At 41.4% G+C, this 144,179-nt stretch overlaps 3 protein-coding genes and 1 pseudogene across 8 annotated transcripts in view; 2 read left to right on the top strand and 2 right to left on the bottom strand.

The window, feature by feature from the left end:
* Window positions 1-11,013: 11,013 nt before the first annotated feature.
* LOC128627696 (putative L-type amino acid transporter 1-like protein MLAS) lies at window positions 11,014-11,499 on the bottom strand. Its single transcript, XM_053666990.1, has one exon. The coding sequence runs from the start codon at window positions 11,497-11,499 to the stop codon at window positions 11,014-11,016; it is 486 nt and encodes a 161-aa protein (XP_053522965.1).
* Window positions 11,500-39,410: 27,911 nt separating this feature from the next.
* Window positions 39,411-128,985, top strand: PUM2 (pumilio RNA binding family member 2). 6 transcript variants are annotated; one of them, XM_053666844.1, is made up of 22 exons: window positions 62,165-62,233; window positions 63,113-63,237; window positions 64,141-64,214; window positions 68,635-68,743; window positions 73,119-73,306; window positions 73,874-74,043; window positions 76,863-77,133; window positions 77,381-77,474; window positions 81,499-81,624; window positions 84,490-84,632; window positions 86,457-86,586; window positions 96,412-96,555; window positions 96,667-96,972; window positions 101,442-101,678; window positions 117,066-117,333; window positions 118,724-118,853; window positions 120,793-120,927; window positions 123,759-123,896; window positions 124,470-124,595; window positions 124,789-124,910; window positions 126,085-126,277; window positions 127,064-128,985. In XM_053666844.1, the coding sequence occupies exons 5-22, from the start codon at window positions 73,127-73,129 to the stop codon at window positions 127,193-127,195; spliced, it is 3,045 nt and encodes a 1,014-aa protein (XP_053522819.1). In that variant the 5' UTR covers window positions 62,165-62,233; window positions 63,113-63,237; window positions 64,141-64,214; window positions 68,635-68,743; window positions 73,119-73,126; the 3' UTR covers window positions 127,196-128,985. The 6 variants fall into 6 exon arrangements, with proteins under 6 accessions (XP_037007708.2, XP_037007707.2, XP_037007710.2 ...); XM_037151813.2 differs by lacking the exons at window positions 63,113-63,237; window positions 64,141-64,214 and adding an exon at window positions 39,411-39,539 and having other exon boundaries at window positions 120,793-120,921; XM_037151812.2 differs by lacking the exons at window positions 63,113-63,237; window positions 64,141-64,214 and adding an exon at window positions 39,411-39,539.
* Window positions 92,970-94,033, bottom strand: LOC119053920 (charged multivesicular body protein 2b-like; annotated as a pseudogene).
* A 13,370-nt stretch (window positions 128,986-142,355) lies between the features above and the next one.
* Window positions 142,356-144,179, top strand: part of SDC1 (syndecan 1) — a 21,718-nt gene continuing 19,894 nt past the window's right edge. Inside the window, exons 1-2 of the mRNA XM_053667100.1 lie at window positions 142,356-143,016; window positions 143,197-143,497. Coding sequence (XP_053523075.1) covers window positions 143,432-143,497 — 66 coding nt within the window. The 5' untranslated portion in view covers window positions 142,356-143,016; window positions 143,197-143,431. The remainder of the gene's footprint in view (window positions 143,017-143,196; window positions 143,498-144,179) is intronic.

Below are 144,179 nucleotides of genomic sequence, written 5' to 3'. Positions count from 1 at the left end.
GAAAGGAGAAGTAGCAACCGGCAGAAGCAGAACAATGTTCCTCCTTGCACGTGAGCTTTGCCGGATGACAGCAGTGCGGTGAGGTTGTCTGGCCTGGGGAGTGGGCAGCCGAGAGGGAGGAGGAGGAGGAGGAAGGGTGAAAGAATTTGCCGTTACATAAGCGAAGTTGTTACAACACCCACCCCAGCAACTGCTTGCTGCTTCTGTGGCAAATGCAGAAATTGTGCATACGTTTGTCAGTTTAGCCAAAACTATAGGCAAGTGGTGTGTCACTGCAGTAAACAGAAGAGAGAGAGCCTCAGAAACTCTGGGGACCTGCGTTTTTGGTTTTCCAGTTCCTAGCTGTACAGCCTTGGGCAAATCCTCCTTCCTAGGTCTCAGTTTCCCCACCTGTAAAATGAGCGGGAGGACTCAGCGGTTAGAGACTGAAATGGCCACGGGGGTGGGGGGGCCTCACAGGTAACGTAATTCTAAGACCTTAGGCGGCAGTGGGAACTGCGGGGAAGCAGAGAAATGCCCCAGCTCAGCCAGAGAAGCTCAGAACTTCCCGACGAAGGGCAGTGCTGTGCAAGGCTCACCTGCAGGAAATGAGTTAATTTTTTTTATAAAGTGGAAAAAATACTTTTATAGAGCAAATATCCTCTTTATTTAATTTTATTATTCAAGATCTTCTTTTACTTGGGTTGGTTGCACTGAGGTCCAAAAGATGAAATATTCCAAAGGATGGACCCAGGGAATTGCGATCTTAAGAGTTAAGTTATTCTCGCAGCTGAGAGGGGGTTGGGGTTCACGGGGTGAAGGATGCCACCTCCTTAGGTCAGCCCAGAGGGCAATCACACCAAGTCTTTTTCTCTTCCCTTTTTCAGTCTTGAAAGCAAAGCAAATGATCTAATCAAAGTGTTTATTCAAAGATGAGTCACTTCTTCTGTTCTCTTATGATGTCAGAATTTTGCAATAGGGGAGGAGTTGAATTTGCAATGGGTTTCCACACTCCAATGTGTTACCACCAAAAAGATGTGTGTGTGGCTATTTATAGGACAAGGAGGAGTCTAAATTAGGAGCCACCTCTCAGACCCAGGGAATCTGGGGAGCAGGAACCTTTCATGGGGAGGCTGTGGCGGATACACTTCACTCCACCACCCCAGGCCTCCGCTTCTGCTCTTGCTGCACAGGTCAGTGGATCGCGGCTCAGCTAAAGAAACTCTTCTTCTCGAGGCTCCTCAGTCGGAAGGGAGAACATGAAAAATCTCTTCCGAATAACTCTGGAATGCAGAGCTGTACCATTCCTGCACAGTTTGGTCCCCATAAGAAGTTGCTGCGTGTATACATTGGAAACCTCGGTGCTCTCCCTAGAAAGTTCACTCATTCGTTCGTTGCACTACCGTGCTGGGTGGCTCCTGTGCGCCAGGACTTCAGTGGAGTCTGGCTACCATGCTTTTAGGAACTCAGGGACTTAGAATGCTTGGCCTCAAACAGCTATTAAACTGCCTACATCTAAGTGAGGTAGGGACAGGGCTTGAACTTGGCAGATAGGAGGGACATGATAACAACCGCTCTTGTCATTCAGTCATTCACGAGGCAAACATGCCTTGTGCCCGCAGTAGGTTACAGGGAGAAATCACATGGAGTCCCGGTCCTCAGAGGAACTCCAATTCATAGATATAAAGGGCAATACAGTATTAACAGTCATAACATTTAAACTGACTGTTTCAATCAAGGGTGGTAAGTGCAGTGATGGATAGGCAGAGGGGAGGGGCCTGAGGAGGTCAGAGAAGGTTTGAACTGAGTGGCCTATGGCCACTTTGGTGACTCTCATCGAACTGCATGCCTCCCTCCACATATTCCTCTCCTGTGTGGACCCCTCCCATGATGAGTCCAAGTTTGACTTTGTGACCAGCTTAAGCCAAGAGTCACTAGTAAGGATGATGCAAGCTGCCGCTTGCAAAGTACTTGCACAATGGAGCTTGCTCTCTTGGACTGCTTCTTCCTGGGACCTGGCTGCCATGCTTTAAGGAAACACCATCAGCCATGTGAGTAGGGCAATGGTGAGATCACCCCTGAGACCTGCCCTCGGCGCAGCTCTGGCAAAGCACGGTTGGTTGGGTCAAGGAGTCCTCCCAAAATCACTTGCTCCATCCGCAATCATTTCTTGAGCCCACACTGGGAAAACAAAACCTCCTAGAGGCAACTTCATTCCTTTCCCTCTAAAACTCTCTGACTTAAAGCTCTATTGTCATGAAATGAAACTGAGTGTGACATGGACTTCTTTGTTCTGTGCGACTCTACCCCAAGTGCAGAAGGGTTGACAGCAAGGCCGGGCAGAAGAAACTGGACCTCTATGTTTTTTAATCATATAAGAATTGAAACACAAGAAAAATATAGAGAATAACATCTGCCACCCCGCTTTGCCAGTCTTTGAATTTCCCATATTTATTTCAAATCATTTCGGTAGAGATGAAACTCCTGTGTACTCCTCCCCAATCCTGGTCCTCGCCCTCCCTCCCTTCAATATGCTGTTTATTACCCCCATGTGCATATTTATACATTTACTATGTATAAGTGTGTCATACAGAGTATATGGTGGTGTTTTGCATGACTCAAATTTTTACACTAATCATATACTTTACATAAGCTCTACAGCTTGCTGTTTTTACTCAGTGATGTTTTCTGATGTTAGCTATGCTAATGTAGCTCTTGTTCCCTCATTTTACCTGTACAGTGTTCCACTTTGTGAATACTTATCCACCCTCCTACTGGGGGGCACTTGGTTGTTTCCATGCTTTTTCGGATACAAACAGTGCTGCACTGATCAGTGCTGCGACTGGCTGGACCAGCGCACACACGCAGGAGACCTTCTGGGAGACGGGCCTGTGTCACAGGAGGAAACTAAATGTGACCAATCCTGGGTTGCATTTCGAGTTTAGAAACTGCAACCAAGATGTGCCCCTATCTTTCCCCTTGGGAGTCCCGTGTCCTAGGTGAGTGAATGTGGCCACCTTTCCGAGAATTCCATCCCCAACGACACCCTTACACCCAGACTCAGCTGAAGTCACACGTATAGACCCTGCCATGAATTGTTTCTCTGGTCTGTTTTCTCTTTTGGATTTATGGAAATAGCAGCATTCTGGAGTGTTCCGGTGATTCATACTGAGTGTGACAGAGAGAGTCAGGACGGAGGGCACGGCTGTTTAGAGAAATGGGATTATTCTGTGCAAATGAGCAGGAATGATGCTCCACTGAGCGATTCCTGGGTCATAACCCACCGGGCCAGCAAAGATTTATTATTCTCTCAATCCTGTGGGTTCCTTTGTTGTTCTCTCCTGGGCTTCCTTACCCAGGTAGTTTCAGCTGGAGGATTAGCTGGGTGGAAAGGTGCAAGAGGGTCCTACTCGCATGTCTAGAACTTGGTGCTGGCGCTCAGCTAGGTCACCTTGAGTCCCCTCCACTTGGTCTGTCACCCTCCAAGAGGCTAACGTACCTTCCTTCTATGGTGGTGTTGAGGACACTTTCTAAGAGGGAGGAAGCAGATGCTATAAAAAAAACTTTGCAGGCAAGGCCTGGAACTCACATAGCATCACTTTCTGCCCAGTTCCATTGACCAAAGCAAGTCACGAAAGCAGCCTGGATTTAAGGGCAGGACAAGCTGGCACGCCCTATTTTCAGAAGGAGCAGCAAAGTCATGGGACATTGCAAAGAAGCATGGGACATTGCTTCAGTCATCTTTGGAAACAGCCTCCACAATGGAGCACTTTGGTCAGAGATGGAAATTCAACACTCTGGGGGGAAAGAGAGTATAAGAAGACTAGATGGTAATGGGAAAAAAATACCCCCCCCCAAAAAAACAAGAAAAAAAATAAAGTGATAAGTTACATACAAAAACAAAGAAATTTAACACTCATCATTGAGATTTTAACTAGAGTCTTCTGTGCAACTTCCAAAATAGGTCAAGATGATATCATTGTCCTGGCAAGAAAGAGGCTCATGGAGGGATAGAGTTTTAAAATTATTGATGATTGCTGGCTCTTCCCTTCACCTGAAAGTCCAGTGAGGAATCTACCTTTGACCTTTGTGAATTAGCTCATTAAATGAATATCTTTTTAAACACCTGTGTGAATAATGCACTGTGGTAGCTGCTGAAGATACAGCAATGAACAGAAGAGGTCTGGCGGCTCCAGGCCTGGACCTTGCAGTCTCTGGAAAGGGAAGGGGCATGAAACAATTAATCACACAGTTAAAGATTTAGTGACAGCAGTGTAAGGGCCACAGGAGAAGAAAGGCGTTCGGAGAGAACGTGCAAGCGAGGGCCCCGACTGGCTGTCAACGTCAAGGAAAAGGTCCTTGAAGAAGGCTTGAGTCAATATTTGAAGAAGAAATAGGCATTGCACAGGCGAGCACAGTGGGGGAGGTGGTTTAGAAATATCTCAGGCAGAAGAAACAGCAGGTACCGAGTTCCTAGAAAGGGAAGAAGCCTGCTGTCTGAGGAACGAGAAATCAGAAAACGGAAGGAAGGGGGAGTTGACCAAGTGCAGCTGGAGAACGGGAGGGAGGCGGACCGTGCAGACCACGTGGAGGGCTTGGGTCTGACCTGCACTGGCGTCCTTGGAAGATGAGGCAGAGACGCCAGGAGAGCACTGACGAAGGGGAAAAGCCATGTGAAGACACAGCCAGAGGCCACCAGCTACAAGCCAAGGAGAAAGTTCTCACCCGAAACCAGATGCACCAACAACTTGACCTTGAACCTCCAGCCTCCAGGGCTGTGAGAAAATGAGTTTCTGTTGCTCGGACCGCCCAGTCTGTGGCATTTTGTTACGGAAGGCCTCACTGACTAACACAGCACGTGAAACACCGAGATTTATGCTCTTCAAAGATTATGCTGGTTCCAGGAACAAAAACTGTGCCTTGGAGATATGGGAGGAGCCCATCACAGGCACCGTGTCGGGTGGCCCGCATCAGACCCGGGGCGACAGAGATGTGAGAGGCCAGGGCCATTCGGACACAGCTGCGGGGATGGAGGCCTGCCTGGGAGAGAGGGTTGAGGGTACTGGCAGGTGAGAAGCAGAGGCAGCGGCACCAGTTCTTTTAAGGAGTTTGGCTGTAAAGAGAAGAAGGGAGGTGGGCGATAGTCACAGAGGGAAATGGAGCTGCGATTCAGATTTTTCCTTTTCTTTTGTCTGAGAAAGTTTGCCTGTTGTCTCCTTATAAGAGAAAAGAAGGACGCATTTTCAAATGCTGTTGGATGCCGAATGAAGGAAGGTACGCTTGAGGGAAGACAGAAGTGCCAGGTCCCGTCACAGGAAGCCCAGGTCTAGAACCCAGGTGCTTCAGGAGAGAGCGGATGGGATGAATGGGTGAAATTCACGTCTAAATGAGGAAGTGAAAGAATGAAAGGAACTTGCATTATGCCATAAGCTGGGTCTTTTGTTGACAGGTTGTTGTTTAGAGGTTCCCCTGTAGCCACGGAAACCTAGCCATAAAGGCAGCTGGGCTGTTCCCTCTTTCGTCAGCGGGTCATTCGGATCCTCCCTGCGGCCATGAATGGGGGGAGAGGCACAGGTGCAGCTGTGGTGGGCGCCATGGGGCCCCTGGGCTTCCTGCTGGCTGTGTCCTCCGGTCTCTGTGATGCGCCCCTCCCATCTCACTCCAGATGGTTGCTGGTCGTTCTGACAGCACCCGGCTCCTGGTGGGTGGCCCCTGCTGCGTGGTCTCTCGATACCCGGTGCTCAGAGGCCCTGCCTGTCCTAGGGCCCAGACATATGCCAGAGGCTGTTTTTCAGAAAACATGCAGTTCTCTACCCCAGAAGGCATGACCTTGCTCCAGGACCCCAGGGGTCTGCTTTGTGTTTCTTCCACCGGGACTGGCCACAAACTCTGTGTGGCATCTTATCCCACCGCTGACTCTGCCACCACTCTAGAGTCAAGCAGATCACATAGCCCGGGGGACAGAGGTGCTGTGGCTGCAGCCAGGGCCTGCTGCAGGGCCCTTTCCTGTGGTGCGGCAGCTGGGCCCGCACAGCCCAGCCAGCCTTTCCCGGCCCTCTGGTGGCCACCAGGAGGGAGTCAACATGTCATTTAACAAATTCCAGCCAGGTGCTCAAGTCCTTGGACTTTGGCTAAACTCTTTATTTTTCTTCTCTTTTCGTTTTTCTTTTTAGAGTTTAAAGTGAAAGAGTGTATTAGTGATGCACACTAAACACTTTCTTATTCTGTCTTTACAACTGCTATGTGGAGCAAGGCTTACCCTCCTTGTAGCACAGATGGGGAAACCGAGGCACAGAGAGGCGAACAGACTCGTTCCAAATTGCTCCACAGTGTGAGATAAAACCAACAAAAGAATACTGGGTGCCTCCGGCTAGTCAGTAGAGTCTTAGAAACAGAGTCTCAGTCTTGGAAACAGTCTGAGTGCAATGGAAGGGAGTAGAACATGGTGTGGGGCTGCGAGGCTCATTTTATGTGTCAGCTCGACTGGGCTAACCGATGCCCAGACAGCCGGTTAGTGCTGTTTCTGGGTGTGCCTTTGAGGGTCTTTCCAGAGAGATCTGTGGGCTGAGCGAAGAAGACCCCCTCACCAATGTGGAATCATTCAATCTGCTGAGGGTCTACATGGAACGGAAAGATGGAGGGAGGGCGAATCTGCCCTTCCCTGGAGCTGAGACACCGTCCTCTCCGGCCCTGCCGCATCGGTGCTCCTGCCTCTCAGGCCCACCCTGCCCACCGCAGCAGCCACTCCGGTCCCTCCACCTCCCTGGGCTTGACCTTCTTTCAGGGTCCATGGGTAAAACACAGCACATATTTACACGAAAAAGGATTCGTTGTTTATCTGAGGTTCAGATTTCACTAGGCATCCTCTCTTTTATTTTAGTTTTTACTAAATTTGGCAACCCTAGCTTCTTTCTTTGTGAGACCAGGTGCCACCAAAGTCATGGGCATATGAAAAGGCATCAGGCCGGCTGCTGTCATTACACAAGGCTCCCTGGCCAGGACACACAGAGGAGCAAACCTGGGTGGAAGGGGACACAGCGTTCTAACCCTGGATGGGCCGGGTGTGAGTCAGCCCGAGGGGAGGGTGAGAGATGTCCTGACTGAAGTAACCACAAGAGGATGCCTCCCTGGCACCAGCAGTAAACAGGAAGTTCCCCCCCCCCCGCCCCGCCTTGTTACCACCCTTAAAAAGATTCTAAACCTGGATTCAGAACAGTAGCTGGTGTTCGGCAATTCTAAACTGGATCACCGAGCTCCCAACCCAGAGGTGCCTCCAGTTTTCCAGCCCCGAGGCCAGAGACAGACACCTACCCACAGACGCCTCCTGGTGCTAGGACCCAGACCAGAAAGAGAACCCTGCGTGTGATTTGGCAAGAGGAGGAGCTTCCCTGCAAGGCAGCAAGGTGCCCAGGAATGGACGAGGTGCTGGGCGGGTAGGTTTTCAGGAGTCACCCAGGCAGGGCAAGCCTCCTTGCTGTGCTTCTTCAGTGCTGGGGAGGGGGCCCGGGAGGGAACAGTGCGGCTCGTCTGCTCATCTCTAGCCCACTTTCCAGTGGACTCTCCTGTGAGATGGAAGTTTCTCCCACTGCGCAACCACAGTAGCCCACAGTCAGCTCTGACTCTCAGTTTCCCCTTAAGGCGGCCCTGCCCCCACAGCCCACGGCCTGGAAGCAGCCAGCCCCGCCCCCACGGTCTGCCGTGGCTTTTCTGAGTCAGCCTTTGCCCTCGGCCGCTTTACAGGTCTGGTTCTTCTGGTTGAGTTTTTCTTTAATTCCTTGGTTGTCGAAGTTCCGTGCAGTTTGATTTTCTGGTGCTTTTGGTGGTTTATTGATTTCTGATTGGCTGCAAGGAAACAAAGGGTTTCCACCTACACCTCCATCTTGGCTGGAGTCCCCTGGAGAGACATCTTTAGACTCCAAAGTAGGAACACACTTCGAAGTAGGAGAAGCGTGGCTGCCCCCCCTCCCGTTGTCGTCTGGCTGACCTTGGGTTATCACGGCGGGCAAGCACTGCTGAGCCCAGAACCCTCCCCTGCATATGTAATGTGAACCAAAACCAGAAGCGGTCACTCTTTACCAGGGCACCGGGGGGTCTCATGAAGACGCAGCACTGAGCTGTCTGTAGGGGCTGCACAGTCCTGGGCTGACCTCTTCCCCCCTCTGCCAGACAGGACCCTGCCCCACGGAAGCAGTTCCCCATAAGGAGCATAGCTCCCATTCTCCAATATAATATAAAAGGTAATGTCCAGAGCTTTCTGCCAGGGGTGAAGTCTGCCCACAGAAAACTTTGGAGGTGGGCATGGGAGGAAAGACAGGAGGACACTGAGGACAACAGGGCCTGTCCTCACACCCCGCTCATTTTTCCTTAAGACACGAGAGCCCCGTTCTTTCTGGTCTCTGGACTCAGGTTCCTACTGCTTCTATATGGCTGTTTTGCCACAAACCACATCAGTCCTCCTCTTCCAGGAAGCCCACTAGACTGCTCTGCCTCGCAGAGGTCTCCCTGTTCTGAGTTCCAGCAGCAAGCGGAGGCAGAGCCCCAGCAAAGGACATCTGCTTTACGGCATCCAGGCCTGCGTGCTGCCCCTCCTGCCCTGCAGGCGGGGCCAGAGATGGCGACCAGCACGTCCCAGTTTGCCCGAGACTTTCCAATGTCGGCACTGAACGTCCAGCACCCCTGGGGACCCCTCGGTCTTGAGCTACCAGGGTGGTAGGTCACCAGACCTAGCAGGTCACATGGAAACTTGTGAAGGGACACAAATAACATAACAATAAGTTCTCATCGGAAATGGGGCCTCTCGTCTCCCTTGTAATTCTAAAACCTGAGCATGTGAGGGCAAAAAAAAAAAAGGGCCAAATAGCAACTAGTTCCTCATGACCCCAGTCCTGGAAATGTAGCTCTGCCCGGGGCCCAGTGAGGCAGACTCCTGGGTTCCCCCACTTGTGGGCCTCCCGGTGGGGCGCCCTCAGCTGGCGAGCACTCACCACGCGTGACCCCGCCCCATGCCGTCAGAGGGAAGGGACCTGGAGTGCTTCCGAACTTGACTCATCTGGGGCAACCTGCCCACCAGCTAACGAGCTGTGACAGCTACAGAGCCTGCCCCACAGGTGTGCCACGGGCAGGTTTCTGGAGAAGACACCACAAAAACAGAGAGATTTCTGGTTCAATTCTCAAGAACCTTAATTTTTCACTCGAATCCCAGGCACGTGAGCAGGAGGCTGGCCCTGGCCTGGCATAGGCCCTGCAATTTCTTAACAAAAAAGCATCAAAGATCCACCCAACGTGTGCTTCCAAGGGCAGGGTTACAGCCAGAAGTTCCAGTGCCCCGCATTCAGAGGGAAAGCCTTGTTTTTGCTTCGAAACCGTGTTTGTCAAAAATGCTCTGTAAACAGCTGGGCCCAGCAAACGAGGTCCCATGGACCCAAGCCAGTCTGCTGCTTGTTTTTGTAAATAAATTTCATGGGGATGCAGCCATGCTCACTTGCTTACTTTCAGCCATTTTCATGCTACAAGAGTCGAATGGCCGCAACAGAGATTGTACATGTTCCAAAGCCTAAAATACTTAAGTCTGTGATCAGCGAGGAAAAGCTCGCCAATCCCTGCTCGTTGGTATGGAAGCTTCTCACTCCTCTTTGGGCCCCTCGCTCTTTCCCTGCATCAGCTCTGAGCCCAGGGCCTGGATGGATTCGGAAAGAGAGGGGTCTATCTCCTGTGAAAAGAATAAGCCAGTGCCCCGCCCAGGGGTTCCCGCCCCGCCACCCCAGAGCCAACCTGAGCGCCCACTAACCATTCCCCTGAAATCACAACCAGTTGCGGTACTCAGAGCCTTAGCCACCATCCACGGTGACGGTACTGTTTGAGAAGCTCTGTGAGGTTATTACGACCCCTTTTCATAGGCAAAGAACTGAGGCCCAAGGAATTACATGCAAGAGTAAAAAGTAGGTCCCAGGGCTCCTGTCTCTCTCAGCTCTTGGACTTCAGCCTTCAATGTCTTCTTCTCACGCCATCTCCCAAATCCCCCTCCAGGGAGCCCTTGCTCAGAGCTGAGCCAAAGCCCTTAAGCCAACCCAGGGGCCAGAGAGGAAAAGACTGGCAGTTCTCACCCTATAAGAGTTTAAAACTCCTTCGGGGGAACAAGAAAACAAATAGCTTCCTAAGCAAATATATTTATAGCAAGAAGTTAATATCTCTAGTGACCAAAAAGTCCAAATGCTCCAAATGCTCCAAATGCTTCCCAGGGGCACTGCAGACCCATCCCCCACCAGGGCAGTGACTAGCCAGCCCCAGGTTCACAGGTGGACGAGCCAGGCAGGACTGGCCCCGTCTCCTGCCCCAAACCACACTGCTGTCGTGGTCCCCAGGCTGTGGCACGGATGAATTAAGTATCTACTGCAATGCTCCAGAAAGGAGGAGCCAGGAGATACCAAACTGAGGCATCAAGCACGGCCTTTTGCTTGAGGTATGACCTCAAAATCACAATCACTTACTTCTCCTTTCTACGCCTCAGTTTTCCCATGTGAAAAATGGGATGATGAAGCCTACCTCACCGGGCAGCAAAATGAGACCACGGGGCTGATACCATGAAGCTCTCTGCCCACTAGAGAAGTCATTATTTATGTAATTCCTTAAACTGATCACAGCAGACAGTGGCTGGCATTCATTCAGGTGCGTGAGTGCAGGAAGGGAGCCCTTGCTATCAGCCAGTTTCCCTTGGTCTTAGCTCAAACGATGATAACTGAAGCCGCTGATGCTCACAGGCTCCGCCCCCAAGCGTGTCATGGACTCCCCCGTGGGTTCTTGAGTTACTCCACCACGTGGCCGAGGCTGTTCCAACATCGGAGGACCACAGGCCCTGGTCAGAGGCCGTGACGGTGCTCCCAGGCTGCTGTGCTGTGTTGTGGAAGGTGGACAGTAGTGCTTCATGTGGCCTTGGCCCTGGCCCAGGACCACCATGCCGCCCCCACAGTGACCAGCAGGGAGGACCCGTGTTTGTCATTGTGGTGGCCAGCTGTGAACTCCAGCAGTTCGCCAGCGTCAGCAGCAGGATACAGAGACAGTCACACCCTTGAGTGCTGCCTGGGGCAGTGAGGAGCAGCCAGGGTAAAAGGGGGCTGCTGCATACTTGGCAAAGGTCAGAGAGACAGCAGCGATGGTGACTGGAGGGCCCACCAGCCCAGGTGTGTACATGTCCAGAAAGGCTGGCAAGGAACCAAAGGTGTGCAAGATGTAAGCATACCCCCTTCCAGGTTCGGGGAGAAGGGCCCCCAGATCAACGAAGCACAGGGCATCCCGAGTGGCCAGGAGGCCACAGACTGCCCAGGCCACAATATCGGCCCCAGGGCTGCCCGTGTAGACCAAGAGCCCCTGTGGTGACATGAAGATGCCAGAGCAGATGAGAGAGCCAGCGATCAAGGACACACAGCTCCACAGGCCCAGCTCCGTCCTCAGCCTCAGCCCCCCACCACCTGGCTCCTGTCCTGCCACCCCCTCGCCACCATCCCTCTCCTGACTTCGCCCCATCTCAGGACTTCAATGGTCGCTGCGTGCACTTGGGCAAAGCAGATGCTCTGGGCTTCCTGCAGGAGTTAATGACGGTAGCACCTGAGAGCCTCGGCCACGGGCCCGAGAACCAGAGCATGGCGTTTAGAGAGGTCCTGGTGTTCACTGACCTGCCAGCCGCTGTCCAGCCCAGACCCCAGGACAGGCATTTGCAGAAGCTGTTTGCCGGAGCAGCCCAGGAAAGGTCGAGGGAAGAGGGGTGCTAGCAGGAATCCCTGTCGCCCAGTTCCACAGCAGTGTTGCGGAATGACAATTGCATGAGTGCTCTGTGCCAATCGGGCGACTGCTGAGCGATGGCACGCACTGAGCCCCCCAGTCTCTGCAACGGCTTCAGCGGCCAAGCACCAAAGTCCCTGCCTCTCAGGGTCCCAACTGACCGCGTGAGCCCCACTCGAAAGAAAAACCGAGATGATCTAACAAGAGGATCCACATGGTGCAGTGGCGGGGAGGGGTATAAGGGGACTGAAGGGTAATGGAGAAGATATAATAAAGATTCAAGTTTAAGAAATAGTACAGGACAGGGCTTGTCCCCTCGCAGGAGGGGGCAGGTGGGCAGGAGCAGGGGGGGCCGGAGTTCAAGTTCCAGCTCTGGTCTCTCACCGCTGTGCGAGCTGGGACGAGGTCTCCGAACACCACTCCACGCCTCTGTCCATTACAACACCCACCAGATAGAGTTGCTCTGTGAACGAAGCAACAGCCCATTCACAAAAAGCTGGAGTAGCGTATGGAGCGTAATGAGCTTTCCTTACATGTTAGCCATTACTCTCTGGCAAAGAGTCCCATTAGTTCCCCAGTTTCAGATCTATGTATATACATATATACCTGAAATTATACTTATAGTATATATTTAATTTAATAATTGCATTAATCTATGAATAATGTTCCTTTCAAAATATAGTGTATAACTTTTTCATTTGATCCTCCCTTATATTTTTAAAACCTTGCATTGTAGAACCTTTACTAGTTTTGTTACAGAAAAGTCAGTGGAACCAACTCACTGGCATTTAGGGTTAAAATGCCGGCACCCAAGGTGGGCAGAAAGGCACTGACTGGCCCAGCTCAGTCCAGCCGTGTGGGCTTTTGGATCTCATAGACCTGTGTAAGGGGCGTCGCTGTCACTTGTTCCTGGGGTGTCCGTCCTGCCTCCCCCCCTAGCCACATGAAAGCCTGTTGGCCTAGGTCCTCAGAGAATGTAGGGCCCTCTTCTTCAGAAAATTACTGAGGGTGAAGCCCTCCAAGAGTCAGAAGGGGGTCCTTCCAGATTCCCACCCCACAGGAAGAGAGAGAGAGGAGGGTAGAGAAGCAGATAAGAAAAAAGGGTAGGTAGAAAACGTGAAGGGAAAGGAGATCAGAACGCAGAGCATCCTGGAGGTTCCGGAAGAAGGATCAGCTGCCTTGCTGGCAGGAGCCAAGCAGGAGCCAGGGCCCTCCGATGACAAGCTTCTCCTTCCCCAGGGACGGTCACTGGTGGATGCTGTGAAGGTTAGCCAACTGCACTGACTGAGAACGGTCCACGAGACCGCCCTCACCTCTGACACCAGTGGCAAGTGTGGGGGTGCCCAAGACCACCCTTACGTTCAATAATTTGCAAGAGGGATGCACAGAACTCACCCAAACCTTCTATGTCACCTAAAGGACACAGATTAAAACTAGCCGAGAAAGGAAGGACATAGGGCAGAACCCAAGAGGGTCCCAAACACAAGGCTTGCAGTTCTCCTCCCCTGTGGGGTCAGGAGCTTTGGGGTTCCATCGTCCAGACACGGTTGTCTGCTTACATGGCTGACCTCATTGTCCAGCCCCTCAGGAGGTCCAGCTGGGATTTCACGACCCAAAGTTCCCACCCAAAATCATGTCATTACTATCAGGCAAGCCGGAGGAGGCTCCGAGGCCAAAAACAGACACAGTAATCAAGTACAACGTTCCGAGGCGCTGGAGATGACCTCCCAGAAGCTGAGGGTGGGGACCAGGCCTCTCTGGTCGGGGTCTCATTCTCTATCATACAGGTGTTGAGGCACCTGCGACCAGAGCAACACTGTGAGAACACAAAGACTGTTTCTCATGACCCATCTTATCAAGCAGTGTGTCTAAAGAGGAGAAACCCAAATGCCAAGTTCAGGAGCTTGGAAGGAAGAAGGGAACCGATGGAGGGAAAGTGGGGAAGGGCTCACCTCAAGGTTTTCCTGGGTGGGGAGAACCAGAGACTCTGAGGCTCTATGAGCTTCAGTTGGCAACTCCAGCGGCCCTTCCAGAATCTGACACAGTGTGGCCTTCAGTTCTGGGACCAGGCCTGCCTGTGAGGAAGGAGACCCACCAGAACAGAGCCACCCTATATGACATCCCTGTGCTGCCACCACAGGCAATAGGAGTCGCTGGTGTGGCCTGCTCGAGGTTCCACAGAATGGAGGCGTAGCAGGAAGAAACCTGGCATCTGGAACCAGACAGCTGTGCTTTAGGTCGCTGGCTTCTCTCAGATCCTCATCACCTCGATTTCCCATTAGTAACTCGGGGCTGCTGACTCTCCCACCAGTGGTCATGAGAATAAACCAAAAATCTGTACCCGCCACCATCCTACAGAGATGAATGAAGTTATGATAACATCGAAACTCACATTTCCTGCTCTCGCCCTGTTGATCGTGTGTAATCATCTACGGTGACGGGCCGGAGGTGCCAGCCACCTGGAGCTCTGTTCCTGGCCTTCCCAGGCTGCAGCCGGGGCCATTCTTTAGTGGTGTTTCCTAGCACTATTCGGGCCTCACCTCTTGTTGGGTTTCCATCTCCTTTTGGAAGGAATGGGAGCCACAGAGCCAGCTCAGCAAAAGCAATGGACTCGATCTACAGAGCAACATGGCCAAGCTCAGGAAAGAACCCCGGCATCTAGAGGTCTGTAGGGCACTGGTCGGGGCAGTGACTTGCTATTGAAATCCCTGCACTCCTACGCCTGGCTCCTCAAACCTCTCCTTGACCAGAGCTGCTCTCTGGGCCCAAAGGAGCCAAGGCTGCCCCTTAAGTGGCCATGGCTCGGAAGCTGGCCTGTTGTACATACGTATGGGGAGGGGTGGGGACCGAGGGCAGGGGTTTCAGCTGGGACCCAATGCCAGGCAAGGCCTCTGGTCCCCAACCTGCAGTTGTAGGGGTTAAACCCAGCACACCCCCTCCCTAACCAGGTTATTTCATTTTTTAGATCTCACTTGGGAAAACTTCTTCTTTCTTGGCCTGACCACACTGCTCAGATGCTTCTCCTCTGACTCGTGGTCGGCCACAAGGAGCCCCCCAGGGAATCACTGGGGACTCACACGCCCAGGCAACCGGGCCTGGGTGGGGCTTCTAGGTGAGGTGGAATGGAACAGCCCGGGGACCCGCCGGGCCTTGGACACCCTGGACAACACTGAAACCTGTTGTTACCCGGAAAGGTCCTTTCAAGACTGCGCTGGGACACGGATGGCGGGAACAAGATCCAGCCCCCGTCACGGACAGCTCTGTGGACACCCCGTCCCATGAGCAAGCAGGGGAAAGGGATTGTCCGTTCAGAGATCTTGAGTAGGCCCTGGCCCTTCCCTGAGCCTCAACGTCCCCACCTGTTCAAGGCGGGTACAGCTGGCCGCTTCGGCAAAGCAGGGCAAAGAAGAAGCAATTCCTGTTCTCTCCACTGAACATGGCATCTCCCACCACACAAGAGCTTTACCAGGATAGGCCTGACTCTTGGATGGAGAGTCCCCAGAGCCTGAGGTAATAATCCTGGTGCCTGCCCGCCTCAACTCTTCCGCCCCCACCCCCGCCACTAGAGGGCAGAGCACAGGCAAAGGCTGAGAGTGGACGCTGGGGCCTAGACTGTAAGCTGCTGCCCTCTAGTGGGCACGGAGGAAGGAGAGAACAGGACTGGAGGACAAGGGAGGGAGAGAGCACAGCAGGGGGAGACAGAGAGGCCTCAAAGCAAAGGACTGGCAGGGGGAGGTGGCGGCTGGAGGACGTGGGACCCGGAGGGAGCTGCAGGAGAGGCCGCCCCTGCGAGCGTCCCCATGTCCTGGCCAGCACTATTCCTCGTCATGCGGTCAGCATTTCCCCTTGATGGGTGCATCAGCCACCGAGAGCTCCATCGGGTTGTGTGTGGCCGGGGCTCTCACCCAGCTCCAGAGCTCCGGCCAAGTCGGTTTTTGCTGATCTCTTCCACGTGCCTCCTCTTTCGAGGGCCCTCTGAGGACCAGCTGCCGGATGAATCAGGCAGGCAACTGATGGGTCACTGCCCTGTCAGTGCCTCTGACTTCCACTCCGCTTTTATGTTTTTGCTAAATCTGTATTTCTGTCCTTGACCTTCGTCCAGGGCTTCAGGCCTATACACCCACAGTCCACTGGATGCCCCACCTTCTATCCCTTAGACACCTCAAACCCAGCGTGTACGAGATAGAACCCATCACCTTCACCAAACCCACTCCTCCTAGGAGCCCTACCATGTTCCCTCACTGTGTCAGACACTGTGACAGGCCGCCAGGAATGACGGGCGTATCCCTCCCACCACTGGGAGTGCTGCTGGCAGGGACCCTGACTGTCGGCATCCCCCGGGGTTTCCTCAGGTGCAGGGAGCCACCCCCACCGAGACCCCTCCTTCCCTGGGAGGGTCCCCTCCGGCGCCTGGTCCCCGTGGGAACTTGGAGGCCAGCCCCAGTACCCAGGCTGAGCTTTCCAATGAGGCTGCCCTGTGGCTCAGTCGGGCCGTATTCCCAGTCCTGCTTCCTTCCCTTCCCTCCCACGGGGATCCCAAGAGAACTGCCTAACCAAATTGTGGAATGTGAATCTCTGTCCCAGAGACATTTCTCCAGGGAATGCCATCTGTAGCCCCTGGTCACCAGGGCTCAGCCCCTGAGAGCCGAGGCTGACATGGCCTCCTCACCCACAGCCAGGAGGACCAGGCCAGCCCTCCTTCGCTGGGAGTCTCAGATCCATCCACGCCCCTCAGACCTGCCCCCACTCTCCACAGGCCCCTGGAGGGCCTCCCTTGCCCTTGGTTCCTTCAGCACAGGGACCCGCACGCACCCTCCAGAGCACCACGCTCCTCTCTGAAGCTGCAGCTGGACTCAAGCCTCAGGTCCTCCCTTGGGGGACCCCAATATATCAGCCCTGTGGCCCTCGCTTCAAGCCCCATCCTTCCTGGCCCACCTAGTCAGGCCCCACCACACTCCCAGAACAGCCAGCAAGGGGGCGGTCCCCAGTGTGGGAGCGTGAAGCGGGGTGACACTGACTTTAGAACCAGCGGGTTGCCCATAGAGACAGGGTGGAATCTCTCCCTGTTTGAGGCTCACACCCGAGAGGCTGTGCCCTGGGCCGTGATGATTAACGGCCGTGAGTGGCGCCAGGATCGATGAGTCTCAGGCAGAGATGGGGCTCCCGCGGCAGGGCCGCCACACAAAGGCAGGCAGGCAGGGCTGCGGCCTCCTCCGTCCCTCACACAGCCCCCAGGGCCTGCGGGACTGGCCTGTGTCCAGTGAGAGGTGAGAGCGAGGCCGGGTGCTCCTCTCTGCCAAGTGGCTTCCTTGTTCTTTACCCTCATTTCGATTTGTCTCCGTCATACATCACTGGACTCTAGAGTCTGAGTCCGTGGCATTGACTAGGTAACATATTGATCTGATTGTCCCTTATGTGACATCAAGCCCACAAATGCTACTTACTCTCAGGCTCAAAATTTTTCTTTCTTTTTTATAGTTTTTTTAGTTTCTAGCATTTGGAGGATTTTTAAAAAATTTGTTTTTATTTTGCCCTTTCTGCTGTGTTGTCAAAAGGACAATGTATTTGCTCTTTGCTCTGTAAATGCTGAGATAGAATTTAGGCAGAACTACAAAATTCTGCTCTTTTAAAAGTTAATGGATATACATTTTCATCTTCATGAATGATAAAGACTTTTGTTTTTAAATGAAAAAGATGTGTTTGTACAAATCCAAACTTTCCTTTCAAAAAGACACTTTGAAGTGATTTCTTTAAAGTTTGCTGTTTCTTCCTTTATTTAATTTTAATATTGTTCCTAAATATTTTAGATTTATTCCCAAGAACTCTTGTTTCCATGTTAAAACTAGGGATCACAGCGATCTGTTTAAGAAACGCAGTCAAAAAAAAAAAAAGGGAAGAAAGAAAGAAGAAACCCAGCCATATTCTTTCATTCTCGCTTAGAAAAGGCAGAAAGGAAGGAAGGAAGAGAGGAAGGAAGGAAGGAAGGAAGGAAGGAAGGGAGGAAGGGAGGGAGGGAGGGAGGGAGGGAGGGAGGAAGGGCATCCAAATACAGTCCCTTAAATCATTCAGCAGCCAGACCAATATTTAGTGTGATCCCATTTGTTTTATACACGTACGTATGCAAACACATATGTACAATACACATGTATGTTTAGAAATACATGTGTGTGCTTGGAAATTTTCTGGGAGGACACAGAAGAATATGGTTCTCTAAGGAGCGAGACTGGGGAGTGAGTACGCGTCGCTGCGGCCGCTGGCATCTCCTCTAGCAGGCACAGACCAGGGGCATTTGTTTTTTCTGTGGTTGCAGAAACAGAAATCTCAGTGGCGGACTCTCGCTTTGTGGTTGCAAAGAGACAGGACATAATTCTTTTTTATGTGACTCGCAGTTCAGGTGGCAGATCCTGGAGCGAGGCGCAGGGATAACGATTCCCTGGGCCGGGGAACCAGTCCTGAAGCCCAGCCTCCTGCGCCCCCCGGACAACTCCCTAATCACCGAATCCCCTGTAGTAAGTCTCGTTCTGCTTCAATTGCCCGGAGTCGCTTCCCTTATCTTCCACTATACCTTGAACTGACACAGGGGCGGCGGGGAAGAGGGCATTGCAAACCTCAGAGGAACTCGTCCTATGATATCAGCAATACCCTCCTTTGTTTAATTCAAGCCCCAGGGATGAGGTCGATGCCCTGACCCAGATCCTGTCTGTGCGGGGCCATGTTATCCCTCCCGCGCCCTAGTTTCTCCGCCTCCGCAACAAGATACGCGTGTTTGTGTGTTTGTCGGGACTCTCTGGGCCTCAGTGACAGAATGGTAATTCAATCCACTTCAGACAATATGTATATTGTATTAGACACAACCAACTTTCTCCCTCTCGGTCTCCTTCTCTCTGTTCCTGCCTCTCTTTCATGCAAATCTCTGTCCGTTAGCTGTTCTCTGGCAGGCTGACTGTCCCCCACAAAGTGTGATTATGACTGCTGGTGGCTCTTGGCTCATTTCAACGCAATATGTAAGAGGAATTTTCCTCCCCCAGGTTCAGTTTGGAAAAAAAACCTGGGGAATAATTCTGACTGAATTAGCTCGGTTCGTGGGTTTGTCCCTTGGTTAAATCACTGCGTCCCTGAGAGTGGCTGAGCTTGGCTCAAGAAGGGTCTCTTACTAGAAAACACTAAAGAATGCTTTTAAAAAACCTCAGTGACCACGACAATGGGAGCCTGATTAACCCACGCATACACGGCCTGTCTCGGCATATGCATCCCTCCGATAATGGTTATACTTGAAAACTGTGACTCTCAAATATAAAAAAGGCCACATCACTATGGTAGTTTCAAAAACAGCTGCAGTAATTCCCTTCCGTGTAGCCATGTCCTCAGACAGTCCTAGCAACATAATAGCTGGCTCTCTGAAAAAAGAGAGAGAGAAAGAGAAGCCCTGGATTATAACAGTTACCAATTTCTGTGGCAGATACCCCACGATGGCCAGTCTCAGGCTAGAGCGGTTTAACAACTGGGTTGTGCAATTCCTGGAAAGGTAACAATCGGCTCTCAAGTTCCCCTACTGTTGTCCCCTCTCACCTAACCCAGGGTGTGGTGCCATGTCATTTTATGTAGCGATAGCAAACTTGAAGCGAGCAGAGACTTAACAGGGCTTGTGCTTTGAAGCTTCCCCTCGCTCGCTCTGCTTGGAACCCTGACTTCAACCATGTCAGTGGGCTTGGCAAATGAGCCGGATGGATGGTGAGAGACACATAACCAATTGCCCTGTTTTCCCCGGCCAACTGCCAGAAATGGGGGGGAAACTGGGCCGAAACAGGAGAAGGCCACAGAAGCTTGAGTGAGCTCAGCCAAGACCAACAGAACCGAACCAGCCCCAATTTTTGACTGACAGAATCATCAACTCATATATTATTACTATGTGCAGTCATACATGTTAAGGTGATTGGTTCTACAGCAAAAGTTACTTGATACACTTACCATATTCCCCAAAGGGAAACAACCAAGGACTGTGTCAGTCACTAAATTCTGCTGAGTTCAGATTTCTTAGTGACCCTCATTCTTGTCTGAAATTTTAAGATATGGCTCATCATCCTACAACAATCATCATCGTAGTAAGTGAGGAATTTAATCACCTACAAAACACCTGGTAAACAACACTGGCAGATACAACAGGATAACACAAAGTCCCGTTCAGAAAAAAGAAAAAGAAAAAAGCAAAATATCGAGTATACTGGCATTTGTTGTTGCTTTTGGCTGCCCAGATTTGAACATCTTTCTAAATATGAGACCCTCTCCTTGGGAAGCAGAACATATATCTCTCTAAAAGAGCCAAAAATTATTCCTCAGACTCGCTTCCCAGTTGGGTACAGGGGCACATGGCCTTGGTTCTGCCAATCAGACGCACTTATGTTTTGAATCAGAAACAGTGATGGGAAGAAGCAGAAACCCATGTGGTCAATGAGTGTCGGCAGTGGCGGGAGTTCCAGGGACAGTGACTGGTGCTCAGTGGGGTAAGCAAGGCCCACCCCAGGTTCCTCCCACTGTCTCCACCTCATCGTTTGTGCGGTGCCACCTGGAATGTTGTTTCTGCCTCCGTAGTCCTCACACCTAGTGTTTTAGTCCTTCTTCCTTCCCAACACACACGGCGCCCCAACCACCAGGTCTACAGAGTGTGGTAGGCAACAGAAAAGCTCTAGGTCCGACTGCCCGAGTCTGAACCCTGGCTTATTAGCTGTGTGAACATGGGCAAGTTCTTTACCATCTTTGTGCCATTTCCCCATCTAACATTGGGTGATGGCCAGAGGGAAAGGGGGATTGGTGGATGTGGGCAAAGCAGGGAGAATGGAGACAGAAAGAGACTTTGCTCCGGACAATGGGTGCAGATGTTTTATTGGGTTGAACACTGGAAACCTGTACAGTTTTGTGAAGCGATATCGCCTAATAAGTCAATTTTAAAAAATTAGAAAGTGTCATTTCATAAAACACACTAACCGTATCAGCAATGGATTGCCATAGTAACACTCTGGGACGTGTCAAATTTAGTCATGTGAAACAGCGATCACTTATTTTGCATGTACAACAAAAGGTGGCCGGAGTTCAGCAGACCTGCCCTTGGCCTGGCTGCACTTCAGACTGCAGCAGGCTTGAGGTCTGGTGGGCAGCTCTGATCTGTGTCCCTCATTCTCCTGAGACCAATGGGGTCTGTTGTTCACAAGGCAAAAGCCCAGGAAGGCAAACAGAAACTCACAGTTCATCCTAAGACCTGGTATCTATGTTAACTCTATTTTCTATATTCTTGATGCTGTGACGTTTGGGGGCCTTAGGCACTCAGTCAGGGAGAGGCTGCCCTTCTCGGGGGCAGCTAATTCCTAGAGACAGGCAACAACATTCCTGAGAGCGTGCTTCTCCTAGGCAAGCCAGCCCCCTCCCCAGCTCTCACACACCAAGCCCAGAGTGCTCCAGCTCTAGGCCATATTGGGAACCCCCCCACCAAAGCCCAAAGCCTGCCAGAATTAGCCCAGCTAGCCGACCCTTCACTATTCACCCTGCCCAAAAAGCACTAACCATAAAAGTAAAGATAGGTAAATAGTACTGTATTTTAAAATTAAACTTTTAAAAATCAAGTGGTACCAATGGAGAGGAAGCAACAGACTGGGAGAAGGTGATTCCAATTCATATAACTGACAACAAATTAGTATCAAGGTTATGTAAGATGTATAAATCGACATTTATAAATGAATAAGAAAAGAATTAGCCCGAGTAAATCTCTGGCAGTAAGTTATAAATAGGCTATTCACAAAATAAAGGGAGGGGGGAATGCATGGCCAATTAAAACTTAAAAAGATGTTCTATCTTAATAACAATTATAGGAATGAAAATTAAACTTTAATGAAATAGGTTCATTTTAAATGTTTTTAAACTTTCTTGATGGAAACAAAAAATGGAACAAATGGAAATTCAAACCATGATTAAGGTTAAGAGTTTAATTAATATTTAATTAATTTCAATTAATTAGATATGCTGATTCTAAAGTTCCTGTGGAATACAAAAACATGAGAAAGGCCAGGGAAATTCTAAAATAAAAGAATATGAGAAAAGATTAGCCTTATGGGGTATGAAAATATATTATAAAGCTAAAATAATTAGAACTATAATAGTGACACATGAGTAAACCGTGGAACAAAATTAAAAATCCAGAAATAGATGCCCATGACGGTGGGAATGTAGTTAATGATAAGGTGACATTTCAGATCAATGAAGGAAAGATGGATTCTTCAATAAATGGTGTGGAGACATCTGGACAGCCATCTGGGAAAACATATTAAAATACACCCATACTTCCTGCCTTTTATCAAGATCATTAACAAATGAGTCAAGGATTTAATTGCAGGGACAAAAAATTCTAAAAGGACTACAAGAAAGTAACAGAAAATTTCACTTTTATATCACAAAACCCGGAAGCCAGGTGATGTGTATCTGTCAGAGTTCAACCAGGTGACAGAAACCACACAGCAAATGAATAGGAAAAATTTAACATAGAGAATCATCAGCTGCATAAAACTACTGAAAAGGCAGAAGAAGAACAGTATATGTGAGACAGTAAGAAATACGTGTGTTGGTCTCTGTCCCCAGTCTCTGCTGATATTTGACCTTTGACCCCGGTTCCTGACACAGAGTTCCCAAAACCCTTGTAATCCTCTGAGTGGTAGAGGTGCTGGGAGCACCTTTTGTTCTGTTTGGTCTTTGACCCCTTCCTGACACAGAGCTCCTGAAATTCTCGGAATTTCCTGGGTGGTGGGATGGCAAGAGCCTCTGATGCAGAACTAAACCCCTGGGGACTTCCTGGGTGATAAGACTATCATTTGTTTTAATGCAGTGACTTTTATGGGCTCCTGGATGAGGATCGGTAAAGCTAACAGGATTAGAAGCACTTTCAGCCCCAATCCACACTCTCCAGGTGGGGGGGATAGAGACTAGAGATTGAGCTAATCCCCTATTGTGCCTGGGTGATGAAGCCTCCATTAAATTTCCCAAAGTATGGGCTTCAGGGAGCTTCTGGGTTGGTGCAGGGTGGGCACACCCCAACTCCATGAGGACAGAAACTCCTGCGCTGGGGACCCTTCACTATGGGGGTCTGCACTATGTTCTGGGTTGGCCAAAAAGTCTGTTTAATTTTTTTCCATAATAGAAAAGACACATTTTTCATTTTCATGAATAACTTTATTGATTTGGATATGTTGACTATCTCCTGTGTAGTATAACGTTAATTGTTCTCAATGAATGTCTATTTGATCGCCTTCAACTTCGAATGATCTACCCCACCATGGAGCATCGTCCCGCAAGGAATCCGCAGCATGAAACTTCGTAAACCGTCTTTGACATGTTTGATCAGGCACAGCACCTTCTCCATACACTGCACAAACCCTTGTTTTTGCATTTCAGTTGCGTTTTTACCTTCCTTGAAATAATAAAGCATAATGTGCTGAAAATGTTGCTTATTTTCCTCCATCTTCAATATTTAAATGACTACACAAAAATCCACCAATTTGGATCAGTTTTATTTTTTAAATGCATGCTGGTATGACAGCTGTCACAATACAATCTTACAGCATTGTGTCCAATGATATCAAAGACAACTAAGTGCTACTAGAGCCATCGTACAGAAAAAAACAAGTGAACTTTACCGCCAACTGGATACATCTTTATCTGCTGTTCATCTGTATCCTTTCCTATAGCTTTTGTTACAAACCAGTAAACGTAAGTGTGGCCCTGCATTCTGTGTAAGTGTTTCACTGCATTTTGTGAACTATTCTAGCAAATTATCAATCATGAGGAAGGGGGGTCATAGGAACCCCCAACTCATGGACAACCTGGGGCTTGAGATTAGCATCTGAAGTGGGGACAGTCTCATGGGAGTGAGCCCTTGAACCGTGGGATTTTCCTGAGCTCCAGGCAGTTAGTGTCAGCATTGAGTTAAATTGCAGGACACCCAGTGGGTGCCCCCTGAAAACTGAAGAATTGCTTGGCATGGAAAACCCTCACATTTGTTGTGAGTAGCAGCAGAATGAACAGGAGTTAAAAAGAGCTTGAGCCCTGCCTGGTTAGGTAGCTCAGTTGTTTACAGTGTCATCCTGAGACACCAAGGTTGCAAGTTCAACCCTCGATTAGCGCGTATAAGAATCAACCAGTGAATGCATAAATACATGAAACAAATGGATGTTTTTCTCTCTTTCTCAAATCAATTTAAAAAATATTTAAAAAAATAAAATGCAAAAAAGAGCTTGAGAGTAGAAATAAAACAAATGTCGAAAATAAAAAAGAATATAGCTTTTAAGTATCTCATTAAAAAATCGATACATGGAGAAGACAGACAGTGGAGATGCCTTAAGAACGTAACTGGAATCTCCCAAGAAGAAAAACAAGACAAGGGAGCTGAACAAATAGTGTAAGGAAATGTTCCTGAGTGGAGAGCAGCTTGAAAAACTGCACAGGAGAAATTGACAGGAAATGGTCACTGCTGAGACTTAGTAGATGTTGAAAATAAACAACCTTTCTTTCTCTTTCTCTTCCTCTTTTTCCCCCCTTTCCCTTCTAATCAATTCAGCCCAAAAGTCACTTGGTGGCAGCAGGCAAATTAGGGAGGGAGGGGCAGGGGCTGCAGCCACCACCACCACCACCCCCCAAAGAGGAGTGCTGGAGCCTGAGCCGAGTGAGGGGGATGTCTGGGTGGGAGAGTGTAATGGAATGGATGCTGGCGTGCCCCCCAGACTCTTATTTTAAAATCCTCACCCCCAATGTGATGGATATAGAATGTGCAGGCTTTGGGAGGTGCTTAGCTTACGAAAGTAAAGGCTTCATTAGTGAAATTAGTGTCCTTACTAGAGGGACCTCAGAGAGCACCCAAGCTCTCTCCCCACCTGTGAGATGTCAGCCTTCTGCAGGCGAGAAGAGGGTTCTCACCAGCACCCAACCATGCTGGCACCCGGATCTCAGACTTCCAGTCTCCAGAGCAATGAGAAATAAATTTCTGTTGTGTATCAGTCCTCCAGTCTGTGCTACTTTATTATGGCAGCCAGGACCAGCTAAGACAACGAGTGATGTGTTTTGAGACATTGGAGCCTAAGTGGGCAAGGAGGGGGCCATGTGGGAAACAGCTGGCTGATGTTCACCGCCCAAGTGGGGCAAGGAAAGTGCCTGGCACCGGGTGTTAAATCTGGTGGGCGAGGAGGGCTTCTGCCTGGTGAGGCAGCACAGCCCAGGGTGTCAGAGACCCGGGCAACGTGAAAACAGCCCAAGTGCAGGAAGGGAGGTGTTCAGCACGAATTGCTGCAGCCTGGCTGTGACCTGGGGCCGTGGGGAGCCACCAGGGTAGAGCGTCTGGGCACACTTAACAAAGCTCAGAGAGAGCCAGCAGGTCTGCAGGACCCTGTGTGGGTGACAAGAAAGGCAGACAAGGAACCATGGAGAGGTAAGATGTAAATGGAGGACACCTCCCCACCCCCACACTTGGGAACCACTGTGCCCACCTCAGCATAGCACACAGTGCCCAGTATGGCCAGGAGGCCACAGGCTGCCCAGACCGTGAGGCTGGCCCCAGGGCTGTCCACAGGGACCAAAGAGACTCAATCAGGGCCACAGGGCATTGCTGGTCAACCTCCCTCCCTCCCCTGTGTCCCACCACTGGGCTCTTAGCACTGCCCTCTCACTTTCTTATTTTTTCTCTTTACTTCTCTGCTTCTTAGAACGTCAGTAGAAGCTACCTGTAGTCTATCAGGCGTAGGTGATCTGAGCCTCCTGCAAAAGTTAATGATTACAGCAGCCCAGGGGTGTTTGAACCAAAGGACAAGCGGGCTACTCTGAGGACCTTGGTTCTGGCCCCCCTGAGTCTGGCACCTGCCGGACCCAGACCTGTGTAAATGCTGGACACCTCCCCTCAGTTCCAAAGAGGAGAGGTTTTCGTGTAAACTCCTGGTGCGTTCCCTCTATGGCAGTTGGTGTGGAACTCACTGAGAAGGGTTCTGCGGTTAAAATGTCCACTCCAAGCGATTATGGAAGGAAAGGCGGTGATGTGAGGCCAGGAGCACATCCACAAAGTTATCAGGAGGCGCTCCTTCCAGGTCAGACAGCTTGGGCCCAGGAGCACGGATAAGAAAGACTCAGGATTAGGGACAAAAAAGATACAAACACAAGCAAGACAGAGATGCTTCATCAGCCACACCTCAGTAAGGGCCTCAGCAATTCCACAGGGGGAGGAGAGTGGGTGCAAGGCCCGAATGACACTCCAGAACAGAGGGGCGGTGAAGCTTCCCGCCATGGTGGGCGTGTTCTCTGCATGTGGCTAGTGCAACTGAGGATCTGCATTTTTTATTTCACTTTGTTGGCATTAATTAAAATACCCAAATGGGCACACCTATTTGGCTAGTGGCTACCGTACTGGAGAGTGTGGCTCTGTAGAATTTAGGGTCATTACATAACCGACGCCTGGTATATTGTGTGAGTTATTTTGGTAGTTTTCAACAGTCTCAGATAACCAGAAAATTGTTTTTTTTGTGTAGATAAAGTTCTTAATTCTTCTTCACTCAAGAAAGTCAAATCTGCAGGGCTCTGGAGGCCGACACAGGCTAGTTAAGAGAACTCAGCTACTAATTGTGGTCCAGCTGGCGGTGTCCAGAGTAGGCAAAGCAAATGAGAAACCCCTTCCAGGCAGGTGAGATTGGAGCTCACTGTGACCAGTTGCTCTCTACATGTTTGTTCTTGGTGTCTCACCCAAATTCCCAGCACCTGTGGCTGCCAAATACAGTCTTTTTCTTAAAAAATTTAACCTAATTTTTAATAATAATGAGAGCCTCCTCTACCTCCCACCTCCAACCTTCTGGGGTGGAAGCACCGTCGACAGCAGCTTACTTCGGGTGTTTTGAGGCCCCTGGAATGATTGTGCTGGCCGTGCTGGCCTCTTCCTCGCCACTCACCAGGTTCCCCTGCCCGGAGAATTAGTGCTTAGGGACATCCCTGGTGCCCAGACTCTGCCAACGCTGACCTCTGGTAAGCCCTGCAGCGGGCCTGGGTTCTCTCCGGAGTACCACATACTAGTATGCCCAACAACAGCAAAGCACAGCACTCAGGGCTCAGAGTTCTTACACAGAAACGGAAGTCTTCCAGCCCATGAGACACATCTCTCCTCCCTGCAGTCAGAGAACAGCAGCGCTGGAAGCATCCCCAAAGGCCACTGAAGGTTATGCCATAGTTCTACCTGTAAGGACAGCCCCAGCCTCCCCGGGGGCTGGTCATTCCCGGAACTCAGGATGGGTTGCCTGGTCCGGCACGTCAGCCTTTGCCTGTTCTTAGCCTCACCCAGCTATTTTAGATACACACCCAAGTGTTCACAGGCGACTCCACCCCTCCAGCCACCGGAGAGAAGATAGCCATCACAGAAGTCCTGCTACTCCCAAAGTCCTGTAGGAAGTCTGTGCTGAGCCTGTGGCCCCTATGGCTGGGGGGGGGGGGAAATGGGTGAGGCCAACCTGGAACTCCTCATGGTTATCCTGCCCTGCTGAAGATTCTGTGGATCTCCTGTTGCCCTCCAGGGCTTGACACCCAGGGGGCATCTGCCAGTGTCAGACTGGCCCAGGGTCCCATTCTAAACTCCCAACACAACTGGCTTATAATTTGTCCCCCTCCTATCTCTATGGGAGATTTCCTCACCCAAATATCCTGCCCCAAAGAAACACCTTCATTTTCTGCTCCCCCACTTGCCTCCCCTCACCTGCCCCATCCTCCCCCAACCCCAGCCCCCAGGGAGCCTCAGAGCCACAGTGCCCAAGGCAGCTCCAAGGTGGTGAAAAGAGTGAGTCAGCAGGTGGAGCTCCGGGTCCAGAGCCCAGGGCAGCCGGTAATGGAGGCATCCCTTCCTCCCTGAGGGGGTTAGCAGTTGGGGAGAGGAGCGTTGAGGGGTCCTCATGGGGAGGAGCCGTGATGGGAGCCTCCAGAGGCTGCCCTGTGCCTCCTTGAGTCACCAGCCGCCTTGGTGACACAGGCAGTGTTGATCCCTGCGGCAGGTGGAGAGGCAGACTGGCCACCCCCCGGCTGCCTCCCCCATGGAGAAAAAGGGAAGGCCTGGACTGCAGGGGGTCTGGGCACTCTCCTGAGCCAAGCTGGGTTCCTCCCGGTGGCCCTGTGGCCCTGGGGTCCACATCCCAGGACCCTCCAGCTTCTGGAGCAGTCCCTCTACGGCCTAAAACCATGCTTCACAGGAACGCAGTAAATATTCACTGAGTGAATGGATGACGCTGAAAGTAAGGCCTGCTTACCCACAGCTGCTGTTTTCATGGCAAACCGGGGTGCTGTTTCCATGCCCTTTGTGTCCTGGGACAGCACCCCATTGCCCTCACTGTCTCCGTCCCCGTCCTTCAGCAAGAACTCTATGGGGCCGCCGCAGTGTCTGTAGTCTCACTAGGCACGGCTGGGGAGGCCCCCATGACTCTCTACTAGTTTTTACTAGTTTGGGCAGAATCCAGAATCCTGCCCTCACTCCGGTCGGACTGGTTTGGACGACTCCAATTCACAGGCCTGCACTTCAAAAAAAACATAAACCACAGCTCAATCGTACTTCCCTGGGGCCTCTGACCACTCTGTGAGGACAGATGCACAGCTGGGCAGCACCGCCCCCCCCCCCCTTGACCGTGTCTCCTCAGAGGGTCTGGAGGAAAGCCCTAGAAAGCTTTCTCCCAGAAACGCTAAGGCAGGTGTGAGCGGCCACTTTCCCATGGGGAGTTTAGCCACTCATTCCGCGTGTATTTCTCTTCTGCTGAGCTGGGGTACAGGCGTGAGCACAACAAAGTCCCTGCATTCACCAAGCTTCCATTCTAGTGCGGGAGGGCGCAACAAACAAGCAAATGATGCTCGGGTAGGTGCTGAGAACAATCAGCCAGAGTAAGGGGATGCAGAACGGCAGGGAAGGGTGTTGTGTGTACGTTCCCCGAGGAAGGGTCTTCAGAGGTCTTCCCAATAAACTGAATTTGAGCAAAGACGTGAGAGAAGTGAGCTGTGTGTGAATCTGCAGGAAAATCATTCCAGGCAGAGGAATTAAAAACACAAAGACCCCGAAGCAAGAGTGTCCGGTGTGGCTGAGAAACAGCCAAGTGTCCAGAGTGGCTTGAGTGACAGGGAGAGGGGTAAGTTTGATAGGCAGCAGGGATCCAGATTGCAAATGTCATGGCAAAGATTCTAGGTTTAATCCAAGCGACATGAGAAGGCATTAAAGGGTTCTAAGCGGAGGGGAGGCATGATCTGACTTGAGTTATAAAAGGAACACTCTGGCTGCTGGGTGCAGAACAGACTACATCTGGGCACCGGTGGGGGCAGGGAGACAAGGCTTTGCAGTGATCGAGCTGAGAGAGGCTGTGATGGAAATAGGGGGAAATGAATGGAATCTGGATATACCGCAAAGACAGAGCCAACAGGATTTTCTGATGGGTTGCATGTGCAGTCCTGGAGAAAGATAAAAATCACAGATGATCCCAGGATGACTCCAAATGTTGATCTGAGCAAACAAAAAGAATGAAGCTAACACACACACACACACACACACACACACACACACACAAGTACATGCTTTCAATTTGGGGGTCTTGTTTTTCTCTGAAGAGAATGAAAATCGGGAATCGAAACAGGGACCTGCCAAGAACCTGGACACAGCAATCACACCGAAGAGGGTGAGCCTGCCAATGTGTGTGCTGACGTGCATTTAAGTACACAAGGGGCCCAGTGAGGACATGACACTGACGGTGGGCACGTGGGTGCAAATGCAGGTGAGCCCATGGCTTATGTGGATGGAGCGTGACACTACAGTGTGCACTGGGATGTGCATGTATCATAAGGTGCAAGCCATGCCCTGGGAGAGCTGTTGACACCCCTCGTTTTGACCAATGTAGGCACTAGATTTTTTTTTAATTTATTTTTTAAATTTATTTATCTTTATTTTTTTATTTATTTATCTTTAGAGGGGAAGGGGGAAGGAGAGAGGGAGAGAAATATCAATGTACAGTTGCCTTTTGCACGCCCCTGCTGGGAACTGGCCTGCAGGGAACTGGCCTGCAACCCAGGCATGTGCCCTGACTGGGAATCAACCGTGATTGTCTGGTTCGCAGGCCCGGGCTCAATCCACTGAGCTACACCAGCCAGGGCTGGCACTAGATTTTTGACTCAAATACTCCTATCAGCTCTAATATCATCTCCAGCAACACCTTGAGGTTATATTTCAGACTTTGTGTAAACACCAGAAGGATTAGTTGAGAACAAGCACATTACCCTAGAATGAGAACCGCAATCAGTTTACTCTGAATTCTCACAGACAATAAACTGTCAATGCTGTGCAGAAGGTTCTAATCTCAGCCTTTGGCTTCTCCTCACTTAGAAGCTGGTAAAAACCCCTTAGTTAGTGCAGCCAAGAGAACAGTCTCTTCCCGTCAGGTTCCCTCAGTCCATGGATTCTTCCACGTCCAGCTTTGTGGGAACCACGCTGAGATTGCCTCACATGGTGTAGTTGCTCTGAGATCTTTACTTCTCGCTTCAGTTAGTTACTGTGCATGGTCAAGAATCATAGAGTTTGCTCCTGTCTGCGCTCCGAAGGAAGACTTGCCTCTCTCTAGTATGCTCTATAAAATGCTGGGTGTTGGCTCCACTTGTCGACCTGAGATGGCGGCGTGGCGGGCAGTGCCCTTTCCCTTGCCGTGCTGTGTGTAGTCTCTGAGAACATCCTCCTCCGTGAGTTTTGTGATGGCAGAGACGTTGGGGAGCCCTTTTGGCCTGCACAGCACTCGGGGACCTCACACTGAGGGTGAGTGAGAAGGAAAAATCTCTTTGTTTCCCCTTCTATACAAACTAAAGGGGGGAAATGCTGTTTCTCTTTCTGCTACTCTCACTGCTTCGCTTCTGGTCACCAGATGTCGTGACCACCCACATGAAGCAGTCCTCCAGTCTCCTGTGGGCATCGGCTGGTATCCTACAGTTCGATTTGGTTCAGTCCTGATGCTGTCTCCCTGGGGTTATTGCAGACCCCACAGGCGAAGGGCTAATCCCACAAGACTTCTCCCCCACCACCCTCCCCACACACACTTCAGAGGCCACCAGAGGCCCATATTCTCACCGATGGGCTATAAGTCAGGTGTGATCATATGCTGGAGAGGCTCCCAGAACTCAGGAAAATGTTTACTTACTAGATGGTGGGTTTGTCACAAAAGATACAACTCCAGTGCGCTCCCTCGCTGAGGCACAGCTGAGCTGTCTCCCCTTCTTTCCCTTGTTCTTCCCCTCAGGCTTTACCTCTGCCTTTCTTTTTCCTAAGCTCCGAGGGTCCTTCTTTTGCCCCTGTGGCTTGTTTCCTGAGCCTGTGCAGCTCAGCTGGCTCACTACCTCTGTGACTTTCTAAATAAACTTCCACTTACAATTTGAAAAAAAAATAAGATGATTCAACTCAGAATAGCCAGACGAAAGAGATGCATAGAACAAGGTATGGGGGTAGGGGTGTGGAGGGGCATGCTGACCAATCCAGAAGCTCTCTGAGCTCTGTTGTTTAGAGTTTTTATAGAGGCTTCATTAGGTAGGCATGGTTGATTGAATCATTGGTGATTAGTGATTAATTCAACCTCCAACCCCTCTCCAGTGACGGGGGATGGGGCTGAAAGTTCCACGTCTCTCATTACCTGGTTGGTTCCTGAGGCAACCAGCTCCTACTCTTGGGGGGGGGATAAGAGCCCCTACTCTTATCACCATATTTACATAAACTCAAGTATAGTTTCAAAAAGATTTGTTATGAACAAAAGATACCTTTATCTCTCACACTAAGGAAATTCCAAGGATTTGGGGAGCTGTGTGCCAGGAATGGCGATGGAGACCGAATATGTATTTCTTACTATTGTAAGCATTAAGGAACATCCAAACCTGTAGAGATTTTTTATAGGACTTTATCTGAGCCAAACTAATGACAATGCCAGGAAGCAAGATCTTAAACGCTCTGGAGAATGACAGTTTTGTGTTTTCTTTTAGACATTTAGAAGTAAGGAGGAACTATAAGAAAGATCACAGGGGGGTGGGCCTTTCAAAGGTGTGTTAGCCTGGATGCACGAGAACAACGAACAGAGCTGGTTTAAACCTTTTACTGAAGAGGGTATGTCCGAGGCATGACCACCCACCATGCCCCGTCCAGTTAGGAATTCAGGATCATATCACCCTGTGAGGTCACTTTGAGTTAGATTTACTACAGCACCCCTTTTTCGTCCGCATTATAAATCACAGTGTCACAGTGAGCCTGCTGCACTATGGGAAATTTTTCTATAGTCTTTTGTATCTGTTTTCCCTGTGGGAGTGCAGCGGTAGTGCATCTCCAGCAACAAAATGAGAAAACATAATCTACTTTCAAAATCTCTATTCCTGGCAGTCGTAAAGTACAACATGCCAGTAGATTATTCTTGACATCACGGACGAATGATGATCTATTTTTGAATTTATGAGAATAATTTGACTCTGTGACTCACCTTCTCAGAGCCTCAGAGTCCCCCCAATGGTATGCAAGTCATCTTCTGGGGAATGTTGAAGTGTGGCGTGTCTCAGATAGTGCAGTCCCCTGGGCCAGAGTTGTCCTTGCCTTAGAGGCATTGGACAGCCACAGATCTCCCTGTCTGTAGGATGTAAACTTTCTTATTTTAAGCCAGGGAAAGCCCTCCTTTCCGCCATGCCTAAACTGGAGGACTGGCCAGAATTTCCCCCCTGAGAAACCATAACAAGAAGGGAGGACCCTGCCTGATCTAGGGATGTTCATATTCAGGGAAACGCCTCTGGCTCTCCCTCTAATACTCAGTTAGCCTCTCCTTCAGGGGTCGATAAAATGTTTAAGATGAGTGCAGCCCTGGCCTCACACACAGGCATTTGGAGAACACAGCAAACCCACAGCCACCACAGCTTATCCAAGCAAGCACAACTGTTTCCAGAACCCCAAACATGCCACAGTCCAGATCCCCATTGTTTATTGCTCATCACAGGAGAACAATAGATAGTCAAAGGCTCCACTAACAGTAGGGTCTTTATTTTGCAAAGGCTTTAGGGCAAGGGAGCAGAATTTGAGCTGTACAAGCCATGCTGCTCTTTAGAATACCACCAGAATGACAGAAGGAAATTGTGGGAAGGACTTTGAGGTTAAAAAGAACAGCTTTAGAGAAATGCTCTACTTGAGACTGGACATTTCACGTGGAAAGCAAGGGACTCTTCTGTGTTATGCAAAGTCACCAGACTAAGAACATCTAAGAAAAGCCTCCTCATCGTTTCAGCAACGGGAAATTGATATAAATCAAGCCACCACAACATATAATTCCTAAGAAACTGGGTTCAGTCCTGGAAGGGGCAGGGGGTTTATGGCAGCTGTGCACCAGCAAGTCAGGGCTCCTATTTGCTTGAGCTCTGAGAGAGGGTTCTAGCAGACTGAGCTGCTACCACAGGACAAGCCAGGAAGCAGGGCGGATGTCACCAGAATTTGCCACCTTCCAAGACACTCTTAGCTGACAGAATAAGATGAAACCCATGGGAACAGATAGCCCCTTGACTGGGTGTTTTGGGCGCTGGCAAAGAATGCTGAAGAGACTGTCTACTGAGTGACGAGAATCTAGGCCCTCCATCAAGAGCTGAAGCAGTGCCAGGATCTTTCTCTCCCCTAGCGTGGTTTGCTCAGGCCACAGAACGTGGCTTAAAATTATATCCCATACTCAAACTGTAGCTCTGAAGGCAAGGCACGCTGGTCCCAGGTGAGTGAGAAAGCTGTCAAAGATTTCATTCTCAGTAGCTCAAAGCAAAAAGAAAGTGCGCCAGGTCTCTCTAAGGTAACCTTGAGTATTAAGAAGAAAAGGTGGCCGTTCCATTAGGCAAGCAGACTGCAAAGGGCGGGGGGAAGGAACACATCACACCAAAGACAGAATAAATACTGAAGTTTTGACGAATCAACAGGTGATGGATAAAAATAGGATGTAAATGTTATAAACCCTGGCAAAGTGAAAAGCAATATAAGCAAAAAATGAGGAAGTATAGGGAAGAAGCAAAAGGAAGTAAAAATCTGCTTGCTAATCTCTTATACTTTTTTTAAAAAAGATTTCATGTATTTATTTTTAGAGAGACAGGAAGAGAGGGAGAGAAATATCAATGTGCAAGACATATATTGGTCAGTTGCCTCTTGCACACTCTCAACTGGCGACCTGGCCCGCAACCCAGCCATGTGGCCTGACTCGAAATTGAACCAGTGACGTTTTGGTTTGTAGGCCAGCTCTCAGTCCACTGAGCCACACCAGCCAGGGCTCTCATACTTTTTAAACTTTTCCACAAGAAAAGAAAAACTCAATACTGACTAATATTGAAGCATATAGTTTGTTAAAGCTACTCTGTCTTATTAATGACACTTATAATTTTGTTTAACCTTTGAGAAACCTTTAATGCTTCAATCTCTTGCAATGAGGGAACACGCATCTAAGCAGTTGCTTCAGGTATTTCTTTTGTTAAATTCAAGGAAGGCCAAATTCGGCACATTTTAAAAATAGCACATATGGATTGAGCCTATTCCTATTGTAGCCGCTCTGCTTATGTAGCTCCCTATCTATCCTCTCTCTACCTGTGTCTACGCAGGTGACCATGGTGTTGAGAATTTGGGTATTAGTATTCCGGTGATATTAAAACTGGAAGGATTTGAACTTCTGTATTTCTCATTATAAAAGAGTTAGGAAAAGGGTTTATGAGAAGTCTCACCCTGGCTGGTGTGGCTCAGTGGATTGGGCACTGGCCTGTGAACCAAAAGGTCACTGGTTCAATTCCCAGTCAGGGCACATGCCTGGGTTGCAGGCCAGGTTCCTGGTTGGAGGCTTCTGAGAGGCAACAGACAGATGTTTCTCTCACACAACAACGTTTCTCTCCCTCTCTGTCTCCCTCACTTCTCTTGTCTCTAAAAATAAATAAAGTCTTAAAAAAATATATATATATAAAGCCTGCTTTTAAATAAAAGACAAATTCCATTTTAAAAGAAGTGCCATAAGTAGTCTGTGGAAAGGGGACCTTTGCACAGGGAACATTAAGACGGCATTATGCTCTAAGATACAGTCTGTCTAAACTGGTGGCTCTCAATGGCTCCATTTTATAAACCACCAAGGAGCTTTCTAAAAATAGCAATATCTAGGCCTCAGTTTACATGATGAAATCAGAATCTCTGGGGTGGGGCCTGGGAGTTGATATATTTTAAATGTTCCCCAGGTGATTCCGATAGGCAACTCTGGCTGAGAACCACTTGTCTCAACAGGCCCTGAAGACACATTCCTGAGATGCAATTGGTGATGCCAGCAGGTCAGGGCATTCAATCCATCCTGTGCCTCCTCCAGCCCACAGGACCTGTTACTGTCCTGAAGAGGAGGAGGAGGATGGCTACTGTGGGTAGGCTACGAGCGGCCGTGGCCACAGTCTGGGTTCCTTGTGGTCACAAGAGGTCTGGCAGCAGGAACTGGGGCAGCATGCTTTCTTGTTTACATCCAGAAGGAAAGAGGTGGATCTTTTACCCAAGATGCTCTGAGATGCACCTCACCGGCTCAAAATGGATGACATACCCATTACAGAGCCGGTTCCCATCAAACCAAATGAAATTACTGTGATTGGTTTACCAATGCTTCTCAAACTTTTTCATGTCAAGGAACTGCCCAGGAATCTTGTTAACATGCAGATTCTGAATCAGTAGGTCTGGAGTAGGGCCAAGATCTTCTGTGTCAAACAAGCTCCCAGGTGGTTAAATAGCCATCACGTGTCATTCACAATGTCCATCTTAACTATCTAATATTTACGGTAGCTGAGAAATGCATGCTTACCTTGAAGGTAAAACTACAAGAGAAGCCAAGTATAATCAGAAGGTACTTAGTGAGCAAGGCCAGACTGCAAAGCATATGTGAAGGCTCAGAGGCAAGAAACTTCTCACTTGCCTAGGAAATCAGGAGCCAGAGACAGCTGGAGTCAGATAAGCAAAGGGCTGGGCTCTTTTAAAAAAGAAAAGAAATTCTCACCTGAGCTCATTTTTTGGTTGTTGTTGTTGCTTTTAGAGAGAAAGGAAGGGAGAGAGTAAGAAACATTAATTGGCCACCTTCTTGTATACACCCTGATTGGGGATTGACCTTCAACCTGTGTATATGCCCTGACTGGAAATCAAACTTGCAAGCACTGAAGTACTTCCCATATACTGTCTCATTTAGTGCCTCCAATATCCCCATGAACAGGGCAGTTTAATGGGCATGTGACCTGTGCAGTCACTCAAGGCCTCAATCTTTCGAAGGGTTCCATAATTAGTTTAATGCTCTGTTGTCACCATCAAGGAAGGCCTAATCGTGTTTGGAAAAGAGGCCCCTCTTTTCCTGGACTCTATGAGTCATATAGCTTGTTCTATTTATGAGATATTAACCATATTTGAGAAAAGGCCATTTTACTACCACACTTCTTAGCAGTGTGTATTGTAAATATCCAAATGAGGGACATGGTATGCAATATTTCCCAAACAAACTTGACTCTAGAAGCCTTTTTTTATGGAAAATCTCTTAGAGATGTTGTGCTCTGCAGAACACAGATCAAAGCCCATCCCTTTAGCCCTGGCCAGTATGGCTCAGGTGGTTGCAGCATCATCCATCCCATAGACCAAAAGTTCGCAGGTTTGATTCCCAGTCAGGGCATATTCACAGGTTGCAGGTCGATCAAGGTGTATACAAGAAGGTGGCCAATTGATGTTTCTTACTCTCTCCCTTCCTTTTTCTCTAAAAGCAACAACAACAACCAAAAAATGAGCTCAGGTGAGAATTTCTTTTCTTTTTTAAAAGAGCCCAGCCCTTTGCTTATCTGACTCCAGCTGTCTCTGGCTCCTGATTTCCTAGGCAAGTGAGAAGTTTCTTGCCTCTGAGCCTTCACATATGCTTTGCAGTCTGGCCTTGCTCACTAAGTACCTTCTGATTATACTTGGCTTCTCTTGTAGTTTTACCTGCAAGGTAAGCATGCATTTCTCAGCTACCGTAAATATTAGATAGTTAAGGTCGACATTTATTTAGTGCTTGCATAGTATAAGCACTAAATAAATAATAACTGTTACGCACATGGCTTTTAGTTAGGACTCTTAGTTGTAACAGAAACTCAATTCATCTAGCTTAAGCAAAAAAGCAAAATATACTATGTGGATCCAGGAGTATGTTACAGAATCTAAGGGCAGAGGCAGCCAGCAACATAAAGGAAGGAAGGGAAAGGGAAACATGGTCAGGGTTCTCCTTTTCTCTCTCTATTCCACTCTTCTCTATGGTTCCCCATCCACCTGGTGGGTTAAGTCGGCCTAGAGATCCCTCAAGAGTCTTCCCAGAGGGAGATTGGGGTATCTTAGTACCAATTTCAAATTCTGAGGGAGGGTCTCTGTTGGCTCCACATATTTTCACCTGGAGTAAACAACTGTGTCCAAACTCTTCTGCCATTATCAGTCCAATGGAGGAAGAAGAAAGCAGGCAAAATATGCATGTCCCAGTCTCTCCCATTGATCACAGGACATTTTTTAAAAAGATTTTATTTATTCATTTTTAGAGAAGGTGGAAGGGAGGGAGAAAGAGAGGGAGAGAAACATCCATCAGTTGCCTCTCACACACCCCCAGTGAGGACCTGGTCAATAACCCAGGCATGTGCTCTGATGGGGAATCGAACCAGCAACCTTCTGGTTTGCAGAATAAGGCCCAGTCCACTGAGCTGTGCCAGTCAGGGTGATCATGGGATATTTCTTAAGGTAACGTCTACTAGCACTGAACAGAACAGACTTGGGAAATGTAGATGCGGGTAATAGGAAACAATGAAATGACCGAAGGAAAGACATGAGTGCCAGGAATCAGATTTTCATTTCATTCATTCATTCGTTTTTTAGATGTTATTTATTTTTAGAAAGAGGGGTAGGGAGAAAGAGAGAAACATCAATGTGTGGTAGTCTCTAGAACACCCCCTACTGGGGACCTGGCCTGCAACCCAGGCATGTGCTCCAACTGGGGATCCAAGCGGCAACCCTTGAGTGCCCAAGCCAGCGCTCAATCCACTGAGCCACACCAGCCAGCACCAGATTTTCAATTTAGATGGCAGTGATCAGAATGACTGGAGAGAGTGAGATTGAACGCAGTAAGGCTAGTTAAGTACCTGCTACGGAATTCCAGACCTGAGATGCAAGGGAAAGACTACCTCCAGAAACACTTCGGAAGTAAACATATGCAAGGCTTGGCAAATTGCCTATATGGAGAAAGGATTATGAGGAAGAGACAAGAATGATTCTTCCTCAGAGAAACTGAATAGGTGGTGGGACTACCAACTGCTGAAATGTGAAGAGTTGCGGGTGGGGTTGGTTTTTAAATTTGGGGCCAGGAAGGACATTAAGTGGAAACATCTAGAAGCCTGAAATATAGGCAACAGATAAAGGCTTTTGACGGGTTTCAATGTCATAGTTTTTTGATAATTATTGAAAACTGAAGAGCTCATGCATTCACCACTTGATGATTAGACCGTGCTATGGCCCATACACTGGGAAACACATAAACGGTCCTGTAGGCCCAGGTGGAGCTTACACTCCCCTAGGATTAGCAAAGTAATTATATTTTCCAAGTATAGAATGTGAGGAGAGCCGGGACTTGTGAAGACGAGGAAAACAAATCCGATAAGGTGCCAGCGCCCTACCACATTGCAGCTGTGTGTCAGGGAGAGGACACATGTCGGGTCTCCATCCTGGACCCACACCTTTACCAAAAACACGGAGCCAGTCTCCAACCGCGGAGGAGAGTATGGTTGGCAACAGTGGACTGCAGGTGACGAAAATTAGCCAGGGGTGACAATCACTGGCCCAGCTGGAGACCAGACAGTGTTTTCTTTGTCTATTCCAGTCCAACATTGTAGGCCAGCAATCTGCTGAGCTGGCTCCACTTGCCCAGGAGGCAAGTAGATTAACAGTCCACTTAAAAGACCCACTTTTCCACCCAAAATGCGTCTCCATAGTTTTGCCGCAGGCAAAGGGTAAGACTGAAACTCAAAGGCTTGGAGCCCGCTACTGTCCGGCTCTGGTGGGTGCCAGCACCCCGGAAGCAGCGTGCGAGCGGTAAGGACATCGCAGTAGGAGGAGAACGAGCTACAGGGGAGGAAACGGAGGGTAAGCGAATTCTGAACTCGAGGCCCCACGCGGGAAGACAGCCGAACGCGGCGTTCGGAAGCACCACGCCGACGCCGCCAAGCCCCGACTCCAGCCAGGGGCCTCGGGGGAGCCCAGAACCAGCTGTGAGCCCGCAAGGTGAGGGCGGGGAGCGCACGCCGGTGGGACGGACCAAACGTGCGAGCGCCGAGAGCGTGCGCACGCGCAGAGTTCCCGCTGGCCGGCGCTGAGAGCGCGGGAGAATCATCGGAAGCCCCAGAGCGGAGCCGCACTTCGGTGAGTGCTTCCCTCCTCCCTTTTCTCCCGGAGTGCATTGCGTGCGCCCGGTGGGCGGGGGGAGGGGAGGGGAGGGGAGGCGGCGGCGGCAGCCATGTTGTTGTGAGTCTCTGTGTCTCACCCTCGGTACTTCGGTGGTTCGGAGGAGGAGGAGGGGGAGGAGAAGGAGGTGGGGTGGGGGGGAGGGAGGTAGGTGGAGAAAGAAGATATTGCCGCCACCGAAGGCGAAGGAGGGGAGGACGTCTAAGAGCGACGCCGCCGTGTGCCCAACGGTCGGTATCCCCGGCTGAGGCAGCGCGGCCGCAGCAGCCCTGTAAGTCACTTGCGCTGGTATCCTCTCCCCGTGCTCTGGCGCCCGTGGGGCTGCTCCCCGGGCTTTGTGTGGCCGCCTGGGCCGGAGCAGTCCGCCGGTGGGAGGGCGAACGGGGCCTGTGGGGTGCTCGGGATGGCTGCGGCCTGGGGCCCGCTCGCACAATGCAGGGGGAGGGGTGCCGGAGGGGGGTGTGCGCCTGGCAGAGGGGTCTCTTGGCTTTCCCGCTTCCTTTCCTCCCCCGCGCCGAAGCCTCGCGGCGCACCCCCCACCCCACGCCCCCGCCCCGGCTCTGTGGTTCCGGTGCGCTTCGGGTTAGAGACCGCGACCGCGCTGTCCGTCCGCCTAGCCGTTGGGTTCGGAGAGGGGGGGTGGGGTGGGGGGTGGGGAGGGCGCGTGGATCCAGAGAAGCGCGTGTTGGAAGTGGGCGAAGAGGAAGGAGTGGGTTTATGAAAACAAGCGTGGGAACTCTCGAGGGCCTGAGTGTGTCCAGGAAAAGCTTGGGGTAGACAGGTGTCGGGTGTGAAGGAAACAGCGATTCGGGTCCGACTGGTTAGGTGCCCTTAGTAAGGAATGTTGTGTTTTCTAGAAATAGATTAAGATACTGAAAAACACGTGAATTGAGATCAAAGGAGAGATTAGAGGCTTCAAACGTTATAGCAGTAGTTTTCCATCTGAATTGGGCCAATTCAGTGAAAACAAATTGTTCAAGGTTTTATGCCCAAACACGCTTGTAAAACTTCGCGCTACTTCTGAGAACATAGCGAGGAACAATCCACTTTTCATAATTTTTCATTGTAACGCGTAAGCATTTTTTGGTGGGGGGCAGTATTGCGAACATAATGGGTTTACTAAGACAATTACGTCAATTAAAATCCGGACTTGGTATTTTGTGAGCTTTTTAACTGAAGACTGGTGACAGATATTTTCAGTAAAGGTTTTTAGGGAAAACTTTATTAGAAAAATGTTTTTGAGCGCTTCAGAGAAATGTAATACCTGAAAGGTATTGTATAGCAAAAGTTTTAATAAAAGGGAGTTAACATAAGGATTTGAAAAGCTTGTCTACTGCTTAGAAAGCATGTTTACTGCTCAAATTTGTGTTTAATAGATGACTACACCATGTGACCCTGGAGTGTTCGAGGATTTAAGGAATTTTGGCTAGGAATCCTGTTAAAGATAAATATTTTTCATTGGTTAAACTTCTGTTCTCAGTCATTTAATATCTCACTTAAAAAATTATGTTTTATCTGCACAGCCATCATAAATAGTTCTTGGCATTTCCCCTTTGCAAGAATGTCTTTAAAAGTCCAATTTTTGGTAAAATTAAGTTATTTAGAATTTTTAGGTGTCTTGAGGGCAGTTTTTATTCCAGAAAGGGTTTACTTAGAGTTTAAAAAATAAAGCTGTATATCTCAATATTGGTTTTTAAGCATTTAAGTTTTTTTTAAAGTTGTTTTTTTTGCACAGGTTTAGCTACTTCATCTTCGAATTAGATTTGTTGTTAACAAACCTAAACATCTTCAAACAGTATAAACTTTAATTTTAATACATAGTTTTTTAAACTTAATTTGAGTCCGAAGTTCTCCTATATGTTCCAATATATAGTAAGATTTCAACTTTTTTTTTAAAGTCTAAATTACTGCTATATTTAAAGTGGACTTACAAAGTTGTTACTTTAATAGGCCAGTTTTTCTTAGGCATTACAAGTATAAAAACCAAATACAGTACTGCAGTCTTAACACATACACTAATATTAGGATTTCGTTTCTCTTAAACCTTTCAGTACTTGTTTATAAAGCTTTCTGATGGTGAGAGATAATTTGTCTTCCTGTGTAGGTACTTACCCTAGCTGGCAGGAGTACTTATAATTACGATCACAGATTTGGGCCAGGTATGAACTCAAAACCAATCTTATTAGTGACCAAACTGTTTTCCTTTTATAGACATTGACAGAATCTTTATAATTTTAAGTAGAGGTTGGTTTCTGTCTCCTCACCTCCAGTTCTACATGATTCTTTATTATTCACTGACCTTTAAACTTGCTGGTTTTCTGAGATAGGAAAGTATTCTATAATTTTCTTAAGACTTGTACGGTATGGATATTTTAAATACTTGAATGTATCTCATGACTGTGGCTTACGTTCACAGTTTGAGGCCATTTTACTGAGAGATGAGATTGAAATTGTATTATAACTGTGTAAATTGGTTTGTGACATACTAGATTTCTTCCTGTTTTTAAGAAGGCATAAAAATAGTCTTGTTCTTATTGTCCGACCTCCACACTCTTTCCTTTGATGAATTTGTAAGAGGAACTGATCGATTATGGCTCAGCCCCTTTCTTCTCTTTCTCTTTGGGAGTCTGCCCCCTGCAGAAAGCATTTTGTTCTGCTGTTTTAGGAGGCCACCAGGGACAGACGCTGCCCCTTCTGGAGGGGGACTGTAGTTATCCCATGCCACCTGTGACTGAGTTAGGGTAATTATGGGGTGCAGTGTTAGGAAACTCAGACGGCCTAGGTCTAAATTACGCTTTCCAGTGCAGCTTCGTCAGTAATAAAGGGGCTCTTTGGATTGCCATCAGTCCAACTCCTGTGTCTCCTGAATTCTGATGTGGCTGGGAAGGGCTTCCTCAAAACTTCTTAGATGCTAATATTTTAAGTGATTTTTACATTTAGCAGTATAGTGAGAAAACGTTTTTCATTTAAATTTACTATTTTTATAGTGGAAAAGGTGAATTTAGAGAGAAATATTTTCAAGCTTTTCCAGTGAAACATAGGATAGCATTACTACATAGGTTGTTGGTACATGATAAATGCTTTTTAGAGTTTCAGCTAGCAGTATGTTTAGAGACATACAGTTAGTACTATATTTGTTCCATAGTGAGTTTTTCTTTTAATATCTCCAGATGAAAAATTGGAAGACTTGCTTAATTAAACATATGTCACCTTCCAGAGAGTCCTTTTGAGTGGAAAATTTTGTCTTTTTGGTGACTTTTTTTTTAAAACACCTCTTTTTTTTTTTTAAGAAAATTATTGGTGTTTTTTTTTTTTAAAGAGAGAGAAACATTGATTTGTTCCACTTACTTATGCATTCAGTGGCTGATTCTTATATGTGCCGTACCTGGAGATAAAACCCACAACCTAGTATATCGGGATGACACTCTGACCAACTGAGTACCTGGCAGGACACTTTTTTTTCTTTGGCCCTTGCCCGGCTTCTTTTTCTATTTTTCTAAAGTGCTTTAGGGAATTAAAAAGGATTGAATATTCAAGCATGTTGGCAAATGGATACTTCCTTTAGTATATTTCACTTCCATAAATTTAGCCATTGCAATCCCATCTATTTTCAGTTCACATATCACAGATTTTTCACTTAAATTCTGATTCTCTTACTATTCTCATGGAGACAAAAGGTTTTAGAGTACTGGAAAACATCCACATGTGGACACCTGTACATGTCCCAGGATTTGCTGTAGCTGCCAAGTAGAAAAAAGGTGACAAAAAGTCAAAGGACAAGGGAGAAGAGGTAGATGGAGTGTTACTTTGCAAGAGGGATGGGAGGCAGGAGAGACGAGTATTATTACCTATGTAGGGTAAAATGTATGTCAATGTGAATTTGGTCTATAAAATCCTCCCAAAATCTGCTTCCTGGGAGGGATTTGGTGAAATTCACTATAAACTGACACTACAAAATGGCTAGATCAACACTGCCTAGGACAGTAAAACCTGCAGTTGACTACCAAAGTACGTAAAAAATGAGAGGGAGGGGCTCCCGTGTGTGTGTGTGTGTGTGTGTGTGTGTGTGCGCGCGCACGCCGGAAAAAAACACCAATAAGTATGTGGAGAAGCTAGTTTGACAGTAGAACTTTGTGATTTCTATTGTGGTGAACATCTTATGTCAGAAGTAGAGAGTTCTCTCTCTCAAAGCAGTGAGATCTGATTTTTAAGTACTGTTTCTGACTGACTTTTTAGTGGTCAGTGGGTTGTAATTGTTACTGACTAAAGATATAGTGCTGGTTTTATTTATTCAGACTTTAAAGAAGGTAAATGAGTGGTAGGGGCAAGCTGATCCTAAGTAGTAGTATAGGTCTTTGCTAGGCAGTGGGTAGAGAAAAATACGGAAAATATTGGATGATCTTGTTAAATACCGACAAAGAATTATATACAGATAAAGAGCTACTTGTGTCTCCATTTTGATGACCAGGTTATTTAATATCTACATTGTATCGTATCAGCACTTAAAAAAAAGATTTTATTTATTTTCTGAGAGGGGAAGGGAGGGAGAAAGAAAGGGAGAGAAACATCAATGTGTGGTTGCCTCTTGTGCGCTCCCCTACTGGGGACCCTTTGGTTCTCAGGTCGGCACTCAATCCACTGAGCCACACCAGCCAGGGCTGTATTGGAACTTTTAGTGTTAATGGTAAAATCTAAATGTTTAAAACCAATTCAACATAAACACCTGGCTCATGTGGCTCAGTGGATTGAGTGCCAGCCTGCAAACCAGAGGGTCACTGGTTTAATTCCCAGTCAGGGTACAATTGTAGCCTGGGTTGCGGGCCAGGTCCCCAGTGGGTGGAGTGTAAGAGGCAACCACACATTGATGTTTCTTTCTCCCTTTCTTTCTCCCTTCCCTTCTCTCTAAAAATAAAGAAAAATCTTTAAAAAACCCAACATAAACAGATTTAACATTTGAAGTTTAGAGAGGATGACAACTCTTAAGTTTTGCCTACAGATTACTTCCTTGAGCCACCTTACAGTTGAAGTGTAATTGGTTGCTTCTTGTTCAAAGGGAAGCAGTAGGTGCCTTCATTTAATCTCTAAAATATGTGGCTGCTACACTAGCAATAAGTAGTACTCAAAGATCTTGCCTTGCCAAAGATAAAATTGTTTGCTAATATTTATCAAACGTCTGGTTTGTTACTGTGATTAAGTCCATTTGTTACTGTGAATATCCTAAATTGTATCCTTTCGTACAGCTGGACTATCAGAAAGTTGCAGTATGTTTGAGCTTTGCATTTGTGTGCTACACTGTTGTGTGTTGCTGCTGAGTGACCCTTCCCCCCCCCCCCCAGGGAGTTTATAGTGAAGAGAAGACAGTTAAACTTGTTGATTATAGTGCAGAACACCAAAGTGCTGTTGATTTACGTGGGTAGACACTGCAGGGGTCAATAAAAGCTTTTTACAAAGGTCAAGTTGAGTCTAAAAAGACTTAAGAGAAGTTAATTTAGATGAGTTGGGTGAAATGGCATTCAGCCAGAAGGATAAGTGTGTGCAGTGAACATGATAGGAAGATGGCAGAGCTTAAAGTGGAGGGAAGGAGGAGAATTGAAAAGATACGATTGGAGAGAGAGGGTGCGGTCCATCAGATTCAAGGGTTTTATCTAATTTGGACAATTCTGAAAAACTTTGGAAGTCCAAGATTACAATTTGAGAAGATTTAGACTATATTATATATTATCTTGGAATCCTTACAGAATTACTTTGCCCTTGTTTTCTCTGGATTGTGTTAGGACTTAGGTACATGACTTTTCTTAAGGGACTATTAAAGTGAGATTATGAAACTTTCCATCGGGTAAGAGAATGTTGTTGAAAATATTTTGTTACAACTCTGTGTTCTCCGTAATAACCCTTTAAAGGAAATTTTTTTTTAAAGTTTAGTACTAGAAATAAGGTAGCCTCTGAAGAATTGACATGATTCCTTTCTGTGGATAATATGAATTGTATGTAGTTTACTATATATCTTTTATTTTTGTATCTTCATAAGTTGAACTTAGAGTTTACTTACTACTTTGGTTATTCAATATTTGCTTCATTATTTTCAAAGATTGGTTTTCATTTTGTTGTATATTCTATGAGAACTTAGTGTACCTTTAAAATTTTTATTTCAGTGAATATAGAGTATATTTTGCTTAAATTATACTCAGTGTTTCTCCTGCTGACCCTTTTTGGGGTATGCATCTTTAATACTTCTTGAAACTAACATAGACTTAGTTTCTCTTTCCAGATACTGCAGTTTGGGGGGGGGGGTTGTTTTCTAAACAATTTAGAATTTTATTTAACTTTAATATCTTTAGGAAATTGGTTTGGTCATCTCACTTAAAGTTGTTGGGAAACAAATGATCACCTGCTTGAGGAAGATTCTTGAATATTTGAGGAACTTTTTCTTTTTTCAAGGTTTTATTTATCTTCAGAAGGTAAGGGAAGTAGAGAGGGAGAGAGATATCAATGTATGGTTGCCTCTCATGGGTCCCCTGCTGGGAACTGGCCTGCATCCCAGGTATGTGCCCTGACTGGGAATCGAACTGCAATCCTTTGGTTCGCAGGCTCGAGCTCAAGCCACTGAGCTACTACACCAGCCAGGGCCTATTTGAGGAACTTTAAAAAAAAAATCACAGTTCATAGTTATCACCTAAAAGATTCCTCTTGGTTCAAAGATTTGTACAGGGCACATATTTTTATTAGACTATTCATAATAGTGATAATAAACTAAACATTTTAAAATTTAATTGTCATAAGTTATGGCTTTTCTTAGATAAAAGTTGAAATGCAACTATAACTCATACATTCATTTTTCTTTATTTTCTTGGAAATGATTCAAAATACTGCTTCAAAATATCTGTGTTAACATATTTACAGAAGAAAGTTATGATAGTACTGTGTTAAAGGTAAGCAGTTTTAGTTGTAGGACTTGTCAGAGCCTTTCCTATGCTAATGACATAGAGAATGAATTCCAGAATGACGGAGTGCTCAGTTTGCAAAAGAACCAGTGGGTGCTGGGGATCAGCATATCATAAATGTATTGGACAAGAAACCTCTTATTTCTTAGAACACCGTGAGGTGGTAATTAAGGAACATACTTTGGAAAATTATAAAGAAAAAAAAAAGCCTTTTAAAACTGCTTTAACATCTGCTGCTTAATAGTTTTTAATTTTTTTCCCAGGTTGTTTCAGACCATGCATTCAAATGACTATCTTTAGTTCTCTTACAACCTAATTAACACTTAAGTTATTTCTCCTTGGTGCTATGTTGATGCTAGTTGATAATGTATAACAATTGAAAGTTACCAGATAGAGCCCTAACTGTTGTCGGTCAGTTGGTTGGGCGTTGTCCCACAATCTGAAAGGTTGTGGGTTGAATTCCTAGTGTGGGCTGCTGGGGTTGCAGGTGTGGTCACTGTCAGGGTATGTGGAAGAGTTTGAGTCTCTCCTTCTCATCTCTCTCCCTTTCCCTGTCTCTAAAAATGAATGAAAAGGACCTGTGGACAAAGACAGGGTGGGGGTGGTTAGTAGAGCAGGGGAGAGTGATGGAGGGGGGAATGGGGATAACTAATTAAGCAGTAATAAGAAAGATAAATAAAATCTTTGAAAATTACCATGTCGCCAGTTTGACACAAGTCTTCCAATTGTTGGGCATTCAGTGTGGTGCTTTTATTAACTGAAAATTACAAAAGATTGCTTGTACTGTATTCTGTGATAAAATGTCTAAATGGTAATGCAACTATAAGGATCCTTTTTAAGAAAACTTTATTTTGCTAATTTCAACAAGCCTTACAACATAGAGAAATGCAAAGAGAAAGACAACAGTACCTCCTCTCCTACCAAAGTTAGGTGTTTATTTTTTATACTTTTTGAAAACAAAAATAGGATCATAATGATACACCTAAGGCAACTTGGTATTATTATTTACTATCATGAACTTTTTTTTATATTAGCAATATAACTTTAATAACTTGCGGTATTTAGTGTGTAGCTTTTTATTTTACTAAATCATTTTTCTGTTGAACTTAGGTTCAGTTTTTTTGTTTTTTAACCACTATAACCAGTCCTGCAGAAAAAAAATTATACAGGTCATTCCATCATGTTGGTGCTATCGTTTATTTAAGGTAAGTTCCCAGGAAAGAAAATACTGGGTCAAAGGATTTTTAAACATAAAAATATGTTTGCTCATTATGGTGGGTAATTAATACTCTAGAAAGCACAAATGTTTCGATTTCATACATTATCTAATTTAATCTTCACAATTACCATATGAGGAAACAACAGTGGTTATTCTCAAGTGCAAATGGAGAGACAGGACCAGAGAGTTCAAGTGGTCTGAGTTCATTCAGCTAGAGGCAAACATGAAACTGGAGTATGTTTTTGATTCTGGTTTCTGTTACTCTGAGATGAATGATGTAAAACTTTTTAATTAGAAAACCATGAGGGTGTTTGAGGATATGTTCCTGAGCTGTAGGTGCTGTAGTGATATATAAGGTTCTCAACTCAGTCTGCATAGGGAAGCATCACCTGGAAAGCTTAAAAAATACTAATAAAAATTTGCCTATTTCCCTGCCCAGACCAATTCAAGTAAGTTTTGGATAGGTGGGATCTGACTATTTGTAGTTTTTTAAAAGTTCTACCTAGATTCTGATGCACTGTTAGGGTTTGAGAACCTTAAAATTGGTGTGCTCATATCCCTAAGGGGCCCATTTTGTTTTCTGGGAATCAATTAAATAGTTCCTCATTATCTGTAATAAGAAAGATATACCTTTGATCCATCCCAAATCTTAATGTATGTTTTACTCCAGCTAGTTAAACCTTCAAGGCACCAAACTTAGAGTTAACTTCCTTTAGTAATTAACCTTTTTTATTCACATTCCTGTTAAGAATGATACAGCATGGAGCCGGAGTATTGTAGTTTCCTCTGGGATTTTCTGAATTCAGATCAGTGACAGTCTCGAGTGGTAGGAGTAGTGAATGGCAAAATTTCTTTAACCCAGTTCACTTCTTTCCCAACCTGTTGTTGGCAATACTTAATAAAGAACAATTCTACAAAATACACTCAAAGCTAGAAATATGTGAATCCTGTTTTATCATAGCATACTGTCAATACAGTGCGGAGTTTTAAATGTATGATTTCACTGACTCCCATTTTATTATTATTTTTTTTACGTTTTGACAAGTATACCAAAGAGTAGTGCAGAACTAACCTAGAGGAAATGGTTAGAAAACTTAAGTGCTAATGACATGAGCGCAATTCCTTTAAATTAGGTAGTGAGAGCATGTTTAGAGCTACAAACTGGATTTTACTTTGTAAAACCCAAAGTGTCTTGAAGGTGTGGCTAGAGATTTTTACTATTGTAGTTATTGGGTATACGTGTACATTTCTTTGTAGTGCCTTAAAAACCCTCAGAAGTTTACAAATAAGACTAATAAGATTCCCTATTAAGTTATGGCCTACGTTGTGTCATAATATGTAGCTTCTATGTATAGGTGTATTTATGAAATATTTGCATTCTATCATATAGAAGGTATTGACTTCCAAACTGACTGTAATAAGGACTGTATAAATGCGTTTAGTGATTTTTATCACATGTATTTTATTATTCCTATCCACTGCTCTCCCCCCCACTCTTGGCAACCATTGGCTTGTTCTCTGTATCTTTGGGTCTGTTTTTACTTTGTTTTGTTTATTCATTTATTTTGGTATTTTTAGATTCCACATATAAGTGAAATTATACAGTATTTGTCTTTCTCTGACTTACTTCACTTAGCATAATACTGTCTTGGTCTAATGTTGCAAATGGCAAGTTTCCATTTTTTTCTATTACAGTTCCATGCGATATAATATTAGCTTTAGCTGTACAACAGATTTCAGAGGAGATGGGCATGTTTAGGGTGGTACAGCCGTAGGCTGTACAGCAGGTTTTGTTCTTTTTATTGCTGAATAGTATTCCATTGTGTTTGTGTGTGCATACATACAACTTCTTTATCCATTCTTGTAACACATGTATTTTAAATATTTTCAAAAATACAAGTAATGAAATATTTGGGAAATATTCAAGAAGTAAAAAAAAACACAATGTAAAATTAAAAGTATATGTGTTCTTTTCTCATATGTGACTATGAACAGTTAAGTGTCATTTTTTGTTTTCCAGGTATACATAAATATGTATAAGCATATTTATATCCAGTTTTGTATCCATATTTGTATCCAGTTTTTACAAAAGTGGGATGATAGACTGTTTTTCACCTTGCTGTTTTACTTAGTATCCTGGAATTTTTTCCCATATATGTATAAATACATTCTTGTGCTTTTTAATGGATGTATAGTTGATAAACTATCAACTACCCTCCTTATTACAGTATTCTTAGTATCCTTCTTTTTGGTCTCCTTCCTCAACTATTAACATTTCATTGAACAGTGCCATAACCAGAAGTTTGCAAAATTGCACTACATGTTTTTTTTTAATCCTAATTCTGATTTAGAGAAGTTTTAAAGTCTAATGGTCATGTCGTAGATGATATTAATATATTGAGAAATACCAACTACATGCCATGGAAATTAAAAAGATTGCTTGGGGGTTGTTTTCAGTGAAGAAAGTGGCATTTGAGCTAAACTTGGAAGGATTTGTAGGACTGGCACATGAAGAGGTAAATGGCAAGAGCTCTCCAGGGACTGAAGTAGGGTGAGTAAAAGGCCAGCTGGGGAGTGAGCTTTTAGAGCATCAAGGTAATGAATGGTTCATGCTTGGTGGTAGTATCGAATTCTCTGCCGTTTCAGGAGCTTTGGTGGTTAGGGGAGGACAACTGGCTACAGTAGCCTTGTTTGTGAAGCAGAAACACAATACCTACTTTGCTGGATTGTAGCGAGAATTAGCTAACATGCCTAGTATCATCTCTAGCATAAAATTGGTCCAAAGATGTTTGTGCTCACTTGAAAAATTCATATTTTATTTGTCAAAAGTAATGATTGAGGAAGTAATAAATGACATTACATTTATACAAATGCTCCAACTCTTGAGTCAGTTAACTTTGTGGATTAATCCATTTACAAGCTATGATTTGTACTAGTTTTGTTCTCTTACTGATGAGGACTTACTAAAAAGTACAATCCTCTTGCTATTATAACAAACTTCCTTAATATCATCTAATACCCATTTTGTATTTAGATTTCCCTGATTTACTCAAAAAATGTTCTCTTAATAGTGGATTTGTCAGAACCAAGATTCAACTAGATTTACAGTTTTTTTGTTTATTGTTTTTTAACTTTAAGATTTTATTTATTTATTTTTTAGAGAGGGAGAGAAACATCAGTTGGCCTTCACTTGCACACCCCCAGTTGGGGATCTGGCCCATAACCCAGGCATGTTCCCTGACCAGGAATTGAACCAGCCACCTTTCAGTTTACAGGCCCAGCCCACTGAGCCACACCAGCAGGGATACACAGTATATTTGGTATTTAAGCCTCTGTATTAGTTCTCTCCCTTTAAATTTCAAGTCATAGATATGTTGGTGAAACCAGGTGATCACTCCCCTTTTTTTCCATATTCTAGATTGAGTAATCACTTTCCTGTGTCATGTATTGATTTTGTTCTGTCTCTGTTCTATTTCTGGTAAATCAGTACTATCTTGATCTAGCAGCTTCATTAGAAAGATTGGAGTTTAATGGTTTGGTTGTTTGGTTTTATTTTTTTGTTTCTGTTTTGAGGCAGTAGTTCTTCATAGGCAGTGGTGCTGTTTCATGTTACATTACATTATTAAGCATACAGTCTGCTTTCTCCGCTTTTACAATAATGGCATAGTAAATAACAAAATGTTAATTTAGAAATACCATTTTGAGATGCTCATTTCATGATATACCTTTAACATTTCACTTGTATCCTTGACTCTTCAAACCCACTTTATATCAACTTTATTGCTATCTTAACCCTTTGACCTGCTTCTCTTGGGTAATATCTAAAAGCATCAAAAACTGGCATTGACTGAGGTTGTTTAGTATATAGAAGCAATATTTTGTTTTTCAAAGTAAAGGAACTTTTCTAAGCAGTATTTTCTCAAAATAAATTGAGAGAATGTATTTGTTGTATAGGAGATGTTGTAAGGACTCAAATATATGGTGGCTCCTTTAAGAGAATTTTAAGGAAAAATGTCTTGGCCTTATATTCACATATATGTAAGTATTTATATATGTATATTTATCCTGTTTTGCTTCCTTGAGAGTGTATCTGTGAGATTATCGTCGAAGAGCTAAAGCATTCTTACGCAGAAATATTTGGTAAAATTTTATTTAATGTCTAAATTCTGGTGCCAGAATAATCTAATTTCTAATCTGGGACAATTTGACTTAGGATCTGAATATTTCTGGGAGTCTGTATATTGATAATACATTTCTGCCAAATTTCATTCAAAACATACAACTTAATTTTTTGCAGTGTAGTTGAGTCAATAATACTGTTCTTTTTGCTAGTAAAATTTACAAGCATGCATAATTCCCCCATGAAGTACGTGGACAAACAAGTAGCAAATATTTACAAATGTTGATGTGGATCTTGACTCAACCACTAGCGAAGTGGCTTATCCAATACCACTAGAAAAGTGTATGATTCAGTTCATGCCCCCAGAAAAATAACATTACTAGGTCCTGGTGATTAGTAAAAACTTCTAATGTTAAATCTTTGAAGGCTGATTGTCTTAAAGTAAAACTAATTATAGTATAAAAATGTTACTGGTATCAGATGGTGGTAGAAAGTACTTCAGTACTATTTGGTGTGGCTCTAAATGACTCTTCCCCCTTATTTATTATGATAGGCACATGATGGGGAATTGGATCAGATGCTGTATGAGACAGATTAGTACTTCTTTTTTTTAAGATTTTATTTATTTATCTTGAGAGGGGAAGGGAAGGAGACAAGAGAAATACCAATGTGTGGTTGCCTTTCGTGTGCCCCCCGCTGGGAACTGGCCCACAACCCAGGCATGTGCCCTGACTGGGAATCAAACCACGATCCTCATGGTCACAGGCCTGCACTCAATCCACTGAGCCACACCAGCCAGGGCAGTACTCTTAATGATAGAAATGTACTTAATGTGTATTGGTTCTTTGTACAAACCATTTATAAACCTTTTGGATGATACATTAGTATATATGAAAATGAACAGAACCAAATTATTTAATGTGCTAAATCTAGGTTGTTCCCCATATAATTAGTAATCTGCTTACAGAAAAATTAGCTTCTGGCATACCCTGGAGATATTTTAGTTTGGTTCCAGACCACCACAGTAAAGCAAGTATCACAGTTAGGCAAATGGTAATATTTTTTTGTTTTTTGTTGATGAGGGCTCTTGCTTTCAAATTGTTAAAAAAATCTGTGAAGTGCAGTAAAATGGTGGATGACCATAATATTGGATTTTATATATACACAGAGAGAGAGAGAGAGAGTGTGTGTGTGTGTGTGTGTGTGTACATACCCTCACCAGAGGACATTTTTCCGGCTTTAAGAAATGAAGGGAGAGAAAAATGTTGATGTGAGTGAAAGTTGTTGATTGGTTGCTGTCTCCCATCAGGGATCATATGCACCCTGAGCAGGGATCGAACCCAGCCTGCTGTTTAGGTATGTGTCCTGACTGAAATAGAATCTGCAGCCTTTCGGTTACAGGATAATGCTCCAACCAACTGAGCAACACTGGCCAGGGCAGGTTTTAGAATTTAATAAAACAGTTAGTTCTAGTTAGTTCTTTTGCTAGAAAAACAGAATCATAATCTCAGAAACTAACTTTAATTCACCCCTGACCCATGCAGCTCAGCTGGTTAGGAGTCATCCTGCAAATCGAAGCTTGCTGGTTTGATGCCCAGTCCAGGTGCATGCAAGAAGCAACCAATCCATGTTTCTCACATCGATGTTTCTCTCCCTCCCTACCCCTTTCTCTTTAAAAAAAAAAAAAAAAAAGAATGGATAAAATCTTTTTTTTAATATTTGGGGAAAATCAAAAGAAGAATTTTGTGACACTTGAAAAATATATGAAAATCAAGTTTCACTGTTGATAAATAATGTTTCATTAGGAACGTCCATGCTTATTCATTTTTTTTACTTATGGCTGTTTTTCCATAAAGTCTAAAGTGATTACTACTGTATAGCTCTTTACAGAAAAAGTTTGTTGACCCCCACACTGGGCAAACGAAAGAATTGATCCATAGTGGTAAGAGACCTCTCACATCTATTCATGGGTTCTTTAGCTTATCTCATTTATTTGGACCACAGATGAAAACCTGGAATAAGAAAAAAAAGTAGCTGCAGTAAAGTTTCAGTGCTTCACTCTTGAGAAAGTTTCTTAAGTCTACTTACTGTATGTACTTTTTTTTCTTAATAAAAATCTCCCTCTCATTTATCACACAGGTTTATTACAGAAAGGTAATAAAATTCAGATAACTAGATGGGAAAATTGGTGTCCTCTGATCATGTAAGGACTGTTGAAGGTTTTATTTCATTACTTTTTAAAAAAATATTGATTAAGGGGGGGAATGTTGCAGTTGTCCCAGTGTTTTCCCCTTTGCCCTCCTCCACCTGGTATCTCCTTCCCTCCAACCATCTCCTGCTGCCCCCCCCCCCGCCCCAGTTCATGTCCATGGATCGGACATACAAGTTCTTTGGCCTCTCCATTTCCTATACTATTCTTAACATCCTCCTGTCTATTTTGTACCTACCAACTATGCTTCTTAATATCCTCTTTTCCCCCATTCTTCCCCTTCCTCCCTCCCAGCTGATAACCCTCCAAAAGAGCTCCATACCTATGATTCTGTTCCTGTACCAGTTGTTTGCCTAATTTGTTTTTTTTTTAATTTAGTTGTTGACAATTGCGAATTTCTTGTCATTTTAATGTTGATAGTTTTGATCTTTTTCTTAAATAAGTCCCTTTACAATTTCATGTAATAATGACTTGGTATGATGAACTCCTTTAACTTGACCTTATCTGGGAAGCACTTTATCTGCCCTTCCATTCTAACTGATAGCTTTGCTGGATAGAGTAATCTTAGTTGTAGGTCCTTGGTTTTCATTACTTTGAATACTTCTTGCCAGTTCCTTCTTGCCTGTAAAGTTTCTTTTGAGAAGTCAGCTGATAATCTTATGGGAACTCCATTTCTTGCTGTTCCTCTTCTTCTGGCTCCACTGTGATTCAGATATTGGTACATTTGGAGGCGTTCCAGAGGGTCCTTAAACAATCCTAGTTGTTTCGAATTATTTTTTCTTGCTGTTCTGGTTGAATGCTTATTTCTTCCTTATGTTCCAGATTGTTGATTTGAATCCCAGCTTCCTCTCCTCTACTCATGGTTCCCTGAAGAGTTTTATTTCACTTGGTGTAATCTTCATTTCTTTCTTTCTGTTGTTGTCTTACTCAGTGAGTTCTTTGAGCATCCTTATCACCAGTGTTTTGAACTCTGCGTCTGATAGGTTGGTCATCTCCATTTCATTTAGTTCTTTTTCTGGGGTTTTCTTTTCTTTCTTTTGGGCCACATTTCTCTGTCTCCTTAATTTGGCAACCTCTCCATGTGTTTCTGTGTATTAGGTAGAGCTGCTCTGACTCTCTGTCTTAGTAGTGCGGCCTTTTGTAGAAAATGCACCTGTAAATTGTGTGAGGTGAAGCCTTAGGTAATCATCAGGGTTGGGCAACCCATTGCACAGCTTCAAGGCTCAGTGTTGGGGGGAAGGTTTGGAGAGTGGGTAGTGCAGCTCTCTGACTTCTGAAGTTTGCTGGCCACTGGCACCATTTCAGCTTTTGCCCTGGTGGTGAATTCCAGAGTGGGTGAGTTTGCATATGTTCTGAGCCCATGCAGGCCTTTTAAATAGGGTCTCCTGAAAATCTGGCAGTTTCTTCTGCCGCCCTAACCCCCACTAGTTTTTACAGTCAGAAGTTATGGGGATTTATCTGGGCTGGGGTTGGAATCCCTCACTCTCAAGGTATCACTCCTGATTTTTATCTACCATTCATGAATGTGAGGCCATTCCTGCCACCACTGCCACCTCTCTTTGCCACAGTGTATTTCTGTGCCTCTCTGCGTCTCTGAGTCTCCAGGACTCTGGCTCTCCTACCTGTCTGGATAAATGTGGCTTCTTTAAATCCTCCGCTGTCAGACTTTATACATACAGTTAGCTCAACTTCCCTGACAGTTCTGGGTGTTATTTCTTTGAGATCTATTTGTAATTCTTTCTGTGGTTGCACAAGGAGGCAAAGCGTGTATACCTCTGCCTCCATCTTGACTGGAAGTCTCTTCCTTTCACTGTTTCTTAACATTACTATACAAGCATTTTCTTAATTATAAACTCAAAAATGTTTTTAGTAGCTACATGATACTACATTTTATAGTGCTTTATTACTTATTGTGGGACAGTTATGCAGTTTATAATTTCAGGATTGCAAGCAGCATTACTACAAACATCTTTGTACATAAAAGCTTTTTTATATTTAGGTTTTATTCTTAGAATTGATTCCCAAAGTTGGAGAAATTGGTTCAAGAGATAATATACATTTATGTATATGAAGCCAAATTGTTTTTCTAAGAAAGAACTGTAACTTTAGAATGTGTTTTTTGTGTTTGTTAGAGGTAGATTCTTCTTAGAGCATATTTAATCTTACAAGCCTACCATAGTTGGATATCTGCGACTACAGATTACTGCAAATTGAAAGTAACCTAATTAGAAATGTTAGAAGTGGCACCTTTACTTTCAGGTCCATTGATATTTAACCTGACAGCAAGGCAAGAGGCTGACATACTGACAAAAGCTGACTCAAGAGAGACAAACACTGAGCGCCTGAAGAGCCTCAGAAAGTATCCGTTTTTTCTAGAGTAGTCCATAATGATGCTCTTAGTACATACATAGTATTTGGTGAGCACTTTTTATTAATAGCTCACAAAGCACTTTTGAATATATTATCTCATTTGATCTTTACAACAGATAAGTATATTAAGATTTACAGGTTTAACAAACTTTCAAAAGTCAAACCATGAACTTATTATAATAACAGAATAATAATCCAATTTTGAGCCATTTCCACCCTAAGTAATTGAACAGTTACCTTAATAAAGACAGTCTGTTCTCAGAATACAGATAAAAAAGATGTTACATGAAAGATTTTTTTAAATGATTAATTGGTATGATCTTTATGTGAGCACAGACTTCAGGGGTTAATATCATTTAATATAGGTTTGTAAATTAAATTATGAAGTCAGAATTGTGTGAATGCATTGTCAAGAAAATAGGATTTAAATTTGTAAATTTGATGTCTTAAATTGTTAAGAAATTAGCTGCATAAATATTAGGTGATTGCTGATAACATGTTAGCAGTATCCTGACGCTTTGTATGATTTGCCATTAGATTTAGGAAGCAGTTAATGCTTCAAAGAAGTTGAGGCTGTAATGAGAGCTGGAGAAAATATAGAAGCTATAAATAAAAGGTTTAAGAGAAATTGAGATCACAAATGTAAATCTTAAAAAAAGTACAAAGAGCATAGAGTCAAGATAAATATGAAATCCCGTGAAGTATTTACAGAATAATGAATGTATGCTTTGTCCAGATTTAGGAAATTTTAAAGAAAAATTTAGAAATCAAGGGTGGTTAAAGCAAACTGTACTAAGACATTAGTGTGTCATTAAAATGGAGGGCTTAGATTGTATGACTGCGAAGTAGTGAGACACATTTGGATCAAGATTTCTTTACTTATCTAATAGTTGGTGGTTATATATAGGTGTCCATATATATATGTGTATAGAAAATTTTATATGTATATGTGTATGCATGTGTGCATTGTGTGGTAAAAGAGTATTTTGATCTCAAACTGGGTTTTGCTTTAAAATTCAGTGACATGATGGTATGGCTAGAAATAGTTATTGTAGTGAATATTGAGTGTTCGAGTAAATTAAGTCATCTAAAAATGTTATAAAACCCATAATATGGTGTTGAAATTTTCACTTTAAATGGGCATGTGTATTTTGAAGAAAATAAGAGAAAAAATAGTCCTTAGTACTTACGCACGTACTTCCATTTTTTGTGTTCTTTGGTCCTTCCTGATGATCCACATCTACATCTGTTATCATTTCCCTGTAGCCTGAAGAGTTTTTTAAAAAGCATTTTTTCAGGTGGAAGTCTGTTGTAATGAACTTATTATTTAAAGTGTTTTTGTTTTAGCTTTTAGTTATTATTTTTAATTTTCACCTTGGGATATATTCATTGCTATTAGAGAGGAGGAAGAAGGGGCAGGGGCAGACACACATATCAGATGCTTGCCTCCTGCATGCACCTGACCAGGATTGACGAACGTGCAACCTAACCAGAAATCGAACCCCCACAGCCTTGTGGTATGGGGCCCTGCTCCAACCGAGCCACCCAGCGAGGGCAGCCTTTATTCTTGCAGCACATAAAATTCTGGTTTGGTATTTTTTTTCCTTCTTTCAGCACTTTATATTATATTCTGGTCCCCACTGTTTCTAGCACAAACTAAGTGGTCATTTGTATCATTTTCCCCCTTTATGTAATTTTCCCTCCCTAGCTCCTGTCAGGATCTTTTTATCTTTGGTTTTCAGCATTTTTATTATGATGTGCGTGGGTATGAGTTATTATTTTTTTTTCCTATTTATCTTGCCTGGGGTTCATTGAGTATCTTGAATCTGTAATTTTTGCTTTCATGAAATTTGGGGAAATTTGTGACCTTTTCTTCAAATAATTTTTCCATCTCATTCTCTCTCCTCTTTTTCTTCAGATTGGAAATCTCCATTGATTTGTCTTCGTATTCTCTGACCCTTTATCTTCAATGTGATGTTAAGTGCATCCAGTGAAATTTTTTTAAAGATAGTTTTTACTTTTAGGACTTCTTTTGGTTCTTTTATAGTTTTGTTTTGCTGATGTTTTGTATTTTTTTAACATGATTTTTTCTTTCATTCATCTTTGTACACAGATGTAGCAGTTGCTTTAATATCTTTGCTAATTCTAACTTGGATTATCTATATTGGGGTTGGTCTTTATTGAATTTTCTTGTTTATACATATGTCTAATAATTTTGTTGTTTTTTTATGTTTAATAATTTTGGGTTGTGTTCCAGGTACATGTTGACATTGAAGATGTTCTAGATTCTGTGTTCTTATGGAGAATATTGACTGTCTTTGTTTTTGTTTTCATGGGACTTAAGCTCTCTGACTTGAAGGTGGTCAGCAGCAAACATTTTGCTTAGTTCTTTTAGCCTTAATTGTGTTGCTTGCAATCTGTTCCATCTGTATAGTTCAGGGATTGTCTAAAAATCCAAGCAGAATTTGATTGCCTCCTTTTTAAGACTTCTCAGTTTCAAGCTGTTCTCCTTGTCCCAAACTCTCTCCTTTGTATCTTCAAGCTTTAAGACTGTGTTTATAGGAATTTAAGTTGTTTTATTTATTTTAAATTACATTTTTATTTTTGTTTATTTTGTCCAGAGTGTATTGTTACCCGTAGGGGGGGTTTGGTCTGGAGGAGCTACTCCTCTAATTACCAGGAACTATCAAATTCATTTAAACTCTTTTGAGAACAGTAATCATATCTTAACTTCTGCTTTTCTTTACAAAATCTTATACATTAAAGATGCCCAGTTAAAGCTTACTGAATTAATGGAAGAATGAATGAAATATTTATTTTGTAAAAACTGTTCATATACCAGCTTTTCTAACAAGATAAAAGAATAGCTGATTTGCTGCCAGCTAACTTTGATGTAGTATCTGTTTAGATCTTTTGCCAATTTTTTAATTGGGTTGTCCTCTTCTTATTTTTAGGAACATTTTTAATATATTCTGGATACAAGTCCTGTATTACATATGTGATTTATGAATATTTTACTCCTGGCCTGTTGTTTTTTTTTTAGAGCATGTTTACATAAGTCAAATTTGTAGATACCAGTTTTTCTTTTATAGACTGCTTTTGATGTGATCTAAAAACAAGTTCACACAGCTTTTCTCTGTTGTTTTTTTTCCTAGAGTTTTATAATGTTAGATGTTACATTTAGGTATATATATAATCTTTTGTGAGTTAATTTTTATATTAAGCTATGAGGTATATGTTTTTACATATAGGTGGGGCAAAAGTAGATTTACAGTTGTGAATATACAAAACAGTTCATTCTTGTGTTATTAATTATTATATTATTTTCCATGCAAACTACTGTAAACCTACTTTTGCCCCATCCTGTATGGACATCCAATTGTTGAAGTACCATTTGATAAAAAAAAAAATGAAGGGCTTTTCTTAATATCTAACTTGAATGCTTTCGTATTAGGTACTGTTGTGTCTAATTCAGTTTTCACAACAATCCATGTAGCAGCTTCTGCAGTCAGGTTCCTGTGAGGAGACTGAGGAAAAACAGTTTAGGTTACTTGTCCAGAATCTAGAAATACTAGCTGCTAGAACTGTAATTTGAAACTGTTACACTTTTCTTGTAAACCACATTTAGGAGTTTGAGCTTTATTTTTAAGTCAAAGATTAATAATGGAGTCACACGATCAGACTAGAGTTCAGGAAGATGACTACATTTTTGGAGATTAGATTGTAGGATGGGAAGAAGGAGAGGATTGCAGTATTTTAGATAAAAGATGATGGTGGTCTGAACCACCAGACACCTGGAAAATGGATAGATTTAACTAAAGTAAGAGGTCAGTGTTAGCGATTGGGTATTGGTGTACAAAAGAATTGTTAGGTGGGGAAGAAAGAAGAATAAGGTTGGAACTTCCTGTGGTATCTCCAGGGATGGGAGGAGGAAGAAGGTAGTTTGAAATTTTGAAGAGGGGAGAGATTTGGTTTATAAATCCAAATATGGGGGTGAAGGGCCCTAAAGCACTTAGAGTGAATGGGATCGCTCAAGGGCAAAGGTTGGAGAGGAGGAGCGTTTCTTGTATAGGATACTAATGGAACACTAGCCTTTATTTGAGAGTTGAGGTGACAAATAGGAGTCTGCGAAGAAGGCTGAGGAGAAGCAACTAGACCCATAAAGTACAAAAGAACTATCAGAAGGGACAGAACAACAGAGAGCAGCACCACAGAAGGGAAGCGTGCTTTGTAATGTCAGGCTGCTGTGGAGGTCTAGAGAGAGGGAGCTGCCCGGGGAAAGTAACAGAATTATATTGCAAGGCCCAGAACTTTGGGGGCTGTGAATCTGTTTCAGACCTAAGTGGTTTTTCCCAGCAGTATTAAACACTAGCGGGCAGAGGGCCTGTGATTCAAGAACATATTGTCACATGAAATACAAAAGGCGATTTAAACTGCTGGTTAGACATGGAAAAATAGAAATATATGCTTTAGTTTTTGTTTGAGAAGGGAAAGGAATATTTTTCGGGAAACCTATTATAATTGCAGCTGATTAATTTATATTTTGCTTTGAGGTAGAACCGAAGCATCACTTAAATAATTTCAATGAAAAATGTTATTGGTATAAGATCTGCAAATAATGAAATGCTGAGAAATTTTGGCAAGTAATTTTGTAATAGGAACTGCAACATTAAAAAAACAAGATAATTGCATTTAGTACTTGACCTTGTTCTATTCTTTACTTCCCATCTATTTTATTTTTTTAGTTAAACATATTTTAATAGCAAATTTACAGGAACAGCACAGAAGACAGGTAACATTAAAAATACATACTTGCATGTAGTATGTATAGCTCAGCAAAGTATAGTGAGTAGATGGAATCTACTATATGGTAAAAGTGCTAGAAACACCCTTTTGTAGTTGCCATCAATAAGACATTTACTTTTTTGTTTTTTTTATCCAAATTTGGCATTGTCCAGAAACATTTAACAGGTTTATTTATGTTGTCATAAAGTTGAACTGCTGAATCTTGTTCACTGAAACATTTTGACGTGCATTAATGTTTTATGTTTTTGTGTTTGTATTTTAAAAATTTAAACACAAGTGAAAATGGAAAAACTGCCCAATTTCTGTTCCCTATTTCTTCAACCTGCAATGATGTACTTAGGTACCTTTTTTTACCCCATAGGGAAAAAATATACCTAATGTTCAGAACTACCAAGAACAGGAAGAAGAGAACATTAATTTTTTTTTAAGAATGGAATGTTTCCTATTGTGTAATGGATTCTCAAGCATGTTCTCCACATATATGATGTAGTAGCTGGATATCTTTTGGCATAATTGTTACATGTTTGGTGAGGACAGCACACAGGTTGTTGTCTTCAAAGGGCCAACCAGATAGGCCTTACTTGTCTCCTGCAAAGTACCAGTTGCTACTCTCTGGAGGTGCAGATCTATCTGAAGTCAAGGGCAATTTCTCACACCAGACTCTGGAAGGGAAGTTTGCAAATCAGGAGTTCAGCGGACTTCTGATAATGTCTCGTTTCACAAAGTGCCATAGTACCAGGCCTGTATGGTGAGGTTTTCTCACCCCTCCCGTTAAGAGGACACACACTTGCAGGCGACTTTGGTAGCCAGTTGCTTCCTCAGTACTTCACCACCAGTCGATTTGCAATTTGCAGGCAGTCTCCTCTGTATGAGCCATGGTACAGTGACCTCTTTACTTACTCCCCCCCCCCCCCCCCCCGCCTTCTCCTTCGGCTGGAGCCCAGTGAGCACTGGCAACTGCAGACATAACCTATTATTTTGCTCAAGAAACTAGTAGGGTTTCTTTTGGCATGCAGAGTAACCCAAGAACCCTTCCCCAGGTTTTCCTACAAATTTCAGTGCAGATTGCTGTCATGTGCTCTATTTAGGAAAACCTGTCTCCATAGAGAAATCTATTCTTGCCCATTTAGTTCACGCTAAACTAATATCAGCAGTAGTTTTAATATATCAGAATAGTTGACACAGTCTATTTACATTTTTCTTTCTACTAATTTTTGTTTTTATTCAACAGGTTTGATCTGTGGATGAAATGAATCATGATTTTCAAGCTCTTGCATTAGAATCTCGGGGAATGGGAGAGGTAAATATTTATGAATGCTAAGAATGTGTACCTCACATTGATTATTTGAGCCATTGAGACTTTTTAAACCATAAATCTTGAAAATAGTGGTTAATGGTGCAGGTTTTTTAAATCTCAGATTATACAGTTATGTAGTGTGATTCTCAGTTCTTTTTGTGAGATTGGTTGATTTGATTGACCTGGTTAAATGATGTATTATATTTTGGTAATGAATCACAAATACTTTGCTCAGAAAAGAGCCTTCTTTATTCTTGTCCTTCTGTTTTATATATGTATGCTGTTTGCTTTAGCCATACTGTTGACTATTCTCTCTTCCAAAAATTTCTCCTTGTTGGCTGTTTGCTTAAAAAACTTCTAAGCCTCTACAAGACTACTGAAAAAGATGCTTATCTATTGTCCCATTGCATCTGCAATGGAATTATACTTCCTCATCTGACTTCTTATAGATCTTTATATATACTTTGTTATATTACTGGTTAAAGTTTATTGTTTTGTATTAGTTTCTTTAGTAGCTTGATAGCTTCAAATGACTAGCACACAGTGGGCACTCTAAATGCTTTTTATCAGTCCTTTTAATCTATGACTCATGGGGGCATCCCATTTAACTTTATCATTAAGTAATGTAAGACATCAAAAATACTTAGTTTTCCATATACCTAGTAAATGTTTAGAAAATTTTAATTGATGATGAAAATCCTTGTGGTCACATCTTTATTTTGTCATGTTCTATAGTACTAATATAGTGTGGACTTTGATAATAGAAGATAATGGTGAACAGACCTAAGATGTGTAATTAATTGCTTGCTCCTGGAGATTATTTTACCTTGGTAGATTAGAGACCTTCCTGAGACTCACTCCGTCCAATGCTGTGCTCTTCAGATGCAGAAAAAGAGTCTAGTCACTCCTCTGGACCACAAGAGGGCACCCTGCAGCTAGCTAACCCTCCCCTTCTCCAGAACAGCGTTTTCCAAAGAGTTTGTCATTTTCAGAGGACTGATTTAAGGGTGAGTTAAGGTGCTTAAGCATAAGTATTGCCAAAGTAAGCTTGTTAGTTTAGTGCATAATGTAAAACTCTGGGCCTTACAAAAAAATTGAGAGAGGGAGTAATTTTTTAGTTATAACTACAGGTTCACTGTGACGCAGTGGAGGCTGCTTAGGCATTATTCACCCTATGGGTGAACAAAAAGAAGCAGTCAGAAAGGGCTTTTGGTTGTTTCCCTTTTGCTCATTTTCTTTGGTCTTTAGAAAACAGAATAACATACCTTAAAAACAGATTTGAATAATATTTCAGCTTAGTCTGTGAAAACTTGAATTTAATGACTTTTTTAAGAGCAGGTAAAGTTCACACACCCTTACTGTAATTCTATTTAGGCACCTCCACCCCCCAGCATTTTACTTCCCAAGTCTCTATTGTATAGATATTTACAAATTGGCTTTTTTCTTCTTCCATTTCTTAGTATTTGTAAATCCAAAGACACCTCTGCAGTTCAAAAAAAAAAATCATCATCAGAATAGTAGTAAAAGGAATTCAGTTAGCTGTTTGGGCATGAAGGAGGGATATTTGAGGTTTTTGAAAAAGACAAGCTGGGGGTAAATAGCATGTAATACTATGTTAAATGACCTAAGTTTAAATCTAGGCTTTCTCAATGGGAATGTCAAATGCAGAGTTAAAATGACTAGGTTTAGCATGTCTGCTTTTTTGGCGGATAGCAGCAGGTCAGTGCTTCTGTGACCATCATGTAGTAAAAATGTATTTTTAAATAAGCTGTTATTCACTAATTAAGTTTTTTTCTTAACAGTTTACCAACTAATTCTGTTACCTCTAAGAGATAGCTAAGGAACCTGCTCAGGTTTCTGCATCTGGGTTCTCTCTCCCACAAGCCTTTCTATCTTTCCTCATCTCACAGGCAGCAGGGAACCTTCTGGGATTTCCTTCTTTGCCTGTCTCTCTCTCACCAGTCTTCTCCTCCTTTCCTGACAGGTGAGGTTTTTTTGTTTTGTTTTATCCCAGAATTCATTCATTTTAATAAATTAAAGCAGCCTTGAGTTTCTGGTTTTTTGGGTTTTCTGAAATTGCTTGTGTATTTTTTTTAATGTAACATCCTTTTTTAATGGATTGGCCTATTCTTGAACTTTTCTTTAAAAAATAAAGTCGTTCTTATTATGTCTTAAGTTGCTGTAAATCTCTAATGTACGAAGCACTGCATTACATATAGACCAATTTTCAGATATACTGGTTTTCGTAGGTCATGCCCATCATCAGAAAGAAGGACAGTCTCTTCTAGTTCATTCGGAAATAGAAACAGATTTGTATTCACCCATTCATAAACTCATTCTTTCCATTTTTTCCATGACATGCTTTAATCAAAAAACCTACTCATTTGCTTTAAGTCATGTGGTTTAAAAAGAGTAAAGCTAATCTATATAGTGTTTTTAGATTATACTGCAGAGGCACATAGCTATTACTTTCATATACACACACACACATTATATATATACTAAGTTCCTGTTTATTTTTTAAATAAGGGGAAAGAGGCCTGTACTTGAAATTCTTTAGGGAACCCAGAATTTAAATCACTGAGTTAGTGTATTTTATTATGGGAGCATTTTTTGTAGCTTAGTATTATAATGTTGCTCCTTTGTTTTCTGAAACAATATTTTTTAAAGATTTTAATTATTTATTTTTAGAGAGAGGGGAAGGGGAAGAGAAACATGTATGAGAGAAACATCAGTCAGTTGCCTCTCACACACCCCCAACTGGGGAACCTGGCCCACAACCCAGATACGTGCCCTGACTGGGAATTAAACCTGTGACCTTCCCGTTCACAGGCTGGCACTCAGTCCGCTGAGCCACACCAGCCAGGGTGATACATAACTTTTTAAAATGGCATAGTTAATAACAACACCTCCCTACTGCCCTGGCCTGTATGACTCAATCCATTAGAGCAGTGGCCATAAACTGAAAGGTCATGGGCCACATGCCTTGGTTGGGGTTCATTTTGCAGTCAGGGCATGTGCAGAGGCAACCAATTGATGTTTCCCTCTCTCTCCCTTCCTCCCTTCACCTCTCTCTAAAGTCAATAAGCATGTACTCAAGTGAGGATTTCTTTTTTAAATCACCTGTCTCAAAACTGTCCTAGATTGCATGTTTTATGAGCACCTTCATTTAAAACACGTAATGTAGACATAAACATTTAAGTCCTATAATCCTTATAATCATGTTAATTTGGTTGGTCTGTTCATTTTATATAACAAATTGTAGTAGAAAAATCTGATGTTTGAGTGTACCTCATAGTATAGACTCTAGCAGGAATGTATTTATTTTGAAAAAGTATACTGGGGTTTTTTGACTGATTCTTTGGAGATGGAGAGGGCAAGCTTCTTGAAGAAAAGAACTGATAAAATGATGGATCACGGGGGAATGAATTTGTATGCCACCCTGTCATTCCTGAGTTGAAAGCACAGAGGAGTGGGTTGACAAAAAATAATGAGTTCTCTGACTTTGGTTTAGAGTTTTTGTGAATTATGGAACTAGTACAAAGTAGTATGGGATAATGTATTTTACAGATCTTCAAGATCTCTTACTCCTTGTTTTCTGTAATGTAGTTCCCCATTTCTACTACAGTAAAACAGTCTCCAGGGGCAAATATCTATTTTTATTGCAGTTCAATCAGTGTACCATTTAATCTTTTTAAACTGTTTTATCCTGAATAGTTCCCTTTCTCTATACTGAGTCCTTTTAACTTATTCTTGGTCATCAGCTAGTAGTTTCTCTAAAAGTGTTTGAAGTCAGTGTCTAAATTGTCATAGAAAGCTATTTCTAGAATGTTGGTAATGCCTTTCCTAGAAGTATTAATTTTATTAACTACTAAATTATTTTGCTATGTGTGATAACTGAGAAATATTTGCAAAACCAAGAGCTGTTCATAGCAGTGTTTGGCAATGAGGGGACACACCAGGTTGGTACTCGATGTAGATTTTTCCCGTGGCTGTGCAGTTTGTGTTTTAAAGCATTGTTCCATGACTGAGGTACTCCTCGGAACCTTATTCCAAAGGACTTTGATAGTCTTCTTAAAGAGATTTTACAGTACCTAACACCTCACAAGATTAATTTGTTTTAGCCACTTCTGTGCTGTGGTAAATGCTTCTGTGAAATTGTTACTACTATATTTTTTATTCCTTACATTCTTACTGATACCGTAACATTTTTCTTCATGAAGTGTGGGATAAAAGCATTTCTTTATTGTCTATTTGCCATTTTCCTCTTCTCGAAATAGTTTATACAGTATTTTTATGGGATTAACTTGGGTTTTACTATGAATAAATGTTCAATCATTAAAATATATTTAAGTACAGTGTTTTAGTATTACTGGCTTTGTTTTTGTTTCCATATTTGCATGAAACTTATTGTGAGAATTTTAAAAATCGAAGGAACAGAGACATTTTACTGAGATCCTTGTTAGAGGAGATTATTGTTTAAAAATGTCTAAACTTTAAATACATACTATTTATAACCCAGGAAGATCTGAATATGGAAAAACTTTTTTAAAAATAGCAGAAGTTAGTTACCTTTAAAAATGAAAATTTAAAAAGATCTGTAGATTAGAAACATGCCCAAATTGAACTTTTCCCATTCTCTTCAAAGCAACTTCTATTTTGTTGTTGTTTGGGGGTTAATAGTTCCCACTATTCACCTTGTTACTGAAATTTTTGAAGTTTTATCCTTTTTATCACACCCCTCCCCCAATTACATTCATATTTTATAGACTCTTCTAAATGTTTCTCTCTCTCTTTTTTAAGATTTTATTTATCTGTTTTTACAGAGAGAGGAAGGGAGGGAGAAAGAGAGGGATAGAAATATCAATGTGTGGTTGCCTTTCATGCCCCCTGCAACCCAGGCATGTGCCCTGACTGGGAATCAAACCAGCAACCCTTTGCTTAACAGGCTGGTGCTCAATCCACTGAGCTACACCAGCCAGGGCTAAATGTTTCTCAAATACATTTTATTTTCTTGGTTCTATTTGAGAGTACAATTTCAGTTCTTGTCATCTTTGCCCTATTATATTGTGTCTTCCTGTACTGATGCTCTTGCCTCTGGTATATACATTATTCTTAAAACTTATATCTTGAGTTATTTTCTGGAGCACATTGTCACTCTTGCCAACCTCCCTTGATTTTCTTTGACTTCAGTGTAATGTGCAATTTCTTTAGCATGCCTTCAAGGTGACCTAGATGGTGCCACCAGCATCAACTTTGACTTTCCTGCATCTATTCCTCTGTCTTACACCCTGTTCCACACACACTATTCATTTTCTCAAGGTGTGCATTTGTTTATGATTTACTTTGTCTTCCTCACCTACCACTCATTCTTTGAACCCCCAGCACACGTAATCTTATCTCTCAGACCAAATTCAACTGTTTACTATAGTTAATTTATATGTTTCTGCATTCTTTGAAGAGAACGTCTCCATGCCCATAAGGAGGGAAACACAGATAATTTAGCGTGTAGTAATAGACGTATATACAGGCTTAGTCAAGAATATTGAAAGACTGGGCTGGGAAGGATGGGAGTCTGACAGATGCTTATTTAAAATGTCAAATGCATGTATCAGAAAACCATCTGTTCTTTTTCAAATAAACATATCCCCAAGGTACCTCATGATTGTCAGGGAAGGTAAAGAGGAAAGACCTGGATGAATATTAGAAGTATCATTTGAAATTGGCCAAATGTATATTTTGAGTAGTCAATGAATGGTGTTATCAACACAACTTTTATGTTGATATGTATATGTGCAATATAGAGTAAATAGAGCACAGAGCTTTGAGATTCTTATCTCTAGTATCTGAGGATCTTTTCTTTATATCTTTTCTACTATCTATAGCTACCTGGTTTGGATTCGATAGGTTATTAGTATTCAGGACCTAGGAAGAGTAGTGAAGTTCACTGCCATTGATCAAGTGAGATAAGAATGAAAATATATTTTCTGTCGGGAAGCTGTGGGATAGGAGATGATCCAAGAACAGTATTTGGAAGTAAAGGAAAATTTTTATCATTATATAAATATTTTTGTTGTATTTGTATTGACTTAGAAATTTAGTAAGTCTTTTGAAAATTTTATAAAGAAAATCAGTGGCATTCAACCAGTATGTATTTTGAAAAATGTTGAATATCAGAAAAAAATTGATGTTGATTTGATTTAATGTTCAGATCTAGGATTATTAGAGCCAGTAAGTAGGAAGTTATTTTCTTATTGACACAAATTAGGTATTAGGTTACTCCAAATTTTTATTAGCATTGAAACTAACTTGAACATATTGGTGGTAAGTTTGCTTTTCTCAGTATATTAGTTCTTTGTAATTAGAATAAAATTTAAATGTAATATTTTTCTCCTCCCAAATAGCTTTTGCCTACCAAAAAGTTTTGGGAACCTGATGATTCAACAAAAGATGGACAAAAAGGCATATTTCTTGGGGATGATGAATGGAGAGAGACTGCTTGGGGAACTTCTCGTAAGTTTTTGGTGTATGTGTGAGAATTGTGAATGTATTAAAACCCCTGCATACTCCCAGACAATAGTTAGAAAAATTTCGATTAGAAGTACTTGTCACAATAAGATTTTATTAAGTTTTTATTTGAAGTGAAAACTGATTAGAAAATTCTGAATTTCCATTAAAAAAGAGAACACATTAACCATAGAAATTTTAAATTTAAATTGTTACAGGACAGTGACTGACTTACCTAGTTGTAGTTCAGTCTAGGTTCATTAGGCATGAGCCACACCCAGAAAGGACATAAACGTCCTCACTGAAGTTGAATCCCCAGAAAAGGGAGCAGACTTCGAATACTTTGGTATCGGTGAGTAGTAGAAAGAGACTTAGGTGAAAGAAACTTTTAAGAGGAAAGGAACTGGTATGTAAAAAGTGTAATTCACAGGAGTGACAATATTTATTGATAAGTTAAAGAGCATATTTATATTCTTAAAATAATACTGATTATACTTTTAAATGTTTCTGATCAGGGAAATTTGAGAGAGATACGCATGAAACTATCAACACGTATTTTACCGATAACTTTTCTCTTTTTATAACTGAGTTTTTAATGCAGCTTGTCGCTAAAGCTATAGAAAACAACCAAAGTAACATAAAAACAAATTTGTGGTTGATAATTATCAAATCAACTATACATTGTGAGTATAAATAACCAGGTGGTTCCTTATTCTCTAAATCATTAGGATACATTAAAAGATTTGAATGTCCTTTGTACTTTTAAAGGAAACTAAAATATTGCCCAAAAGTTAGGAAATGCTAGAAAATATTAGCCATTAATGCTGTATTTTTTTTGTTCTTATCCCTTTTTTTAATCCTCACCCGAGGACATGCTTATTGATTTGAGAGAGAGGGAAAGAAACATTAATGCAAGAGAGAAACATGAATTACTGTATTTTGCTGTATATAATGCATTCCCATGTATAATGCGCACCCATGTTTTTGCCCCAAACTTTTAGGGGGGAAAATGTTTTTTTTTTTTTTCAATTCCGTTTTTTATTTATTTGTATTAAGATACTTGTTTTTATGTATTCTAATGGAATCTTAGCATTTATTTTTGAACATATTATGGTATAAGAAATTTTATATAACATAATTACAAAACACAAGAACAGATAGATACAGGGTATTTTAGGTACTACCCTTGTATAATGCACATCCTTATTTTTCTCACAAGAATTTGGGCAAAAAAAAAGTACACATTGTACACAACAAAATATGGTGGTTGTCTCTGGTACAAGCCCCAGTCGGGATGAGCTCACAGCCTAGGCATGTGTCCTGACTAGGAATCAAACTGCGACCTTTCAGTTGACAGGACAGCACTCCAACCAACTGAGCCACACCGACCTGGGGCTCTTTGGTGGTGGTGGTGGTTTGCATTTTAGTTTCAGGTGTTACAGCATTGTGGCTAGACAGTCATGCACTTTTACTTTACAAAGTGGTGCCCCCAATATTTCAGTACTATTGACTGTATTCCCTGTGCTGGAGTCTAATCCCAGGACCATTTGTGACTGTCAGTTTGTAGTTCTTTGTCCCTTTACCTTTTTCAGCCAGCTCCTCAGTCCCCTCCTCCCTGGCAACCATGAGTGTGTTCTCAGGCAATTAATACTCTTCACATTTAAAACCCAACAAGATTGAAAGCTTTGGTAACCACTAATTTAGACTAAAATTTCCTTAAAATAATGGGAGTTTTCTTTGAGTTCAACCAATATGGTGATATATTCTGAAATAGAAATAAATGAGATAGGATCTTTGCCCACAGGGAATTTTTTCTGGATTTTAATTATCATGTATTAGATTGAACTTTTTATTTAGAATTTTCAGTTATTTAGATCAAGATACATTTTCCTAAAAAAGGCACTTATTTTGCTTGTAAACAAAGTCACATGCTTGAAAATTTGGTAGATAGACGTGTTTTGATTTTTGTGTTGGGGGTTTAATGATTACTTCACTTACTAGAATTAACTTTTAAATCATTCTAGAGCAGAACATCTTGAGCACAACATATATTCCCTGTGATTTCTTTTTAATGTCAAATTTATAATTTTACTTAATTCCTTAACCGACTCTCTCCCTCAACTTTTTTTGTTGTATGGATAAAAGTTAGAAGTGAATATTAGCTTTTACTAGGAGACATGAGAAATGAATTACTTTATTTACTGAACATTGATTGCCAAGCATGTACAAATATGCGTAACACATTCCTGTTTTAAAGGAATCGTTGTTCTAAGATTTCTTTCCATTACTACAGGAAACTAATCATATACATATTTTCTTTCTCAGCCAAACTGAACTACTTGTGATTGTTAATTTCATTTTCTTCTGGCACCTCCAGGTCTTTGAACATGCTTGTTTCTTACTGAAATGCTCTTTGCACCCTCAGCTTCACCAGTTTTGGTTTTGTTTTTGTTTTTTTTTTCCCACTTAACTCTTGACCTTTTCTTTGGGATTCACTCTTAAAACTGGGAGGGATTGATACCCCTTTATTCTGTTCTTTTTTAAAAAATAATCTTCATTGGAGAACATGCTTATTCGTTTTAGAGAGAGAGAAATAATGGATCAGTTGCTTCTCGTGTGCTCCCAAACCAGTCAGACTGGCAACCTAGGCATGGGTCCTGACCCAGAATCCAGCTTATGACCTTAGGGTTTACGGGAGCTCCAGCCGACTGAGCCACACTGGCCAGGGCTGTTTTATTCTTAAAATACATTGGACTGTTTTTATTGAAGCGCTTTTACTCTATTATGACTCCCTTCTATTAAACCTATAGTCTTTTGAGGGCAGGGACTGTCTTCATATTCTTGCATATTAGAGACAGTAAATCAGTATTTGAACTGGGTGAATAAGTAGGTGAATGAGCAAATAAAAAATAATGACTATTCTCTCATGCATAAAGATACTGAAATAGGAATGTTTTACTATGGTTTAATGAAAGTAGCAATCATTTTAAAGCTATTATAGTTAATAAAATGATAGTAACTGTATGATGGATATAGTTCAGGCCTTTGAGGACTAGATCTAATATTGGGTATTGAACATGTTCACAAAAAAGTCAGAAGTAGCAGACAGCCTGTTGGTTCCTTAAAAAAAAAAAACCTTTTTATTGGCAAATCTGTATGACTGTTGCCTCAAATGTTTTATTATATTTATATTACATTTACTCTCAGATCTTAAATACTGCCTTTTCTTCTGTCACAGAACTGTATAGAAAAGGTACTTGTACCAGATGAATAATTTTTTGTTGAACAAAAATAAATGGAGGACTTGTAAGCTACAATGCAAGGGATATTTTCAAATATTCTTTAGGTGATACTCAGTTTTTACACCAAGAATAGAAAATTCTATGTTGTAACTAGTTTTTTTCAAACTCAATGTTTGCGTTTATAGCAGGAGAGCGTGTGTGCTGCATCTGTCAGGACACAGCTGTGAGCTTGAGAAGCGCTTCCGCCAATTTAGGAGGAGGTGCTTCATTCTGGAATTCATCTCTGAAGGTTTTTATTTTGAAATGTCAGGAATCACCAAAAGAACTTATTTTTCAGTTATAGTTGACATACAATATAATATTCGACATTTGTATAACTTACAAAGTGATCACTCCAATGAACCATTACCCACCTGACACCATATGTACTTACTACATTATTATTGACTGTATTCCCCATGCTGTATTTTACATCCCCATGGCTTTTACAACTGGCAATTTGTACGTCTTAATCTTTATACCCTTTCCACCCATTCCACCTGGCCCCCTCCGTCTGGCAACCATCAGTTTGAAGAATGTTAATTTTTTTTTAAATCTTCACAGAAAGACATGTTTATTAATCTTTAGAAAGAGAGGAAGGGAGGGAGAGAGAGAAACATCCATGTGAGAGAGAAACATTGATCAGTTGCCTCCTGTACGCACCCTGACCTGGGCTCTAACTGGCAACTTAGGTGTGTGCTCTGACCCCAGGCATTGAACCTGCAACCTTTTGGTGTACAGGAGGAAGCTTCGATCATCCAGGTCACCCGACCAGGGCTGAAAAACCTTTGTTTTTTAAATAAGATATTTGTGGGTAACTGAGCTTTCAAATTAATGTTTCTTCATTGACCTTTTTGGTTGACTTTTTTTTTTTTAACCAGGCTTTTACCTGTTCTTTACCAGATGGCTCTTTATGTATGGCTTATCAAGACATGTACCCAGGCCAGTGAATCTCAACAGAATAAAGTGCTTTTTATAAAGTCTATAATAACATTAAAAATAAAACAGTATACTTATTTTCTTACTTTAGTATATTAATTTGTGTAAGTGACATTTGGTTAAAAGTACAAATATGTAATTACATTCTTTCTTCCAAACAGACCATTCGATGTCCCAGCCTATTATGGTACAGAGAAGATCTGGACAGGGTTTTCATGGAAACAGTGAAGTAAATGCAATACTGTCTCCGCGGTCAGAAAGTGGAGGCCTTGGCGTGAGCATGGTAGAATATGTGCTGAGTTCTTCTCCTGCCGATAAATTGGATTCTCGATTTAGGAAGGGAACTTTTGTAAGTATTTTGAATACAGAAATGTTTAGTAATTGCTCAGTGGTTATTTGGTGATCTTTAAATCAGTTTATTTTTCTGGCCCTTCTTGAGCTAAAGGAAATTGTGTAGCTGATAGTGCTCTTATTGTCTTCTCTTGGCCACTTCTTGAAATATGTGGAACAGTAGAACCACTGGAAATATGCATATTCTTAACCATGTTACAAAAATTGAACTATACTAATTACGGTACATAATTTGCAGGATTAAAATTGCTTATTTGTGATGGGGCTTAATCTGAAAGTAACTAAACAAAACCATACATGCATTAAATAGCATTTTAATCTCATTTGTGGTGTTAATTGCTTTTCCTGCACCGCTATAGTTAAGGTTGCCTTAGCCCTTCTGTTATAAATCATTGGTTTGTAGTCAAATTTTGGCCTTTGATAAATTAGTTGACTACAAAATTAAAGTAAGGTTCAATGCTTTTATTGTTTACATGCACCATAGTGTAGTTTTAGGTCACCTTATGGTGCCTTTTTTGGTGTGTTCTGTTACATACTCAGAATCAAACAGATTCTTTTTCCTCAGGGCACTAGAGATGCTGAAACAGATGGACCTGAGAAAGGAGATCAAAAAGGCAAGGCTTCTCCATTTGAGGAGGACCAAAACAGAGATCTTAAACAAGGAGATGATGATGATTCTAAAATAAATGGCAGAGGTTTGCCAAATGGAATGGATGCCGATTGCAAAGATTTTAAGTAAGATTTTAACTTTCTCAAGAAGAAAAGCATATTTCTTTAGGAATTATTGCTATTAGTTGATGTGACTGATGTAGACATTTTTTCAGTTTTGGTTTATTTCCCTTGGTACCTTGTGTTAATTTGGAGAAAGATTACTTTTTATATGAAATATTACTTAATGATTATGAGCCATTGTTTTTAAAAAATAATTCTTCAAAACATTCTCTCAAATAATGCATTGCATTGAAGGAGTAATGTTAGAAGCTGCTGTTACCTTCCTGCTAATATGGTAGTCTCGATTTTAACTTTTTCTTCCCTGCTAAAATCTAGTGAACCTTAAGAGTGGTTTTCCCTGGAAGACTTCTTGGGATTGCTCTTGAGCACCTTTCTGTGGAGTTTCCTCTTTTTATCCCTGTATTGTATCTCCTAACCCCCATTTAACTCTTAATCTTAGGAATGAGGAAACAATTAATTTGCTTTTAGGATTTTAGGATATATGAGTTTTTGCTGATACTTAACATTCTTGAAATTGGGAGGTGGGAAACGTATTAGAGACTTCAAACTTTTAGATTTAACCTCAGAATTATGCAAGTTGTAGCTTTTTAGTTGCCTCTTTATGGTATTTTCTTCTAGCCTTTGGTCTTAGATTAAGCAGTGCACCTCTGTCTAAATATTATGGAGTTGTTTCTTCATACTGATTTCCTGTACTTTATAGTTCAGCAGTCAGATGCTTTGGAACCTGTACCTCAAAATGAGCCATTTCTTGGGGATTTTGTGAACCATGGAATCTGTTAACTCAATATAGGTACCTAATGGGTGATACGCTTTTATATGCATTGCCTTTAATTACCAAAAGCAGAGTAACAGTGGCTCTTAAAAAGTGTCGTTCATATTTTTTCTAAGTGCACAAAAGCATCCCAAACCAGTAAACCTCTTTTGACAAGAAAGAAAATTAACGCTAGTGAATTTGTTTTAGAACCTTATCTTGATTTTGCCCTTCTGCTGTTACCTAATCTAAGTTTTGGTTAAGGGCGGGCTTTTAAAGCTGAGTTGATTGTAGACCCTTCAGAGTATCCATTTATAATTGAAGTGTTAATCCACCATTAACTATAGCAAGAAAAGAGCACCACTGGTAGCATAGTGACTTTCGTGTTGGATCCTCTACTTTTTGCTACATTAGAGTTGTTTTGTACAGAAGGCTATACTTTCTCATATTAATATGAACTTTACATTATTAGCATTTTAATTTTATTCTATTAAGTTTGGAGTATATATTTAAATGGTTTATGAATTATTTTTGATACACAATTGTATTTGACAGTGTAAAACATTTTGAACTAATAGCTATGGCCATATGGTCACTATGCTGCATATTGTTAACATGTATATTAACTCATCAATCATCAATATATACATTAGAGGAGTCGAACTGAAAGGAATGAAATAACTATAGCAGGCTGTCTTTTTTTTTTTTTTTTTTTTTAATTGGCTGGTTTTAAAGAACATTCTTTCCATTTAATTTTCCCCCATATATTCTGAGTGATAAACCTTTGGAATATTCACATGGAAAATTAGTTATGGTTGAAAAGGAAAGGAGTTTGAAATTTATTCTAATGGATGTACAGTGGTTGATTTTTAAATAAAATGTGTGAATTCACCTAAGTATCTTTGAAATAACTCTTATAATTCCATAGTCAAATGTTCTGTGTTAGAAAATTTATCCCAATATAAAGTACCTGAAGGTGGGGGCAGAGCTACATAGGTGTAACAAGCGGCATTGAAAGCCAGAGAAAACAGCTATTGCCATTTATTTAATGAACTTACATGTGAACATACTGTGAACTCATGGTTCCTCAAAATAAAACTTAATCTTGTGAGGGAAGGATCTTATATAAAATATTTCTGTAGAAGAAAACAGTATAAATGAGAATTATGTCTAGAAATAAGGTAAAAATAAAGTTTAGGCCACAAGGGATTTTTTTTTTAGGAGTCATTGCTTAATATTTAGTCTAGTGGTAATTCTTTTTTTCTTTTTTGAAAATTATAAGGAGGCTAGTCAGTAGATATATATTTTAATAAATATTATAATTTTCATTTCTTATTTGATTAAATTAGAACAGGGTAGTGTTACAAAGATGACAATATCATACAGGGTTTTCACACACAGGTTGTTTTCATTGTTGTTGTCCCTGTTATTTGGAACCACGATGTCATCTCTTTAGTCTCTTCAGTAAGGAAACTGAAGCCTGGATGATGAAATGATTTGCTCAGAATCATCCTCAGAGTTAAGAGTCCCCCTTGGTCTTAGTTCAATTCCCTTTTTCTGTTGTGTTCTACGTCCTGTGCCCTGAAGTCATGAAGGCCATGGGATCCTCTGCAGCCAGTTTGTTTCTGAAATGTTATTAACGAGATATTACGGCAAAATTACGTGCTGCTGGTGGTGGGCAGGACAGGAGTGGGTGGATCAGACTTTCCCTGGTCTGTCAGTTTTTGCTGTTCGTACCTACTGTTCATTTTGTCTGTGGTTTGAGAAAAACAGTTTTTAGGTAGTCTGGGCTCTTAAGTTGTGGTATTGGCTAATTTCCATACCTGTAAAATTAAGTTACATCTTTATGCCATTCAAATTGGGGTAATATTCATTAATAATTTTTAAAAATGAAACCATGTTAATTCTTGAGAAGAATTTATATTAGACACAAAACAATACTGTGAAGGGAAATGGTTATGCCTAATTTGCTCTGTCTTCTATAGCCATCTGTTGTTTCTGATCTTCCTCATTTCTCCTTTCAACACGTGACTCGTTTTACTTATAATACCTTTCTGTTTTCTTTATACAGTCGTACTCCAGGAAGTCGTCAAGCCTCTCCAACTGAAGTAGTTGAACGCCTGGGCCCCAGTACTAATCCCCCAGAAGGACTGGGGCCTCTTCCTAATCCTGCAGTTAATAAACCACTTGTTGAAGAATTTTCAAATCCTGAAACTCAGAATCTGGATGCCATGGAACAAGTTGGTCTGGATTCCTTACAGTTTGACTATCCTGGTAATCAGGTACCAATGGACTCTTCTGGAGCTACTGTAGGCCTTTTTGACTACAATTCCCAGCAGCAGGTAAAGCAGGCCCCTCCTTTAAAGAAGCTCCTCTTAACTGTAGTGGTGTAGCCTGGAGTTCTGTGAGGCATCGATAGGAGTGTTTTTGAACACCTAGTGTTTTATTAAGTAAAATGTTCTTGTAGTTGAGAAGGTGATTCAAATAAGGTTTAAAATATTCTATTTCCAGTTTTCTAAATATTTCTAAAATAGAATATTTTTGTAATACTTTGGCACTAATGTTTGTATTAAATATTTTCCCCAATAGCTCTTTCAAAGGACTAATGCACTAACAGTTCAGCAGTTAACTGCAGCCCAACAGCAGCAGTATGCATTAGCCGCGGCTCAGCAGCCACACATAGGTGAGTCTTTATGAGTTAGCATTTCGATTACCCCAAGAGAAAATTCTGTGTTAACCTGTTTAGGTGTTTTGTTTTTCTTTTACCGAATGGTGTTGTTTCATTACTTTTTGAAACATCTCATCAAGATCAAAGATGAATAGATTATATGACAGGAGTAAAGATTTAGTAGAGAAGAACTGTTTCTGATTATTACTTGTGTAATGATCTGACTCAGTGAAAGCTGTCAGCACGTAAGTTTTTTTTTCATGATGTGAAGTTGAGTCAAACACTTGAAAATTAAAATGTAGTTATGTGTGTCCATTATCAAATCAGAATATTTATTTTCGAAATGGTTTAAAAATAGAAATCCCAAGGAAATGTTAAAAAATTTTTTTTTGTTCATTAAGGTTTTTGACCTTTAGTCTTTAATGTGAATTATTACAAGGACACATTTGTGACCTGCTAGAGGTCAAGTATGTGTTGTCTATGTTGGGGTTTTTAAGTTGCAAAGAGAACAAAGGTTCCGCAGCTATACCTTACACAGTTGTAGTTCTGTATCAGAACCAGGAATGTGACATTGATAAATGTGCTTGTATAGTTTTACATCATTTTATCACATGTGTAGGTTCACGTGACCACTTTTCTGCCCATCCGATTTTGGCTAACCTTGATTTATTTCCTAGTTCAAAAAGTGTGATACTCTGACATCAGATCTCTGGAAGGGGTGGGGGGCGGATATGCTATGTTGGTTCTTTTCCATTAACTTTGTATTGTTCTCCACTAGGCTTCCTAGGACCCAAATTTTATTTTTGGTTTTAATCAAAGATAACCACACGTTTCTAGATGACTTCTGCTAGCAGCATGTGTGCTGGGCCTGCTACTTTTCTCTTTCCCCTCAGCCTCCTTTATCCCTGTACTTAGCCCTTCCCTCTCCTTCTTAGAAATGTGCTGATTTTCGTCTGTTCGTGGGCCAGTGCACTTTCTATTTCTGGAGGCTTTGTGGTATGTTTTAATATGTGGCAGGCTAGAACAGTCATTACTGTTCTTACTCTTGGGAGTTTTAAATTTTTTGTTTGTTCTTATGAGCTTTAAGTTCACTTATTTTACTTCCAGAAGATCAGGTTAAAAATTCTGTTTTATATTTTTTAAGATTTTATTTATTTTTGGGGGCGGGGGGGAAGGGAGAGAAATATCCATGTGCAAGAGAAACATAGGTTGCTTTTCCCATGTGGATATGGCCTACAACCTAGGCAGGTGCCCTGTCTGGGAATTGAACCTGAGATCTTTTGGTTTGCAGACAATACCCAGCTCACTGAGCCACACAATTCAGGGCTCAGGTTAAAATTGTAAATTAACTTAGGGCAAAATCAACATCTTTATGACATTAAATATTCTTATCCAGGACATGTATACATTTACATTTGTCCACGTCTGCTGTGTTATTTATGCATGCTTTAAATTTTTTCTCATGTACATTTGCCTGTTGATAAGTTCTTACATGTTTTATCTTTTGCTGTCATTTTAAATGGCCTTCTATTTTTTATTATATCTTCAAATAGGTATCTGTGAAACCACTGAATTTGCGTATATTTAATTTTATGAATGATATTTTCTAATTGAATTATTCTTGCGTAAAACTTCATTTTACTTCTCTTGACTGACAGCTGTTCAAAAATTTGATGTTTTGGTGAGAGCATGAGTAGATTCTCCTACTCTAGACAGTATAAATTGGTACAACTTTTCTGATGATCTGGAAATGTGAATCAAGAATTTACATATATTTTTATATTTAAGTGAATTTTCCTGAGGATATGATGATAATGCAGAGACCTGTATACTAAAAGAATCATAGCAGCATCTTTTTTGGCAAAAGACTGTGAACCACCCAAATATATATACCTCTACTAAACTGGTGGAATCCTGTTCTTTCTAAACAGTAGAATGCATACTCTGCAGCCATTAAAAAGAATGAACTTGAATAGACAGACATAGGGAACTGTGATGGACATAGCAAACTCACTGGATAGATCTGGTCAGTTGCCAAGTGAAAAAAGTTACAGTTAAAATGCTGTGATAGCCTAGAATATAAAAAGTGTAAAAGAGTGTGTGTGTATATGCTTTTAAAGTTTTAGAAGGATATATATTTTTACATACATGCATATGTAAATACAGGTGCAAACACATGTATATATGCATGCAAACATACAAGTATGTATCTGTATATTTATGTGTATACACACAAGCATGTTATTTGGTGTCTGATACATTGTAAATATTTCTGAGTGAATCTGTGAGCTTAATATACGTGTTTCTCCATTTTGGGGGCAGAAGTTTCAATATATATCCATTAGGTCAAACTAATTTCTTGTTTTTCTCATATTTGAAACCTTACTTCATATCTGCTTTATAATGTAAGTATGGAGAGAGCTGTATTAAAATCATTTTTAAAATTTAAAAAATTTTTAGAAGTTTATACCAACTGTCAGTAAAAGTTACATAGGGACTTTGGCTTTCTACTTTAACTGTATATGCTCCAATCGTATTGCATTTTTTCAAGCAGTCTTTTTTAATAATGAAATATAGACTACTAAAAAATTATGTTACGGCTTTTAGGTTTTGCAGTGGTATGAGTAGAACATTAAAATACCAATACATCATTTGCCGTTCTTGTGATAAAGATAATTCATGAGAGAGAAACCAGAGGAAAATCTTGAAACCTTTGACCTAGGGCATAGTTTAAGAATGTAACTAGCAAATGGCATTTTAAATAATAAAAGGATTTTTATTGAACCCTTTGTTTAAGTCTTACTTCCTTCATTAAAAGCAGAAATGTTCATGTTGTGTCTGGGCATGAAATTAATGTTGTGGGTTGTCGCCAGTATTTTATAAAATTAAATAGATTCCAGACATTAATAAAGAGAAAAATTAAGTAGAAAATGGAGTGCATTGGAACTTTATAAGGATAAATACTTTTTTAAGATTATTGTGGTCTATATGGACACTAGGTCAATATGAATATTAGGGTCACTGTCAAAATACTTGAAAGCCATTATAATACAATTAGAATTAAATTCTGAATCTTCAGGGTACATGCTTGTTTTGAATGCTTTTTAAAAAATTACTGTAAGTTTTTTCTGCTTTTATACCCATAGCCCCTTCTCTTAAGTATCTTTTAAACTTGAACCTTTTATAGTTCCTTAACTTTAAACACGTTCTTTTTCATTATTTCTTTACCTTCTACCTCTCTGAGTTACTTTCCAGAAGAGGCAACTCTGGCAGCACATTTTCAAAGTAATATTTTAGTAGCTTATGGCAAAAGGTGTATGTACAGACTGATTACCAAATACCAGTAGTTTCTTCTCTGTAATAAGTACTGCAAATGAATATTTTACAAGTCTGTCTTAGCCTTTACTGAATCCTTGATGGCTGTATATTCTCAGAACTGGGCTTCAATTTACTCTTCTGCTTAAAGATTAGTAGTTTTCTTATTGCTTTCAGAATAAAATCCAGGAAGTTTTTATTGATCCTTGTTCTTTTTATAGCTCCAGTTTTATTTTATACACTACAACTGTACTCCATCCTACCTATCCCTTCCAAAGCTTGTTAGATGCCCCTCTTCTCTGCCCATACCATTTAATACTGTATTCTCATTGCCAATTTTTTGTATGTTTTTCTCACTAGATGGATTTGTCAGGGCAGATTATATCTGTCTTCCTTGCCATTAATCCCTAGCTCAGTATGGCTTAATAAGTATGGGATGAAAAACTGCTATTGAACAATACTAGTTCTAGTTCTAAACATTTATTGTATGCCTGTTATGTGCTGGTACTATACAGTCATTTTGTACTTGGTATCCTATAAAGTATACCTATTTTATAAAAGAAGAATCTTATAGTCAGGTTGTTACATGTCCAAGATCACTAAGAATTTAAACCATTATATACATTGTCCTCTTCCGCCTCAGATTCAGAGTAGAAATGTTTTACCTAATGAAGAAAATCATACTTTACATTTCATTCATTATTTCTCCCCTTTTTAAATATAGCTGGTGTGTTCTCAGCAGGCCTTGCTCCAGCTGCATTTGTGCCAAATCCATATATTATTAGCGCTGCTCCTCCAGGGACTGATCCGTACACTGCAGCAGGATTGGCTGCAGCAGCAACATTAGCAGGTAACCTATTGTTCACCTTGTCGCTTATTACGGATTTAGTTTTAATCTTGGTATATGCCTTATTTTGGTCTATTTGGGCAATTTGAAGTTCCTAGGAACAACTGAAACATTTACACAGAATGAGCTGAAGTTTCCAGAGAATTAGTTTATTTTTTAGTGTAATGCTACAGGAGAAATGTAAGTCTGATAACTTTTCTCCTATACATACAACAATTGGTTTACATTTTAGTTTTATAGTTTCAGAAATCTTACATTGCCAAACAAATCTTCATTCTTGTTGCCAATCCATTATCCACAGAGACAATGCAAAGTACAGTTATTTCTCAAAAAATAAACTGAGGTGCCCTGACTGGTGTGGCTCAGGTAGTTGGAGCATCGTCCCGTAAACCGAAAGGTCACGGGTTCGATTCCCAGTCAGGGCACATGCCTGGATTGCAGGTTTGGTCTCAGGTTAAGGCACCTATGGGAGGCATGTGATCGATGTTTCTCTCTTAAATCAATGTTTGTCTCCCTCTTCCTCCCTTCCCCTCTCTCTGAAATCAGTAAACATGTCTTCTGGTGAGGATTAAAAAAACAAAAACAAAAAACTGGGGTGTTATAAATATCCAGGTTAGGGAGAGTATAAGGTAAAACACTTCTACAATCTTGAGAGTGTGAATATGTAAAAGTAAAGTTTATTTAGCAGTGTTAAAATGTGCAAGTGAGCTGAGGGACAAAAGATGGGGTGGAGTTAGAAAGAACTTACTAAAAACTGTCAAACTGAAACCACCACTCAAAAACTGAAATACACACCAAAACCATACAGTGTGATGTGTCAATTGTATTGCAGTAAAGCTGGGAACATTTTTTTTCTAAACTGAAGCTGTATTTATCGGAAAGTTGTGTGCAGGTCAGGCACAGTCTTCCTAAGCATAGCAATTTGCTGATATTCTGTAGGGTTTTTGAGTGGAGGTGGTTTTGTTCTGAGTTAGTCGCAAAGACAGGAATGAGTTCGTGGTAGGCATGGTTTGTACTGGTTACCATGGCAGGAACAGGGTGATGTCAGCCACAGAAGTGTGTACACCGGAGTGAGTCTGCCAGTCAGGTGGCTTTCTTCATTCCAGGCTCTTGCTGAAATGGGTTGTCACAGACCAGTTAGACAATTTTAAGACTACTTCTGGTAGTTGGTTGTTATCATAACTATAGAATAATCTTTGTCTAGGAGTTTGGGGACTTTTTTTTAATACTCAGGAGTTCAAGAAGTGAAAAGTGTTAATTTTATATTCTTGTTTAATATCTTACTTTGCAGGCTGAAACTAATCTGTTACATTTGGTAGTTTTTGATACATATCTGCATGTGATTCCATAAGCATGTAAGCTTTTTTGGTGCCATTTAACTGGATGTTAGCATGTAAAGCGCTGGTATATCATTCATACAGGAAATTATTAACCTATTCAACTGAAAGAAGCAACTTTAAGAGGTCCTTAGTTTTGAGATGAGCATGCTAGTGATTCTGGACTTCAGCCTTCTAAGACCAGTGCTATCTAGCAGAAATACAATGTAAGCCAGATAATGTAATTAAAATTTTTCTTTTAGCCATGTTATAGAAATAAAAAAATTTCAATGATGTTTGGTTAAGCCCAACATCTAAAATATTATCATTTCAATGTATAATCCATATTTTAAAATTAGTAATGGATATTTTTACTTTTTTACTCAGCACATCTCAGTGCAGGCTATTTGACTTTATGAAGTAGCCACAAGCTATTAATAGTTATTAATGCCTTCTGGCTATCATATGTCTGACTCGTGTTTTGTTTGACATTGTAGCCTTCCTTCATAAATCCTGTTTACTCTTCTAACAGTCCTTATTGTAGATTGTGGTTAAACTATCTTTAGAAATATATTTTATTTTTAAACTTGTTAAAGCATTTTATTTCTGTGAATCACTGAATTTATACTGGGCTTTATTTTCTTCCAAAACAAAAATTAAATCAAGAATTTGACTTTTAAAAACCTACAAACTAGGTATATCAAATTCCATTATCAGTGGGATTTCAGGACATATTTGCTGTGTCAGTCAGGAATCATGACATCTTGTTGATTAGTTTAATGGTGGGCTTATTATACATGATGCTGGTTACTGTCCAGGAATCAAACATTGTCTTGAATTAAGCAAAATAGAGCAAGAACAATTCTCTTTTTCCTAGTTTGCTTTCTTATGTCTATGTGCCTCTGTGCTCATAATTAACTAGTTATTTCCTGTCTTGACTCACTAGTTCATTATGCTAACCACATAAACCCTGATGTTTCATCTGTTTTCATGTGATTTTCAGTTGCCTTGTGAGAATTGTTACTAAGTCTATTTCAAATATGAAAAATATTTTTAAATTCAATGTTTGCAATTCAGGTGTAGTTGTGGCAAGCTTGGTACCAGAATGTTCCCTGGTTTTATGTTATAGGTTGCAAATCAAAAGATAAGAGTGTTTAGTTTTTTTTGTAAATACTTCCAGTCATCAGGAACTATTTATTAAGTGAATTGAGTATGGAGAATCTTACTGTCCTGTGGTGTCTAATGTCTTCTGAATATATAATGTGTTTGCCAGGATCAAACCCATAAACTGGCATTCAGTAGGTGTTGGGTAGTTAACAGCCCTGTCAGTTCATTTTTCTCTTAAGTTTTGCTTCATATCTCCATGTTAAGGTCACTGCCTCGGTATTTACTCTCTTTCAATAATCAGTGCCTTAATGAGATTTTCTCCATAATAGAATAGGAAAAACAAATGGGCATGGCGGGTGTGAGTGGATAGACGATTTTAAGGACATCTGCTCTGAGTCTTATGCACTGTCCTTTTTTTTTTTTTTGCATGGGGTATGGGGTTTAGGTCCAGCAGTGGTTCCACCTCAGTATTATGGTGTTCCGTGGGGGGTGTATCCAGCCAATTTATTTCAGCAACAAGCTGCAGCTGCGGCAAACAACACAGCAAATCAGCAAGCTGCATCTCAAGCTCAGCCTGGACAGCAACAGGTATAGGCCTGCCTTCATTCAGTTAACACCTGAAGTGTCTTTGAAATTGTGTGAGATCCTTGTGGTCAAGACTTGTGTCATTTCTTTCCTTTTATTTTCTTTAGTATGTGATATATAGCATAAACAGGGTGGGCAAAAGTAGGTTTACTGTGACATTATGGCATTCTTTTAAGTTAATGAAGCTGTTGTAATAATCATAACCTGCACATCTTTTTCTAGTTACAAACAACTGTGAACCTACTTTTGCAGACTCCTATGTAGTTGGTGCACAAGTCTCGATGATATGATTGTTTTCTTTTTCTGTTTTGTATTAATGATGAATTTAACGATTAGGTTGTATTCCATTTCTACATTTCTTTTGAAGTCTGTTAGCAATTTTTAAATTTTCTTTTCAGTTGCTAATAATGTTCCTGTCAAAGGAATTGTCACTTCATTGTATTTTTTTGGTTTTGGGGGTTTTTTTTTTAGTTTTCTTCCGGATGTTTAAATTACTATTTTAAATATTAACAATATATTTCTGACCAGAAAAAAGATTATTACTGGGTACTTTATAGGTTACATTTAATTTCTTCAAACAAAATGTTTATCACAAATATTTTTAAAAAATTTTAACCACTTTCCTAGAGCTATTCCGGTAAATGTAAAAACTATTGATAAATACCAGATTTCTGGCTGTCAAATTCAGTATATTTATACCAAAGAAGCAAGTTAATGACAAGTATAGTGTTACTTAGTTAGCAGTTAAATTTTAGAATAAATTTTATTCTAAATTTCCTTTAATATACAGCGTCCAACACAAATAGTATCACACTCAAGCATACCATACAACATTTTATGTGACATGTTCCAATTAAAACTGTAAATTATTACACTGCATTACCGCCCCACCAACCGCACTCAGGCAGGCCTGCCTTCTGCTGGACCCTGCAGTTGAGTACTATAGTGATGTTCTGTTGGAGCTGTTTTGGCTCAGTCCTTGTAGATACAACATTTTTTAATAAATTATCTTTTAATCTATTAATTTTTTGTTGTCTTTAGACAAACGTAAAGATATCACACTACTTGAATAATACACCTATATGTCATGCTTACTTACAAACATCACATGTGATGGTCTTACAATGAATTCCTCTTACTCTGAATTACTTAAATATTTGTCTTTGTGAAATTAATGTATATTATACTTGTGTATAACCACTGCAACACTGATGTATAACGAAGTAGTTAAACTTGACCAGCCTTAAAAGTTTTCACCTTGTGGTGGTATAATCTTTTGTTCTTTTATTCACCCCAAGGTTTTACTCCTTAAAGCATCTTTCACCTTTATTAAAGCTTCTGAATTCTGAAAACTTGGTTCAATTTGAAGTTTTCACTCTACTTTAGTCTCATAACAGACTAACTGAATAATGATACGTTATTTCCTTAAGCTTCCTGTGTTTCCATTTTCAACCTTAATAATAAAACCTAAGTAAAATTTTTGTCTTCATCTAAGATTTTGCCATACACTCCTCCACCCCCATTAAAATCTTTCTTCTTCCACTTCTTCTTTTTTTTTTTTTTGTAAGTTAAAGAGCATAAATACTAGAAATGATTTTTTTGGAAACCCCAAAACTTTCATGTTGCTTAATAGATTGTTCTAGTTGTCAAGAGTCAGTGATTGTATTTTGATGTTATTTTGTATTATTTCATGCTAAATCAACATTTCATTGCATGTTAAATATGTTCAAAGACTATTCAAAGGCCATTAGTAATATATAATAGTTGTCGGAGATAAATTTGTTATTTTATAATTTTGTTTTTAAGGAAATCATTTGTCCTTTATAGGTTCTTCGTGCTGGAACAGGTCAGCGCCCTCTTACTCCCAGTCAGGGCCAACAAGGGCAACAAGCAGAATCACTTGCAGCAGCAAATCCAACTTTGGCTTTTGGTCAGGGTCTTGCTACTGGCATGCCAGGTATAGTTGATTAATTGTAGAGATTTGAATAGATTTAAAATATTAAATGTAGATTGTCACACAGCAGAGTGAAAAAGCTCAAGAAAAATCTTAAAGTCTTGCCTACCTTGCAGTAAAATTATTTAGAATTCGGATACCAAGAGTTGAACTTAATACTGTTTATGAGACTTAATGACAAGAGTGGAAAATATGTATTAAAATTTTCAGCACAGCCATTTTTTTTCTCTTTATGGAATAAACTATAGCATCTGCCCAACTGAACGTAGCCCAGAATTTTTAATGCAGTTCTTCAAAAAATAAAACCTACTGGTTAGAGTTGGCATGTAAGATAAAACATATGCCATTTCTACTTTATAAGAATGGCTAGTCAGTTAATATTAAGAAGTTTGTATTTAACATTTTCAGTCTTGTTTAGCACATTTATAGTATTTTAAACTATTGAGATTTATAACCTAATAGCAGCAATTTCTAATGAAAGCCTAATATAAAGAAAAATATTTAAATTTCTGCCCATTGCCACAACTTTAGAAAGGGCCAATAAAAATACAATTTTTTGTTAAAGAGATTTTTATAAAACTAGATACAAAATTACTGCTTGAATAATAATGGAAGGAGGAAGGTATTTTTGAGCCACTAAAGCAGTACTTGTCACGTTTTTAGTTTGGTTTGGAGGCCTGTGCTCAATCCACTGTCCAACACCAGCCAGGGCCATTTGTTATGTTTTTAAAGTGAGATTTAAAGACTACATTTGAATATCTGTAGGTAAATACATCACTTTCTATTTTACTCCTTTGTTCACTCCCCTCCTGAAGACTCATTTTGTTTTAGGTATCCTATTTTTTTTTTTTACTTTTAGTATATGAGTAGTACTCCTACAACTATAGATTACCTATTAATGAAAGGTGAGTTTCAGTCTCCATTTAATTGTAATGTAAATTTTGTATTCAGATCATTAAGGAAATGTGCTTAATGTATTGGGAAAAACCCCAACTCATATGATTGAGGGTTTCTTTTATGCCTTAAGTGCTGCTCAGTACCACTGTCTTGTTTTGAGGATTTCTATGATTGTTGCATTTATTCTGTTCTCTCTGAAATTCTAAGGTCTTCTTTATCCTCTTGTCCTGGCCACTGGACAAAGAGAAGATGTTAATACTGTTTTCCCCAAAGTACAAATGATAATAGAATGGGGGCTTTCTCTTTCTTCTCCTTTTTTAGCTGCATACACTTGTTTCACAGAAGCTACTGTTCTGGAACCATTGTGGATTAGATACCTTGGCAAAAGCAGCCCTTTGAGAAATAGACTGTGAAGCTGAAGGTGCAGGCACATGCAGGGACATGAAGACAGGGCTAAAAAGAACTGAGCTAAGAGTTTATGAAAGCCACTGCTAAGACTACCTGGGTTTCTCTTGGGGTTTTGCTGTAGGTAGAAAGGGGAGACAAGTTATGGTGTACAACAGTCCTGCTTAATTGATTCTAAGTAGGACCTTGATTGAAGAGAGTACTTCTAGCCTGTGTTATTTTCTGCTGCCTATAACTAAGCTTTTTAGGCTCATAGTGTTGGACCTATTACTCATTTCTTTTAAATACCTTTGTTCCATTTTTTCATATTTAGCACACTTTCCTGAATATATCTATAGGTACATATATGAAAATACATACACACACATATATACACACGTTTTTGTTTTGGGGTTTTTTTTTGTTTTTTAGAGAGAGTGGGTGGGAAGGAGAAAGGTGGAGAGACACATCAGTGTGTGGCTGCATCTCGCTTGCCCCCTACTGGGGACCTTGACCACAACCCTGTGCCATCTGACTGGGAATCAAACTGGCAACCCTTCCATTAGTAGGCTGGTGTACTCAATCCACTGAGCCACACCAACTAGGACCACATTATCTTATTTACTAAATACATCAAGGTTTTTTTTGCTATTTTATCAACTTTGATCTTCTCAAAAAAATTTTTTTAACTGATAACAAATACTACACTTGATCTTAGCTGAAAGGCCAAGGAGTGATCAAAAAATTTTTTTTATTTAGTTATTTTTCAAGTACAGTTTCCTGTCTGTTTTTCCCATCCCAGCCCACCCACCCCTTGCTCCCCACCTCCCTCCCATTCCCATCCCCCTTAGTTATTGTCCCTGTGGCCTTTATACTTGTTCCTCTAAAAAAATTTTTGTTTATATTTACTTCCTTTCATTCTATGAGAGAGCTCTTTATTGCTTTTTTGTTTTGTTCAACAGCGAACTCATGTTGGTAACCCTAAAAGAAACCCTAAACTACCTTTTATACTATATTTGTCTAGAAAGAATTGACTGCATCTTTAGAGTGATGATAAAATGAAAAACAGGTACAACTTTAGGGAAAAACATTATTTTATTTAACCTTCTGAGCCACAATATTTAGTCCCTTAACAGGTATAAATATAAAATTTATATTCATTAAAGGAGTCTTCTAGAGTTAGTGTTTGTGTGCCCAAGTGACTTGTTGACTGGTCACATGGTTCCCTCACTCTAAAACTTTTGTCTAGTATCTTTACTTCTACCCAGGACTATGATGAAATAATTCTCACTTTGTTATTCAAATTGTAATATAGCTATAAAGCTTAATAGCTAATAAAAGAGCTATTGAGAAAGTTAAAGGGTTTTTTTTTGTCTCCGTTAACTTTCGTACTTTTTATCCTTCTTTAGCCCTTACCTACTAGATCCCTGATCCTTGTATGATGTTGATTATAGATGTTTAATCGTTCTGCATGATCCTGCGTGCCGTCTGTTGTTCTTCCTTCGGTCTTTTTCCCCTCTGCCATCTCCTTCGCTACAACCACTGTGCTAATTCATCTGCCTCTTCATGCTAAAAAGCTTTCTCTCTCTCTGTTGCAGTACTCTCTTGGACTGTGGTACTTGTCAAAATTTACATTCTACCCCCCACTTCTTTTAAGCCTTGCCTCCATGATTCTTGTACACTCTATTAACTCAGTGACGATTGCAAAGTATGACCTCTCTTTTATCCTTGTTTTTTTCAATTCTTTGTTGTATTTTACCAAAATGACTGTGTCCAGCTCTCTGCAGCTCACCTCTGCTGTCACTTGTATGATATTTTACTCTCCTGCCTTTCCCGCTTGTCTCATTGCTTTTTATCAGTGATCTCCAGGTAAATATTAAAATTAATATGTTTCAGTAAGGTTTTCAGATATAAAAGATTGATTAAATCTTTTGTTAAACAACAACAACATGTTTGAAAATGAAAGATTTTAAAGATAGTTACTTACAGCAGCAGTAGCATATACCTAAGAATAAATAACAAAAAGTGTGCACAATTTCTATGGGGACCAGCTTTGTTTAGACATTAGGGGACACCTAAATAAACATACCATTGGACAACTCAGTATTTTGAACATGTCAGTTCTTTCCATATTAACTTGTGTTTTCAATACATTCCCAGTCAAAACTTCTAACAGCTAGTATTTTGACAGCTCATACTAAAATTTAATAAAAACACAAAGCATCAAAATAGCCAAAACACTCTTAAAGAAAAAATAAGTAGGACTTTCTCTGTTCTGATTTACTTTAGAATAAGATTTACTCTAAAACTGCAGTTAAATTATTACATAGAGACACAGACCAATGCAACAGAATAGAGCCCCCAAAAGAGAAATCTCAAAAGAAGTAGACAGATACCATTATAATTAATAACAAAGAAAACAGTACAGAGGTGGATGGGGTGGTGACTAGTTTTATCAATAAGATGAAACACAGCTAGTTGACTCAATGCAGAGGTTAGAGGCCTAACCACCTTCCCAGTCAAAAACTCATGTATAACTGAGGTGGTCCCTCCACACACTGATTCTCACCTACTTGTCGATTGGTTGGTTGGTTGGTTGGTTGGTTGGTTGGTAGGTAGGTAGGTAGGTAGGTAGGTAGGTAGGTAAAAAGAATGAAATTGAACCCCTGCTCTAACATGTGTTCAATAATCAGTTCCATTTGGATTTTAGACCCATGTGTCAAACATGAAAAGAGGACTCTTCAAGATATTAAAAGATAATATGGAAAATTCTGTTACAGGCAATAATAAATTTAACCCTATTATCTCAGAGGTCCCTATACAGGGGATTGAAGATAAGGCTAGAAATAGAACAAAATACTTTTGCATTACAGGCCAGGGTTGGGGGGGCTGGATGAAAGATGCTGAAGGAATGAACCAAAGAACATTTATGTATGACCCATTGACCAGACAGTGATAGGGGATTGATATAGGGAGGACAGAGGGTGGGACTGGGTGGAGGTGGGGAAGAGGAGAGAGAGTGGAAATGACTGTGATGGCATAAACAGTAAATTTAAGAAAAAAGGAACCGAAAGAGTTGGATGCCTCCTACTTAAAGAGTTATAAATTGGTCCTGACTGGTATGGCCCAGTGGATTGGGCACTGTCCTACAAACTGAAAGAGGTCTTAGGTTTAATTCCTCCAGGTCAGGGAGTGTGCCTGGGGTGTGGGAGAAGCAACCGATGGATGTTTCTATCCCTCTTGTTTCCATCCCTTCCCTTCTTTCTAGAAATGAATTAAAATTTTTTTTTAAGATTTATAAATTGTTAAGCAAAGTTAGCCCAATAGGACAATGGGTGAGTTGAATAGGCCTTTCTTGAGAAAATCAAAATGCTTAAGTAGCATATGAACAGATGCTCAGCCTCCTTATTAAAGGGATAGAAAATCAAAACCACAGTTCTGCGAGTGTTCCAGGTTGGCCGGGTTTTTTTTGTTTTGTTTTGTTTTGTTTTTTAAGATAAAAGCATAAGAGCTCTAAATCTTCATTGGAATTTTTTAAACATTTTAAAAACAAAAGCCCCCACATGTAGACAAGGAAGTAAATAAAGTTAGTTGGCATTACTCTGTACATCCAAGAATCAAAACAAATTCTGGGTTAGCATTCCGTAATCCAGTAAAATCTTTTGAGTCAGCAATGTTCAGGGTAACTGTATTTAATACTAGTAATGATGGAACCTTACCTTTGAACATTATAAAGTGGATCAGAGGTTGTAAACTCCTGAGCCGTGTGCCCCGTGTGCACTAGTTCTAAAATGTACGGATATTGTCCAGTGTTTGTCCAGAATGCCCATCATCCCAAATTAACCAGGCTGCACCTATGTCACCTCCTCCAGGGTTTTTCTATTACAGCATCATTTTTTCAAAATTAACCTAATTCTAAATTCTCTTTCTATAACCGGCCACTTTATTTTTTCTTATTTTTTATAACTTACATTAAATACCAAAGCAATTTTACCTTGAAAAATAAATACTGAGACATTAACACACATTTAGGCAGTGATTTCTGACAGTTGCGTTTATTTACCAAGAGAAAAAAGGGCTAACATTTATTTAACATTTAGCTAGAGTATTGTCATAGTAGTGTTACTTAATTGAGAATGATGGTTTCAATTTAGAGAGTTAAGTATTCATATTAATAGAGTTCGAATTAAACAGGAATTATAATTCACATGGAACAAATCTTATTTATTTCTTGGAAGAAAAACTAAAATATATCTCATTTTAGTACTACAAAATGTTATTAATTCAGTGCCTGGTTTTGTTAATATATTCAATTCACATTTAAGAGCAGAAAAGAAGAGACTTCAATTCTAATTTAAAATGTAATTTTTTTTTTCCAGTTAAAATAATTTAAAGATGTGTCCAGGAAAGCCCTGTCTGGGTAGCTGAGTTGGTTAGACTATCATCCTGATATACAAAGGTTCAGGATTGATCCGTCATCAGGGCACTTAAAGAGCAACCACTGAACGCGTAAATAAGTCGAACAGCAAATCGATGTTTTCGTCTCTCTGTGCTGTTTAAGGCAGGTGCCAGTCACGTTTTGAAAGATGATAAACTTACCAACTACAGTGTTCTCCCAAGTTGGGGGGAGCAAAGAAAAGGTCATAACAGTTTTTGTTTAAGACATGTTTAAATAGTACTCTTCATTTTGATCATCTAAAAATAATTTGGCAATTAAATCACTTATGGTCTTAATACATATCACTTACAAAAGGACAAGCTACAGATCCAGAATTAATGATTTACTTGTAATGTTTTTACAAGATTCTTTAGGTTGGTGCCTAGTGGTGTTGATAATAAGATTTTTGTATTAAGTGTGAAAGGATTTAGAACATAAACTACACTAGGCCATACAAAAATGTAATCAACTTTTTTTACACATCATCACTCCTAAATAGTTTTCATTAAAATCCAAGCTGATCTTCTTTGCATCATTTTTATTCTTTGGCAAGAGAGTCAAAATAGCCATGGGTTAGGAAACACCTGTTCACTCACGATTGTCTTTTTTTTTTTGCAAAATGTGTTTTGTAAAAGGAATTGGCAATATGCCTGTTTTATCATTATAACTAGATAATTATAATATGCAAAATATTAAGGTTTTTTGAGTAGTCCACTCCTAACTCTTTGAGTTGTTGTTAGTCATTTATCGGAGATTGTAGCCTTTGAAGTAGAGTCAGACAGTAAACTTCAGGCAGCTGGCTGAGCTTTGGCCATATTTCCAAAGATTTCAGTATCGGTTTCATCAAGAACTTGATTCACAGTATCTTGGCTTTCATCAGAGCTACCAAAGATGTCATCAGATATGCCATTGGTAATTTCTTCAGTCATGTCCATGCTCATGTTTTCCTTCTGGAAGTTCTGCATTGTTTGTAATGTCTTGAGGATTCATCTTGTCGACTGCCTGCATTGCCTTTACTGTGGTAGACATTGTGTCAGTCATCTTTGTCTGGGAGCTCATCATGTGTGTTTGTGTGGACATTCTAGTGACTTTTGAACCAGCAGTAGACGTTCTTGTTTTCTGCCCTGGCTGGTGTAGATCAGTGGATTGAGCACAGGCCTGTGAAGCAAAGGGTCACCAGTTTGATTCCCAGTCAGGGCACATGCCTGTATTGCGAGCCAGGTCCCCAGTACAGAGCATGTGAGAGGCAACTACATATTGATATTTCTCTCCTTCTCTTCCCCTTGCTCTAAAAATTAATAAAGCCTTTTTAAAAACTTGTTTTTTGTGTCCATAGTTGTATGAGCTGTTTGTCTAGAACTCTGCAAGCTTACTACCAATTTTAGCCAATTTTCTTAATTTCTGATTCCAGCTGTTTGTCTTGTTTTTCTAAGGCTGCCTCATCTCTGCTTACAGCCCTCTGTGTACCTCATTTGTAACTCTTGATTCTGTTCCTTTATTACATCATTCACAGTTTTCTTCTTGAAGAAGGACACATTGGTCAGGGATGTGCCCAGGTGGCCCAGTCCAGTGCATGAATAGGAAAGGACAGGCCCTTGGGGTGTTTGGGCTGGGGAAGTAAAATCGTGGAGCAGTGGGAACTCTTAATACCAAGGTAGTAAGAGTGTAAATTTGCACAACCACTTGGGAAGTAGCTTGGCATTATTTACCAAAGCTGAAAAATATATGCATGCTCTATGACTCAGGAGTCAACTATTATAGATACATGTGTTAGAGAAGTAAGTGCACATAACACTCCAGGATACATGTACAAAAATGTAGCAGTGCTGTTGACAGCGGGTAGCAGTGTAAACGTTGAATGAATAGATGCATTTTGGTGTCCATCCAGTGAAGTGCTTTATTATACAATAAAGGAAATGGAGACTAGGAAGATCTTTGTGTGTACAACCACTTGGATGAACCATACAAAAATGTTTATATAATGTAAACCAAGTGATAATTATGGATAGTGAAATAGTGTGTTGCTGTGCGTGAAAGAGAAGATTGTGGTAGAGCCTGGAACATTGGAATGGTGGGTTACTGAGCAATTTCTGTCTCCTGACTTGGATAGTGATTACACATTTTGTGCTACAGTCAATACTGAACTTTTTGACTTACATTTCGTAATAACAAATTTCTAAACAAAAAAGTATTGTGTTCTGCTAATGAAGTACATTTTCTGCTTAAGAAAACAATTACCCTCAATACCGCCTTTTTTCTAGCTCCCCTCTGTTCCTTTTTACAGCAAAACTCCTCAAAAGCATTTTCTGTACTTGTTTGTGGTTCTTCCATACCCTTCTTTGCTAAACTTGACAGTTTGGCTTCTGTCTCTTACCAAAATGACTTCAGGTTGCTAACTCCATTGCTCAGTTTTCAGCTCTTAATGGCTTTTAGCAGCATTTGACATTATTGATCACTGTCTTCCTTGAAAATTTTTTTTATTTGACCACACTGGTTTTTGTTGTTTTTTTTTCCTTATTGGCTGTTCGTTCCAAGTCTCTTCTCTGGTTCCTCCTATCTCCAACCTCTTAATGCAAAGTGCCCTCGATACATAGACTCCTTTTTAATTTTTTTTTTGGTGCTTTCATCCTGTCTTACAGCTTTAAATATTACCTTTATGTTGACACATCCAGATTCATAACTCCAGCCTAGACCTCTCTCCTACACTTGAGAGTTGTATTTCCCATTTGATCTCTCTATTCGGCTGTCTAATAATCTCAAATTCATCACTCCATAAGGAGTTCCTTCCTTGAGGAAAGGCCTTGGATGCTCTGCATTCCCTCCTAGATTTTGCCCTATGCACCTCTTCATTTGGCTGGTCCTCCTAATTTATATTGATTATAATGATTATAACTGTAATTGTAAAACAGTCAATTACTGTATTTAATTACAAACAACGTTTGCATATGAAAGTCTTAGTGGTTTTAGTTTTAAACTTGAAAGTATCAGAGGTTGGCAGTACCTTTTCTTAAGTGGTTGTCAGTCTGTTGAGCCTGAGTTCTTGTTACTATATAGGCAGCCTTTCTCTGAGTTCTGGGAGAGAACTAAGCCCTGTTGACTTGAATATTCCACTATATGTAGTTAACTTCTCTCCTGTGCATCTACAATGGTACTGGTTATGTATCATCCTTGGGAAAATTGGCAAAATAGTCATTTTCTGTTCTGTGGTTCAAATGAGGAATCAATCCCCACTGAGAAACGCTGCTAAGAGGTAAACACCACTCTCCTCTAGCTCAGAATAATGCACATTATCACCTGCCTTGTGTTCAGGATTATGAAAAAATTAATGCCCAACCTGGCCGGTATGGCTCAGTGGATCGCATGCCAGCTTGCAGACTGAAGGGTTTCTGTGTGATGCCCAGTCGGCACATGTCTGGGTTGCAGGCTAGGTCACTGGTTGGGAGCCTGTGAAAAGCAACTGATCACATTTCTCTCCCTCTTTTTCCTCCCTTCTTCTCTCTCTCATAAATAAATCTTTAAAAAAATACCAAAAATACTAATGCTTGCATGGTTTTTATTTAAATTCTAACTTGAGAACCTTTACAAATAGATTGTTACATTATCATTTTAAGGTATCTGTTTATGTCATGATTTAAGCTTTTAAAGGGTTGCTTACAAAGGAAAATCTAATAGGAATACAAAGGAATCCTGGGAATGAGGCACTTGGTTTAGAACCTCACTAAAACTGTGTCATAAACATTTCTTTACGTAGTGTTCTGCCTCGTTTCCCTTGTCTTTACTCATCTCCTTTCAAAATGGACTGAATAGGGATATTTTATCAGCCCTAAATAGCCTGTAATTACTGTGTCAAGGAACATACCTTATCATTTTGCAGTCCATGTGTGAAAGGCATCCTTGATAAAATTTATCTGTACTCTAATGTTCTTATATATTTAGTGATATCTTCTCAAATGTGTTTGCTTTTCATATGGTAACTAAGGGTTTTATATTAATAGTATACGATGCTGTGTTTTCTGGTTGGTAAAAACACAAATGCAGGGATAAATAAACATGCATGTTTTCTACAATAAGTATTTCCATTAGTAAACATTTATTTTTATATTATCTAGGCTATCAAGTACTAGCTCCAACTGCCTATTATGATCAGACTGGTGCCTTAGTGGTTGGCCCTGGAGCAAGAACTGGCCTTGGAGCTCCAGTTAGATTAATGGCTCCAACACCCGTTTTAATTAGTTCAGCAGCAGCACAAGCTGGTAAGTGTAACTGTTGTTTTCAGGGATATTATTTTTCTGGTGCTGTTTGAGATATTTTAAAAAGTCATTTTTCTGGGTAGTTTTAAGATGCATCTGAAATTTGTTTTGCAGCGGCGGCGGCAGCAGCTGGAGGGACTGCAAATAGTCTTTCGGGCAGCACAAATGGTCTGTTTCGGCCAATTGGCACTCAGCCACCGCAGCAGCAGCAGCAGCAGCAGCAGCAGCAGCAGCAGCAGCCAAGCACTAATCTACAGTCTAATTCATTTTATGGGAGCACTTCTTTGACTAATAGCTCCCAGAGCAGTTCTTTATTTTCTCATGGACCTGGCCAACCTGGAAGTACATCTCTTGGCTTTGGAAGCAGTAGCTCTTTAGGTGCTGCTATAGGCTCAGCCCTCAGTGGATTTGGTTCATCAGGTAAGTTTCTTTTCAAGATGAGTGTACTCTTAAGTGGATGTGAGGTATATGTACATTTTTAATATTAAAGTAAGCAATAAATAGTTCATAGTATAGAAAGGACAGGATTAAAATGCTGGTTTATTGGGTTTTATAGAAGAAAAACTACTTCCTGCAAACATCTATTAATGTTTAACTCATTTCAAGCAGCCCATCCTTTTCTCAAGTGTAATACATTTTTCCCCTAACTATAAGAATTATATTATTGTCATTGCTTTAATAAGGTTTGTTTGGAGCAATATATTTTATACTAGTTACTAGCTCTTCCTTATCTATACATAATGTTTGAGGAAGTAAATACTTCTACCAACTTTAATTTCTGGTGTTTTAAAATAACTGTCTGTGTGTGCTTACCAGATGATTTATTCCCATGAGATGTCTCACTTCAAAATGTTCTAAACAGAAACTCCTAAGAAACTACCAGTATGCTTATCTTTTTTAGATTAAATAATTCAGCCTTTATCATTAACAATTTATTTTAAAACTATGCTTTTCCCATGTCCTACTTTTATATATAATACTCGACAAATCCAAATGTTAAATAGCTTCATAAAATAAATAGTTCACCCCCACAAACTGATGTTGTCACTAAGGAAGAGCTACATGAAATGAGAAGATAGATGCCTGCTGTCATGCTCTCAGGTCTCCAGCACGTCCGGGGAGCAGCAGGGGCAGGGGCTCGGGCTCGGGCTCCTTCTGTGGTGCAGCTGGCAGTTTTTTCTTCATGAGGGGAAGGGCTACATATTTGGACCCCCAGAGATTTTCTGTTCCTCTCACATTCTACCCTAGGAATGCTTCTCACCTATTTTTCCACCACATTAAATAATAGTCTTTCCTGGTGTGTGGAAAATGGCAAAACTAACACATGTCAGTCATTATTAATATGCTTACCAGTTTTCTAAGGAAGTGTATTCTAAATTTTTGATGTAAGAGAAATGGTCTTGAACAGCTATAATCTTTCAGATACAAAATGCTTTTTTTTTGTTACAGTGAAATTCAATAGGAAATTAGCATACTTGCCTAACAAAACTACCTAAAGAGTGAGCACAACAATTTCTTGTATAAATCAAGTGAACATGAAGACCATTCACTATTTGAATTTTTCTACGTTTTTTCCCCATTCCTTTTGGAGTTTAGTATTTTTATCTCTAGTTCAAGCACTCTCATAAGAGGGGTTTTTCTTGTTTTTTCTTTTTGTTTTTCTTTTTGTTTTTTTGCTTCTAACACAATTGACAAGCATTGTCCCCAAATAATCGTAAATATGCTGAAGAAACATCTTTGACTAAAAAAAAAAACAAAAAAACACTTTGTAGCAATAACTAGTTCCTAAACTGTAGATTATAGACTCTAAGTAATCCAGGGGAAATAGAGAAGAGCTTTGATAAACCTCATGTACCCTTTTCTAATAAAACATGTTTTTGATGGTCTGGTATATGCATTTGTAGGTCCCCTTACCCAATTCTTCCAAATTTTCATTTGTCTCTTAGTTTTGAAGAGCTTTTCTCCTGCATTCAGAAATTGGTTGGCATGAACATTCTTTTCCCTACAAATGTCCCCTATAGGTGCCTCTTTCCCAAAAACTTACCTTTGTCATGCTTCTTGTATAAGCATTGCTTATTCAATTCTGATTTTTCAGTCTGGGGTGCCTCTGTTTCATCTTGCTTCAGAGGGTATTAGTGATTGCCACCCCAAATGCCAGTAAATGATCTTATTACTCCTCCCTCCTCTTGGGCATTTTGTGAGAATTCATTCAAGTGCCGTAATGTCTACTCTTAGAACAAACCTACCATTGCCGTTTCACATTATGGCAGTTCCCTGCCTATATGAAAACTAAAGTACATTGCGGTTACATGCATATTTACACACACAGTAATGTGTACACAATCGTTCTCTTCCCTGTGTGATACAATTATTAATGCTTAACAGTGCTAAATACCCTCATTTATAAGAATAGTTGGCTAGGAAGCTTAATTATTGCAATACAGTGATTAAATCATCCTTTTCATACCGACTATTTAGAAAGTGCTATTAAATTCAAAGTTTGTAATTTAACATTTTATACACAATTGATAAATGACCAGTGACTCCAGTGTCTGTCTAGCTTAAGATATTTTAGATAGTCTTTGTTTTATATTTCATAGTCATACCATTGCAGATTATGTAGACGTATAGTAAAATTCATGGAGCCTGTTTGTTTATGTTTAAAGCTATTTCTGAATTACTTTTAAATGTTTGGTTTGACTTTTCCTGTTTGGAGTAAAATAATAATCACATGTGTGAAAGCCATGGTTCATTTGGTTATTTATCAGGGGAATGATAGTACTATTGCTCTCATTAGAGAGCTGTTTTCTTTGTCAGTTAAATTGTTTCTGAGATAAATAGGACTTTAAAATGTAGCCATGTCTTAACAAAAATCACTTTGACAGTGTCCTTTTAAATTAGCATAGTTAATGTAGTATACATTGACAGTTTTGCCAAAACCAATTCATAAAGAACTATTTACTACATTAGTTGTTATGCTTGTTTTTTTGCTATTAAAATGCATATAGTTTGCTAGTATATCCCTATTATAATGCTACCTTAAGATGTGAAATTTTCAATAAAACACATTGTCAGTCTTTCAGAAACTACACTGGCAGATATAAAACGTTGAATACTGTTTTAATATTTTGCCTAATACAGCAGTGGGAGCCTGGTGTTTTTCCTTTGTAGAATTTTGAATTTGGCAAGAACCAGTGTAATTTAATTTCTTACCTGTATTGTAAGTCTAACTTGGTCTTCCCATCATGTGCTCTGCTTAATTTTTCTCTTTAATCTATACCCTTATGACCTACTTACAGTTGACTTGAGGTTAGAAAACCAAGTTTGAACAGAAACTTTAAAATTCTCTTGAAACAAATTACCATATTGGTCCGAATATAGAGTGTATCGTTAAAAAAACTTGACAGGTTAAAAAAAGTAGTATGAATTTCCCTTAGATTAAAAAGGCATTTGGTTTTAAAAGGATGTGCTTAGAAATAAGAAAGCATACTTGAAAGTGTAAATAGTAAGTGAGACAAGAATTGGGTGTTCTGGACAGCCCCTTCAAACACTTGGTAAAGAATTTGATTATCTAGATGTGTATGGTAACAGCAAAGTTGTGGATTGTTTCTGAGCATTGCATGCATAGCTGCATGGGAATGTGATGCTCTTTGCTTATGATTTTGCAGAGGAAAAAAGGATTAGAAGGCTAATAGTCAAATTCAGAATTAGGTAAGAAGAATTCATTTGTAAGACAATAAGGGATGTAATATAAAATAATTACCATATTTTGCTATGTATAATGCATACTTTTTTGCTCAAGTTTTTAGGGAAAAATAAGGATACACATTATACATGAGTGCTGCTAATCCCATATCTGTATAAATGTGTTTAATTCTTGTATTTTTGCTTATGCATTAAAAGTATAACTCTAGAAAGCATTAATGATATCTGTATGCAGACTAATACCCTGGAATACAATAATCGGTTTGTTTCTAAATATAAATAAATAAGTAATTGAAATAAAACAAAAGATGTTTTTCCCCCTGAAAGTGCAGCCAAAAATCTGGGTTCACTTCACACACAGGCGTGCAGTACGTGCATCACGTGCATCACTGTGTGTGCTGTCTGTGGGGACAGAGCTGTCGGTCCTCACCTGAGGGAGGGGCTGACCAGGCCGGTAGTGAGATTTTAGGAATGGAAGGTTTTCAGGGGTAAGTGGAAGTGTATTTTTGGTATGCTAACAGTAATGAGTATTTTCTAAAAGAAAGTTTAGCTTTTTCATATGTATTTTGTAATTCAGTTTTTTGAAGGATAAAGGAGAATGCATAGTGTAAAAAGTACTAGGAATAAGCTGCCACCTATATTTCACAGCTGACTAATATTCGGGCCAATATGGACTTAAAGTACTACGGTTTGAACACAGCACAGAAGCCAAATTAAATGTGAATGGTGAGGGAAATATATTAATATTCTATTTGTGAAAATAATCTTTTCTTGGCATTGAGTTGAAGTCTAAGAACTGGCTCCAGAGGTTAGAACCCTACCAAAATGTAACCTTAACAAGATTCACTCTCTAGCGTATCATAAAGCAGACAACTTAAAATTCCAGGGTCTAGAAATCATACCAGGGTATTAAAGCACAGTAATCATGTGTCAGTGGTAAATATGTGTGAAATAGTGAACATAATGACTGCTATGTTAAGTATTTGGTTACTTTATTGGGGTGCATTTATACCCTTTTATGATTAACAAATTAGAATATATAGTTATCACAGTAATTATCTTCTCCATAATGTTTCTAAAAATAATTATTGTGATCACCTCTGTTATTTCCCAGCAAGCGTTGGGGACAGGTTTTATTCAGTTAACACTGTATGTAATTAGGGTTTTTTTTATTTCTTCTTCAGTTGGCAGTTCTGCAAGTAGTAGTGCCACAAGGAGAGAGTCTCTATCTACTAGCTCTGACTTGTACAAAAGATCTAGTAGCAGCCTAGCACCCATAGGGCAGCCATTTTACAGTAGTCTGGGATTTTCCTCCTCTCCAAGTCCAATAGGCATGCCTCTGCCAAGCCAAACTCCAGGACATTCACTTACGCCACCGCCATCACTTTCATCACATGGATCCTCATCCAGTTTGCATTTAGGTAAAAAAAAAACCAAACCCCTTTTTATTTGTATGTATACATGTAAGTGTGTTTGTGTGTGTGTTTATAATATATGTGAAATATTTAATGTTGGATAAAACATGCCAAATTGCTTTTGCTTTTAGATACTAGCCTCTTGAAAAAGTTCTTTTGTCATGAAAATCTGAAGTGAGGGTCTAATGTACAGTAAGGTAAAGACCCCTATTGTATCTTGTTTCATTTATGAAATACAGTGGTGTTTTTTCTTGTCTGTGCTTTTGATTTGTGTGTGTTTTAGATCATCTGAAAAGTCAACTATTTATACATGATAGTGAAAGAATTTTCACTATCAAAAGATTTGCACACCAAAATAAAAAACATTAGTTACATAATTCTCACTTTAAATAGTTTATTTAGTAAAATGTTTTTTACTTTGGCCTTTGAATGCCTGGCCATTTTACCAAAGGATTATATCAGGGTTTAAGAAATTAGAATGTTTGTGAGGTAAAGAATCTTAAGGGTGTGGTCCATATATTTCTTTTTCTTTTAAATATGTTGTTAGCTTAAGCAAAAAAAATGGTTTAGGCTTGTTGTATCCTTGATGTTGGAGCATTTAAAACTTTTGTTTATGTCTATGTATTAAAATTGCCCCTACCCTAAGATTACTGAATTAGTGGTTTACATCTTTCCCTCTCTGGGAAGTATTTATTCATGGAGTTAACAGTATATTTTGAAGGGTTTTTGGATATCAGGGGCTTTGTATGAATCCTTGTCTTCTCTAAAAATTATTTCATTAATTGTGGATTTTTGTAATCCTAGTTACCTCAACTGAAAGTGGGAAATTCTACTGCTGATTTTTAAGGTCTTGGAAAGATTTAAATCAGCTTCTGATTTAAAAAGTTGTGTTATTATCATTGTAAGCAGATATGTTTGGACCCCCCCCACATACACATACACACACGTGTACACACACACACACACACACACACACACGTGTATATAGCTGGTTTTTCCTGAAGCTCATTAACACAGTAAGTGTCCCTGTAACAAAAGTATCTTTTGTAGTAATCATCATTTAGAATTGTGTCATTGCAAAGTGGGCCAGATTCCTTTTTTAAACACTGGTCCTTTACCCCAAATTCTGGGTTTTTGCTCTTTTGGAGATAGTGAAAATAAATAAATACACACACACACAAACTGTGGATTTACTCAGGTGGTATCTTCTGATCTGCTTTGTAGCACTGTCTGTATAAATGTACAGCTCTTAGTCTGACCCCTTCTTTTATTTATCATAGTCACAGGGGCCACTCAGTTCCTGATTTATTACTTATTTATGTTCAGACCTACTTCCACAACCTTTATATAAGACATGACTTTGAAAGTTTGAAGTATACACACAAATTTGGAACGTTAAAATCCTAAGTATAGGATCCTAAGTATAGACCTTTCATAATAATTTTGTTTTATCCATGAAGATTATATTTGTCTTGTCCTGTCATTTTTTTCATAGGTAAGTTTCAGGTCAGATTCCTGTTGACTTGTTACTGCATATGTTGTGCTTTAGAGCCTGTATAAACAACATTGATTGTTCTACATAGACCGCAGACTTAGTAGACTGCTTAGAAATTGGGTTATAAATGATTTTTAGATGTCTCTTTGATTAAACATCGGTCTAGATTTTTGTCTTTAGACTGGTAAAGAATCTAGCCACTGTAGATGCCTAAGAAAGAAATTCTCGTCAGTTATGAGAAACTGTCCTAAGTTGGGCCAGCAATTCTGCATTATTCTGATACGTGGTACCCATGGTTCAGCTCCTTAGTTTAGCTTCAGCTGGAAATCTTGATACTTTGATGCACTTCTGATTAAAATTATCTATAGATTATTTTCTTTTATAATCTCCAATTATTTTTTTAGTTGCAGTATGGCAGGTGATATTGTTAAGGAATAAACTCTGCCAGATTGAACATAACTTAATAAATTTCATAAATTTGCTGTTGATGGAAATAATTATTTGCTTTCCTGTGATTAAATCATGATGTAAAACTTACATGCTCTCTGATCTAAAACATACTTCAAATTGTGTGTCCTTGAGGCAGATTTCTTTATGAATCAAGTTATCAAGGCCAATGATTTATAAAATACCTATGGAAATGAATTTGTATATTCAAGTAATTTTACTGAGTTCACACATTAAGAGTATATCATGAGATGAACATAAGTTCTCAGTGTCATTAGAATTGGTTGGAATTAGTTCCAAGTTATTTTCTTGTGAGATTTTTAAGATATATAATTATTATAGTTAACAATAGGCATTGATGTCTACATTCATAAAGTGTTAGATTAAAACATGTTAGTTAACTTTTTTTTTTTAATCAGGTCCCCTTTGTGCTAGTTATTTAATTCACAGAAAAACCTAATGGCAACATTAGGTGCTTTTTTTGGCTTTCCAAAACAGATATTTCACGTTAAAAATAATTATTATTTAACATCGGAATTTTTAGTAGTATGACTAGTAACCACTTTTCAATTAAAGTACAAGTATTTCATTTGATAAGTGTGTGTTTTTTTTTTAAATCCTCGCCCGAGGATATGTTTATTGACTTAGAGAGAGGAAGGGAGAGGGAGAAAAACATCTGTCGGTTGCCTCCTGTGGGCATCCCGACCAGGGATGGGACCTGCAGCCTTCGGGTGCACGGGACAGCGCTCCGACCACCTGGACCACCCGGTCTGGGCGGGATAGGTTTCTTTTTTTTTTTTAAGATTTTATTTATTTATCCTTAGAGAGGAAGGGAAGGAGAAAAGGAGAGAAATATCAATGTGTGGTTGTCTCTCATGAGTCCCCTGCTGGGAACTGGCCTGTAACCCAGGCATGTGCCCTGACTGGGAATCGAACTATGATCGTGTGGTTCACAGGCCCGCACTCAATCCACTGAACTATACCAGCCAGGGCAGATTTTGATTGTTCATTTTTAGTAAACTAAAACTTGTTAGGATTTTCAATCTTGTTACTCTTTTTAGTATATTGAAATCAGGAACATGAAAAAATTTTATTCCATTTTCTGGTATAAAATTTCTAAGAGACTCCTTTCTGATAAACAGCATTATTATTCATACCTTTTAAAAGATTTTTACTTATTTTTAGAGAGGGGGGATAGGAAGGAAAAAGAGAGGCAGAGAAACATCCATGTGAGAGATTTATCAATGGTTGCCACCCACACACGCCCCAAACAGGGCCCCAAACCAGCAGCGACCTTTCAGTCCACAGGCCGGAACTTAATCCACTGAACCACACCAACCAGGGCTATTCAGACCCCTTTAAATTAATAATTTCTCATTACTCACATTTATTAAATGTCATTATTACTTAAATGTCTTTTTTCAGTTGTATCGTTTGAATCAGTCCAGATGAGGTTTACACATTGCATTAGTTTGACGTGTCTTTCAATAGGGAACCATTGCATTTCGCCTTTGTTGTTGTTTTTTTCCTTTCCACGTATTTGTTGATGAAACTTTGTTTTGTTGACTTTCCCATATTTTGACTTTGCTTGTTGCTTCTTCATGGTAGTGTTTAATATGTTTCTCTATATTAACATATTTCTCTATATTTTCTATGAAATGGAATTAAAGCTAGAGGCTTTATCTGATTGTTTGCTTGGTTTGTTACTTTGGGCAAGAGGTGGTCCTGTGTTCTTGCTGTAGTGCTGTATCAGGGGACACGCATTTGGCATCTCGGTTGCGAGGTTGTCAGTCTAATCATTGCCTAAGTATTTCTCAGCAGTTATAAAATGGTGATATTCTTAATTCTGTCATTCCTTCTGCGTTTGTTAGGTGGAACTTTTCTATAAAAGGAACTTTTCCTCATCAATTGTGGGATTACCTTGAAATACAAAGTTCACATATGAATTGGGATAATGCTGATTTTTTTTTTCTAACTTTGAGAATGAGTTGGTGTCCTAGCAGCTCCTAACGGTGACTCGTGTTTTTCTATAAGCATCGTTGTACCTGTAAATTGATGGGTGTTACAACGGTTGATACACTTCAGTTCACTGCAGTCTGAGACATCGGTTTTACACCTCTTTTTAATACTGAAATTTTACCATTTTTGGCCATTTGGAGCTCCTTCAGAGTGGCTCTCCTTTCGACTTCAGCTCTTTAAAAGCAGCATTTAAATTACTGGAAGGTCAAAGAAACAAGTGTAGAAATAACAAAGAAAGAGAACTTTAAGGTTAATGATTTTTATCTTGAAATACAAGAGCAGTATCAAATTCTGGGTGTCAGGTTCAGTGTTAACTAGTGAGTGAATTTTCTCGTGTTGTTTTGATGTGTAGAGATGGGGGGGCATCTTCTACCTGCGGTTGTTTCTTCGTCATTCTCTCCAATAGAAGTCAGTATCTTATTATTTTAACATACTTCACTCCCTGTGATAAAACATTAAATATTTCCAATTAGTGATTTCTTATTTACTATGATCTTTGTGCTCGTAGTAATTAGATTGATATAGAACTTTGGGGGTATAAAGCAGTATTCTGTATTTTTATCTAATTTAGGGCATGACAAACTAACAGATTTTTCCCTTGTACCTTTAAAATTTTTGAACTGGCTTATTTATTTCTTAAGGGCACTAAAAAGTGTAACTCTCAAGCTTTGTATTTAGTGAAATTTATTATTGAAAGATGGCTGTCATTTCTGAAGATTCATTAACATCTTGTGTTTAGTAATCAAGTGGTACTTTAGCTTGATGCGGATTAGAAAATTGTATAACCTATTTTCTCTCTTAATGACAACAAATTTTATATTAAATATAGGCAGGATTAACTTTCAGGATTATTATTTTCTGTTAAGTAATAGTTACATGTGTTAAAATTGCTGACCTTTGGCAGATAGAGCCAGCTGCTTCTCTAGAACAAAATGTTTAAGAATTAAAATAAAAATAAAAAAGAATGGATGAAAACAAATATGGTTGAATTGGTTGCAAGGCTGTGTCCAGTTTTTCTGAATTTTATATATGGTCCTTAAAGCAGAAAACTGGTTTTTTTTTGTTTGTTTTAGTTTTCATTGGAAGTACTGTTTTCAGTTAAATAGTAAGTTTCTTGTAACTGAATAGCATTTGATAGTTTTGTAAAGCGCCTTCATGTTCATTATTTCATTTCATCCTGTTTGTTAACATAGACCAGCTGAGTGGTATGCCCATTGAAGATGAGGAAATAAATTATAAGTCATACTGAGCCCAAGAGGCAGTGAATGACCGGACTGAGGCTAGAACACAGTTCTGACTCCTGTTGCTCTCGCTTTTTCTCTTCTGCTGTTCTGTAATGAACTGAACAACTTCACAAAGTGTGTAAATAACAATATTTTCATTAGCCTGCCAGAAACTGTTTATCTCACAGTGGAGTGGGTTGTGTTTTTTAAGTTGTGTATAAGATCATTAGACTTCTAGATACCGTTCTTATTTTGGTTACTATTGAGATTTACAGGAAAGTTCTTGTCTAATAACTGCAAAGTTCAGATATGTTACTGACGTCATGAAATAAGAATGTTTAATCTGGCAGGTGACCCAGGGACTTTCTATAGGACAGTATTTCCAGCCCTCAGCAAAATACTCTTTACAGGTTCTCATGGTGGTACAAATTTAAGCACAGCTTCAACCCTGTGGTGTGTCTAAAAGTAATTTATTTGTTGATGAGTGACACATGTGAAGAAATTCTAAGATTACTTGAATAAAGGAATTATTTACGTTTTGTTTCTGTATACAACTTTATTGATCTTAGTTCCAATTTGGTGTCAACAGTGATTCATTTTCATTACATTTCTTTACATTTTAGTCAGTATCCTTTAGTAACATTATCTGTGATTTTATCATTGTTCTAATGACAGAGTGTTTTCACCAGGCAATTCACTTAAGATATTTGATCTACCAGAATGTGATTCACCTAGAATTTACATTATTGCACTATGTTTATACAATGTATAATGAAGTAAATGAAGAACTAGAATTAAACAGTAGCTCTTAAAATATAAGCAGACGTACTTTGTGAGATAGCTGCAGCCTTAGCCAGTTAGCCAAATAACCTTCAAAAGTGAAAGCAGCATGTTTTTAATGGGGTGGCATTGACATTGCTTTGTAGCTCGTATGTTACTGTTTTCAACACAGTGTGACAATGTCCCCAGGAATAAGTCCAGTAGAGAATGGGCAAGGTCTTTCCACTATAAAACACTGACAACTTAAAGGAGACAAAAATGGAAGAAGAACATAACCATGTTTGTGGGTTGAAAGACTATGTATTAAAAGGTACCAACTTTCTTCTAGTTGATGTATAGATTTAGCACAATCTTCAGAATTTTTTAAGGCATTTTAAAGAAACCACCTGATTTAAACAGTGTAAATGGGAAAATAGCCAAGAATAGGCCAATCTTATTTTTCAGTTATAGTTGACATTCAATATTATATTACTTTCAGGTTTACAAGATAGCAGATAGTCATAATTTACAAAGTGATATCCCTCACCCCCAGTATTCTAGTAAGACAGTCTTGAAGAACATAGAGAAATTAATAACTTTTCCAGATATCAAAACTTACTCTAAAGCAACATTCAAATGGGAGAAATGCACTTTTGACTCCTCTTTTATAATACATACATGTGGGGGCAACTTTGCCTGCAAAGTCCATTTGTCGTCGTGAAAGTAAAACTACCAAGACAGGATCTGCTTGGGGAGGAAAGGTGGCCGATCCCTCAAGGGGGCAGGGCCAAGAGCCCCTTCCTCAAGGGACTTTTATTGGGTTGGTTTGCATAGGAATACTGGTAAGGATCAAACAATAGATAGCATTCGAATAACAATGAGGGCTCACTCCCAGTCAAAGTCAGATAGCTAAAGAGCCATAAAACTTTGAGGAACAGACATGTTGCTTGGACCCTTATTATTTAAATGAGAGCATTCTACACAAAGCTGGTTTCACGGGATTTTACATATTCTTTTTTAGTCTTCATTACCCGTGGAACCCACCCTTTCCAGCACGGGGCTGTACCGCCTTCCCCATCACAGGTTTTTAGGCTTAAGTGGATTAGAGCCAGGAAGCCCTTCTCCCAGACGGAAATGGGGACTTGGGCTATGTCAGAATAGCTGGGGGGCGAGGGTCCATCACTCCCTCTTTCTTGCATGCCCCGCCCCCCCAGTCCTTCCACGGTGGCCCCCCAACTGATCATGTCTGGCTTAGGTTGCCCCCCTCTGAGGGGTCGTACCTGTCATAAACTAACCAAGCATTGGGGGCAGGGGGCAAGTTTTGTCTCTTTAGTGGCTTGCATTCTGGAGGTCGCTCACTCAGCCTTAGCCATGGGGGGCAGTTACAACTCCTGAAACCAGGCAGAGCGGTTCCCAACACATACACACAAACACAGTTTTCACTCTCAAAGAAATTAACTAACTTGCTTTTATAGTCATGAAGTTAGTAGGGAGCAAACATTTTGAAGCCCAGTCTATCTGGCTTATTCAGTGATATCAACTCTGCTTCACAAAGAATGTTTTATTTTTGTGTAACAGTTATCTGCATATTATAAAGAATCTTATCCTGTTCCCTGCATTTATTAGAATTTTTTTGTGAACATTTAATAAAATTTTGGTAAAATAGATTTAGCCTATTAAGTGTCTGTGAAAAAAGTGAGTTTTGGGGGAAGAAAAGAATAAAAAGCAGTGAAAACCCAGACCTTTCTTCATAGCTGTAAGAATATTTTAAATCTCAACAATTGTTTGTATAAATGAATTTGAGTGGTTTTTTCTCTTTTTTATTGACGATTCAGTTATGATGATGAAGATGTCTACGTTCTTGTTTAAAAAATTGTTTGACACCCTTCATAGATTTCTGCATCAGAGCATTATCTGACTGTTCCCAGTCAGCATGTTCTTGATTGCTGTGTTAAGGTCATTCTCTTTAGAACACTATACTTTGAAAAGTTTTATGACAGACACTTGTGGAGTTTCTGTTTTTGCAGCACGTGCATGATTTGTTTGGGGATTTGGGGAAGGGGTGTTTCTCTGGGTAAATGCTTCTTTCACATTACCTTCCCAACTCAGCCCTTTTCCCACTATCATAGCAAACCGATCAAGAGAAAAAATGAATGTGCCTGTAATGCTTGTCTAGGATCAGAATTATTCTCTCCAGTGTTCATAATTTATTAAGCAAGTCTTATGATTGCAGAAATCCTTAGTAATCATGATTTTAGAGGAGAATCCTAGTCCTGCAATTTTCTTTCACCCCAACAGGAAGGGCTACTGGCTGTGAAATCTCAACAGGAAAGTTCAAAAGGAAATGCAGCCATTAGCCTGATCTATTCACTGTCACCGAAGATACTAACCAAAGAAAGGAATTCAGATCAAACCTGAAAGGATGGTTTGATATGTGTATGGAAGTACCTACTCGCTTGTTCATATTAGACGGCCCATAAAGTTCAGCCCCCTGCTTGTTCTTTTTGGGGTTAGATTTTAGAGTTGTCCTCATGTTCAACAATTTCAGAGGTAGTTACTTTTCACTAGAGATAAAAGATTCAGACAATTTAAAAAAAAATTTTTTTTAAGTTTATTTAGTTATTTTTTGAGTACAGTTTTTCTGTCTATTTCTCCCCACCTCCCTCCCATTCCCACCCCCCAGTCCTCATCCCTGTGTCCTTCCTGTTTGTTCCTCCAAATCCCTCCCCTTTTCTCCCCTTAAATTCCCTTCCCTCTGGTCACTGTCCCCTTGTTCTCTATTTCAGTGTCTTTGTTTTTATTCTGCTTGTTCATTTTGTTGTTTAGTTTCCTGTTAAAGGTGAGATTGTATGGTATTTGTCTTTCAACACCTGGCCTATTTCACTCAGCATAATGCTTTCCAGTTCTATCCATGTTGTTGCAAAGGGTAGTAGCTCCTTCTTTCTTTCTGCTGCATAGAATTCCATTGTGTATATGTACCACAGTTTTTTGATCCATTCATTTACTGATGGGCACCTAGGTTGCTTCCAACTCTTGGCTATTGTAAATTGTGCTTCTATGAACATTGTGGTGCGTAGGTTCTTTGCAGAGAATTTTTTAAACCATACAAAGACTAGTCTTTTTTGGTGAATAGTAGAAAATGATACGGTCATAGAAGTGATACTAGTCTGAAGACTATAGTTCATATGTTAAAAATTCAGTCTATTTAAATGCTGTTTGATGAATGAGGGAAGGGTATTGAATGTCTTATGTACAGATGGTCTCCCCCTTCCTTTTATATGTTTAAAAAGTTTAGGCACTAGAAGCTAAAAGGTAAGATTACTTAATAAGCAGTAGAAGTGGAAACTTCGGTTGTAGTTTGTATCTAATGTTGTTTGCTTACATATTGTCATAAAATGTGCAAATTCAAGGTAGCACATTTGACATGTTTATGTTTTTTGCTTTTTTATATTAGTCTTCCATTAAAATCATTTGGAAGATCATAATTTTAACTAAAATCACTTTGGCTTTTAAACTCACTGAAGCCTCATTTTTTCCCCAATAAAATTTTTGTGTCTCTATATAGTACATATGTACTTAATAATAATTAGAACTGCTTAATGTGGTTCATCACCCATGGAAGCTTACGGATATCCCAGATTTTTTAAAAAGATTCTATTTGTTTTTATAGAGGGGGGAGAGAAAAAGAGGGAGAGAAATATCAGTGTGTGGCTGCCTCTTGCATGCCCCGTCCTGGGGACCTGGCCCCGCAACCCAGGCATATGCCCTGACTGGGAATCGAACTGGTGACCCTTTGGTTTGCAGCCTGTGCTCAATCCACTGAACTGCACCAGCCAGGGCCATATCTCAGATTTTAAAAATAGCATATGTCATTAAAAATGTTCTTTGTGATAGAGTATAAGCTTTAAGCAAATTATTCAGACATAATAGTAAAAAGAAAAAGCTTCTTAGCCTAATTGTTAGCTCTGCATCCTTGAATAAAGTATTTTAGTTTCTCTAAGTCTATTGGGGCACGAGTAAAATGGAGATCTTTTTGTCACATAGGGTCACTAAGGGAATAGACATACATAGTTTTCCAGTGCTGCTTTTTTCCCCTTTTATTTATTTATTTTTATTTATTCAGTGCTGCTTTAACAGAGTATTAAAACTAGGTGGTTTAAAATAACAGATTTAAGCCCTGGCTGGTGTAGCTTAGTGGATTGAGCACAGGCCTGCGAACCAGAGGATCGTGGTTCGATTCCCAGTCAGGGCACATGCCTGGGTTGCAGGCCAGTTCCCAGCAGGGGACGCACGAGAGGCAGCCATATATTGATGTTTCTCTCCCTCCTTCCCTTCTAAAGATAAATAAATAAAATCTTTTAAAAATGTTGGGGGGAAAAAACAACAGATTTATCGTCTCACAGTTCTGAGGGCTAGAAGTCTTACCAAGGTGTCAGCCAGGGCCCTTTTTCCTTTGAAGGCTGTAGAGGACAGGCCCCCTTGCCTCTTCTCAGCCTCCGGTGGTTGCTGGCAGTCCTTGGCATTCCTTGGCTTATAGATAACGTCACTCCAGTCTCTGCCTCCACGAGTACGTGAGGTTCTTCCTGTGTGTCTCTGTCCTGATTTTCCTCCTCTTATGAGGACACCAGTCTTTAGGTGAGAGCGCAGCCTAATCCCAGTATGACCTCACTTTAACTCGATTGCATCTGCCAAAACCCTGTTTCCAAACAAAGCCAAATTCACAGGTACCAAGAGTTAAGATTTGCACATAACTTTTGCGGAGACACAGTTCAACTCAGTACCATTTCCCTCTGGTCCCCCAAAATTTACCTTTTGGCCCATATGCAAAATATATTTACCCCCTCATCTGAGCATCCCCAAGAGTCAACCCATTCTGCATCAACTCAGAGTCCAAATCTCATCTAAATCAGGTGAGACTTGATGTGGTTTGGCCTGGGTCCAAATTTCTGTACCTGTGGATCCATGAAACCTAGAAAATAAGTCATCTGCTTCCCAAATTCAGTAGTGGGGCAGGCATAAAATAGATATTCCCATTCCAAAAGGGAGGCAGTGGAAGCAGTAAAGGGGTTACTAGTCCTGAGCAAGTCTGAAAACCCAGCAGGGCAAATTCCATTTAGTTTCAGAGCTTGAGAATAATCATCTGTGGCTAGCTCCTTTGGCCTCTGTAGGTGTGACTCAGCCCTCAGAGTCGTTCTTTATTTTGTCTCATCTCTGTTCCTTTCAGTTCAGGATGGCAGTGCTGCTGCTGGTAGGAAATTCTCAAAAATACTGTTGGTCTTTCAGTCATGCCAGGGGGGTTTCTGGTCAAATGCGTGGGCTCTGCTTCCTCAGCACTCTATCTGAATAATCTAAGACTTGCTCACATCTTCAGGTGCTGGGTTCTCCACCCCCCACCCCCATAAGCAATTCTTTCTTCAAACTCTTTTATCTTAATTTACCATAAGTAACTAGGAGAAAGAAACCGGGCCACACTTTTAACACTTTTTCCAAAATCTTGGAAATCTCAGCTGAGTATCCAAGTTCATCCTGTACAAATTCTGCTAATAAACCTAGCATAACACATTTCAGCAAACTTTCTGCCACTTTATAACAAGGATTGCCTTTCCTCCCGTTTCCTTTAACATGTTCTCATTTTCTTCTGAGATCTTACTTGGAGAATTTTTAGCATTCATTCATGCTTCTGCCAACATCGTTTATGATTATGTACGTATTCTCCACAACGATAGAAACTTTACCGTGTTCCTCATAATTGTCTGAGCCCTCACCAGAATTTCTACCAAATATCTCTTCAAGGCAGCTTGGCCTTTTCTGTTACGAGCCTCAGGATTCTTCTAAGCTCTACTCATTACACAATTCCAGAGACATTTCTGCATGTTTAGGTATTCGTTACAGTAGCACCCCATTCTTAGTATCAAAATCTGTGTTAGCTTCCTAGGACTGCCGTGGCAGTTTCCACAGCTGAGTGGCTTCAGACAAAGACTTTCAAGGGGACACACTTCAACATTGTACAGCATTTTATGAGGAGTTCACTCTCAGTGCCCAATAAAGAATGGTCAATAAATGGTAGCTAATACATTTGTTTTTAGAAACTCATTGTGTACAGGAAGACAACAAGACCATATTAGTATGTAGACACTTAGGTTGAATTAGGCGCACAGATTAGGTTGTTTGCTTTTGTTTTTTGTTTAAGATTTCATTTATCCATTTTTAGAGAGAGGGGGAGGGAGGGAAATACTGATTGGCCACTCCCCACATTCCACCATCAGTGAACTGGGCCCACAACCAGGTATGTGCCCTGACCAGGAATCGAACCAGTGGCCTTTAGGCTCACAGGCCAGTGTTCAACCCACTGAGCCACACCAGCTAGGGCTGCTTTTTGTTTTTCAACAAATTAATGCATGCCATGGATCCTCAGGGTCTAGCATATAGTATCAATTTTGAATATTACTTAAATGGGCTTTGTAAAGTAGGTACAGAAAGTGATTATGTTGAGTACATAAAACTTGTTTTAAAAGGAGATGCCAAGGACTCAGGACAAAGGTTTGTCCGGTGTTGCCCTTTGAAAAGTTTTATCTTTCTATCTTATAGTCCTGGCTGACTAGCTCGAGTCCCATCTTACCACTTTGGACCATAGTGACTTCATCTGTGAAATTACAGTGCAGATCTGCATGTCTCATGCGCTCTTCTCAGATAGTGGTTAAGAAATGGTAAATGACAGGAATGTTAGTGATGAATTGAAGGGATTCTTAGTTCTCTTAGCACATTCAGTGCAGAGCACGTCTTTTAGAATATCAGTAACAGTGGTATGTATAGACTACCTGTTCGTGTGTTTTTAACAAATTTTAGAATGATTTCAGATTTATGGGAAAGTTGTAACAATAATACAAAAAAATTTCAGTGTATTCTCCACCGAGATATTTCAAATATTATTTTCTCACAATTGCTTTATCATTTTTTCTCTCTTACCTGCTGTGTCTCCCTCTCCCCCTTATATTTATGAAAGCTAGTTGCAGGCATAATATCCCTTATAAATACATCAGTGTATTTTCCTAAAAATAAGGACTTTTTACAAATATAGCAATTATCAGGGGGGGGGGCTGAGGAAATTGACAATAATACAGTACTATCAAGTGACCTCAGTACTTTTGAAGATTACAGACCATTTGTTTTGCAGAATGTCCCTCAATCTCAAATAGATTTTGGATGACATGCTTTTATTGTTTAGAAAACCAAATGAAGAATGTCTACTATATATTACAAATTGGGTTTTAAATGTTTCTCATTTTGTAATGACAGGGAGATATCCTGCCCTGAGCGATTTTCTTTCTTTTTTTTTTTTTCTTTTTTTAGTTTTATAAGTGAAAGTTTAGTCTTCTAGAAGTGAAATTTTAAGATTTTTTTGAAACTCAAGGCAGTTTAACAATATTTTCTGAGGTATGTATTTTGAACTTGGTATTGAAAATCTTTAGTGTGTCAAGGATAAGGAGAAAATAAGGCTTTATGTTTGAGGCAATGATAAGCAACAATGCAGAGATGGTCAGAAGAGGGGGTGAGGTGGACAACGAGGGTGCTGTGTGCTGAGAATGTTGTGTAAGAAACCAGATTGGGGTGATGACATGGAAGCCTGGCCAGAGAACGTAGAGGGGGTGCTGCAGGTTTTAGTGCAAAGTGGCACCAAGTGGCCCTTTGAGTGGGAAAATGCAGTTATAAAAAATACTGGAATGATCATTATAGCACCTTTTCCTGCTAAAAGGTGAGAGAATCCTTAGAGACTGGAATGGGCTAGTGATCAGTTATTGTTGTGACCGGTTAATGGAACCATATAAATAGAAATAAGAATAGTGGACTAGAAGGGTTAATAGTGAGCAAATTGAGACGAGTGTTAAGACACTGAATTCTTGCACATTTTAGATATTTCATATATCAGTCATGTAGAACTGGAATAAATGTGAGAACTTGATGTTTGTGGTTTTGGTGTATAAAAGGACTGTTAAATTATACACTTTTAAGGAAAGATACAGAACTGGCCCTTAAGCAGCTGATGTTATATAAAATATTCTTGAATATTTGTTGTGTACCTGTCTGTCAGACATGTGTTAGGGGCGAGGTATCTAGCATGTAGGTGAATGTAATTTTATGGCACTTACATTGTAGAGGGCTGAGGATCAAATAAATAATATGTATATATATATAAATACATGTAAAGGATATATGTATACAAGTATATACATGTATATAAAGGACAATGGGAAATTGAAGAAGAATAAAGCTAGGGCAGTGAGGACTGAAAGTAAAAGAGGGATGTTCTAACCAAGTTCACTCTGGGGTTATAACAGTTTTACTGCTCCTTGTCCATTTTGGCCTTTAATGCCTCTGCATAAGTTTGCACCGACAATGTGTCCTTGGTATCCTCTTAACCCGGTGGCCTGGACAGTGTGTGTGTGCAGTACTGCTCTAGCTGGATGTGGAGCGCCGCGGCATGCAGCAGCAGGAGGCTTGGTGTATCTATCTGAACTGCTGCATCTGCATTTTGCAATTTTCTATGCATTTTCTTTTTTAAAAGGACACTGTCAAGTACTTTTAAATGGTTATTTGTAATAAGGACAATTTCCTGCTTATATTTTTGTTTCTATTGACTGGCCGTATTATTCTGTGGAATGGGATGTAAGTTAAAGAGGATTTTTAGTCATTGTCTTAAATGATTGGTATTAGAGCTCTAGGAATGATAAATGCTATTTATTACTATAATTTCTTATCTGTAAGTAGTATCTCATGGGGAGTATTTTTAAATAAATATTTTAAAATAGTGTGTCATTTGAACTTAATGTGTAGTATTGTGGGGACAGTTAACTTCAAAAGCTAATCAGTGTGTTAACTAAGAAATTATTTTTTAGTATACAAGTATATACAACTTGATGCACTTTTAAATATATTTCAAAACGTACAGATTAGCCTTCAGTGTTCCATTAACACTCGAGTAAATTTTAGTCAAACTCCATTTCAGTGGCTTAAAACCTGAGTTGGCTAGTCATTTGTAACTCACTTGTTAATGGAACTACGGTTTTGGTGGTGGTTTCAGTATCCTGGCATGGATGCTAGTATGTGTGGCATTAGTTGTTGTGACCGTGTTTTAAACCAAGCTCCCAAGGATAAATACAGGTTTTGTGCACAATTTCAGACGTTCCAAGTATGCTGTGAACTAAGCTGCCAGGAACAAATGGACCTTTCTCATGTGTTCTAGTCTCTCCTCCCCCCACTCTCACAGCCACACACGTTAAGTGAGTGTGAGATCCCCTCGGTTTTAATTTCCTGTTATACTATGTAGGAATCAGTGGGGTGGATAATTCTTTGCTGACTGAATTTTTAGTTTAAATAACTATATAACTCAAATATATAGATTTGAGAAGTGACTGTCAAAACCATTGGCTGACCACAGATGCTTTGTTGTAGGAGGGCTGACAAATGGTAGTGGTCGCTACATCTCTGCAGCGCCTGGAGCAGAAGCAAAGTATCGAAGTGCTTCGGGCACTTCCAGTCTGTTTAGCTCCAGCAGCCAGCTCTTTCCTCCTTCCCGGCTGCGGTACAATAGGTCTGATATCATGCCTTCGGGCCGAAGCAGACTATTGGAAGACTTCAGAAATAACCGCTTCCCAAACCTTCAACTTAGAGACTTGATCGGACACATAGTTGAGTTTTCTCAAGACCAGCATGGTTCTAGGTAAGTGATAGTGCTTTTTGATACTTTCCACTGTGTTTTTTGTTTTGAAAATGGCTACCTTGTAAAAACCTAAATTTCCTTGACTAGAATCATTTGATCTGCATGAAAGTTGGAAGCTTTTAAAAAATAGATTCCTAGTGTGGATTATATATTGTCCTTTATATTAGGATAAATGATAAAAATGCAGGTTTAAATTTATTAACATTTTCCAGCTTTCTATAATGAGAATTTTAAACAATATTTTATTTATTTTTAGAGAAAGGGGAGAGGGAGAAAAATATTGATGTGTGAGAGAAACATTGATCCATTGCCTCTCACATACCCCCAACCCAGGGACCTGGCCCGCAACGCAGGCATGTGCCCAAACTGGGACTCGAACCAGCACCCCTTGTGTCTGCAGGCCCATGCTCAATCTCATTCCACTGAGCCATACCAGGCAGAGCTGATGATAACTTTTTATAATTAAAATATAGCAGTGCTTTTTATTGGATTATTTTTTATTACATTAACTCTCAATACATTTAACATTTTTAAATATTCCGAATTATGTTTGTGGACTTAAGCATCCCTGGTGTATACATTGTCTTTTTTAAAAAGGTTAAAAATCAGTTGAACGCTTTTGTGTTCTTTTATAGATTTGTATTCGGTGTGCCTTAACATTTGTTACAGAAATATTTGGCGCCTTTGTACATTAAATACATGTACTGTAATGCTTGAACTCGCATTTTCAAGATACAGCATGGGAAGGAAAATAGTAGAATTCTAGCATTTACCAAATTTGAGATACTTTCTTTTTTTGTATTTTTAAGGTAAACCTGAAATTTTAATAAAGTTATTGATAGATAGCTGCATACAAATTTATCTCCCTATGGTTGAAAGTTCTTTTAAGAGTAGCAAATGAACCTTGTGTCACTCAAAAGGGCTAGCCTAAAATGCATAAAGAAAAGGAAAAAGGCTAGCTTACAAGGAATTCAGTTGTGTTGATGAACTTTATTTCTAAGGGTTTTTTTAATTACATTGTAAAAAGATACAGTAATGTTGTATGTATATTATGAAAAATACATGACTAACCAGTAAAAATGTTTGCAGTTTTCTTTTTCATTGATTATAATGCAGTTGGAACTAACTTAAGAAAGATTAAACATCTTTATAGCTGTATTTTTGCCATTCTAAATACTAGTTTTTAAGTTAAGGTATTACAAAAGAAATGCTTCGTAACTTTTGTTCTTTTTATTCTACATTGGCTATCCACAGTAAAGACTGTGTTAAAGCTCTTTTTGGAAATATTGTACTTGTGTGGGTTGGAGGTGTTCGGCATTCAGGTCAGAGAGATTTTGCAGAAGCTTGTTTTCAGTGTCCTGGCATAACGTTGGAAATTCTTCCCACGTAGGTTCATACAGCAGAAACTGGAGAGAGCTACTCCAGCTGAGCGACAGATGGTGTTCAATGAGATTCTACAAGCAGCGTATCAGTTAATGACAGATGTTTTTGGCAACTATGTTATACAAAAGTTTTTTGAGGTGAGCACCAGTTCGAGTTTGTATTCCCTGTCTCTCCACGTATATGCTTAATGCTTAGAAAGGCTCTGGGAGTTGGGAGCGAGTCATTGTTACATAAATATATATGAGCTTTTGGCAGAAATCTTTGCAAATCATATTAAATATAAGTATTATAGCCACAATATTTAAAGAACAACCAAAACTCAAATAGACAACCCAGTTAAAAAGTGGACAAAGGACTCGAATAGATATTTTTCCATAGAAGATATACAAATGGCCAACAAGCACATGAAAAGAAGCCCAACATCCATAGTTATTAGGGAAATGCAAGTCAAACCACAGTGAGATTTCACTTTATGTTTATTAGGATGACTGCGATACAAATAAAGTAAAATAAATGGCAGAGATGTGAAGAAGTTGGAACCTTGGTGTTTTGCTGGTGGGGAATGTAAAATGTGTCAGCTGCTATATATAGAAAAAGAATGTGGCAGTTTCTCAAAAACTGAACAGAAAGTTACTGTGCAGTGCCGCAGGTTCACCCCTAGGTATGGACAGGACAGGGCAAAGTCGGTTCACTGTTGTGAGTACAGAAAACACAGTTTATCCTTATACTATTATTATGGTATTTCATGTGAACAACTATATGTCTACTTTTGTCCCACCCTATAGATACCCAAAAGAATTAAAAACAGGGACTCAAATGCGAAAATGTTCATTTTCAGCGTTATACAGGGTAGCCAAAAGGTAGAAACAACCCAGATGTCCAACAGATAAATGAATAAACGACATAGGGTATATATACGCAATAGAATATTATTCAGCCATAGAAAGGGATGGTGTTCTGATACATACTACAGCACACATGAAGCGTAAGTGAAATAAGTCAGATGCATACGGACATTGTAGGGTTCCGTCTGTGAAATAATCTCGAACAGGCAGATTCACGGAGACGTGGAGTAGAGCAGGGTGTACTGGGGGGGGGGCACAGCGTTACTGCGCCATGCACAGCGTTTCTGGTGGGAGCAGAGAACACGTTAGAAACAGACTGCTTGGTGGTTGCTTAGCAGTGTGGGTAGAATTAATTCCACGAAGTTACACACTCGAAATGGTTAAAGTGACGTTACGTACAGGGTCTAACACAAACGATGTCCCTCTTTTGTTAGAAACAGAAATTTTATTACAAAATTGTAAGCATGTAATTCTGTAACATAACAATATTACACTTAAGCGCACCATTGACATTTTGGGGGAAATGTTCAAATTACTGTCTGTCTCGTGCTAGACATTCATGTACCACACCAACCACACTCAGCGGTGTTATTTCTGCCAGACGCTACATTTTATCACAGAAGGTTTTTTATTAAAGTATTGATGTGCAATATTGCACAACAATGATTCAACATTTATGTACCTTATGAATCACGAAAATGCTTTTAAAAGCATGGGCCTACATTAAAAGGGAAGGTGAATAGTAATCCTGATTAATATCTGAAAATAGAAAGCATTGAGAGTAAGTCTTAGGTGAAGCAGGACATAGCGATGTAGTCTTTATTTGGATTTTGTAGGTGTCTTTTTTTTTTTTTGCAACTGACCTAATAATCTATAACTAAACATCTGTGTTACATAATTTATGCCAAAATGTGGTTGAAAGTTATCTGAATGTATGGCTCAGATTCATTATAATAAAGATGGGAGTAGTTTGTTTGAAATGAAAAATGAAGATATGTTAGTAACAAGGAAATTTTTGATGATGTAACTGGACCCCAAAGGTAGTAACACGTGATCATTTTAAGTATCTGTGGATTTGCCTTAATTAGCTTTTACCTACATGCCTCCTTTCTGCATAATTCCTAAATGTGATATTTTAAAATTTGATTCAGTAGACTGCAAATGGGGGGTTATTCAAGTTTAACGAAGTAACATGGTCACTTTTCAGTAATATTATTTTCTCCTCTGTCAGTTTGGGAGTTTGGATCAAAAATTAGCCCTGGCTACTCGTATTCGTGGTCACGTTCTACCCTTAGCCTTGCAGATGTATGGCTGCCGTGTTATTCAGAAAGCATTAGAGTCTATTTCATCTGACCAGCAGGTAATTGTAAGTTAAGACAAAATTTTTGTACTACTTTATTCTTTTTTATCTCACAATAATCTTGGAGTGAAATATTAAATGATTCCACAGTTAGATAAAAAAGGTTTTTTACATCTCTCTCAAACAGTAAATTATTAATTAAAAGTTACACAACAGATCTTTGTTTAGTCTTCATTCTCTTCATCTTTTCATCTCTAAATGAAGATATTTGAGTATTTACGATGTGGCAAGGAAAGGGCTAAATTATGGTTTTTAAAAAAGCAAATAAATTTGCTTGTTTGACTTGCCATCATATAGGAAATACATCTTACTGTTTTCAGTGTTTATTTGGACTATACTTACATTTCTTTCATAAGAATGAAATTTTAAAAAGCAATTATAAACTGCTTAAAAGCAATTTATATATAAAGTTTTTAAAAATTTCAACAGGAAAAATAACCTAAGAATTCTTCTAACAAGATTTACAGTTCCTTAAGAGAGAGAAAAGAAAATACATATACATTAAATGGGAAATATACTCTGTTCTTGGAAAAGTCTAAATATTTTAGGTTAAGGGATTAATGCAATGTGAATCACATACTTGTAGGAATTTCCCTTTTAACTGATGAAAATAACATTTAAAATTTTTTAATTGATAAGAATATTAAGGAGAGAAGGGTGAGAATAAACGCTGATGTGCCAGATTTTTAAACTGAAGCATCACTAATTACATGGTTCTCGTTTGAGATAAACAGGTTACTAAAATGATATTCATAACCCCAGCTACTGTTTTGTATCTGTCTGGGTTAAGTAATACAGTGAAACATAATAAGGATAAGAAAGTAAGTATTTTATTAAAAGATATTCTCGCCCCAGCTAATGTGGCTCAGTGGATTGAGCGCCAGCCAACAAACTTAAAGGTCACTGGTTCGAATCCCGGACAGGGACATGCCAGATGTTTCCTGTTGGAGGCATGTGAGAGGCAACCAATAGACGTTTCTCTCCCTCTCTTCCTCCCTCCCAATCTATCTCTCTAAAAAATAAATACATTTAAAAAAATGCATTCTTAATTAGTAAGTTTAGAAAGAGATCAGCTTTGACTCTCAACCCACATACATACAATGAAGTATATTTCAGAGTTAAAAGCAATAAAAACAGCCCTGGCTGGTGTGGCTCAGTGGGTTGAGTGCTCGCCTGCGGTCCAAAAGGTTGCTGGTTTGAATCCTGGTCAGGGCACATGCCTGGGTTGCAAGCCAGGTCCCCAGTTAGGGGCATGTGGGAGGCAACCTAGAGGTATCCGATCACTCTCACGTTGTTTCTCTGCTCTTTCTCTGTCCCTTCTCTCTCTAAAATAAGTAATATCTTTTTAAAAGCAGTAGGAATATATGGATGGGGTTGTGTGTAGCATTCGTCACAGCATTGAAAATCTGTGAGAACATTTCTCTGGAGGAAATTCTGAGTAATTGAAGTTATATCACAATAGAGAAAAATCAACAGATTTAATTATGTAGTCAAGCTTAGACCTTTTCTGCTTTCTCAAAGTGGTGTAGACAATTTAATGATCTCTTACATTTCTTTAACATTTGAAAATACAAAGCACTTAGGAGTGTTAGATGAACCAGTTCATGAATGATGGTATTATGTCATCTGTCTGGATTCTTGAATACATTTTATTCTGTAATTTCATGTACAAGCAAACATCTGCTATGTCCCAACAGGGCTCCTATGTAATTATGCAGGAACGTAGGTAAGTTCTTTAGGTGAGAGAGGTTTGAAATGTGAACGCTGTTACACTGTTGTGTACTCCGTTTCTTCACAGTACTTTTCACCGTTGCACTGGTGAGGCACATGAATTATTTTGTGGCTACCTGTATTTATCCCAAAGGAATAAGATGTGTATTTAACAAATTCTTACAAATTTATGAGAAAAAATATTAAGAGCAGTAGCTTTAAAAAGTATGCAATTAGTAAATAAACTTGCTGAAAATGTTTAACCTTATTAGTAATCAGTTGAAAGGCATAACAGGATTATAAAAAATAAATCTCCCAAGAATCTGTTTGTAAAAAAGGTATTATTAAATGTAATAAATAAAAGTCACATTCAAGCAAACTGTAGGAAGAATTAAAAAGTCCAATGATAATTTCTTTTCATAATTGAGATAATATGGGAAAATCACATATCCCATAAGAGCTCAGTTTCTTATCCTTTTCCATGCATTTGGACTCATGCAGTCATTTAGAAGAATAATTTGGTCCTGCCTAGTGTGGCTCAGTGGCTTGAGTGCTGACCTGCTAACCGAAAAGTCTCGTTCAATTTCCAGTCCCAGGGCAATGGCTGGGTTGTGGGCCGGACCCTAGTGGGGAGCGTTTGAGAAGCAATACACCAGTTGGTATATCTCTCTCACATTGCTGTTTCTCCCCCTCTCTTCTCTCCTTTTCCCTCTCTCTAAAAGTAATTAAATAAAATCTTGAAAATTAAAAAATATATATTATTTGCGGGGAGGGCGATGCCAAGTACAGAAAAAGTTCTGAATCAGTTATGTTAGTTGTCAGCTGAGAATAAGGGTAAGGAAGATGTACACAGCAAGGATAGGATAGTAGTTTAAATATCCAATTCCTCACTAAGGTATAGTTCAGCAAGTACCATTTACATTATAATCTAGGAATATGTTTTAGTAATTGTCACCTTCATTGGCTTTTTTTCTGATTATACTCTGGGGGCAGGATTTTAAACTTCAGTACATAAAAGAAATCACAAATAAAATTTTGAATGTATTTTTGTTCTCATTGCAGTTATTTTTAATCCTGTTACATTGTTTGATTAGGCAGTTATTTAACTGTCAGCTTCTCTTTTGCAGAGTGAAATGGTGAAGGAGCTGGATGGCCATGTACTCAAATGTGTGAAAGATCAGAATGGGAATCATGTTGTACAAAAGTGTATTGAATGTGTACAGCCACAGTCCCTACAGTTCATCATTGATGCGTTCAAAGGACAAGTAAGATTTGGGGGGCTTCCGTCTAGTTCTCAAGGATTTACTACTATTTTAGATTTCGAGTATTAACACATTTTTCATAGAAAAAGAGACAAAATAGTGAATGCACGTTCATATCCGCCTCTTTTTAGAGTGAGTCTACAGCTTTATTTTTTTGAAGCTGAGAAGTAGAAATATGAATTTAATTATATTACTTTAAGAAGTAAGATAACCTTTGTTAGAATTATAAACCCAACATTTTCCAAATTTCTTGGGATAGGAGGGAGAAAGACTTAAAACTGTACAATAAAAGACATGGTAAATATTAGTCACTGATGCACAATAATTAATAGTTCCTAATTACAGTGTGCACTGTCTCCACCCCACAGTCCGTTTCTTCTCATTATTATATGCCCTCCATCTTAGGTGCCTTTTAATCAAAATACCTGTTAACCCCTAAGTTGAGCACCCTGTGGTGGTTAAATGTGAGCTCCCTACCCCTCCAGCTTAAATTAATTCAGCCATCAGAAACCTGTCTGGATGACAGGTCTTCCCAAAATGCCAGAATGGACATTTCCCTCTTCCCATTGTTTTAAGGTGTTCGTACTTTCAACTCACCCTTACGGCTGCAGAGTCATCCAGCGCATCCTGGAGCACTGCACTGCGGAGCAGACCTTGCCGGTCTTGGAGGAGCTCCACCAACACACAGAGCAGCTGGTGCAGGTACAGACTCCCGAAGACTTCCAGATGTGTGTGTGTTTTTTTGGAAGTGGTTCTGGTGTTTTTTGGAAATGAGTTTTAAAAATTAGGACACTATAGAGACACAGCAAGGCAAAAACCCTACATCTTTTTAAAGAATAATCATTATTCATAAGGAACAACTTCAGGAAAATAATTTTTTAATATCTGTACTTAGGATCAGTATGGCAATTATGTTATTCAGCATGTACTGGAGCATGGTCGACCTGAAGACAAGAGCAAAATCGTTTCGGAAATCAGAGGAAAGGTCTTAGCCCTGAGTCAGCACAAATTTGCCAGGTATTGCAGCATTTTCTAATCCTATGGATCTGTTCCCCCAACTCTTTGGCTTTTATTAGTAAGCAAAGCTATGCATATAGAATGTAGCATTGGCATATAATCTTTTAAAAATATTTATTTATTTTTGGAGAGGGGGAAGGGAAGGAGAAAGAGTGGGACAGAAACATCAATGTGTGGTTCCCTCTCATGTGTCCCCTGCTGGGAACTGACCTGCAACCCAGGCATGTGCCCTGACTGGGAATCGAACTAGTGACCCTTTGCTTCACAGGCCCATGCTCAATCCACTGAGCTACACCAGCCAGGGCGGCATATAATCTTTACTAGAGCCAAAAAGCATATATAGAACATTGCTTTTATTCTTAAAGAATCTATATAACAAATTGGTTTGTCCACATGTTCTATTTTTTTTTAATATTTATTTATTTTTAGACAGAGGGGAAAGGTGGAAGAAAGAGGGAAATATCGGTATGTGGTTGCCTCTCATGTGCCCTCTACTAGGGACCTGGCCTGCAACCCAGGCTTACGCTCCAACTGGGAATCGAACAGGTGACCCCCTGGTTCACAGGCCAGCGCTCAATCCACTTAGCCACACCAGCCAGGGCTACATGTTCTATTTTTGAAGTCTGTAGTTAGAAAATTATTTGTCCCTAAGACCTGTAAATGCAAATTTAATTAATGCATGTTTGTGAAAGTCTCAGGTCTTATTAATGACCTAGTTTCTGCTTTTAAAAATGACAGCTTTTATTATAGTTTAATTGTAATTTTAAGAGGCCTATAATTAAACTTGTGGAAGTCCAATATGAGTTCTCCTATGATATTTGTTTCCGTTTTAAAAGTAACTTGTAGAGATGAACCCTGACAGGGGTGTAGGTAGCTCAGTTGGTTAGAACTACATCCCAGTCCTCAGGGTTTGCGGTCTACTCCCCAGTTGGGGCCCATGGAAGGACCAGCCAGTGGCGCATCAAGTGCAACCGCAAGTCTGTGTTTCTCTCTCTCTCTCCCTGTCAAAATCAGTAAATAAGAATTTTTAACAAAAAGTAATTGTAGGGAATTGTAAGAGACCCATCTTGATTCTTTTGCCTTCTATTGTGTTGAGCAAGTTCTTTCAAAAGTCAAAGAAATGTTGCTATAAAGAAAAAGTTACGGTATAATTCCTTTTGTCTGTACTTTTCAGCAATGTGGTAGAAAAGTGTGTCACTCATGCCTCCCGTGCTGAGAGGGCTTTACTGATTGATGAAGTCTGCTGCCAGAACGACGGTCCTCACAGTGCCTTATACACCATGATGAAGGACCAGTACGCCAACTATGTGATTCAGAAAATGATCGATGTGGCTGAACCTGCTCAGAGGAAGATAATCATGCACAAGGTAAATACATTTTACAGCACTTAAAGCAGTTGGCTCAGTTTGTGTGACTTTAGGCTACATATCTCATTTCCTTAGGCCTTAATTTTTTTCATACATGTTATACTAGGGAACAAATCTAAAATGAATGGGTAACTTTGGCAGATGTCGGTGTGGTGTACCCTTCAATTCTCAAGGTAATCTGCACAATAAAATCACATTCATTTCTCATGTATTTATCTACCTTTAACATATTTTCCCTTCTCCATCTTATCTAGCTATACTTGATTTCCCATGTTACATGGGTCAAACGTTGATTTTTTTTTTTAAGGTTTTATTTATTCATCTTTAGAGGGGAAAGAAAGGAGAGAGAAACATCAGTGTATGGTTGCCTCTCGTGGGTCCCCTGCTGGGAACTGGCCTGCAACCCAGGCATGTGCCCTGACTGGGAATGGAACTGCGATCCTTTGGTTCGCAGGCCCTCATTCAATCCACTGAGCTACACCAGCCAGGGCCAACGTTGATTTTAAATAATAGGCTAGTTATGGTTCCTGCGGTGCGGGCGGCCCCTTTGCTGTGTGCCCGTTAATAGTTCACGAATCCTGGTTTGCTTATTAGTCTCTGAACAATTGTGAGAGTAGAAGTATGGGCCAATGGCATGGAACAGAGCTGTGGTCGTGAACGGCTTTGCTTTGGGTTTGAATTTGCAATTTCCAGTTACTGTTCTCAGTTACCCAGGTGCAGGGTGCTTTTTTAAGAAATCAGAAACTAAGGTAACTTAGATTCCTAAGCAGATTATTTCTTTTTCAGATTCGACCTCACATTACTACTTTGCGCAAGTACACCTACGGGAAGCATATACTGGCCAAGTTGGAAAAATATTATCTGAAAAACAGCCCAGACCTGGGCCCCATTGGAGGACCACCAAACGGAATGCTGTAAAGGAGGAGGGGAGAGGAGAGAGTGATCGTGTGAAAGGAACGCTTATTTTGTGAATTATCAAAACACAACTCAACTATGAACCTTCAAAAAAATTTTTTTTAAGCAAAACTATTTATTGACTTTACTCATCCATTTGTAAATTTTTTAAGGTTCTTGTGTATATTTGGGGGGTGGGAGTGGTGAATTATAAATTATATTTCGCCCCAAGTGGAGACCTATCAGATTGGATTGCTGGCAAAGCACAGGATGCCTGTATATGATGTACCTGTATGAGAAAAAGCTGTCACATATTTTGTAAATTTTTACCTTGTAAAGTCACAAAAATAGTTTTTAAAGGAAAAAGTACAGTATTCTTTTAATAAACTGGCTTGCAGTCTGGTAGGTCTACAGACCCCATAGCACACCAGGTTTATAGAGATGTATATAGGAAAAGAGTCTTTTTTTGTCCTTTGTGTGAAGCTTTTTATAACAGATTAACAATCAACTACATAAATATTATTAATATTTTAAAAAGAAAGTTAAGTTGTATTTTGGTAATTCACAAACTATCATGCAAATAAAACTGAGCAAGTAAGACAAGAATTAAATGATTTGCAATGAAAGAACTTACATTATTTGCAGTGGATGAGATTTTAATACAGATACTGCCCCGAGACGTCTCTGGCATGTACAGAAGCATTGTATATACTTACAGATGTCGTTGTCGTGAGAGGTAGGAAAACAATCATGGTGACACTTGATTTGGCGAAGTGTGCGGACAGAGAGTTAACGCCCACTTTAACTTTTCTGTTCAGTGTGAGGTGAGCAAGTGGAGATTTGTATATTGTTTTGCTTACAGAATTACACGGACATGATGAGGAAGTGTTGAGCTTTATTTTGCTTTTTCATAGTAGATTCATGAAGTAGGAACCAGATAGAGGTGAACAGGGGGCCACTGAAGCGTGAATTTGATAGCTCAGCATTTAAGCATGATTACATACTCAGATAGCTTTTTTTGCTTCCTATAAATATATGCATTGTGTGTGTAGTAATAGGTGGTAAGTTCACACTTTGAAAGCCAATCTCGTTTCGGTGTTTATTATAAAAACCTTGCTAATTTAGTAGTGATGCTTTCCTTGGTTGTACAGGTGTACATTTGTAAACCTTCATTCTGTAAATGGAGTTTGTTTTATCTCTTTGGGATACCTTTGCATTTTAGTGTACATTGACGTCCCTGCCCTCTCTGACCTGGCATATATGTTGTATACTGTAAATTTATTTCTCCCAATCAAGAGTGATTTTTTAAAAGTTTTTTATCTTTATATGGTTTCAGAAGTATGACCCACCTTTCTTTTTATTGTGAGAAACATTTTGTTTTATAACATAATTGACTCTGTTAATACAGACATGCTAGGATTTGGATCACTTTCAAGAAGTCAGGGTATTATGCATAATAGAAAGTATTGGACTGAGATATTTGGTTACCATGGAGGCCAATGCTTTTTCCATCTTATTAAATGTGATGTGACTTTTTTCTTTGTACAGAAGAGTACTGTATTTTTGGATAGCCTACTCCCAAGTAAGAGCAAATCTGTATGATAACATTTTTTTCTCTGGACATAAGACATAACAGTAACATGATGTACATTTACAAGCGGCCTTATGTACATTTCCCAGCAATCTTTTTAAGGCAAAATTGTGACCATATATGTATAATTAAAATCGTTTTTAATCCTTTGCCTATGAAAATATTTTGGAAAAAAACTTGCTTTGTATATTCAGTTTCTGAAAGATAAAGAAAGTGCTTTGTATTTTGTTGAAGTCAGTATTTTGTATAAAACATTTATGTTGACCCACTTATGTTTAGTGCTGAAAACTGATGAACCATGTTATCTCTTCAGATTGAACATGTAAGGGATTTGTTAGAAATCTGCAGAAGAGAAGCGAGCTTCTGAGCACAATATTAAATATGTAGGTTTTATCACTTAGCTGCTCATATCACAACCCTAAAAATAATGGCATAAAGTTTGGAGTGCCAGGCATACTTTTTTCTATTTGATGCTGAGTTACTCTCCTTTTTTAACCCAACATTCCATGATGAGGCCATTAAATTCAACCACTTGTCACTGTCACTTCTCATAGTCACACTGGTTCCTCAACACATCCCAGTCGCAGAAGCAGTGCTTTCCCGCACTTGAAGGCTCTCTCTTCTCCCCTCCTCTGCCTTTTTTTTTTTTTTTTTTTGCCAACCTCTGAGTGTCTTTGCCCTGTGTCAGACTTTTGTTCCCAGCATCAATCAGCTCCTAGCTTCAGGATCAAAGTTGTCCTTGTGTAAGATTGGTGGGGACTTTCCTGGATTTGCACAATTGAATTCCTGGTTTTCCTTCAGTCCTTAGCTTCTGTTGGCACCAGCAGTAATCTGCACATTTGCAAGTCTGAGAGGATAGCACAGTGGGAAACTGAGTCCCCTTCCGGGGTCCTGATGCTACAACCCGGTCATCCCAACACTGCGGGGCCTATTCTAGAAAAAGACGTGTTACTGGAGACCTTTTATGGCCTGCCACTCTCAGTGCCCACCTCCAATTTCCCCTTTTAACCACTTGGCGGGGGGTTTCGGTAACAACCCAGAAATGGCATTTCAGAAGAAAGGGACTTGACTGGGCAGGACCACTTGGCTCTGCTCTTGAGCGTCTCCTTTCGACGTGGATTGTTTCTGGACCAGTTTGTCGAAGTCCTGGCTCTTATTGGTTCATATGAAATAATGTTACCTTCACTTCTTTGTATATTATGTATAAATTAGACAATGAAAACTGTGTGAATAACATTGTATGAAATAAATCTGGTCTTGTGTTTTTCTCTAGATAAATACCCCTTCGTACCTCAGTTATAATTCAGGTTGCCCATTCAAGTTTACTCTGACTTAAGAAAAACAAAAATATCTTTCTCACATAGACACTAGCCTAGGTCCATGGATTATACTGACGATTAATCCTACCTTTTGGTTAATTTAAGGATTTCTGGCTAATCCTTAAATTATATAGGGTGATTACATACTTCTATGTAATAGAAGCCAGGGCTGTTTCCTTATCAATAACATGATTTCAAGGGGTCTTTGAGCGTTGAACCAAATCCTTTATCTTGACTGGCAGGTATCTGCTTCCATCCACCTGTGTGCCCTTCAGGGAACAGTGTTGTTTAAAGAAAAGTAGTTTTGGGTTGAGGCATGGGTTTAGTTTTACCTCCTTATTTACAAAGCTTGTGAATTTGGGTGTGTGAGAGATCTAAGTTAAGGGCCTGCTTTCCACCTTACCATGGGGTAGTGAGATTTTTTAATCCTCAGTGATGTTAAGAATTTCAAGAATTGAGAATATGTAAATATACCTAGAGCCTAATCCACAACTAAGGCTAACACTTTTCATTTTCCTGTCCCTTCCGTAACCATATAAAATAAAAGTCACAGATAATTTGATAGCATCCAAAATGGAGATTATATGAAAACTAAGCAGGAAAAGGAATTCTTACTGTATACATTTTTCACCTTCAATTTTAATTTTATTTTGGTTTGTTTCTATTGGGAGCTGAAGTCAACTGGTCTGGAATTGTTGACGTACCCACTTTCTGGTGAAAAAGACTGTCAAAGGGGTGTCTATGATATCCTCCCGCTCTCCCTTTGCAACCTAAGGACAAGGGACCTGGGCGGTCTGTTCGTCCCCACGACTGGTTTCTCAGGAAGGTGAGTAGAGCAGGTAGGGGGATGCAGAGAGACCGCCAAGGAGCAGCAGTCACCGCCCGCCGTGCTTACCTGGCTGAAACAGGGCTGGACTTTGCAACAGCTCAGGCTTCCCAGGCCCACAACTCGTCTAGGAAGGCCACGGAGAGGGAGGGAGGGGAGTTCTGGGGCGCACCAGGCTCGCTTCCTAAGGGCTGCAGGGGGCCTCAAGCCCCAGCGAAGGAGGAGGTTGGGCCCTGAGGAACGTGGGCCCTGTGATCCTGGGCAGAGTGCACCCTCCAGGCCTCAGTGACTACAGAGGAGGAATAATGCCCTCGCTGCCCCGGAACATCGGGGCCGAGGGCCACTTGATGCTAAGCACCAAACAACTACATGGTTGTACAGAGCAGTTTCTGTTGAACGCCACCTCCAAATTCTGTAAACAACTTGGTTTGATGGTCCAGGCATACAAAACTTTTTTACCAGGGTCCTCAACCAAATGAGGGTGCCCTGTGTTCTACTTGGTAGTTGAAGAAATTGCCTTGATTAATATTAGTTCAAATGTTCTCAGACATCAGTGTGGTGGATTGGTCTGCTGTCTAGAATTAGGCTGCCCAGGTTCCAAGCTCTTTAGCTTTTACATCATCAGTTGTGTCTTTGAAGCCTTGGTTTCCTTACGGTGCAGGTAAGGGAAATGGCAACTCTCCTAAAACGGAGGATTAAGTGAAGATACACGTGAGGCGGGGTGGGGAGGGGCGGTGAGTACTCTGACTCCTGTAGTATGTTAACTAAAACTTACTTTTAATTTGCCTACATAGCCTCAAAATGTGGTTTAGCTCATTTATGTTTCTGCAAATGAGCTCCTGATTAAGGTTGCAGATAAAGCATCAAATCACTAGGGAAGCTATTGAAGATACAATTAGCTGGACAGCATGTTAATACTTTTCTTGGTACTAAACAAGTAACGGGCTTGGCTTTGAGGTGTGTGGCCACCAGGAGACGTGAGGAAGCGGAAGGCAGCGTGTGCAGGCACGCACACACCGCCAGGAAGCTGGTGAGACTCGGGAGCCGCTGAGACCGTGGGACAGACAGACTGTGGTTCAGGACCGTCCACTGATCTCTGCCACTCCTCAAACCCAGCCCTTGCCTCGTTTTTTCCCGAGCACTTGGAGAGCCTCCTTTTCTGTGGTTACACTTTGGTGAGAGGGGAGGTCCCCCAACAGAGCGATGTTTTTGCCAAGTGCTTGTTTGCCAAACGACCCTCATGGATCGTTGGTAGGTGTCTGCTTTGAGGGTCGAGCCATAGTGATAGCCAAGTGGGCAAAAGCCACTGGTGCGCAGTGTGAGGCTCATGTGGAGGGAGCCGCCAGTTTGGCTTAGAGCAGGGAGCAGTGTCGGGAGGAGGCGTCTACTGGCCTTCCGCTCTGTTTCCTCTCGGCATCGGCCTGGACGACCAAGAGAAGGCACAGTGTGAGCAGTGGGTCCTTAGAAACCAGAAACCCAGAGGGTCTCAGCCCTTCACAGCTGTCACCAGATGCCCCAGTCAGACTCTGAAGAAGATAGGAAACTGCCCTGTGACTCCTGGGCGTGGCCGTCTCTGACTCCCTGGCAGGTGAAGGGCTGCTGGAGAAGGTCGGGAGACCTAGATCATGACCAGAGACAGCCTACGGAAATGGTGGTAACAAGTGGGACGGGAGGTTTACAGAAATTTTTTCATTGAGGTATAACTGACATTTAACATTATATATACTTCAGCTGTAAAAAATGATCTGCTGTGTGTACAGGGGCAGGCCAAGTTACGTTTGCAATGAATAATACCACAAGAACAGACTTGCATAGTCAAACTATAAACCTACTTTTGCCTATCCCTGTATTGCAAAATGACCACTACAGTAAGTTTAGTTACCTATGATCACACAGGTAACAAAAGCCTTATGATAAGTACTTTAAAGATAAACTCTCAACTTGCAGATGATTACAGTACAGTCTTGTTAACCACAGTCACCAAGCTGTGAGCTGTCATTTTAGGGCAATGACACTGGTCTGCACGATACCGTCGGGGTGCACACGTGACATAGGTGTGTCCAGACCCAGGGACTACAACACGAAGCTGAGTGTAAGTTCCAAACTTCAGGCAATGATGTCTTGCTGAGGTCCATCAGCTGTGACGGAGGTACGGTCCCAAGGCAACATACAAACAATAGAGGAAAATGGGCGGCAGGGGAAGGGGAGTACACCTGGCAGCTCCCTACTTTCTCCTCGAGTTTTCTGTAAACCCACAGTGCTCTTTTAAAAAAATTATTAATTGGGGAGAAAAGGAGAGAGGGAAAGAAAGCCGCCCTCCACACAGGGCCAGGTTCACGGTGGGCTCTCAGCCAACACAAGCCAGTGCACTTCAGGGCTGTGCAGTCTCTGGGCCTCAGACCCCCACAGGGCCAAAGGGGTGGTGGATAAGCCGGAAAGCGCACACTTGACAAATGGTGGCTCCAGCTGGTCCTTCCCACAAAGGGATGTGTGTCCAGCGTTACTAGCACCTGTGATTCTACTGGAAAATTAGAAACCTGGAGTCTTGGGGTAACTCCCGTATGGTAACCTCCTTTTTTAAACACTGTGAGGGTGATGTCCACAGGCTGAGTGCAGCCGTGGGGCTGTCGGTTTGCAACTCTGCCTAGTGTACCCAGTCCCAGTCGTGGAATGCAGTCAGCTTCCGGCTGTGGAGTCGATTTGCAGGCGTACCCTGGGGCTGGAGGCGAGCCCGCCGGGTGTGTGTGTGTGTGTGTGTGTGTGCGCGTGTGTGTGGGCATGCACACATGTGCCACACACAGGTGCCTGCTGGCTGCTGTGAGCTCAGGAACCCCTTCAGAGCCCACTCAAGTCCTCCCCTGGGAGGCTTGAGAATGCCTGACTTTTTAGGATTATTCCTACCCACCCAGTCAGCTGGCAGGTAAAGTGCTAAATGTTCATTATTTCATTGAATCTCCATAGTCTGAGTTCAGAATGCTTCAGGAACTTGCCCCAGGTTGGGTGGGAGAGGGCTGTAGAGCTGAGGTTCAAGTCCAAGTCTGCCCCTCTCAGTCCCAGAGGCACACCTCCAACCTCACTGACTGCAGGCAGCCCTTACCTGTGTGCTAGGCGCTGTGTCGGCCCCTCGCGGTGCTCATTCAGTCTTCATGACAACTCTCTGATGGGGACGAGGGTTTCTCCCATTCATAGACAGACACGTTAAAGCTTAAAGAGGCAGTGGCTTGCTCAGGGTCACACAGCAAAAGTAGCACTAAGAATTTGCAAGAGAAAATTGCATACAGTTGTTAGCGGAGAGGGTGAACCTGCCCTAGGAGCAGCGGGTCAGCGCCCCTTTCCACCAAGAGGCTGAGTCCTCAGACACGGAGTGGGGGGGGGGGGCAAGCAGCCCCACCCTAGGAAGTGTCTCAGGGTGAATCACCTGATTACACCTGGGAGGGAGTGGCTGGCACGGGCACACCTGCCCAAGGGAGGTCCAAGCCTCTAACAAAGGCTGCTTGGGCGATGGCCCAGAACTGAGTCACAAGCCGCGGTGGGGAGTTCACCCGAAGACTTCCGTGCCCGAGCTGCCCCAGGCCCCGCGGCCACTGCACCATCCTTTTGGCCTCTGTTAACACACACCAGGTGGAAAGATCATCCACTGATTTTCAAAATCTCATACTTCCTCTTTCATCCATCCCCCTGCCTTACCGCATTCTACCCCTTACGTAGTTTTTAATTGTGCCCCCGCCCCCATCTCTCATCTTCACGGCCACCCCCTCAAGGCAGGTTCAGTCCTTCTCTCTGCTGGCTTTTCCCACGTTCCCACCTGCGGTTTCCTGTCCACAGTGACAAGATCTTTCTAACAAGTGAAACTGATGAGTCCCTCCTCTGCTCTGGAAGGTCAGTCACCCCTCACCTAGGCCTGCCCATCAGTGGCACCCAAAGCTACACTGGCTGCCCCCCTGTGACGCAGCTCTAGCCAAAGGGCCTGCGTTCTGACCTGTCCAGGCCACTCAGACTCCCTCCAGTTCCTGGAATTCTGAAGCTTTTTCTTGCTTCCTTGCCTCTCTCTTCTTTGCTAGGTGTCCCACCTGGAATGGCCCGACTCTCTCTGCCTGCGGTTGCCCAAATAATGGTTCCCAAATTAGCCATGTCCCAGTCACTGGAACTTGTGGATGTTACCTTCCGTGGCAAAAGTAAAATAAAATAAAAAATAAAGTAAAATAAATTCAGGGACAGGGGTCTTTGCAGAGTTGCAGATGTAATTTAGTTAAGCGTTGTAGATGGGGAGATTCTCCTGTTTACCCAGGTGGATCCTAAATGCAACCACCCGAATTTATAAAAGGGAGGCTGAGGGACATGGTGTCCCACAGAAGAGAAGGCAGCGTGGAGATGGAGCAGAAGGAGATTTGAAGATGTTTGCACTGAAGGTGGGTGTGATGCTGACACAAGCCAAGGAAGCTGGCAGCCACCAGAAGTCGGCAGAGGTGAGGACTAGATCCTCCCTTGGGTCCCCTGGGGGGAGTGGAGGCCAGCCGATGCCTTGATTTTGGCCCAGTGAAACCGATGTGGGGTTTCTGGCTTCCAGAACAGTAAGAGAATAAATTTGTGTTATTTCTGTTATGTAAGAAACATCCAAACCTGTGGAGAATTTTTATAAGTTTATTTGAACCAAACTGACAATGGCCAGGAAGTAAAATCTCAAGGAACTGAGAAAAGGCTCTGGCAAATGGAAGTCTGGCAACTTATCTCATAGATCAGAACCAATGGAGGAGACTTGAGGCAGTTACATCCATGGGTGGTAGGTTAAGGGGGTGGGAGAAAGCGAAGTGGGGAAAGCTCTGGGATTGGATAAAAAGTAAAACAAGGAAGCACAGGCTTCTTTTGCATTGGCTGGCACAGGCTGGTTAATCATTACCATTTACAGCATGGGCAGCTGGTATTCGGGGGGAACAGGATAACAATGAAGAAGTCACAGTCCCCTGCTCTGGTGCAGCGGGTGGGCCCCGAGGGGTCTGGAAAGGGAGATAACTTTGCGGTCTGTTATCTTCCATGCAAAAAGAGAATACTGCTACCGGCCTAGGATGCGACTACCAGTTGTGACTTGCCTTGAGTTAGTACAGTAGTTTTAACGTTCAGTCCATCCTATGTGGCTGCTTGTGTTCTCCGAGTTTGTAAGGCCACCATCTGGGGGTGCCGAGCTTGTCAATTTTAGCATGTGGCCCCTTTCCTTTTTTCTTCTTTTTATTTATTAATGAGAGAGGAGGGGGAGGGAAATATGGTTTGTTGTTCCATTTATTGACGCATTCATCAGTTGATTCTTGTAAATGCCCTGCAGTGATCGACCCGGTAACCTTGGTGTGTCAGGACAGTGCTCTAACCAACTGCCAGGGCATGTGGCCCCTTTTAGTCCTCATTTTAAACCACTGCATCTGGAGTAAGTGATTTGCCCCAGCAGCCATGGGAAACTAACACACTGCCCAAATCATCTTCCTTCATGCAAGGACGGGTTCTGATGGTTTCTCCCCACCTCGGGCCCTACCCTCATCCCTGAAACCTTTTGGAACCTCTGCATTGCAAATCCACTGTTGCCTCCAGCTTCTGGTGCACGGACTGGTGTGGCAGGCACCTCTCTGTTTTATAATGATGGTTCGTATCTGCTCCTCTCCAAAGAGAGTGGCCTCTTCCAATGTGAGAATCTTATGCTTTCACTCGCTGTCTCCAGCATCCAGCTGCGGACTGGTCCCAGCCCGTCCTCCGGCAGCTTCCCCGGTCCAGGGGCACCGTTCAGGTTCAGTGCCACCAGAGGTGAGTTCCTGGAGCACCATTCCAAGGATCGCAATGAACCGGGAAGGCACTGGGAGTGTTGCTGATGGAGTCCGGCATCCCGGTGGCTCTGGACACATTTGCTTATCAAAGGAATGAACTACACCCTCCGCCCTCCTTAAAAAAAAAAAAAAAAAGAAAAGAAAAACCTATCCTAGGGTGATGGCATGGGCAGCATCTGTCTCCTCGAGGGACCACTTTCGGGAGGTAAATCCTCCGATTTGGATGTGTAAATGCCAGTATTTACAAGGGATGTATTTATTCTTTCTCTTCTGACATTCTAGCAATATCAGAGGCAACCGAGAAGAGGCGGTCTTCATGAGACGTGGACAGACGCAGGGGTGGGAGGCGGGGAGGGTACGCGGATGGGACCGAGACGCAGGATGTGGAGGTCAGCACACTCGCAGTCACTGCACCGCCTGTGGCTTCTGCTCATGCGAAGGGGGGCGGTGTCCATCTGTAAGAACAGATACACTGGTTTCTTAAAAGAAACAGCAACGCCCCGCAGCCCTTAGCTCTTCGTGTCTCACAGTAGATATAGCACAGCCCCCCTGCAGGCCTGGGAGGGAGAGCCCACGGAGGCGGGGCTGTGCCGTGCTGCCTGCACACCGGAGCATGGAGGAGCGAGAGAACAGAGGGACCTCGTGGGCTGCAGACTCTGAAGACACCTCCTCTCTCAGAGGAGGCCCTTCTTGTGTACACTTCTTTTGGGGACAGAGGTCATTAGGTACCTTGAGTCAAATCCAGATGTAACACCCAGGCCTAGGAAACTGGCTGGGTCACCTCCCACAGGTGTTTATTGATGGATGGCACGTGCCCTCCTCCCCAGGCAAATCCGTTGGTCATGTGCGGAAGAGCGAGTTCACGGCGTACTGCGGGGGTGAGATTCACTGGCAAGGGGCAGAAATCCAGGATAACAGTGTCCAAAGTGAGGCGAAGTCTGCTTGTCCACCACGCACGTGTCTGGGTGGGCGGAGCTGGTGTGGTGCTTCGTGGACCAGGGACTGCCCTCCTTCTTGCCCGTTCCTCCGCTATGCAAGCATGGCCTCTGTCCCCCGAGTTCACGTCATGGTCCAAAGATGACTGCTCCGGCTGCAGCCATCGTATCTGCCTTCCAGCCAGGAGGAAAGAGAAGAGGAAAGGCCAGGGCCAGGGCCCCTTCCTTTGACGCTTCCTCGAAGGAACATAAACCCATCACTTCTGCTCTGGTCCCATTGACAAAACCCTGATCACGCAGCTGTGGGTGACTGGAAGAAATGCTTGGAAATGTAGTCTTTATTTCAAGTGGCCACAAGCCCAGCTGAACTTTAGGAGTTCTTCCATTGAAAAGGGGGAGAAAAACAGGTGTGGAGAGCAAACCAGCAGTGCCTTCCCAAGCAATCAGCAACAAAAGGCTTCAGCACCATGTTTCATAAAGGGACAGCCATTCAAAATCAAGTGGCAACGAGATGTCACTTTACCTGCATCAGGCTAGCAAAATATGAAAGGCCCGATAAGTGCCAAGTCATCCAGAGGGGGTAGGAAAATGGGAACTCTCACTGCTTTTGCTGGGAGCGAAAATTGCTATAAGCCCTTCGGAGAGCGATGGGTTTAGAGAAAATGCTTAGAGCAACACCTGAGACAGATGAAGACATTTGTACCTAAAGCCCAGGAGCTCCAGCCACCTCTGGAGAAGTCTCACGTGCACTCAAGCAGAGAGGTGCAGGGTTGGCTTCAGCATTGGGTGTTATACTGAGAAACTGGGACCAGCCAAATGTCTAGGGATTAGTACGTCACAGTATATGCATGTAGCGAGTTATAATACAGCAATTAAGATAAATGGCCAAGCCGTGGCTGGTGTAGCTCAGTGGATAGAGCACAGGCCTGCAAATCAAAGGATCACGGTTCAATTCCCAGTCAGGGCACCTGCATGGGTTGCAGGCTCCTTCCCTGCAGGCCAGTCCCCAGCAGGGGACGCATGAAAGGCAACCATACATTGATGTTTCTCTCCCTTTCTCCTTCCCCCCTAATAAATAAATAAAATCTTTTAAAAAAAAAAAGATAAATGGCCACAGCCACATGAGTAGCATACATCTCAGAGTAGCATACATCTCAAAACATAAATTGAGAGACTCACTTGAATCTGTAATGATTCATTTCATTAAAAAAACAACAACACAATTCAGCCCTGGCTGGTGTGGCTCAGTGGACTGAGCGCTGGCCTGCAAACCAAAGGGTCGCCGGTCAATTCCCAGTCTGGACACATGCCTGGGTTGCGGGCCAGGTCCCCAGTATTGAGTGCACGAGAGGCAACCACATGTTGATGTTTCTCTCCCTTTCTCCCTCCTTTCCCTTCTCTCTAAAAATAAATAAATAAAGTTAAAAAATAAAAAAACAATTTTAAAGAGACATCATGTTAAGATTGGATAAACTGGGTAGTTTATTTAGCACAGTTGTTCATTATTTCATTTTTTTAGCAATTAAGGTTTTTTCCATTTTTAAAAAAGTGTACATAACGCAAGATGTACCACTTTAACTGTTTAAGCACACAGTTCAATGGCATTAAGGACATCCACACAGTTGTGCCACAGCCACCTGTGCCACCGTCATTCACACCCAGAGCTTTGTCCCCCTTCCTGACATAAAACTCCATACCCACTGAGCGGTAACGCCTTGTTCACCTCTTTTCCTGCCTCTGAGTTTGACTACGCTCAACACCTCACCTAAGTGGATTCAGGCGGTCTTTGTCCTTTTGTGATTGGCTTATTCCACTTGACTTAAAGTCTCGAAGGTCCATCAGGGCCGCAGCCTGTGACAGGGTTTCTTGCCTTCGGGACTCAGAGACGTCCCATCACAGTGAGCACGGCGTTGCGTTGGTCCACTCACTGTCAGCGTTTGCAGGGATTGTGCCAGCTGTGGTGCACGGTGCTGCTTTGAATGTGGTGCACGAATCTGTGCAAGTCCCTGCTTTTCTTGCTTTGGGGTGCACACCCAGACGTGGAATTGCTAGATCACATGATAATTCCAGTTTTAATTTTTTTGAGGAACATTATTCTTTATTGGATGTGTCAAGTGGTTCACAGTAAAAACCATCAACTGTCTTTTAAAATGCTTTAGGATGGGAAGAAGTTGGATGGAAAAAGGTGTGTTTTCGATGGCCTTGAGCAGAATGTCCTTACAGGCATGTTACACTTTTTAAGAAGTCAAAATATTTAGTGGACATGGCCTTGGCTCCTCCACATCCAAGCTCCCAGAGGGTTAATCTACAACCATGTGGGTGCTCAAGATCGCTTACGGGTGATGACTGCGTGAAGGCACGGTGCCCACTTCGGGCCAGCGAGATGGGAAAAGAAGCGTGTGTGTGTGTGTGTGTGTGTGTGTGTGTAAGGGGGTCGTCGGGAACTATTTCCTTACTCCTGAGAAAGACACTAGGAGAAGGTGGCCTTGTTTCTGGACATCGCTCAGTTAGCTGTGATGGCTGAGAACAGTGCCATCTGGCCACCGTCCTGAGAAGGAAGGTGACACGGGGTGGGGGTGGGGGGTGGGCAGAGCTGAGGGTGGGAGGGTCTTGGGTTCCAGTGTTGTGGAGGTTCTGGTTGTGCTGTGGGTAATGCAGGTCCAGGGACGGGCACTAATTATCCTACTTTTCGAGCTGTTTAAAGGGAAGCTGTTATTGGAGGTTGAAATCATCTTCAGTTTCAGAAACAAATTTCAATTAAAAAAGTTAAACAAGTTATATATTCTCAATATAAACACTAAAGAATACATAGTAAACTTACACACTGTCCCTCACTGTCCCTGCCCCATTATTCTCCTTTAGACCTTTTTATTAGTACACACATATAGTCAGTCTATATACATCATACATGTTTTAAAGAAAATTTTGGCCATACTATATATAGATCAGTCTTTAACTTGCTCCTTTTCACCTAAAAATAGGATTTGAAGAATGTTCCAGGTCAGGACTTAAATATCTACTTCATTTAAAAAACCGTGTAGCATTCCACAGTGTGGGAATACTCAGGCTGACCTCACCTTTCCTTTACGGATGGACAATTGAACATGCCTCTTTGGACACTGGTGAAAATACTTCTGGGGAGGAAGTTTGCCAAAGCAGAATCCCTGTGTTAAAGGGCAAGTGCACTTTAAATTTTGATAGGTGGCAACTCGCCCAAAGCATGTCTATGAGGTTTAGGTGCCTAATGCATCAAAGGGGCAACCTACACCCAGCCCGCCCCCCCCCAGGACACAGCTGCTGGCCTCTTCCTCCTCGCTCCCCTCCACGTGACACCCCAGTGGCGATCTTAGGTCTTACTCCCAGAATGGAGCCCTGTGGATCCATGGGAAGGATGAGAGAAATGAGGTGGCGCTGGCCCCGCCTTCCTCTTTCCTTCCAGGAAAAGGAAGCAACATTCAAGGCAGTTAATAATTCACCAGGGATAATACTGGATATTTGCATTAGGAATACAAATCAGGATGGAGGACCTGCCTCGGTGTACTGATGGGAGGCTGGAAGCCGCCTGCTCAGCCAGCCACTAACCCTTTAGTTAGATTTACAAGGGATGAGGGGGGCCCAGGAAAGGCCCTGATGGCTGCAGACAGGGCTGGTCCTGCCAGTGTGTATGAACGGTGTCACCAGGGCAGGCCGGAGGGCTCTAGAGATCCGAGGGGCAGGACCCTGAGACAGCTGCTTCTAGTAGGGAGAGATTTTCTTGCAGAATTTGGCTTGAGAGGAGAAGGAAGCAGCCCAGGGGTCAGCTGGGTCAAGGCAAGGCCCGACCCTCTACTTCCCTTCTCTATACAGTGTCATCCTTGGGGCCCCGCCTCTTCCTAATCTGCCCAAAAGGAACACGCATTGATTGGGGCAGATGCATGGTATTCTGTTGGAAAGAAACACTGAACTGCTAACCTTTTACAGTATGAAAACACTCCATCAAACCCTCCCTGACTCCAGTTTTCTTTATTTCGTGCAGTAGAGAAAGATGATTCCAAACTGACCTATTTTTCTTCCATATTGGGTTAAAAAGACCAGAGAGCTGACTCCAGACAGTGCAGCCACCCTCGGAGACACATGGCTTTCTGTGGACAGAACGGTATAACCCAGGAGGACATCCTGAGCTCCTGAGGGGCCCTGCCTGCTGCAGCCCTGATGTTGGGTGATTCGAGAACCGGAGACAGGCAGCGCCTCCCCTCAGGCCCTAAGAACCTTGGTGAGGATCTACCATCCATCATGGACACAGAGGGTGAACTGAGACTCACAAAGGGAGAGCTGCCTAAGGTCAAACAGGTATTCTGGAGCAGGGCTGTGGCTTGAGATGGGGATGCAGGCAGGAGGGTGCTGGATGGGCGGGGCCCAGGCCAAGTGTCCCGTCTGTATAGCCCAGGACCCAGGAATGTTTAACCCACTTAAAGCAAAACACTGGAGACCATCCGAGAGGCCACCAGGGGACAGCCTCTCCCCTGCCTGGGGAGGAGGGGTGGGGACGGCACCATCTTTGGTGTCCAGGTCCGTAGGTCATTTGGCACCATCCCTTCTGCCTATGAGGTTGCAGGCAGGCCAGGCAGTTCTTCCCCTTCTCTCAAGGCCATTTGCACTATGCCCATAGGCCTCCCATAGCCTTCTGCACTGAGGTGCCTGACTGGCAAGGGAAACACGGCCCAGGGCTGCTCCAGGAATCATGAAGGAGGAGGAAGCTCCAAGGGGTGCTTCTCAGACCTGCAGGCCAGAGGAGACCACTTGGAAACGAAGCTGTTTATTTTAACTTTTAGCTCAAAGGATGAAGAGAGAGGGCATTGTCTTCCATTGAAAGATGCCGAAAATTCATTAAAAAAAAACACCAAAAAACAAAAAACAAAAAACCTGAGCGTGGTCAGATGTTTAAAGTAAGGCCCGGAGTTTCCAGCACGCTCTGAAGTGCCGGCAGAACGCGAGTGCAACGGGGAACCTGTGCTGGGGAAGGGCGGGCGTAGGAGCCCTATCAGCAGTTAAGAGGACAGGCGGGGGAGGCATCCATCCGTTTAATGCCCAGTCACTTCGGGGTGCCGCAGAGTCGCCCGAAATCTTCCCGCCGGGAACCTGCAGGTCCAACGCACCTGGAGGAAGCTCCGGGTCCACGCCCAGAGGGCGCTGCAGACTGGCGGCCACAGTCCAGGATCAACTACCTCCCTTCCAGCCCCTCTCCCGGACAGCTCCTCAATGCCCTGGGCCAGGACGGAAGCGGGTGCACCCGGGCCCCCACTACCCGGGAGCGGCGGAGCTGAAACACCGGGAACCCCGAACCGCAGGGCCCGCGGCTCAGGAGACCAGCGAGACTCTAACCCGGAGGTGAGGGAGGGGGCGGGGCGGGGCCCGGGCTCCGGGGTGGGGCGACCGGAGAGGCAGGGCTGGGTGGCTCAGGGGGCGGGGTCCTGGGGGGTGGGGACTGGGGCTGGCCCGGGGACCTGGCGAGCTGGGGGTTGGGGGCTAGTTTTTGCAACGGCTAAGGGCCTGTGGGTTTATTATAAGGCGGAGCTCGGCGGGAGAGGTGCCGGCAGGAGCGGAGCTGAGTCGGAAGGAATCCAGCAGTAGACAGTGGACTACGGCCGGCGGACGCCACAGCCCCATCCCAGGACAGCCATACACGGGGCATCGTCCAAGGGAGTCGAGCGCAGCGCACCCGGAGGTGCCGGCTCCAAGCTCCGAGCATCCGCGCAGAGCCGACCCGCGCAGCCCGCCGCGCCCCGCCGCCGGTCCGGACAGCATGAGGCGCCCGGCGCTCTGCTTCTGGCTCTGCGCTCTGGCGCTGCGCCTGCAGCCGGTCCTCCCGGTGAGTGTGGCCGGGGCCCGGCTGGGAGGCGGCGGGAAGCCCGGGCTTGCAGACCCGCAGATGCGGACGGCGGCACGTGGAGGGGGAGGGGGACCTCAGACTTAACCTTCTTCCCGCGCTAGCCCCGCGAAGGTGAACCCCGAAACCCGGGATCTAGCCCCACCGTCTGTGGGCGCCGGGTGGGTCCCGCGGCTCCGGACTCGGGACTGGGGCGCCCGCAGAATGGAGCCTGCGCCAGGGCCCAGCGTTCAATTATGTAAAGCGGCTCCACAGGCGTCCGAGCCCGCCAGCCTGCGGCGGCACCTGGGATCGCCGGCTCGCACCCCGTCAACCCGGGCATTGCGGTGGCCGGGCCCCCCGCCGGTGACCCGGGAGGAAGCGGTGACCACAACCACAGCGCCCCTCTCGCAGATCCTAATTCAAACCAGACCCGCCGAGACCGGGCGCCCGGCCCCTTTGGCGGAGGCAAGTTTGGGCGCAGAGGAGCCCGCGCGGGAGCAGGCGGGCGCATTTGCCAAGGAGCGGGGCCCGGCCCGCGCGGGGACGCGGGGCGGCGGGCGGAGGTGGGGCCCCGGGGCTTTCCGTTGGCTGTCCGAAGGGAGCCGGGCCGAGCTGGCAGCGGGAGGTTCCGGGAAGTTGGCTCCCGAGCACCAGAGAGCCGCAGGAATCCAACTTCTGGGCT

The sequence above is a fragment of the Artibeus jamaicensis genome, unplaced genomic scaffold, assembly GCF_021234435.1.
Source record: "Artibeus jamaicensis isolate MK-2021 breed Jamaican fruit bat unplaced genomic scaffold, CSHL_Jam_final contig_465, whole genome shotgun sequence".
Taxonomy (NCBI): Eukaryota; Metazoa; Chordata; class Mammalia; order Chiroptera; family Phyllostomidae; genus Artibeus; species Artibeus jamaicensis.
Note: the sequence above shows the minus strand (reverse complement) of the source record. Positions and strands in the feature narration are given on the sequence as shown.

Bases quoted from the DNA above. Each gene is read 5' to 3' on its own strand.
- LOC128627696 (XM_053666990.1), bottom strand. From the start codon at position 11,499: ATGGGGCGAAGTCAGGAGAGGGATGGTGGCGAGGGGGTGGCAGGACAG.
- PUM2 (XM_037151812.2), top strand. From the start codon at position 62,183: ATGAATCATGATTTTCAAGCTCTTGCATTAGAATCTCGGGGAATGGGA. The intron at 77,475-81,498 runs GTGAGTCTTTAT...TTTTAAATATAG, and splicing joins GGCTCAGCAGCCACACATAG to CTGGTGTGTTCTCAGCAGGC. The intron at 96,973-101,441 runs GTAAGTTTCTTT...TTTCTTCTTCAG, and splicing joins CAGTGGATTTGGTTCATCAG to TTGGCAGTTCTGCAAGTAGT.